Here is a 142,784-nt window from a genome sequence, read left to right as displayed (position 1 = left end):
CTTACAGCTGGAGGGAGGGAGAGACTGAGTGCTGTGGACAAGGGGTAAGGGGGCTTTCAGGTGGAAAAAAAACAGCACAAAGTGTTTGTGTATGAGGATGCACACTGCTGGATAAAGGGCCTACTTTTTTGGCTGCTTCACAGATACATCTGTAACTAATAAGATTCCAAGTAATTGAGGTAATTCCTTCAGAAAGACAGAGGATAAAAAATGTTCAAACACACAAATGTGTATCTTACGCAGAGTTTTTGTCCTTGAAGGATCTTTCCTACAGATACTCTGCAGACCTGCATCAAAGGCTCGTTTATTGAAATGCACAAGCTGGGATTTTTTAGCAGCATGTCTGTCACAACTTGAGTGTTCAAGCTACTTTATACCTTAAGAAAGACATAATGTGCAGAGAGTGTGACTTGCCAGGCTCAGTAAAGATCACTAGAGTTTCTGTTTTCACAAGTCCAAGACCTGGTGTGTTTATGAGTCAATGTTTAGGCTGATAAATCAGCAAATTGCATACTGGTGAGACAGATTATCTGAACACAGAACTGGATGAGCAGTTATGTAAACATTTAGGTAGAATGAGTTATCTTATGATCATCTTTTTAATTTTTGTATCTCAATCTGTAAGATATGTCTAGATCTCCAACCTCCACAAGTAAACATGCCCTAGATTTTATATAAATAATACATGATTATTTTCTAAAATTAAATAATTTGTTATTTTCAGAGCTCTCAGGTGCTTTAAATCCTGACAATTCTGACCAATATAAAAATAGTTTAATCTAGAGATTTTAACCATTGTTTGAATGTAAAATGGCATAATTTAACTATGCCTGCATGATTTAACTGTTTGTTATCTATAAATAATTCTCATGTCTATTATGCATTTTTCTGGAAAAAAGACAGTGTTCCAAGTCTGAAAAATCTCTAAATGACATCTGTATAGGTAAAAATATCCAGGAAAATTGATAAATGATAGTTTATTTAACAAAAGCATACAAAACCAAACCTAACAAAAAATTAGGTTATGACAATCATCAGAGTTTCTTTTCAGCTAAACACATTCAGTTAAAGAAAGAAAAAGAATGTGACAATTCTGTGTATAAAACAAAATGAAAATATGAAAGCTGATAAGCAGAAATGGCGAATTACAGTTGTGAAACAATGAGAATGACTAATAGTAGCTATATATAGGAATGAAAAGTCTTGGATCATTGCCTAAAGGGCAAGGGGAATAATTTTTTTTAAAACATGAGGATCAAGAAAGAAAAAAACCCAGACAATGGCATGGTTTCCCTGCTACTTTGAAATACACAACTTTCAGTAACAATGCCAAAAAAAAAGCTTTTTTTTTTTTTTAAAGAAACCTGGGTAATTACCTGGATGTAATTGCAAATGTTTTGTTCAATCAGTACTCAGTAAGGATGCTAAAGAGCAACTGGTAAAGGTTAGAACATTTAAATTTTCAAGACCAGCTAAGTCATGGCATAGAATTGTATGGGATTCTAAATCATTCATGGTAATAATGGACCTGTGGTTTTTTTCCAGAAATGAAGAGAAACTGATTTGGTGTCCATTAGAAGTGTAAAGCAAAGGGGGTTTGGAGCTAAAATAACAAGACGAGACTCTGGCAAAATCTTGAAAGTCAAAAGTAAGAATCACATGTAGGAATTAAAGAATTATTGAGTTTCTAATATCAGCATGTTTTGCTGAAATTTAGGCCTTTTGTTTAATGGGATTAATATTTCACCTGGCAAGGGTCACTGTATAATTATGGGTTTCATTAAAGTATATTCTATTGAATGCTAATATTCTATTCAAAAATATTTTTATACAAAACTTGCAGCATAGCTTTATCTGAGAGAAAAAAATAGATGCAGTTATAAATATTTATAGGAAAGAAAGTCATCTAAGTACAAAGAATATTTAAAAGTCAAATTATAGAGGTGTTATAATGTGGTTATGAACAACTCAAAAAGATTCATGCTTATGGTACAAACTTTGGATTTAAAAGTGAAGGAATATTAAGAAGTAGTAATGATGATGTTATATATAGCATTCATCAAACTTTTACTGAAATAGTGGTATTGCATTTTAACACAAATAATTGACAATCTGGAGAAATCAGAAAAATCTGCCTTGCAGTGAGGGAATGAAGAAGCATCTGTCTAGGTTATACAAAACCTTGATCATAATGTACTAGGATTTATAAGAGAATTTCAAATATTAAAAGTCCCTTTAATTTGTCAGCTAAGATGACAGTGAGAACCAATAAATGACAGGTGAAATTATACTCATGTAGAGTCACATCCTTCTCTTTTAGCCACAAGAGGAGTTATTTGGTATTATCCCTAAGGACCCACTAAGCTCTATTTCCCAATTTCTAAATTAAGATTCAATGGCATTTCTAAATCCTGTGATCTAAGTCATCCTTCAAGTTATGGACTCAAAGCAAAGCTCACATTATAAAATTTCTTGGCTTTTGCTGCTGTGGAGGTCAAGATGATCTTAATCTTTCTGGCCTGAAAATTCTTTCAGCTGGGGAAGAGCTGTAGAGCTAAAGGTCACAAAGTACCCTCTTGTGACCAGGGACAGGACTTGAGGAAACAGCACGAAGCTGAGTCAGGGGAGGTTTAGGTTGGGTATCAGGGAAGAGGTTCTTCCCCCAGAGGGTGTTTGGGCACTGGAGCAGGCTCCCCAGGGCAGCCTTTGGACAATGCTCTCAGGCACATGGTGTGACTCTTGGGGTGCCCTGTGCAGGGCCAGGAGCTGGACTTAATGATCCTTGTGGGTCCCTTCCAATTCAGATTATTCCATTATATGGCCAGAGTAGGTGCTAAAAGACAGAGGAAACAAGGGTGTACTCACTAAATATTAGCTAAGCAGACAGTCTGAAGGTTTTACAAATAATAAACCTCTTAAAAATGGATGTTAAAATCCATAGAAGATGTAGAGGGTTTTCTGGGGTTTTTTTTTTGGGTGGTCTGAAAGGCAGCAGCATAAAAAGCTACATCTTGATAGCATTTTTATCAGTAATTTAAAATGAGTTACTAGTTTTCTATACCTGTAAAAATTAAATTAAAACAATACTGCTGATATGTAATTTTTTTTAGCATCTTCAAACATACTAACCCATTCAATGATGTGCTAGAGTAGGTTCATTTGAGCTCCTTCTTAAAATTCTCCCGAAGCTTGAAAAGCGTAATGGACTGTTTTTGCTGCATCTGGCTAAGACTGACTTTGTCCCAGATACAGCTAATCTACCCTTCCAAATATGATACAAGCACTCCACACAGATATTTCTGAATAGCTGAATAGCAGCATTTAGTTCTTCCCCACTGCCCCCAGTGGAACATAAGAGCGTGCCAAAGTTTATGTACAGAAAGGTACAAGCATTTAAAAATTACTTTGAGTATACAACACTGGTCTCTTCTCCCCCATGAAATCCATATATACCTTTTGAAGATAACACCTTTTTCTTTTTTTTTTTTTTTTTTTTTAATGAGATGGTGTCTCCAGGTCTGCAAAGTTCATCCTAAATGCAAATACCTGAAAACAGCTGGTTAGTGTAAGGTAGAATAAATATGTATTTCCACTGAGGAGATATACCACAAATTACTTGGAGGTTGTTTCCTTCGGTTATGTTAGTAAAAAAGGGCACATACATGTTTCTGCTGCTCATAAATGCAAATGCAAAAATTAGTTTAGCTTATTCCCTGCCTGGAAATCTGCCTATATCATGAGGTGAAAGGAAGGAACATTTAGTGAAAATTTCTCCATCATTTCCAGCATGTTACTGTTCATAAGACTTCATCCATTGCCTGCTTTCCAGAATGATGTAATTAATTTCAGTGTAACTTTGTGTTTTAGGCTTAGCTCTTGTAACTCTGCCAAAAGAAACTTGAGGAAGGACCAAGTAAATATTGCATGATCTCTCTACCCATTCATGTACTATTTTAAAAGCTCATTTTTCCAATTTTATTTCTCATGTTCAGCAGAGGTATTACAGAATTAATACCAGCAAACAAAATCTTTCTCTGCACTGATGCATTTATGCACCTTCTTTTTTTCTTAAAAGCAGAGGTGATGTTACCTCCCATGACCTGGCTGAACTCCAACCAGGGTAACTGTAGTTCTATGTAAATATATTCCTATGCAAGTTCACAAGGATACAAAATAATTCACTTTCTGTCTTTCCTAGTGACTTCTAAGACAATTATGACACTCCTTTCAGTTTATCAGTCAATCAGTTTCATTCAGGCTTCTGGCACAGTATTCCTTCTTCAGCATTAGTTGTAAGACTCTACCCATGAGTATTGCTAACATCTTTTGGAGATATAGTCATGCAATATGAACTGAGTTCCACATTATTTTCTTCCATGTCCAATGGAGGATGACAACTGTGTGATTTTGCACCTGATAGAAAATTGATGCAGGAATTCTGAGTGGCTGCTCTGATTTTGTTTTAGTTTATTTTGGTTTATCTAAACTGAGTTTAGCTAGTTTTTGTTGGACCAAGTTAAAAAAGCCTACACTTAAAAAAAGTAAAAATAGATACATAATGTTTTGTACCAATAAACTCATTTTAAAAAATTATTTAGAGTTTAACTTTTATGATTTAAAATGTTTATTTACCTTCACAGTTTTCTGTGAACTGCTGTTTCAGATTGCTGTGCACTTTTAAGAGATGCTTCATGTCATGCCATGACCACCAGAAGCTGCTTAAGAGCCTACCATGGGATACATCTTTCTTTTATCATCAGCATAAGGATTGATGAAACCTTTAGAAGAGGATTTCTCTTCTCAGTAGGGATGGAGATTTCCAGCTAAGCCAGACCATATGCTGATTCCCGGATTTCTTATCTGTAATCTTTCTTTGATGTTGTCAAAGATGTTTCAACTAAAACTGCGGAATAATTCTGGCACTTCATCAGTGTTCATGTGCAGTATTTATTATTATGAGGCTACATCCCTTACTACACAGATCAGTAATACATTTCTTGCAGTGTTAATTTTTGTGATTCCCCACCCACTTTAAACTAAGAGCAGCATAGAGGAGGTGGCTGATAACCTCTTAACACATAAAAGTACTGGCAAGGCCTCCTGCAGACACTGTAATTCAAAGTAGTCTGTGTGAGCACAAATCCTCCATTATTGACTTGCCTGCTCATTCCCTGAGTTTGACATAGCTCACATTTCTTCCATTCTGAGTAGGTAACTTCTTCCTACTCAAAGAATTTGGATAAGTGTTCCTTGTTTCAAGGTCAGTTTAGATACAGTTCCAAGACATGATCTGAGAAATAAATAATAGGACATGATTTGTATTCAGCAAGGCATCTGAGCAGTGATTGTTTACACTCGAGGTGAGTCCTAAACCTCACAGTTCTTACCTCCGTGGCAGGAGGAACTGATACAGCAGAGATCCTTGCTGACACCAGGGAACAGCTTTCACCATATGTTGTTCACAAGAAAAAGAAAACACGTGTTTATTTTCTGTATATTGCATGCTTGTCCAGTATCTGTTCGAGTAGTGTATTTAGGAGCTTGTTTCTCTGTATAAAAATATACTCTAAAATGCTAGGATTTGGTTCCTGTGCTTTCTTCCTTGCCAATTCTTCTGGCTGTCATCTATAATAAACATAGTCACAATAAGAAGCACTGTCACAAGTGTCACAAATGCAGCATACTGTCATAAAATAAAATTATTATATAATATTTTATTGTAAAGATTTATATTTTAATACAACTTACAACTGTTAAAAACAACTGCACAATTGCTAGTTTCTATTGGCCAAGGGTTTGGTTTGGCAGATTTTAAAACTGCTTGCTAACAGCTTGCTGTGGTTAGCTTATGTAAAGTAATTCTGTGAAATCAGTTTTTAAACTTTTTTAAGCAACTTTTAAATACTGCAGGGCAATCTTAAAAAAAAATAAACAACACAAAAAAAGCCAAGCAAACCTGAAAAACAGTATATATCCAAAACCAAAAGAAAATATTTAAAGGGTTTGAAAGTTTCCTGTCTCTTTATAATTTTTGCATATTTGCAGTCTATGATGGTGTACCACAACAATAAGCCTTATTCACATGGGGAACCACAATGACACTACTAGAAATAATCACATGAGGAACAGCTGCAAGAATGAATTTGTGGATGTGGTGTAAATAAGAAAATTGTAAAATGGAATGCTGGAATTATCATGACTAGTACAGAATAGAAGGGGAAAAGTCAGACATCTTTCTAAGAAATAGAAATACTAAAGTTAAATACTTCATAATCAATCCTGGACTATATGCAGACTGAATTTATAACCTGGTGCAAAACTACCTAAGAGCAACATCTCCTAATCAAAATAATAATTCAAATCCTTATTTGAAACCTTTCAAATGTGCCCAGTGATCAATGTGACTTAGGATAAAAATCAGATTTCTTAGAAGGACAGTTGAAATTTGTTTAGTTGTTAAGCACATTGGTCTTGGAGGAGAATCCCTGTGAGTGAATGAATCAGATTCCACTGTCTCCTATTTTCCTATGAAACATGATAAAGCTCATGAACATTTGTCAGCCTTCCTTTTCAAGGACAAGGGAAAAAGGTCATTTTAGGTTTGATTTCTTAGATTTTCCTGATGTACTGTTTCATATGTATTTATGTTGTTTCAAAAAAAGAAAGCAAAAAAAAAAAACCAAACAGAAAAGAAATCTACATTCAAAACTGATCTTGCTTGCTATATAGGATTTACATCACTTAGATATTACTTCTCTGTCCCCCAAGAACTACCAAACATGCCTTGCATTTAATTTTAATTGCATGTGTGTTCAGAATTAGTTGTCAACAAAATGATTGGGTTCAAACTGTCTGTTTGAAAGCTGCAGCTGTCTTGTTATGTGTAGTAGTATCTGTAGCAACCATAAAGCCTAAGAGCCTTCCAGAAGCCTATTAGGCAATGTGAGTAATACATTTTTGTTTGGGTTTGTTTTTGGGGTTTTTTTGTACTCATGGAAAAATGTGCGTCTGCTGGAATGCTTTGGCTGCTTTTTAATAATACATATTCCATCCATTCATCCACCAATATACTATGTTGTTTTCTTTTGTTAGACAAGAGAAATTCACAGAAAAAAGCCTTCAAAGCCTGTGGTGTCGAGTGGGGAAGTACTTGCTGGAGGTCGCTGGAAGGCTCTGTCTCCTCCATCAGAAGTCTTTTTCTCTGTAGAGAAGTCTCACGTGTCAGAAGATGGAGCAGCCAAACCCAGATTTATTTTGGGGCCATGTTGTCCTTAGGTTCTCTCCTAAACACTTCACAGCTGTCCTCTAAACTGATAAATCCTTCAGGAGTTAACATGGCTTATATTCCAAATACAAAAGCAGCTGTAAGGAGACACAGGGCCACAGATTTACTGGCACGTTCCAGGGGCTGCAGCAGTGATAAATTGTCTGTAAAACTCACATTTGTGATGCAAGCAACCATATAAACAAATATGCTATTTTTATATTTTATATATATAATAAGTAAGCAAGCATAAAGCCTTGTGTTTGTTCTGACACAAATTTTGTTTCCATTTCTCAGCATTGTTGCTCAATCCTATAACAGTGAGTAGAATTCCACTAAATAAAAATGCTCCTGCTTTCAACAAGCTTTGCATTTATTTTCAGAAAACCCCCTAATGTGTTGGACAGTGTCTTCAGCCCTTATCATCTTTCAGATCTGTGTTCAAACAGCAGACAGAGAGGATCAAACAAACTGTCCTCTGTCCCTGTGGCTCAGTCAGCATTCCAGCTCTGCCCTTTCTCACTTTCTCACTTTCTTACTTTCTCAGAGTCATCTCCTTGCATCTTAATTTAAAGAAAAGGGGTCATGTAAGTTTGCAGAGCACAAATCTGTTTGGGATGCCATCTGTCCTGAAGCATCATCCCTAGCTTCCATGTTTAGGAGACTTATTAAATCATGCCTCACTTTCTTTAGATTCTCTATTATGCTCTAGTTATCTTCATTCATAATTTTTTAATTGTCTAAAATACCATTTTAAGAAAAATCCTTGTATCTTTCAATTGAATCCCTCCAATATCTTCTTTTCTTCTCTTCCTTTAGTTTACGAAATGTATTTCAGTTTTGTTCCCCAGAACAAATGCTATTTTTATTGTTCTTATCACTGTCTTTCCTGCTTACATTCTTTTTTTTTTGTTGCTGGTCATGTAATTAGGAAACCTGGAAAGGAGTACAAAATATTTTTTTACCTATTTCAAGAATTGGACACATTCATAATAAATTTAAAAGAGAAGGTGCCATAACCTGAAAGGATTGTTGGAAAATGCTGCTTTATGTAGATAATCCAGCATAAGGTGAAAGAAACAGACCAAAGAACAGTTAGAAGTTAGGATCAGATAGAGAAAGCAAAACAAGGACTGAGTAGTAAATAAACCAAAACAATGTCACAGAAAAGGAAAAGAAACAAAGTATTTAAGCTAGCCTTAGGACTAAGCATAAGAGGAATGGTGTAAAGGAAATTCTGACTTCCAGTTAACAATCCTGCTGCTGCAGTTTTAACTTCTTGTAATTGTAACCTAAGAGTTTCCTGGAAGCTGCCAGCACGGAAGCACATTCAGCCTCCAGAAAGGCAAGTTTTGCAAGCCAAACATTTTACTTGCTGTTAAAATGAACTTGAAATCTGAATTTAGTCAATTTTTTTTATAATACCACATCACTATGGGTACTATAAAGCTCCAGTGAATCAAGGTAAATGGTTATGGTACTCGTGCCCTGTGTCACCTCTGCTTTGAAAATTAACTCTTCCCTTGTCCACGACTCTTTATTGGTTTAGACTGGAAAGAGTGAATAACTTTGATTTAAAGAGCAGACTGAATGTCCTAGAAAACAGGCTGTGCCTTTCCACACAGGAGAATATTTTGTTCCAGCAGCCAGAGGAGCTAATGAAACCTAGTGGGATGTGAGCACCGCTCCAGGGCAGAGCCACAACATCCTTCCCCCCAGCAATACACGGCCCCCAGCTGCCACCACTGCATGTCATTCCCAGACACCTCTCCAGTACCCTTTCCACAGGCTGGGCTTCCCTTAAGCCATACCTTGTGTCATCTCCAGGTGTGGCAATGCCAGTGTAAACTCTAGTGTGGAAAAGTCAGTTAGGTGTGCAGCAGCCCATGGAAGAGGCACTGGGTTGTGTCAGACATGGTGAACTGGTGAAAAATGTTAAGGGGAAACTACTGTGGTGGTTGGATGCTGCAAAATCTGAGCTTCAGACACTGGCTTCTACCGTGGCCTAGGTGACTTTTCTTCATACAAATGAACAAAGCCTGTTATAGCTGTGATTTTTTTTTATCAGAGAAGTGTTTTCAGGTGGCAAAGAGTTGGCAGAATGCCCTTGCCATCCCCCATCAGAGTACCCTGAGAGCAGCACAGTCAGAGACCATCTTGGCTATGGCAATAGCCAGGTGTATGCTAGAAGGGGTGTGAGCTTGTTTGGGCTTATGCTGGGTCCTGGAGAGGTACATCTGCATTCTTGAGGAAGCTGCAAATTTCCAGTAACCTGGGGATCCCAAGGCTTTGCATGTGATTTCCATGGGGCAAAGGCCTAAGTAGATTAGATGGTTTGGTTCTGTTTTCAAAACGTCACAGACATTGAAGTTGGGGTACATACAATTCATGACCTAAACAGTTGCCTAAACCCCCATGTAGATAAAAGGCAGCAAGAGAGGACACTGTGTTGGATCTACGTCAGCTGTCTGCCTTAGAGGGAGATGAGCTGCTCTCTGCAGGTGTCCCTTTCTGATCATCAGAGCTAAAGAAAGCCAAATGCAACAGATACAGATATGGACATACATCTTTTAGATACCTAACTTTCCTCCCCTCCACTTTCCTTTGTGAGATTCCCTTCCAAGCTGTGGCCTGATGAGGACAAAAGTGTGAAACTGAAACCTTGGCAGGGATACTGATAGGACATGCTCAAACTATACAATCAAAATGGATTTTAAAATCACAGGGTAGCTCCTGTTCTTGATAAAGGTGTGTCAATGAAGTCAGGACAGTGCATGTAACCTGTGGTTCTTACAAAACAAACGTAGGATTGTGATCTGAACTCCTCCTGTGTAGTAATTTCCTTTGGCACTTCAAACTATTTTTTTCTGTACTTTTCATTTGGAGATGCCCAATGGAATAAACTTTCTTCTGTTTTATACTCAGAAATACACATGAATATCACACACTTGCCATGTAGTCTTTGGGAGTCCTTAGATCAGGCCTGGATTTCATATATTTTTAGAAAGGAAGGGGGAAAAAAAAATGTAAGAAAGTTATGCAAGCTAGTATTTGAATTAATAGAATGCTGTGGATTATTGACATATTTTCTACCATTTAATAACATTAGGGTCTAAAGTATTTTATGTGTACTTCAATTACTTTACTGGTAAAATGAAACAGGAGTTCATATAATACAATTTGTTGTCAATAAGCTTTTAAGAGCAGTGTCAGAGAATTACTTAGAACTAGTTCTGATTCTAAAAAACTTTACAGCACTTCAATTTACAGTTTTTAACATAACATGGAAAAATAAACTGTAAGTTATTACATAAATTAATGAAAGATCATATAATGTTCACTGACATCTAGCAAAATTAGTGATTTGATTACTGTTAAAGTCTGTCTTAAGAGTATTGCCAGTTTTACTTGCCATAAAAAGCACGGTGCTTCTGAAAAGCCCCCTTGAAATGAAAGGTTTTGTTAGAAAACATGATAAGAATCCTAAAAGCAGCAAAGTTTGGGTATTAGAATTGCTAGCAGAACCAGACTTGAGTTAACAATGTATGTCTAAATATAAAATAATTAGCTGTTCAAACACTGTCTTACCAACAGATGTGCTGTAGGTATCAGTCACCTATAAATATATAAAGATATTCAAAATGCATATTCTATTTAATTTCTCTAGATATCAAAAGCACAATGATTTTTTTTAAAATAACTGTTTTCTGCAGACCTGTTGGTTGGCATACAGTGGACACTGATACTAAATTTCAGGGGATATGTGCTGTGATAGGAACAGTTAATATTTGTACTGGAAAACTGGTTAAGTGTAAGCTGGTTTAGAAGTCAAATTAAATATATGCTTAATTCTGCGAAGACAATTTCTTTCAGGCTGACCAAGCCTTTGCTTATACCCTCATATTTAGCTTTAATGATGCTTTTTTAACCTTGCCCTTCTTAGTGACATCATTCCTTTTGAAAGTCTTCATTACCCTCAATCCACTTTCTCCCTTGTCATTGATTCAGCTGCTCTTAGGGTTGCCACAACTGTGGCAGTTCAATTACTTTATTTCTGCCTACCTATGTCCTTTTCTCATTAAAGCTGAACATGCAGCTTTGAGAAGGAGCTGTTGCAGCACACTCCATGTAAGATGGTACTCAGAGGTATGAATGAAATAGCTGACAATGGTGATAGTCCTTGTGAAAGCTTTGCTTTGATGCTTGAAAGGCTGCAATGGCTTCCTATTTATCACTACTTGTATATTGGCTTGTTGCAATTGGATCTTTAAAGTGCTAGGAGGTCTGGATCCTGTTATTTGCAATGCCACTTCCATCCCAGTGACAGCTGAGACAATCACATCTGCTTTGGTTAGCAGCTCTGATACTAGTATGTGACTAAAATAGTAAAAATAGAAAAGAAAAAAAAAAGCAAGAAGGGCCATCTCCAGACAGGTGTCAGGTCCTTGACTCTGTCAGCAGTTGATACAGCAAAGTCCAAGGGTATGTCAAAGAAATGAATGTAAATGTTTGCTGTCATACTTGTGATAGCATGAGTTTAGACAGGGCTTCATGGGACAAATGGTTTTGTTTCAGGCAACATTGGACAGAAGCCAGGGGGCTGGTCACATCCACATCCAGATGAGGTCAGAAAAAAAATCCAAATGAGTTATTTTGCTTTTCTTGCAGTAACTGTTAGTCTTTGAAATGCCCTCCCCAAATTCCGTTCTTGAGATGCACAGTGACTCACAAAGGCCATGTTTATCCACTCTGTCTTGTAGGACGTGTGGATTGTCTCTTCAGCATGAATGAAGACTGAGCCTGGCCTGCTGAGTGCCTTGGGATGCAGAGCCAGCCTGGGTGGCTACAGAGCCTGCACAGGTCAGGTACACAGAGCACAACACATGGCTGGCTGAATTGCAGGTATGACTTGGGCACTTTATCCACTTGGGTGCAGAAGCCGCTTACTGACAGTCACCGAGAGCTGTCAGCTGCTACAAAATACAGGAAATGCCACATCTTGCACAGAGCACTGCCAGAGATCCCGTGAAGTCTGCAGCAATCCTAGCCCTGGCTGAGTAGTATCACTGAGGGCTTGGGCCCACCACCCTTACTGTAGTCTCCCCAACCTTGATAAAAGCACCTTTCTCGTGGCAGGTATTTTATGCATTTCCCTCTTGCCAGAGATAATCCTGTGGTTTTCCAATTTTGGAGTCAGTCCCTGAATGCCAGCCCTCTTGCCTACCCCCAGCTTTGCAGATGCTTGCAAAACCATGAGCAGCAAGTAGGTAAATTCCCTCCAGGAATCTGTGGTCAGACTCACCAAGGTTACTGAACATTTCTGTTCAACTAGCTCAGCTCCCAATTCACCTAGAGAGAGAGTGAACAGCAAAAACCAATAGACACACCACTAGTCTCCTGCTTCAGGGCTTTCAGTGTTGCAGTCCTTGTTGCAAGGAGAGGGACTTGGATTTGCTACTGCCATGATATAATCCTGGCTGAGTCTCTGCCAGGCCACTCTCCTCAAGGTAGTGCATCCCTCTTATTGATGACCAGCTAGCCAGGGTGTGAGCAGATTTTTTTTTTCCCTTGCCAGCCTTTTACTGCTGGAGATGTTCCCGAGTAGCAGTGGCCTCTGGTATCACACTGGCTCCCACACCTGAGTGCAAATATCCCATTTGTTCTCCGAACAATGCTTCCTTCTTTCCTCCCTTGCTTTGCTCACTCATTCATTCCCCTGGCAGGCTGTCCAGCACAAAGCATTCCTGTGAGCCGGCAGGGCTGCTGTCATCCCTCAGAGCTTGCTGAGAGCAACCTGCTACTGCTGGCAAGCCCTTGCCAAGTGATGTAATCCTGGGCAGATCTTACGCCACCATCCTGATGCCAGATATTGTGTTGGCTCGCGTTGTTTGTTACAATGTGTATGGCTCCTTAATTTTTTTTTCCCCCCCAAAGGATTTGAAATTTGATCCATGTTTTTCTTTCTGGTTCTTGGTTATTCTGTTGGAAAACTCTGAAATCTCAGTGTCTGCCATCTGTGAAAGGCTCTTGTCCTTCCTCTTGTATGCTCCAGCTGGGCTAGGTAATTTCCTCTCTTTCACAAATTCTAGTTGTTTTGTTAGCATTTAACCCAAGTTTTGCAGCTTTCCAGTCTTATGTTCCTGATCCAAATAGCCATGCTTTGTCTGAGACAACTGTTCAAAACACTCAACCTGAGATCAGTCAAACTTCTCCAGTTTACCTACCTCCTTAAAAGAGGTTTTTTAAAATGCTTAACTCCTGCATTTTTACATTCTGCAATACCCTTTCATGATTCATTCCCCTGGTTTAATGGAACAGTATCAAAGGTACAAAGTGCTTCAACTCCTTGCCAGAAACAAAGCCAGGACCTGGCTGGTTTCCATTTTGCTGCAGCTGTAATATTGTTACAGTCATTATCTTTCAAGTACCTGGGTGAGACAATTTTGTTACAAGAAAGGTAAAATATCTCTCATTAGCCTGACTTTTTTACAAATACTCTGTGATTTTTCCTCTCAGATGAACGTCAAAAATGTCCCTGCTTTTCCTCAACATTTCCTGACATTTTCAGTATTTAGGGACCAATATGCAGCTTCTCTGTCCTGCTCAGACATTTTTTTGGTTTCTTTTCTTCAGTACAGTGTTTGTTTGCTCAGTGATGACTCAGAACAGAAAACTATGAAAGAGGTAAACCTATTCATTTCCCAGTCTCCTAAAGGTGCAGTTATCCACCCCAACAGGAAATTCAAGACTTTGTGAATCGATGTTACAGAGTTATAGCAGCAAGAGAAGCCACTGTGCCATAGCCTGGCATGTATGCAAGGTGACTTGCATAAGCCTAATAAATTAAATTAATTGAGTGGAAGTAAAAAATCTTCCCTGAATTAAATATACTGAAAAGAGAAATAATTTGCAGACTGTGTTGTGAGGAACCCAAAAAGGTTTTTCTTCTCCTCCTGTGCCCTAAAACCTCTGCACTGACTCCTAGAAAGAGCTCATGCAGGAATCCTCTCACCAGGTCCATACTAAACCCTAATAGGTTAGAAATGTGATCTTTTCAGACTTAAAGTGTTACTAAATGAGACAATGTTAACAGTATTACAACTTGGTTGTTGCTTTGTAACATGGGAAAACACAGATGTTCCAGCTGTGTTTTTAAGACACATCACACACAGCAAGGCCTGAATAGTGAGGCATGCTGCAGAAATGACTGGAATCTCCCTCATCTGTCAAAATACAGGTGGATTGGGATCAGCAGAGCTCATTGAAGCAGATGTGTGAGTTTCAGGATTTTACATCTACCCTTTGACTGCAAGGTTACAGTGTTGACTCAACCTCCAGTTTACTTCCTCTCGGATTTCCCCATCTTCAGATTTAGTTTCCTCTGTGTATTGTAGGAGTGAAATGTTACAAAACAGGCATTGAGATCCTTTTATAAACATTGCTTTTGAGTAAAATGATGAATTAACATAACATTATTGGTTATTAGTTGGCAATAACTGAGACATGAAACCTTTTTTTTTTTTTTTTAGGATTGACACTGACTCCTTGTTCATGGTTGAAAGACATATGAGATCTTGATTCTGTGCTATTGACAGCTCTTTGGAACACTCATTTCAGGATCATGCAGCTTACCATGAATATTCCTTTCTTGCAATCTGCTTCATGATCCATTACTTTAGAGTAACAAAAGTCAGAATTGTTTAACATTCAAGGAGTAACCACTGGAGAAGCTACGAGTTTCTGTTACCTCACTTCTGGATGAGATATGGAAAATGGTGAAAGAAAATTTTGAGTGGCTCCTTTAATATGGAGCAGCAGGAGAAGAAGGACTTGGGGTGCTGATGAATGAGAATCTCAACATGGGTAATGTGTGCTTGTAGCCCAGAAGGCCAACCATATCCTAGGCTGCATCAAAAGCAGCATGGCCAGCAGGCGATTCTGCCTCTCTACCCTGCTCTGGTCAGATCCCAGCTGGAATGCTGCATCCAGCTTTGGGTCCCCAAGGTAAGGGTGTTGGAGCAAGTACAGAGGAGTACTACAAAGGTAATCAAATGGCTGGAGCATGTCTTCAATGAACACAGGCTGAGAGAGTTGGGGCTGCTCAGCCTGGAGGACAAAAGGCTCTGGGGAGACCATGTAGCAGCCTTGCAGTACCTAAAAGGGGTACAAGAGGGGAGGGGACCTGTAGTTATAGGACAGAGGTGAACAGCTTTAAACTGGAGGGGAGTGGATTTAGATCAGATTTGAGAATGAAATTCTTATTTCTGAGGCTGGTGAGGCACTGGAAGAGGTTGCCCAGAGACATTGTGGATACCCCTTTCCTGGGAGTATTCAAGGTCAGACTGGATGGGACTCTGAGCAACTTGGTCTAGCAAAAGGTATCCTGCTCTTGTCAGGGGATTGGAACTTGATTATCTTTAAGGTCACTTCCAACTCAAACTATTCTATGATTCTAATATTTACGAATACTAAAATCACACTTTAAGGGTTTCAGCTGCTTTGTCTATTTTATTAATAAATCCTTATGTGACAACCTTGTCACTGAGTGACAACCTTGTGGGGAGGGAGAGGCAAAGCAACTTGCCTGTGGCAGCACAAGTCATGGGTGGAATGAGGATGATGAGACAGGATTTCCTGCCTCCCAAATCTCTTCAGGTTCTTCCAGATCAGGCTGCCTCCCAAGCAGGTAATTACATGCATATCAGTCATACCTCTTATAATTTCCTTATCTTTATTTATGAGCTGTGATTCTCCTACTTAGCTCAATTGTACTTCACTGCATTAATTAGCTGTGCTTAACAAAACAACTCGGAGAAGTATTTAGTTAGTGTGTTCATGAAGTCAGCTCCACGAGAGGCAACTAAGCTTTTAACAAGGCTAAAAAAAAAAACAAACCAAGCAAACCCCCCCCCCAAAAAAAAAAACCCCACCAAAACCAAAAACAAACACAAAAAGAAAAAAAAAAACCCAAAGCCCAATTACAGTATATTTGAAAGTGCTTATTTCTCTGCCAATCAAATGTGGTAAAGACACTTAATCACCCACAACTCTGAGGGTTAATTAGTTGCAAGGAAAATTATAGCTGCACATATTGTTTGTGTTCAGGAAAGAGATTTGCATGCCTAAACAAAATGAACTTTAACACAGTTAAAAAAAAACCCACACATTTTGTAAGTGAAATGGTTTTTGTATAAAGCGATAAGGGGATTCTATAGATTTTCTCAGTTTTGGAGGAGGGAGAGGGCAAATCCTCAAAAAGTCTGCAACAAAGTGATTTTGGTTCAAGGCAATGAATGGATGGAGCTAGATTTTTTTAATCCATCTAATGATCTACATCAAATATATGGGACTTTCAACTCTGAAAGTCATTTTGACAGGTGGGGAGAGAATGGCTGTTTTGAAAGCAATCTTGCCTGCACATTAAAGAAACTGTTGGCCAATTTAATTAGATTTGTTGTATTGTTTCATTTCCCATGTCATTGAACAATTCTGCTCTCTGTTCCAGTCATGCACTATTTTGTCCTGTGATGCTGGTGTGTTTGTTTTAAAAGCACCTCGTCCTTTTGACATTTTATCCAAACTGAATTGCTTCACAGAATCACAGAAAGAATTATAGAATATTCTGAGTTGGAAATATTGAGTTGAGTTCAGCTCTTAAGTGAACAGCCCCTATGGGCACCTTCATTGTTTCTGGAGAGTTCTTGCCTCTCTGTCTCCATTTAGGAAGGGGCACACAGAAAGCAGGATGTCAGCTGTGCACACCAAGACAATGGCAAGATGATATTGCCCAGGATACCTAGAGAAGTGAACATAAAGTCTGAGCACAGAATTTCTGCATACATAGGCTACTTTTAATGTACACAGTCACAATTAATTTCTTAAAATTAATAATTTTCTGGTCTGCTGCTTCTGACTCCTTCTGATCTCCCCAAACAAAAGCTGTGTCAATTAGCTATGTTTTAACATCACTATCAGTTTGTCCAAGAATTTAAAGAGAATAAAACAGAATCACTGCTCTATCCTTTGCATAGCTGGTCTGAGTGAGACAGCATTGCTACTTTTACAAAATAAGAGCAGTAATGCCTTATAATTATTATTTTTGGTACAATTGTTTGCATAGGTGAAGTAGGGCGGAGGTGACCCTACAAAATACTGCTAATTGCATTTTCCAAAACACATGAGTAAGCCTCCAGAGATAATAAAGTGCCTTTTATTAGTTTTGGTGTTTTCTTTCTGAATCTCTGGGCCAAACTTGAATCACATTTTTCAAATCTTTCTTTGCAATGTCAAGGCCTCAAAAGCCTTTCCTTTGGAAACATAAAAGCAGGAATTCTCTGAAAATATCTGGATTTCACATAAAAGAAGATCACAGAAGGTACTAAATCTCATAATAAAGGGATGCTGTAATACATCTGGGCTGCTTTTCTATTTTGCAGTGCCTACTGAGGTAGAATGGCAAAGGCAGGTACTGAAACACATGCTGCTACCAGCTTGTTTGTACATGTCTTCCAAACAAATATTTCTATGCTTCAGGGCTGTAAGTTGTAATGAGCAAAATATATGCATATGTGTATGTATGTATATATATATATATACACATGCACACACGTATCAAAAAAACATCTAAAATCACATTAACATGAGAGGAGAATCAAACCTTTACCTTTGCATAATTTTTGAGTACTTGTCGACACAAGGGACAGCCAAAACTGAAACCGAAGTACATTCAGCACATAACCTAGTCATGGGGCTAACAGACAAGGAGAAATTGTCATATTACCATCCAAGATATTGACCCAGGATGCAGAAATAAGCCCCTCTGAGTACTATATTCATGGATGGTGTGGTGTAAGACTTGGAATAGCTGAGCAGGACAGCACCACAGTGTTTGACTCCTGTGCAAGGTGATGCTTCTCTTAGAGGTGGTATTGATGGAGGTCATGGAGGACTGGGTGAGTGAGCACTTTAGCCCCACATTTAGTTTCCACTTGCAAACTTGGGCTGGAAAGCAGCCTCTTTACCACCACTGCCTTGTTCCCAGCATCTTCTCATTGGTGAGCACAAGTTATGAAAAATTCTTTAAATGTGTTTACATGTAGGAAAAGCCTGAAACAACAAGTGCTGGAAAGATGCTGTGCACTAAGTGATAGTATTGAGTTCTTGCTGGTGGTTTGTGTGCAAAAGTTATTCTGTGTTACATTATGCTAAACCTTAAGACAGCTTTTCTTGTAAAATAGGAAAGTCTAGGCAGAGGGCAGATATTAAATAATAATTAAACTCTAATTATGTCTCATAGCTATTGCACAAGAGTTTCCACACAGGAAGTCTTGGAAAAGAGTCACTTGACATGGGAGGAGAGTGGATGAGGCATTTGGCCCCTGGCACTTAAGTCATAGATCATAGAATCATAGAATCATAGAATGGTTCAGGTTGAAGAAAAGCTCTAAGATCCTTGAGGCCAACCATTAACCCAGCACTGCCAAGTCCACCACTAAACCACGTCCCTAAATGCCATGTCTACCTGTCTTTTAAATATCTCCAGGGATGGCGACTCAACCACTTCCCTGGGCAGCCTGCTCCAATGCTTGACAACCCCTTCTGTGCAGAAAATTTTCCTAATAGCCAACCTGCATGTTTCTTCTACCAGCTGTGCTGTGGTGCTGGCAGCCATCACCAGAGAGATTGTAGCAACCTGCTGCAGGGGAGCAAGGGAGAACAGTAATATTAATTATGTAATAGCCCATGATGGCACTCAGGATGAACTGTTCTGTGACCTTCCCCAGCACTGAGGTCAGGCCTGTTCCCCAGATCCTCCTTCCAGCCCTTCTTGTAGATGGGTGTTACATTAGTAATTAGGGCATCCAATTTGCTGACTTCCAGTCAACCAGGACCTCTCCAGTGAGCCAGGGCTGCTGGTAAATGATGGAAAATGGCTTGGTGACAAGTTCCACCAAATCCCTCCATGCCCGTGGATGGATCCCATCCGGCCCCATAAATTTATGTGTGTCTAAAGTGGTATAAGTATCTGAGTTCATACCTCCATTTTCATTCTTTTGCGCCCACACAACTTGATTAGGGTTCCCTGTTGCCATAGAGCAGCACGGCTGATGGAAAGACCAGGTACCTGTGCAAAGAAACTGTGACAGAGCCATATTAGCAGCCTGCTCCCTCATGTTTGGGGAGCGGGAATATGCAGAACCAATTAGCCAAATTATGAGCAGTGTCACAGCAGAAAAGAGATTAAATAATCCCTGTTGGGTCTGAAGACAGTTTGATTATGAAAGCTGTTGGCAAAGATTCCTAGGCCTAGAAGTGATTTATCAGTCAGGCTACCCCATTTTGTTATCATACTGTGAAAAAAAAACAAGACACTCATTTGTACACTGTGATTTAAGGGGGCAGGGTTATTGGTCAATAAAGCTTTGTAGGAGACAGGAACATCTGTTGTTTAATCATCTTCTCAAATAGACCAAAATCTAGAGTTCCTTTTAAACATACTTTTTTTTTTCTTTCTTTTTTTTTTTTTTTTGCTTGGCTAAATTATTATTTGTAAATCTTTTCAATTCTTTTTCATTCCTCAGATGTGTGGGAAAGCCAGCCAGGTTGCTGACAGAGGGACCACATTGCTGTGGTTTAGCCAAGACAATATTAGCACCTGGATTTTGGCAATGTTGTTGTTTTTTGTTTTTTTTTCATTAATTCTGCTTACCTCTTAAATGTGACAACTCAGGAAAGAGAAAATACTCTGCCTTTACCTCTACCCACTGTGAAAGTCTGTATGAATTTTTTCCTCCACACTCTAATTAAATCCTTGAAGTTCTTAATTCTGCAGTGACTAATCTACTACCACTTTGGATCTCAGTTCTGTTCTCAAAGTCTGAAACACTCTTATCTTGAATCCAGGCCAATGTCTTTTTAATTATGGCTATGTCTGAGAAGATCATCTTTGCTGTTACTATATCAGCAAGACAAAATGAAGAAATCTAATATGTGATGAAAGACACACACCTTTTCTAATTTTCCATGCCAATAGTGTTTCTCAGGCCCCACCCCACATTCTTACCATAGCTGATTGCACAATGTCACTTGAATTAAGTGATCCACTTACTGATTTTCTTCCTTGTGCTTCTTTCAGAGGAGGGAGAAGCCAAGTTTCATGCTCCCTGGATTTAGAAAGTATTCGCCTCTTATTTGCAAAGACCTTGAAACTTCCTTAAGAGTGCTAGTAGTAATCACTCAAACACTGGTGAGTCATCAAATTTCAGTTCAAAGTCTATAAAATCGAGTTTTAAATTAGTTGAGGATTTTTTTCTAACATACCACAATGAGATCTTACCCCGTTTTCTGCTCCTGTCAGGGAAGGGTTCATTCTCATAGGCTGGAGCTGCTGATAAGGTTTTTAGCTTGTGGCATTACTATGACATAGTCACTGATCAGCCCAGGTTTTCATTAAGCGTTTTCTATGACAGAAGTACCAACAGTAGACAAAATTACTTTTTAAACTGTAGGGTTTTTTGCTGGAGAAGTACCCTGATCTCTTTAGCAGCCTCCCAGCACTTCCTTAGTTTAGCTCACAGATTATGGATTGTGTGTACTGTAGTTCTGTGTGCATGTACAATAAACATTTATTGGCAAGTACTCTCCAAGAAAAGTTACTTACTTGCATATTATTTGGAGGGTTTTACTGTGTGTTTCCTATACCCACACTCACAAGGTCTTATAATATTTGCATTTTACACAGGAAAGACACTTTTTGTACTTCTTTTGTACCTCATGTGAAGTATGAAGTTACTCAGAATAGAGAACACCCTAGTTAGTGCAGTTCAGAAAACCCTTTTGTTGCATGAACTCACAGGAAAGAAGGAGACACTGCGGATACCACATACAAAGCAACCAGAGTTCTTCAACATAATTCAGTAATGCTGCTTTTAGTATTTTCCTTTATCTCGTTTACTTTTTCATCTTTTCTTTCTCTTTTTTTTAAGTCATCATGCCACCCCGCACAGACCACGCTACTGGTGTTACCTTTCCTGTCAATCCCCCTAGCGCTTCTCCTCCTCAGAGCTTTTTATGGATTCCTCCTCCGCCTGTGTCAGGGGTTAAGACCTGCCAAATTGCATAACCCCAAGCGTGCCGCTGTTTTTTTCTCCTGTCTCTTGCTCCACCCTGTGCTAATTCCGCACATTCCACCCAGCCTTCCTCTCGGGCCGCTCCCTTCCTCTCTCTTTTTGTTCTCGCCTTAGTATCTCCATTCACGCCATCGCCGTCCATGTAGAGCAAAGGCGGCCTCCCACTGGATGTCAGCTCCGTGTCCTCCCGCTCCCCTCTCCGAACCAAGGCAGAGCCCATCTGCTCCCTGAATCATCCCGGCTGTGACGGCCACTTTCCATCTGCCCCGGCTTGCTGCTGCTCTGTCTGCGGTTTGGAAGTTTAAAGCGCACCCATCTGAGCCAAAGTCTGCTGAAAACACAACAGGCTTCTGGCTGATGAATTCAGGGCACTGTGAATCAGGCCGTAAATCACCTGGGGCTGACATGATCTTTTTTTGTTGCATTTTTTTTTTCTTTCCTGTTTTACAGCAAAATGTACTGACGCATCTCAAGCATTACATCAAATGCAGATACTTAAGCCCCAAATTGGTGCATTTCCTGGGCATGGTGTCTATCTACACAACAACCATCAGAAGAAAGCAATTAACTTACAAGCAAACAAAATTTCTGGGGTTTGTGTGAGGCAGCCTATGATACAAACGTTGAATTTTTGCCCCCAAATGTACATGTCACCTGCAAAATCATTGATGCTGAATTCAGCTGAAAAGCTGCTTCTCCTGTATACACAAATATATCAGGCCCTTACTCATATTGATTGCACAATAAGTTCAAATCATTTTTCATTGAGACCTCAACCATGTTGTTGTGGAAGAACTAACTGCTGTGAAATCTGGAATCAAAACCATAGGAGAACGGCTGAGAAAACTTTCTTTACAATTTACATTCATATACAAAATTAATCAACAGCAGTGTCCCATCCAGTACCAATGAAGTATGTGTACTAACCCTTTCTTGTCCCTTGTGTAACATGACTTGTGTGGAAAACATATAGTCACTAGTACAAATACTCAGAGAGCAAATACCTACCTAAGGAACAAATGCTGCAGTAAATGCATGTCTGGTACATATAAAAAAGTGTATTGACTTTGCTGGTTTATTTTTCTCACACTTGAAAAGTTTGCTAACTTAGTTTACAGCAGGGACAAAGCAATAAACTTGAGCTTTAGTATGAGCAGATTTAATATTTCATTACTATTTCTTAAGGGCCAAAAATGGCCTCAACCTTTAGCACAACTGCCAGATCAATATATGAGCCAAGAAGACATGTCTGGGCTTCAGCTACCCAGCTACCCAAAACTGCCTGCGTTCCCAGAGAAGTCTGTGGCAAGAGCTCTAGAACATGTAAAATAGAAAAGATTAATGGTGTGTTTTACACACCTCTTCAAATAGGGCCTTCCAGTTCCTCCTCTTGCAATGAATTCCCAATTGCTGTCTCATTTTTCCTCAGTGCAGCTGCATTTACTTAGAGAAGCCACCCTAGAGCACTGAGGCTTGCAGCCCAGGCTGGTCTGAGCAGGCTGAAGGCCATGTGGAAAGATCCCCTGGAAGCTTCATCACCCAGGCACTTGGGGGTGTGCTTTGAAAACTGTGGTGACACAGATTGTTTCTCTGGTTTAACACCCCAGTCAAGTCTGTCCTGGGAGCTCTGTGGCAAAGTGCTCTCGCTGTGGTGCCAGCTGACCGGAAAGTGACCCTGTCCCACCTCCTGGGTGAGGTGAAGAAGAGCCCAAAATGGCAGCTGAGTGAGTCATCATGCCAGGAAAAATTTCTTTGCCACTGTTGGTGATTTCTACTACAACTCGCCCCACAACCGTAGATTTTTATAGTACCTCAACTTATAAAGCACTCTAGGTATTTTAGAAATGTATTAAGTAATTAAATTGTGTTCAGCAAGTAAAACAGTAAATACTTCCTATGTGCAGAAAAGACAATTATGCAGTAAGAATGCAAATTTTTGCATTTAATGAGTTTTATATTTCAGTCTGACTAGATCCCACCTTCAGTATTAGAAATCTACCTAGCATTACAATGTCTGTAGCAGCAAGCAGATAATGGTCCATACTGGAAAGAGTACAGCAAAGAATCAAGAATAATTGTAATAAACCATATTTTCTGTGATTTTAATACCTCTACTGTACCTAAACATTATTTGTGAATACACTTATTGTTTTTGAAGTAGTTCCTCTTTCTGACAATGAAAAGCAGATTGGTTTTCTGATGGCGATTTCAAGGATACAGCTGGGCAAAATTTTACACTTTTGTATGCTAAATCTCTTTGACACCTAACTTTGCCATTACCAACATTTATGGAGGAGAAAAGAAAACCTGGGAATGCTTATTTCCTGTAGGTGTGCATATTTCTATTGCAAATAATGTGCAAGTATATTGCTGGGATGAACATCCTTTATTCTTTTGCAAGATCTTCTGAGAGATCACTGCATTTCAATAAAATTATATGAACACAGACTTCTGCTGATTTCAGTAATTAGGTGAAAAAAAGACAAGACTAGTCCATGTTCAAATTTACCTCAAATACAAATGAGATAATGAGAACTGCTTCAAGCTTTATTGGTTTTTTTAATGTCTTAGCAGTGTTATGCTACATGCCTGATAACATCATGATGTGGCTCATCAGGTATTCCCTTAAACACAGATTTGCCTCCAAGTGTAAACACAGGTGATTAATAATCTTTGCACTGTGTGGAGATACACAGATAGCATTACAATATGGATGTGAAGCAAGAGGATGAGGATATCTGAGAAACAGAGAAATATGGGTAGCTATCAGTGAGAAGGAAGGCCTTTAAAAACCTTATAAATATCTTCTAACGTCTGATTTTCAGAATAGAGAATTTCAGCACAGTTGTACCTGTGTAGAACTATGCAAATAATTTTCCGCATCTTAAAGGCTCTAGTGTTTTTGCTATCACTGATAGTTATCTTGAGTAATTTAGCATATGCTCCAAATCTCAAAAGTACTCTGACATAAATTCAGTCTGAAATTGATGACTAGTGCTTGATCTCTTGTATGCAACAGAGAACACAGATATGCAAAGTACATTGTGTTGTGCAATGCTACACATAATTATTTGCCCTCCTAATGGATTCCTTAATTGGGTCTTCTGAGCATTATGCTTAAACATTATAATTTTGCTAAGGCTTACTATGTTTCACAATTTACTTTGCAGTGAATTAATGGCCTTCAAATGAGTGATCTAAAATGCAGCAACAGCTGCTCAAACAAGGGCAGCCAGACCAGTGCATTTTTAATTCTCACAAGAAGCCTCATCTAAGTGAAATAAAACATGAACATAGGCAGATTGATTCTGATGCTTCTTAATTGTTGATTTTAATCTGAGTTTTTAATATTCCATCTTAACCTTGCTTTCCCAATATGTTTGTATTAGGATCTGGTTCCTGGTTATGCCTGCCATATGTTCTTGTTTTTCACAGGATCTCAACCTTTATTGAAATAAATTTATTGAAAATAAATGTGACACGGAATTTAAGTACCTTTAGGCAGTGTTTTACAAATACTTAGAGACCAAGTTGCCCATCAAGTGCTTGGTGCTGCATCCTGAACAGAGATGCCAACAGCTGGGTGCATTTGGTGCCAGTGCTTAGGATCACATGGCTGATGGTTAGAAGGGAGGTGATGGTTAAGACCTGCAGTGTGAAAGGGTATGGGGCTCAGCTCCAGATAAACCAGTACCTTAAACTGTTACTGCACTGTCATTGCCTGCCATTCAGGGGGTCCAGATGAAAAACAAGACAGTGATGTGTTTGAGTTACTGAAGTAAAGCTGCCCACATTCATGTTACCAGACACTGACATGGCATTCAGGTTCAACATGGCATTTTAAGTTTTGCAAAAAAATCTCATGGCTAGAACCTTAACTAATAGATCATGTTTGAGTATTCTAATTTTTTATAATATTGTGATGCAAAACCAATTGCAAAAATAACCGACAAAGCCCAATACTCCTTCAGCCACTCCATTGCTCCTTACTAACAGTACGCCTACCTAGCTCTACATGGAAAGAACTGAGCTAGTAAACATTCTGTATCTTCTAGCTCCACTAAAAACCCCCAAAACTATGTAATAAAATGATCACACTAGACTTTAAGAGGACAGGAGGTCTCCTGTAGTATAAAGTCTTGTTCACTTCTGAAGGAGTGAGAGAAATTCACTAATTTTGGAAAGGTACAAGTCAAATCAGTCTGATTTCAGCCCAGTGAGCCTCTGCCTTCTGTCCTTCCTCCTGTTCCTATGCAGGCTGCTATCAGCAAGCTGCACTGCTGCTGAATTTTCCTCTGCAGGACATGTGTGTTGCACAGCTGTTTTCCTTAACATCTTCTGCAACTCAACACAAAGGTTAGAAACTGCAGGGAGAACTTAGTGAAATAATTAAATTAAGCATTAACTCCTCTATGTATCTGTTAATGTTTCAGGTAATTTTAATATTAGTAGCAAGAGCTACTATGAATGCCATGGAAAACCTAGACATCAAAGAGACAGAGAACATTTGCAATTAACCTGCAGAATAATTAACCTGCACTGAGTTTAGTCAGAAAATTCCTAAGCAAGGGGTTACATTTCCATCCTGTTTTACTCTGCTGCTGTCCTTCATTCTAGATGTCAGAGGAGCATCTGACTGTTGGAGATTAATTAGTAATTAAGAATTGCTTCAGAAACATCACAAATTTAGAGAAGAAAGCAACCTAATAATGTTAGAAAATAGTTAGAAATCTAAATTCCAGTCTCCTGGGATTTTCTTTTGAGCAGGAAATTTAAATTACTTTCTTTTGTCCATACCACATTGACCCCACTAACTAGATGTAATAAACAAATGGGAGATATTCAAGCTGACATTTGAGCAGTGTCAAAGCCTTCTAAGCTTGTTCTGAGTAGATTAGTAGATAAGTGCTAGCCTTCCTATTCTGGGATATGTTCCAAGGCAAGCATGAGGACTGATGATTTCATTTAACTCCAAAGTAATCAACACTGTATATTTCAACAATGCAAATAATTTGCTTAATTCGTATGACATGCTACCAGTTGACAGCAACGGTGTTGTGATAAAAATACCTCTCTGCCTGGCACTCCATCTGAGGGCAAAAAACTACACTTCCTCTACTATTCAATCAGTATGTGAAACTATAATTATTAGCAAGGGGTGTGCAGTTTTCTCAAAAATACATAGTGGATCTCATCTGCTGTAATCTCAGAAATATTGACATCATATTAAAAAAAAAAAAAAAAAAGTAAGGGATAAAGACATCAGGGTGCCTACCAGTTTCACAGACTCCATGATGTATTTGTAGACATTTATAAGATAGCAGCAAATGGATTGAGAGCCAGCTGCCTGTATTGCAGCAGTACTGCAAATCTGCAAGGATTTTGGTTTGCTGTTGGGAGAAGCTTGCCAGCTATTGCTACTCATCCAGCTTTGCTGTATCTGTCAATGATAACAAGTCCACAGAGCTGCTTTCAAAATGACCCTTAAACATTTCCCAAATGCATCCTCACTGAGTGGAATACATGCCTAAGTCTCTAGTATGTTCAGTGATTATGACTTGAATCCAATTCCAGTGCCTGACGTTGCAGAGGACAATCCCTCTAATATGATTACCTTGCAGGACATCAATCTAGGGAAATCTTCAAAACAGAGCCTATAAAACAGAAAAATACTAGGCCTTGGCTCTTAGGAATGTAAACTTCTAGATAATGGTCACTTCATTCTGTAAGACTGTGAAAAGAAAAAAAACCAAGCTTTATCTTCAGCACTGAAACAACATTCCTAAACCTATTACACAGGCAATACTGGAAAAGTTTTCAGGTTTTATCCTCACCTATAGTAAAGCCAGATCCACAAAAAGGCTTAATTACTTTAAGTGGAGGTTAGTAAAAAAAGTTCAAAATGGTAATTAATTAAGCCATGAGTACCTCATTAGATCCCTAAAGCTTCAGGAGACACCCAAGCTTTTCCCAAAGAGGTTTCACGCTGGAGGTATTACAAGATTTGCAGGCTTTGCACCTCCTTATTTACCTTCCATTCCTTAGAAAGGAGGGTTGCCTGTCACTTTTGTGTGGTTACAGGCATTCAGCAGTGCACCGGCAAGACAGAGTTTGCATATGTAGCATGCAGCAGCCAGAGGCATTTGCATTTGAAAGAAAGAAGGAAAATTTCTGTAGCAAATAATTTCTTCCAGCTGCGCTTTAACAGCAGAGAGTAAGCTGGTTGTCTGTAGCCAAAGACACAAAGTATGGATGGGTTTCATGCTGTGAATCCAATTTAGATTCTTTTCAGAGGAAAGAACCTCATCTTGGGATAAGTCAGGATTTCCAATGTGCTATCTCATTGTCTCTTCTTCCTGGCTGGTTTAGACATACCTCCTGCTCTGTGAGCGGATTGTGAGTCCCAATCCCACCTGCCTGATGCAGGCCTTGTACAGAGAGGGCAAGTGAGCAACACAGATCTGAAGCTAGTGCTGGAAATTGGCCATTTTAAAAAGACTGTATGGTATGCTGATCTTAGCTGAAGCCTTTGTGAGCCAAAGCAAAAGGTCTTTTTATGTCCCCTTGGCAGTGTTTAAGAGATTATGTCTTCAAAGATTCAGGAACTCAGCATTTCTGAATGCCGGCTAATAATTGCATTTGAATGTAAATATTAAGATGCATTTTAATGGTATATAACAAAATGTATGGAATGTAAGAAATATAAGACTTACCTAAAATTTATTAGTATTAGTTGCCTACTTAAAAATTAAGTTACCTAGCTGACAAGTCACATTTTGCAGTTCCAGAGGGGCATTTGCTTTCAGTCTTGTACTGCAGTAAGGTAAATGTGGCTTTGAGGCCCACAGTTCCATCACCACACAAACACAAAGTGCACGCACCTTGTGCTGCAAAGCACTGTCACGTTTTCACATGCCTAGCATGACTTATTTCAGTAACGTCTGAATTCTACATTTTCATTGAAAATGTCAGTGGCATTTGGTGCCCTAATAGTTTCAGCCTCATGATACCATACCTGCTATGAAATCGGGAATGTGGCTCACCTCATTTTGGGTGCCTACCATGCTGTTGGAGAGCCGGAGTCTGATGTGCCATCAGAGCTCGTGGGAGCCTGGGGAGGAATTAATTTGATCCTAAAGCAGACACCTTCACTCGGCCACCTGCAAAGCTCTGCGGGCTCTGCTGTCTGTGTTGACTCTGTCCCCGTTAGCTGCAATGGCAGCTCACCCACAGCTCCTAACCAGACATTTACTGCCTGGACTCCCCAAATCAGGGCGAGCCTCCAGGGCCAGAGTTTTCCCAAGCGTAAGGAGTCAGGCTTCCTCAAGGCACCTGCAAGCTTAAAATTTAAGTCGTGTTGAATGACGAAATCACAGAATAGTTAGGGCTGGAAGCGCCTTCTGGAGCTCGATTAGTGCAACGCCTCAGCCAAGGCAAGGTCACCTGGAGCAGGTGACACAGGAAAGTGCCCATGTGGGCTTTGAATGTGTCCACAGAGGGAGACCCCACGCCTTCCCTGGGCAGCTGTCCCGGTGCTCTGCCACCCTCAGGGGAAAGAAGTTCTCCCGTTCCTGAGGACAGCAGTAATTACGGACAACACACGCACACCGAAGCGCCGCCCGCCCGCCCGGCGGGCCCGGCAGGGGGCGCCGCCCGGCCGCCTGGCGGCGGCGTTTGGCCCATCGCGGCCGCCTTAGCCCCGCCAGCCCGGCCCCGGCCCCGGCCCGCCGCGGCTCCTCGGGGGCTGCCCGACCGCGGGGGCTGCGCCAGCCGCGCCCGCCGCCGGGCCGGGCCGGGCCGCTGCCATGTTCACCAGCACCGGCTCCAACGGGTTCTGTGAGTACCGGCCCCGCCGCGGAGCGGGGAGGGCGGCGGCCGGGGGTGGGAGCGCGGGCGGCGCTGCCGCCGTCGGCCCCGGGGGAGCCGCTGGCTTCGGTCCTCTCTTGGCTGGACTTTTAAACTACGTGACGGCGGGAGGAGCCGCGGGTGTGTCTGTGTGTGTCTGCCTGTGTGTGTGTCTGCATGTCCGTGTGTGGCTGTGTCTCCCTGTGTGTTCATATGTATTTGCATACATCGATATAGATCTCCATGCCAAAACACGTATAAAAAAAAAAAAAAAGCAGAAAAGCCCTGTTTTCTAAATGTGAAATTACACTTGTTTTTTAAAACCAGTTTGTTGATAAGGCAAACATAAGGACTAACATGCCCCTAGCTCTGCTTAGCTTTATATTTATGCACAGCACATGTAAATAATCTCCTGTCGCGGTGCTAGCTGAAGTGACTCCGCCGGTGTCTGGGGTTGGCTCTGAGCTGTTTTACAGGACACACAACCTGCAGCGCCTGGAAGCAGCAGTGGGGAGCTGACCTGGCTGCGGTGTGCACTTGGGCACCACAGTCCTAAGAGCAGGCGAGGACAAATGCTGTGTCAAAGCTTTGCTGATTAACTGCGTGCTCCTTACAAAGTGGGTGGGAGTGTCCGTCTGCTGAAGGGCAGGAGGGCTCTGCAGAGCTCTCTGGACAGGCTGGTCAATGGGCCGAGACCCAGCAGTATGAGGTTCAAAGAGGTCAAGTGCCGGGCGCTGCACTTGGGTTGCAACCACCCCAGGCAGCACTACAGATCTGGGGGAGAGTGGCTGGAAAACTGCCCGGAGGAAAACGATCTGGTCCTGGTCGGCAGCCAGCTGAACATGAGTCAGTGTGCCCAGGTGGCCAAGAAGGCCAACAGCACCCTGGCCTGTATCAGCAGTAGTGTGGCCAGCAGGAGCAGAGCTGTGATTGTCCCCCTGTACTCAGCACTGGTGAGGCCACACCTTGGGTACTGTTTCCAGTTCTGTGCCCCTCAGTTTAGGAAGGACATTGGGGTGCTGTATCTTGTCCAGAGAAGGGCAATGGAGCTGATGAAGCATCTGGAATGCATGTCCTGTGAGGAGTGGGTGAGGGAGCTGGAGTTGTTTTCCCTGGAGAAAAGGAGGTTCAGGGGTGATCTTATCACTCTTTACAAGTACCTGAAAGGAAGCAAAGTGAGGCTTGCCCTCTTCTCACAGGTAACCAACAACAGGACAAGACCAGAGAACTTAGCCTCAAGCTGTACCAGGGGAGGTTCAGGTTGGACATTTGGAGGAATTTCTTAATAGAAGGGATAATTAGATATTGGAATGGGCTGCCCGAGGAGGTGGTGGAGTCACCATCCCTGGAGGTGTTTAAGAAAAAACTGGAATGTGGCACTCAGTGCCACACTCTTGTCGACAAGATGGTGTTTGGTCAGAGGTTGGGCTTGATGATCTCACAGATCTTTTCTAACTTAATTGATTCTGTGATTGTGTGAAATCCATTTGAGTATGAAAGCACCCTATGACTAGGGGGGAATAATTCTGGCATTTCAAAAGGGGTATTAGTTGTAGCTGTATTTTTTATGAGGAATCCAAAGAAGGGAAGAGTCTTTTTCAGATGGATCTGATAATACTGTACCTTGATTTGCAGCTCCTGATTTTTCATCTCTCCACATGCCCCCAATAGATACTGTAGCATCTATGTAGTATTGTAGAGGGACTTTTCAATGGCATGTGTCTGTATATAATTCTATGAGAAAGAATGGAGGAGGAAAAGTATCCTTGTTAGACTGAATGGGTGGAAAGTCATGGTCAGTGTTTACAAGTGTTTCCAGGTTTGATCCATCAGAAGGATGAGTGGGAAATGGTTGTCATAAGAAACATATCTGTGGTAGGGAAAAAACCTAGACAATATGTTATTCTGCAGAAAGAAAACCGGAGAACCATAGAACATCCTGATGCAGAAAAGACCCACAAGGATTATCAAGTCCAGCTTCTAGCCCTGCACAGGACAGCTGAAGAATCACACCGTGTGCCTGAGAGCATTGTCCAGATGCTTCTTGAACTCTGTCAGGCTGGTGCTGTGATCACTTCACTGGGGAGCCTCTTCAGTGTCTGGTCACTCTAGGCAAAGAACCTTTCTCACCTAAACCTTCCCTGACACAGCTCCATACTCAGTGTTGTGCTTTTTTTTTTTCCTTCTCAAAAATGAATACAACATATGTTCTTACTGAACTTACCCATTGACCTAAAGTGTGTTTTTACAGTAAGACTTGGCTGGTGTGGGTGCACTGACAAACTCCAGCAGAGGCATGGATTTAAATGCAGTGACATATCCTCACCTAGGGCACAGCTGTGGCAGTCTCAGGTGTCCCTGTGCCCTCAGACTTGTTTCTGTGTGTGTAGCAGAAGTTGCTGCAGTAGCAGCAGGAGTGTGGAATTCTGTCACTGATGCACAGAATCTGATGGTTCAGGTAGTTAATGAATTGGTGCCTGATGTTGCACCAGGGGACTGTGTGTGTGTGTTCTGCCCCTGGGGCTCGGGAACCTCTGGCAGAATGCAGTTTTGGAGGATTATGGGAGCTGTATCAGTGACCCTGAATAAGTGGACACCTGGTTCAGCAGCAATAACAATGATTGTGCCAGGTCACACTGAAGGCTCCTGCAGCCTGCTGTGCCACCTCTGACAGACTGATTAACATCTATAATGTTGGGATGAGGAGATGTAAATGTAAAAATAAACATACCTGGTATATGGTACGACTGAGATAGAGAAGCCAGAAAACAAAGAACACCACTTTCTGAGAGGACAAAGACATTTTGCCTCTGCTGTGGAAACTGTTTCTGTTATCTGGAATATTGGAGGAGCTGGCATGCTCTGGAAAAAGAGCCAGTGGCTCTGGGTACTAGTGAGAGACACAGTGCAGACTTATGCAAATGGCTTATCAGAACACTGACCCAGCTGACTTGTCAGAGAGCACTGCAGTGTGCTCAGGGGGCATCCTGGCAGCACCTGGCTTTAGGTGGGCTGTGGTGCCACACCCAGGCTGTTGCATGTGTTGCACTCTGCTGGCAGCTTTGGTCCTGTGTACAATGCTGCTGGAACACTTGAGCAGTTCTGCAAAGGCTCACGTGAGTGTGTGACTGGCCTGGCTGTTTGCTTTACTGTAATGCTGCTTAGTTTGCCACGAGGCTGTGTCCCAGGGGCAAAGTATGATACACAGCAAGGCTTTTCCTTATTGGACACAAAGGCCTTACCAGCAGTTTAAACTGGTTAGACCAACACAAAACCTTTCTGCAGACATTGTAATATCCCCTCCCGATACTCTTCATGCTGTTTATGTACTGCAGAGGAGTCTAGTAGGAAAGTCTGTTAAGAGCTAGTCATTATTAAGGTAAAATATGAGTCCATCTTTTAAAGCATGTACACTGGTTACATCTGAAAAATATTTTACTACTTTGACTACTGCACACAAGCTATTTCTTGTAGTAGGAGTGAGGAGAACTCTTTGAACTCACTAGAGCAACTTAGGCTTTTACCTCTGTGACCCTTGTAGTGCAGTGCTAGCAATTTGTTAAAAATCCCCAAGGCAAGAAGGGATCTCTGTGCTCCTCTGCTTGCATAACTGGCAGGACTGAACTCTGTTGTGCAGAGGCGTCGGGAAAATAATAAAGCTATGTAAATTAATGCTTTGTGGTATGACTGAAGGAGAAATGAAGCATGTACTGAATACATAAGACTTGTGCATAACAGTATTATGCAGTACAGAACTATATGGGAAAGCAAATTAGCTTGTACATCAGCATGCTGCTGTGCAGCCTGGTTAGCATGAGCCCTGGAAGCAGCACAGTGTTGAAGGCCACAAAACTGTGGCTATTCTGCTTCTGCAGAGCTAGCTCATTTCATTTCAAGCTCATGTGGGGAACTCCACATGGCCTTGTGGTGTAGCCATACCTGATATTTCTGACAGTGTATGCTAAAAGTAGTATGGTAACATCTCTGTCTGGTTGGAAGGAAGAAAAGTTTGCTGAATGGGGTGAATATTTTTGATACTTTCAACCTGGTTTAGTTTCTATTTCAAGTATTGCTTTTAGAAACAAAGGTTTTCTTTTTTTTTCTTTTTGTATCTTCTCTTTTTTTTTCTTTTTTTACTAGTTTGTGACCTAGGCTGCACACCTAGCAGTTTTCTAAACAGTAAATGTAGAGGCAAGTAGTTTGATTACAGTCTTGCCTGTGCCTTTAAAAAATAGATTTAAAGCATGATCACAGGTTTCTCTATTAGCTTTCTTAATACTAATATTATTCACCTCTCAGCTTCTGGATTGAATTTAGAAGCATTTGGTGAAGAACTGTTCCTGCAGTAATACTCTTACTGTTTTCAATTGCAAACTAACATCACTGCTGGTTAGTGAGCCCGCTGCAGGTTCTTGGACAGGTCTTGAAATACAATAGATTGATATCTGCATGATGGCTTAATGCAGGAAAAACAACCACTGAAAATGCAGATTCTGTGAGTGCATTTGGGAAGTACTGTGGGTTCAGTTGTGTATCGGTTATGGTTTAATTCACAGATCTTGTGTATAAGCACTTCAAAACTGTTTTGTGGGTATTTTGTGCCATTATAGTAGCCCCCAGAAGTTAATTGTGTGTTTGAAAGTGACACGCCTGCCTTATAGCAGCTTGGTTTGGGAAATTTGCAGATGATAGAAAAAAAGAGTTACACAGCATGTTTTGTGCAGCTGTGGTGTAAGCTCAGTAGGGATCCCACAGAAATTGCTCTGAGCTAATTTGAACTTCTGCAGCTGCTGCTCATCACTTCACATCAACCAGCAATGAGATCCTCTTTGAGTCCTGAGCCTGGAGTAGCAGTCCAGGGGGTGAAGTTGTTCCTGCAAGAGCTCTTCTGCAACAGTAGCTTGGTCTGGCTGCCTGTTTTGCTATGCCCATCTGCTGCCTCTTCATCTTTGAGTAGTGAACAGGCAGGGACAGGAAATAATTTCAAAAACTGTAGCTGTTGCTATATTTTCTCATTCTTGCCATTAGTGCAGTGCTGATTTCTGAAGCTGCAACTCAGGCAGCTGTGCCATAAACCTCCCCCTCTGTGACAGATGGACACTTGTATCCTTCACTCTGTACTGTAAGAGAGGCACTGGCAACCAGCAGAGTAGTACATTCTGGAAGAAGAGGATCTGTGGGCTTTGTACTAAGTGCAGGGGTGGAATGTGGAGGCTTAGAAGTGTTCTTTTCATTTATGTCGCATTTTAGGATCAGCTTTGCATTGCACAGTTGGTAGATGAAGGTTGGGACACTTGCCCATGAGATTATGAGGGCAGTTTTGGGGGAGGACTTCTCCATTGCACCAGGAAGAAGCAAAGATCTGTAGTGGAAGCTAATTCCTTGCTCTTCATCATAGTGTGGGCGTATCCTGCTGGTTATTAAAAAAATTTCTCTGGGTACTTAGGTGGATGTTCAGTAGGTGTGTTGCAGCACCAGTGCTATAACTGCCTGTTGTTTGAAAGAAATGCCACTTAAGGAGCATCTTGGGATCACAGATTCATTCCAAGATCCCTGAAGACAGTATTTGATATATTTTAACTTCAGAGGTCAAAATGAGTGTTTATAATTTCATTCTTCTTTCTCTGTGTGGTATAAAGACACTCTGTTTTCTCCTTCTTGTGCACATTTTCATCAGTGCTGCCACCAGACTGGTGCCCCACTAGGTTTGTGGTTACTATTTCCATCTCATCCATGCTTGCACATTCATTGGATTAGAATTCTGCTTTCTAAATTTTACCTTTGCATTGTAAGTAAGGAATTTGACTTGGATGTCAGAATGCTCAATTGTGCAAAATCTGAAATTGTTGTCATTTTTGGTCTGACATGTTTGGGGCATTCCACAATGGAAGGTTGTTCCTTCCCCACAATGTCAGAGTAGTCCTCAAGAATGATCTTTATGGTGTCGAGGGATAAAGCAAACTGCTACGCTGTGCAGTGAAACACTTGGAAAAAGATTTTCAGAGGATGCATTATTATATTTTTCAAGTTCAGTAGACAAGAATAAACTTCTCAAACATGATGACATTATGAGAAGCTGGAGGGTAGAAATTTCCATCAGTCACATGATGTTTCCTGTGGGTGACAGTCAGATTTATGGGTTAGGTGCTTCTGTGGTTTTTCACTTGATGTCTTATAATAAGTATTTTTTTCCCTGTATCAGGGTTTAAAGTGTCTAAGCTGAAAGGAGGCTCTTAATAAATTGTGTGTTCACACTTTTGGAGAAAACAGATAAGGTTCTGTTGGTTGGATATTTTTGAAAGCATTCAAATTAGGAATTAACTTGATAGGATAAAGTATTTCAGTTTATATTACCTGTAATGTAAAAATGATCTAATAAAAAAATTGCAGTAAAATCTACATATTAAACCTGTATAGAAAAATATAGTCACTGTGGGATATCTAGAGACTTTGTTCTCATGTGTGTCTGTGATAATGTTGTCGTTACGTAAAAAGTTTTGTAGGATTAATCAGTTCTTGTGAAAGTTTCTTAAAATTCATGAAATAACATAAATGCATTTAGTAAAATATAGTAAAAACCCCAATTTTTATCCAACTGTGGTTCAGAAAGGTTTAGTGTTGTGACTATTGCAATTCTTCAGAATTAGGCTATACTTCCAAGTATCAAAAATCTGTATCTTGTTTATAAAATTGACCTTTTCATGTTAAGAAATGTTAATTTAACTAAGTTAACTCAGGGAGTATTGCTTGAGGTTTTAAATGAATATCTGTGTGCACTGTCTGCATAGTAGCTTTCTGGAAGCTCCAGTTTGTTTTTTCTGCCCAGTATTGTACAGTACTCTGATGGCTTCAGATGGTTTTGAAAAGCACAACTGACTTAGAGGAATGAACAATTTTTTTAAAATGGATGTCTAAAGAACATAGACTTTATTTTTGGAGGAAAAAAAAACAAAAAACAACCCCAAGGAAAGATAGTAGATTGAAATGTGGGCAGTTTTCTCGCATTAAAAAAAAAAAAAAAATCAGGCAGACTTTCTGCCCAGGTGTCTCATAGAATCATAAAAGTAGAGCTTATATTTAGCATAGTAACATCAACCTGTGTCAATGCAAGTAACTGCCTAGTTTCTATAAAAGGATGGTTCTTCAAGGCCATACTTGCTTAAATGGAAAGTGCATGTTTAAATAATGAACTCAGAAGGTATGGGTGTGGACTGAATTAATAGTTTGAAGTACAAGTTTTCATTATGATACACATAGCTGTGTTTTCTTCCCATGGTGAAGCTCAGAAGACTGCAGACTTCAAGGTGGTGAACTGTGGATAGATAGAATGTAGGAGAATAGAGATAGTGGTGAAGGTAATCTCACCCCTGAGGAGTTACAGCTGTGCTAATTATCAAGAATGAAGAACAAGCCTGCCCTTAATGGGCCACAGCTGGATCCAGTTAGGAGGGGTGTTGTAAAAGAGAAGGTTGGCTGGTCGAGATGTAAGATGGAGTTTGTTGGCTGTGCAGAGGAGGAGTCAGTGCTGTGAGGAGCTGTCCATGAGAAATCACCAAGAAGGCATGAAACCTTTGCAACGAAATGGCAACAGTGAACAGCTAACCATGCCCATCAAAATCATTCTTGATGTCATCAGTTAATACTTGGATGAGGATCATGCTTAAACTATGTAGCCAAAGCCATATTTTTGATGGCAGTGGGATTGTGCCATAATTAAAATCTTCTCTTTGGTGCCTATTGACATCTGCTTTTTCTAGCAGTTCACCGTTCTAGTGCGCAGCAGATGTTGAAAAAAATCATTTGCGATATTCACTTTAATCTGGACAGGTAGTAAATGTTTATTGTATTATACTGTTTCATGCAGTTTTGTTCCTATTGTGTTCCTGCTCTTTACTCCCCATTACTACTTTTAAAGTAATCTCATTGCTTCTTTTATTATATTAAGAAGAATGAAAACAGAACTATGGATTTTTGTAGTACCCTGCAAAACAGTTGTCTGAAAATGAATGAATTCTGTGCCATAGCTGAGGTGTTTGGAAAGGAAGTAAATGTGATTCAGGTTACATTTGTGAGAAGGAGAACAGTCATAGTTCAGACTCCCTGTGCTGGCTGGAGTTTTTGTTTTATCGCATCAGCTGTACCAACAGGTTAGGGTGAATTGCTGTCTGTTCTCCTGCTGGATATTCTACTTGGTAGATTTTAGTAAATGCAAAATGTGTACTGCAGATTTTGTTGTTCTTTGCCTGCTTTCTTCTGTGTCCTTTCTGAAAATCATGCCCCTAGAAGGAAAGAAGTTCTCATTTCACAAGCATTCTGATTCTAGTAATTTCTTTATGAATAATTGTAATGATTGAATGGAAGGAAGATGCGTATCATGTAAATTGACTTAGAAATGATTCCTTGAATTATGGATCTAAGTGCAGTGGTGAGAAAGTCTGTTTATTCAGGTGGTTCCTGCTTCAAAGCCTCTAAGAAAAAACTAATCTTAGTCCCTAATGCAAAGGAAACAGAAGTATTTAACTAAATGTGTATGTATATTTTGCTAGAAGAAAGAGTGGTTATTTTATTTCCTAAAATGCGATTGAGGCTTAGGAGGGCAGTATAGGAGGACATGACCTCAGTAGGTGCAAAGAACTTAGTTTTAGTTGTAGCCAAATTCATGAGAAAATGTTGGAAACAAAATGTCTGGTTAATATTTAACTGTTATTAATATCTCTAAACATTTCCTTTGATTAGTGTGTTCTTCTCCTATCTATTCGCAAGTTTTTGACAACTTGGAAGTTGTTGAGCTAAAAAGTCAAGATGGTGTCACTGCTATTGTGTCATCCAGTCACCTGTTTAAATGTCACTTTTTGAATGTGAAAGACTTTTCTCTAAAATGGTTTGATGGTTTATTTGTTTTGTCTTTAAGATAAAGCGCCTTTGTCAAAGAGTTTGTTACTAGTCCCAAGTGCCATCTCGATTCTGTTGACTCTGCTCTTCCAACATTATCAGAAGTTCTTTGCGTACAACCTACAAGCTGTAAAAGAGGATTTTCAGGTAAGAGTCTGTTCACTTTGTGTGAAAAGAGAATGCAAACTGTGGTTTTCTGTGCAATTTTCTCCCACAGTCTGTTTGTCCTCTGGTTCTTTTCCTTTGTACACTGCTGTAGACCAGCTGGTTCTTGTCTTTTTTTATATCCCCCCAGTATGCTACTTTTTGGAAAACATGAGAAAAACTGATCTGAAACAATCGATATAGCTTTTCATTTCATTTTCTTGTCTGGGAAACTACTTGGTTTGTGTTGTATTTCCTTTCAGGCATTGGCATATGTAAACTTGCTGTGAATGAAGTGTGACTTAACCCATTTAATAAAAGAAATATTTTTATATGAATATCAGTATCCTATTGTGCCTAATTTTTGAGGCTGAAGAGGGCTACTTTGCTTAGGCATGCTGATTATAAATTATTTTAACAATGGAGGCCATAATTTTCCTTCTCTAACTAACTGTTGTAGTTAGCTGTGGAAAACTGAACTTTGTTGAATAGAACTGCTGCTTCTAAATTGAAAGATTTAGAATGGGGGATGATGGGGGAGTTTGTCATGCTCTTTGGTAATGAATTGGTTAATTTCATACTCATTCCTGTTTCAAACTAAGATACTCTATCTTTTAGAAATTGTATCTTGTACAGTTTTATTTTAAATTTAATTAAGGATCCTATAGTATCAGCTCAAAGTGTTGAAATAATGCACTTAAAAGTGATTAGATAAGTTCTGTGGATATTTGTTTTGGGATGTTTTTAATTTTTGGAAGTAGAAAACTTATTGCTCAATAGAGAAAGGTTAGCAAGTGCCTCTGTGTTTATCTTAGCCCATAGATTTTACAATTGCATCAAACAAAAGGTATGTAGTCAAATTCATGTCTTTGAGGATGCCAGCTGTAGCCTGTAAGCATTAAAAGATTATTAGACCTAGCTAGTGATGCTCTGTGCTATTATGGTCTCTGCAATCTTTCTTGTCAAAAACAAGAGCTTTTGTAATAATAAATTACAACTCTGGAAGAGCACTACTCATATTTACCAAGTAACTTGCTGATGCTGTGCAGTGAAAATACATAAATGATGTCTGGCTTTTAAAAATGTTACAGCCAAGTGTTTGGGGAGGGGAATGAAAAAGTCTGAGAAACTATTCAAGTTTTAAATGAAAATTGTGTGGGTTTGGCATTTGTTTATTTATTTGTTTTGATATTTGTCTTCAGAGGAATCCTCTCTTTCCATATGTTTGATCTGCTGAAAAACAGTAGTAGCTGCATTTTATTCAAAGAAAACATCTCTACTGTGTCTTAACCATAAACACTTGCAAGTATCTGTAAAAGCTATGACACTTTTATTGTGGAACTTTGAGGGAATTTGTGAGTTTGGGTTTTTTATTTAATGAGATTGTTTCACTTATTGCCACAGCCTTTGGAGCAAGCTATCCCTGAGTACCTCTGAGATCAGAGAGAACAGATTGTTTAACTCCTGTCTGGTGCTAATATTCAAATGAGAACTCTTAAAAGAAATTTTGTTTAGAATAAATTCACCTGCAAGGATGTGTTTAATGGGAAGGAATTTCCAGGGAATGAACAAACATTTCGGATGTTGGATTTTATCACTTCTTAAAGCTGGTAGAGAGCACACAAATTAAAGTGAACAGTTGAAGAAGAGTACATTTGATTTGGAAGGCAAAATATGTGCTGTCCAAAACTAAAAGGTCATTGTCTCCATACAGAAGGCCCTCAAGAGCAGCGAAAATGCTGTGTGTAAAAAATCTTCGTTATATCATATCTGTGTATATATTATAAGCTGGCTAAAGCAAAGAGCAGTAAGGCTAGGAGCCTTTCATAGTCTGTGTGAGAGCTGCTCAGTGCATTAAATACTCAGCTGCAAGGTCATGGCCCTGCCAGTCTTGACTTCAGGAGGGGTGGTACTCAGGCTAGGATTTAAATTGGGGCATGTTGACATGGGATAGTGAGAAGGGTGAGTGAAGTGGATTGAGGCCAATACTGTGTAGTGTCTTCATTCATAACTTGGACAGTAGGACATAGCGTTCTCTCAACAAGCCTGTGGGCCATGTAAAACTTGGATCTGTAGTTGTTACACCTGTTAGTTCTGCAGCCATTTAGCGGCGAGAAAAGGGTCAGTAGGAGCCTTAGTCCAGCAAGGGCAAATGCAGACTTTTGTATCAGAGAGGAGTAACACCATGCACCAGTACAGGCTGTGGGCTGAGCAGCTGGAAATCACTTTACAGGAAAAGCCCTGAGGGTCCTGGTGAGGCTTAAATGGAACATGAAGCAGCAATGCAGCATTGTGGCTAAGAAGCCAAACAGTGTCCTGGGCTGCGTTAGGTAGGACGAGCTTCACAAGGAGGCCTGGATGGTGATCATCTCTACCCAGTCTCAGTGAGAGCAGTCTGAAGTGTTGTCCCTTGTGCTGGTCTCCTGAGTGCAAAATTGAACTTGGCATGTTGGAGAGAGTCCAGTGGAGGCTGCCAGGCTGGTCAGGGGCTGGAGGATTTGATGTATGAGGAGGCTGAGAGAGCTGGGATTGTTTAACCTGGGGAAGAGAAGGTTTAGGGTAGATCTTACCAGTGTGTGTAAATACCTAATGTGAGGGGGGAAAAAAAAAGGCAGAGTGAGGTCCAGTGAAAGGACAAGAGGCAGCTGGCATGAATTGAAATACAAGAAATCCCATTTAATGGAACGGATTTTTACTGTAAGACTGGTGGAACAGAGGAACAGTTTCCATCCTTAGAGATGTTCAAGACTCAACTTGGCATGGCCCTGAGCAAGCTGATCTGATTAGGCCTTCTTAGGACAGTTACACTGTACTAGTTTGTTTCTAGAGATTGCTTCAAAAATATTTTTCTTTGTAATTCTAAATTCACTAGTATAGTGATTTACATTTTTATTTGTAAGCGTAAACTAGGAAGCTCAAAGTGTGTTTTGAGTTAATTTCAATTGTTTGTTTATTTTAACAGTTAGACATCTGCTTTGAAAATATTTTAAAATAAAGAGACTCTCCATGACATTCTACTCTCTGTATTTCCCTTCTTAACTGTGCTGCATTTGTTTTACCTGACTCCAGTGTTGTATTATTTCTGAGCACAAATTCTGTAAAGAATTTCCTTGAAGAAGGAGTGGCTTAACATGATGATATTAACTTTCCAGATCTGGAGACTTGTATGTGGAAGAACAATATGTCTTGACTTGAAAGACACATTCTGCAGCAGTCTGCTCATTTACAACTTCAGAATATTTGAAAGAAGATATGGCAGCAGAAAATTTTCAGTAAGTTCCAGTTTTGAGTTTTTTTAATAGAAACTTTTCTGTACAGTTTAGTATTGTACTCTTGGATGAATACTGCAGTTTTATTTCTAGCATGTTGTAGAGAAATATGTGTTAAAAGCTTGTAAAGATAATTTGGTTTTAATAAATTTAAATTTATATTGATAATACCTTGCAGTCAGTGGATTATTCTAATTTCTATTTGCAGTTGTATCAGTTGTAAGGTATCAGACCCATGAAATTTAATTTGGAAACAATCTTAGTCTTGATTCTTCATTATCTAGACAAGTGGACCTGGAATTACGTTGTGTTAAAGATTGGATTTGTCTTAACTGAGCTACTATTGGGGTTTTCTTAATTTTTCTTATATTTAGAGGTATATTAAAACCTTATTTTGAAACTGTTGAATTGATTCAAATGAACCTTTTTCTTTCCAGTCTTTTTTATTGGGCGCTTGGACGCTCTCAGCTTTGTTTGATCTTCTCCTTGTAGAAATCACTCAGTATATATTTGGCATCACCATCAACAGCTTGCCTTCTGGTTTGTAAGTAGCTTCTAATTAATTGGTTATTTTAGATATAGTTTCAAGGGATTGTTTTCTGAAGATTTTCTTTTAAAGAAACCTTTCTTCATCTAACACTTCAAATTATTCTAATCCTCTTTTGAACTGAAGTGTAAAGGTTCTTGGCACAACTACTGTAATTTCAAACATTTATTTCTTAGCTATGATTTTTGTTTAATTTATAATTTATCCATACGATGATTAGTTTCCAATCCATTAGTTTCATTTCCTCTGTTAACATGATTGCAACATGGCTTGCAGCACAAAAATTATTGCTGTATTTGTTCAGTCTAAATTGTTTGAATCCATTCAATTTGTAAAAACTAGAATCAGGTTGTGCTGATTTCTGTCTTAAATCAGAAAGGCAACAGAACTGTAAATCATGTGCTTATGTTCCCTTTTAAATGCATATGCATTTTGTATTGGTATTTTGTATGTTTTTCAAAAATTGAGTGCCAGAGCTTGTTACTTACTCCTTACTTACTTTTGTGCTTGCAGCTGAAGTTCTTAAAACTGTAAGGTGTTCAGTGGTTCAGTTTTGCATAGCCTTTGTTTGAGATTTCTGCACTTAATAAAAGATGTGCATATTACAGTAGGGCCACAGAGCTTGCAACCCTTTGTGATTAAACTTTTGGCAGGTGAGATCACAGAGACTTGAGTTTCCATGTGTTGTACACTCTGAGGTAATAATAAAAGCTCTTGGAGTAAGATTTTTATTATTAAACACTGTATTAGACCTTTTTTTTATTTCTGCTTTTCCAGTGCATTTATTGAAAGTATCTAAAGACTGATGTATAAGGGACAAAAATCATGTGTTTGATATTATAAAAGTACATTTTTTTTTTAGTGTGTGAGTATTCAAAAGAAGTTGAAAGCTTGAGTAGCCAGTGCTCCTGTTTGTTACCTAGAGTTTATTGCTAGGACATAGGCTCCTAATGTGTCTGGAGAAATTAATATTTTCCTATATGTAAAAAGATACGTTGTGCATATTTATGACACCTTGCTTTTGCACATCATACCCACAGGTAGGTAATGAACAGTTTAAACATTTTACCCTTTGATGGTATTTTTATGACTGCAGAATGTAGTAAGCTACAAAGGAATCTGCATCAAAGATGTTTTTAATTAAGTAAAAGATAAATTTTACCTACATATACCTTCTCATGAGGTCATAATGAATTTGATATTGAGAGAATGAAACTAATTTTAGAAATGTGGGATATACAGTAGTTTCAGGAGCATTTGATTATGCAAATATAAAAAATTCATATATGCATTGCATCATAATTCTTCAGTGTTGTCTGCTTTATTATATTAATAGTCACTTTCACATCTGACAATATTCACAGACATTTGAGGTGATAAAAGCATTGGAAAGTTTAACACTGATGCTAGATTTAGTTCATTTCAGGTGAAACAGCAAAAGATGTTGAACAAATAAAAAGAAGCGCAATTATTATTCCGATTCCATCGTATTTACAATGCAACATATATATCTGTTATCTTTGGTTATAGAACATCCTTCTGTGTAGCCCAGTGCTAGAATTTGGAAAAAGAATCCCTTGTTTACATTGTCAAAGTCCCCTGACATTTTTTCTCTTTTTATATCATTTCACTGTTCATATTATTGAGTGATCTCACACTTCCAGTTCGAAAACTTTTCCTGCGCATGCTTCGAAGGTAATTGCGATACAGGATTACGCTGATGACTCTTGCCTGGAATTGTTTGGAAACAATGTAGTACAGTATAACATCCAAGCACGTACTGAGATTCATGAGGAAGGTGGTAAAGGCTGCCCAGGGTTTGTAACTTGTGTTTTCATCTTGCAGCATCAGGAAGGCAAAGCAGATGTGGAAGGGTACAAAGCAGATGAGTACCTGAGCAATCAGAGTAACTATAATTCTTATGGATCTCTCCTTGGCCTTAGGCTTCAGTTTGGAAGTCTTGCCATGAATAAAATTATAAATAATGACTAGGTAACACCCTATCATGATAAACAAGGGGATCAAAAAGAAAAAAATCAAACGACAAAAATTCAATGTATTTACTTCCTTTAAATGGATGATGTCAAGCATTTTCATGCAGGTAGTGAAATTTGAGGCTTGGTCTGGATCAGATCGTAAAAACACCAATGGGGATGTTGTTGAGAGGGTCATTATCCAGATTGCAGTGCAAGCCAGCACAGCTTTTTTTGTATTTTTTAGTTCTTTGACATGTTTGGGCTGAACAATAGCCATAAATCTGTCTACGCTGATAAAAGTCAGCAGCCACAGAGCAATGGCTGGATAAAACACAGTGAAAGCCCCGAGGATCCGGCAGAATGTATCTCCAAAAGGCCACTTTTCTGTCCCATGATAGATTATCCGAAAAGGCAAGGAAAATATAAAAACCAGGTCAAGTAATGCGACATTCATCATATATACAGTTATAGTTGTTCTCTTCTTGGTTGTGCAGCTGAACACCCATAGTGCCGTGGCATTCACCAACAATCCCACTGTGAACACAAAGCTGTAGAAGACCAGTGATGCAATCCTGTATTCTTCTGGGTGGGAATTTTCTGGCATCATAGTTTAATTAAACTTAGAATAGTTGTTGGACTCCATAAATCCCCTAAAATCAAAAAAAATATTGGAAGTTATTCTCAGTCAAATAAAAACTGTCTTTAAAAACAAACAGGAAGATTGTTTTAGGATAGTGTTTAGTGATGAAACTATTGTTTAGCTCTGAAATGTGCTTGTTTTGTTGCTTTTTCTGACTACGAATACATTATCATCCTCTGAGGGAAACATGTATTGTCAGACTTGTGAAAATAGTATTTATAAGCATGTTTTAATAAAATATTTTAATTACTTACAGGGTCTCTTAATATAAGGAATCAAAAAGTCAAGATTGACATTTCAGGTGTTCATCAGTAGCTGATAGTTATATTGAAATAGCTATATCTGAGCTACGACAACTACTTTCTAAAGAAAATATTTCTTCAAGCTGTCTCTGTTAAAAAATTCTTGACTAAAACTAGTTATGAATAGAAACAAGTCAGCATGGCATGTAGTGACATTTGGATATGCAAAGAGTACTGACTTTGCCTTTTATCTGTGTAGGACCTACTTAACTCCCAAAAGAGCAGGTGCTTGCTCTTTAAAGACATTTATAAAAACTCTTTGAGTATCTGCCTAGTTTCTAATAGAGTGTTTAATCCTAGGGCATCAGAACCACCCACCCAACATATGCATAAAATTATAATAGATTAATAGACTTGCTGTTTAAAAAACTAAAAAGCAGGAAAGCTGCACAGTCTCCAGTCAGGCCATAGGGGAACAGTATTTGCCTGGGGGGAAAAGTTGCTGTCTGGTGGCCAGCTACCCCAGAGCAAAGTTATGTTCCTTCATCCAGCTTCTTGGTCATTGGAGTTGGACATCTGAAATGTCACTGTGCAAGCTGAGGTGATGAGAGCTGAAGGAGAGGATCCCTGGTTTTCTCTGGAGCCCATGAGGCTGGCAGGCCTTACCTGGTGTTTGCATGAGTGCTTTGTTTAACCCTCACCCCCAGCACTTTCCTGGCTCTTGGTGTGGTCACAGTTTCATGACTGTATGTGGGAGGGTTCCTCTTGTCTGGCCTTTTACCCAGCCCTGTGGCAGCTTTGTGAAGAGGAGGAGGAACAAGTTAGTTGTTTGTCTGATCTTCCCACTTGTGACAAACAGCCAAGGAAGTTCCACAGTATCTGTTAGGCACCAGAACAGTTCTCAAGAGCAGAAGGGTGCATAGGTCCTGTGTGTTTTATCTCCAGAAGTGAAGAATGCATTCAAAACCATGTTTATTGTTACTGCCCATCTGGTTAATGCTTTCTCTGTAATGTTACCAAATACTTTCTCAGTGCTACAGGAATGCATAGGGGATTGAACCAGTGTTTATTAATCTGGCATCCTGCTTTGAAACTGGCAGATACCAGTTGCTTTGGAGAAGACTACCATGGAGTAAATAACTTAAATATGGCCCGTTAAATCTTTATGTAGGTTAGTTTCTGCCTTGAAATATAAAGTTTGGGCTTTTCATTTTCTTACAGTTTTCCAATTTACAGATATGTTAAAGTTATGCATAGAAATATTTAACCCTTAACGTCACGGTCTTTTTTTTGGCCATACAAATGAAAAAAAGGTGTGTTTTTGTGCTCAGATGAGGATATTAGAACATGCAACAGAATTTGTTTTGTATGGGAAAGGCCATGTATGTAATACAGAAAGATTTGGAGGGCATCTGTATAAATGCCTCTCAAATTCCTCATTGCATGAAGAACTCTAAAAATAAGAAAAAGAAAATAAATAATGCTAGCAAACCTTATTGAAGGTTAGATGGCATATGCTAAAACCTATTGTGAATGTGCTAGCAGCATAATTAAAATATTGTCTGGCACACTGTTCCACTTTCACTACTGTTGCACAAAATTGTCCAAATGTTGCTTAATATACACCTCCCCCACCGTGCACATTGTGAGTTTTTTCTCTTCTGTTATTTTTTCTCTCTTGCTAGTGATTGTGTTTGACAGTGCAGAACTACCAAGCTCAATGTCCTGAGTGATTTGGCAGATGAATTGAGTAGTAATGTGTAAGACAGGTAGAATAATCCACTTAAATATTAAGAACCATCATGGATTTTAGTTTCGGTTTTGCTCGTCTCCTTTGGACTTAGAGTGACTATATTTATTTCTGGTCAGGTCATGTTTTCAAAATAGCCAGTAGCCTGATTTTGGTAGGAAGAGAGGAAGCTGAATCTGGTGTGATATACTTTTCATGCCTTGTTTGCTAGTTATTTCAGGTTTGTGATAGTTTTGAGATATATAAAAGAACTGACCTGCTCTAAGAGAAAGGGTTTGTTGGGTTTTTTTGCCTTTTTTTTTTTTTTGCTTGGTTTCTGGAGACTGTTTCCCAACTTTGTGAGTTTAAATGCATGCCAGTTAATTTTTAAGAACCTAAAATGTAGCATTTATTTAGGTAAGAAATATGGAGATTTTTTAAAAGCATATGTTACCTATCTGCATTTATACACAATTTGAGATATTTTGCTTTTTCGTTGGTACTTATCTGCATGGAGTTCAGGTCGATATCTCTCAGGTCAGCCCAAGCATATCTTTGGGTGCTTCTGGGTGGATGGTTTTGCCCTAGTTGCCATTTTTCATAATGGGAACATTTACTTACTAGTATTGGTTAAAGCACTTGCTGAAGAGCTCTTGGAGTCACTGGTTTCTGGAAGACTGGTCTGTATTAATTCTAAATGATTCCTCTCTTGTTTGTCTGTATGTTTTATCAGTCTTCTTATTTTTTAATGATCACTGACATTCTGAATGTGAATTGTGAAGGCCAGCTATGTGCCCTGTATGAGAACAAGACGTTGACAGCAAAATTAAATCTTTTCCTCCAGATTCTTAATGTGTGTTATGTAACAGGGTTCCATTTAAAGAACCATGTGTGTGTCTCCCTTCCCAATCCCCCTTTTTACTTTGTCTGTCCCTTATCTTTGGTTGCATTTCCCCAAGGAGAACATGGCTTTCAGTGAAGCACAGAGACACCAAGTAACATGATCTCCTGGTTTTTGTTTCATGAAAACAAACATTTTTATTTTAGTGATAAATGTACTTACCAATGTTTTCATTCATTGCATACTCTTAAAATTTTTGTTAAAATCCTAAACAACAGTATTTATGGTACTATGCTTTTACAAATGCAATCATTTTTCTTTAAATGTTCTTTATAGAATGCTGCTGATATTGTGAAAGTGCATTAAAAATTAAATATATTTTCATTAGTTCTAGAATTAATGCCCATGTTCTGCTTCTGGGCAAAGTCTCTTAGCAATATATATGAACATCCAAGTTATTTTGTTAGCACGGCATAAGGGATCATTACTCACCTTTTGTGCTCTGCAAAATTTCTTCAGAGATGCTTCTTTCATGGCCCCAAATCTGTAGAAGGTTTAGACTTCCTCTTTGCTCAGCTTCGCTTAGTTAAAATAGCTCCTCTTCTCAGGCAGGAAACAATGACGTAATCTCACTAGTGTTGAGCTCTTTTATTGGTCATACTTGAAAGTTACTATTTCACATTGGTGTGGTGTCTGTGAGCTGGTATTTCTATTACCTTTCAACAGTCAAACTTTTGTAATATTTCCAGCGTGGTCAGACTGGGCTGTTGTGCTGCATATATTTTCAACTTTTAATGTTTGTGGTATAATGAAAGCATATTTTACGTTAAAGTTTCCATAGAAAGGTATCTGCAAGAATACACATCTTGGTTATGCATAAGTTTCTAATAAGCACAATGTAAATGTATTTTCAGTGGAGCATAGTCTGGTGGAAATCCCCATTTTATTTATATTGCCTTGGATAGTAGTCAGTCTGAAAGTGACAGAGAGTCACTGCATTTGAAATGAGAAGTTTGATTCACTTGAATACACAACTTTTTTATGCCTGTACTTACAACACTTTATTAACACAGCAGCAATATTTCTATTTTTTATTTGCTGTCTAAATTAATAACATGCTTATTTATGAAAAGAGGTTTTAGCCTGTGTTAAAATGGAGTAAAATCTCTCAGCTGTGTCACTGCAACAGACATCTCAGGTGGGATTGGAGTATTCACAAAGGATTATAAGTGAAGAAGACTAACTTCCTATGTTTTCTCTATCAACTTCAGAAAAGCAGTTTGGAGAAGGAGTTCATTCCATGTTCTCTGTAGAGTGCTTGTTGCTTCAGGTCTCTGGCTGCAGTCTTTGGGAGGTGGTAGCAGAGACCTCTGTGTTGAGTAGGGGAGCAGTAATGCTTTGGTCTCCACCTGACATGTAGTCAAGAATTTGCCAGGATGTTCACTTGGTACCAGAAGCAACAAAGTCCTACAGTTCAGAAATTGCCAGAGTCAGATTTGTTTGTGAGAACATCTTTCTTTACTGACTATAAAACTAATGTAGGTAGGTGATCCTCACTTAGTACTCATGGTAACTTCTGGGAAAAGAAGCCCCTCTCTACTGGAGTAATGTAATTTATCTCAGCTGAATGGGTTTGCGTTAGTGTGTAGGTTAGTGTGATGGTTAAAGTAATTAAAGGGAGGGGCCTGGACATGATTTTTGGTGTGTATAGATTACCTTTAAATATTTAGGGTTTTTTTTCTGTTCAGGTGAACTAATATGAAACTTGTTTTTTTATGATCACTCCAAAGGCCTTTTAAATGCAGTGAGCTGCAAATCCTACCCAGATCACCCTAGAGAAATAGAAATCTATTTAAAAGTGCTTAATATTTTAGGACTAAGAAGTATCTTAAAAGGACTAACCAGTGCTGAAAACTCTTCAGTGGCTCTATCATTAGTAAAGCAACTCCAGAGCATGCTTCAGCAGAACCATGCACTGTTTTCAACTGTTCAGTGAAATTCAGTGCCATATGTATATGTTCTGGAAGAGAAGAACTGTTCTTTTGAACTCTCCTAGGCAAGAGTACTTTATTTTGGGAAAATATACAGAAGTGTGGAGGCACCTTCCAAACTGAACTGCACTGTGAATGCAGTTTATGCATTTATGTTTATGCAGTTTATGTTTATGCCAAAATAGGCAAGTGGACAGCTAGTGCCTTCCTTAGCAAAAGAGCAAGTACAAAAGTGATTCTGGGTTTAATGGTAAGTGGGCAAATGTTGAATTTGGGATCAGAGAACCTGTGAGTTGTCTCTTGGCTTGTTGTCTTCTTGGGGGAGGGTGGAAAGTGTGACCTCTGGTAGCTGTGTCATTTTGTCTGGAGGGTGGCTGATGTTCTGATCCTGCAAGGGAGGTCATGCCTTGTGAGGGCAGCTGGAATCAAATCCCACAGTTTACACAGGTGGCTAACAGCAGCCCAGTTGATTTTGCTGGCAGGTTAACCATCCATCTGGTTTGCTGCAGCTTGTCAGTCTGTGTTCTGCTTTCGCTCAGGCTTTTCACAGCCTTCCTGGTGGAGAAGAGGCAGCCAAACCTCTCTGTTGCTTGTAGGCTGGCAGGCCTTCCCCCAGGCGTGGAGAGGTAGCTCTGTTTGGCAGCAGGAGGCTGAAAAGAGGTGTTTGCAGTACCAGCAGTTGCATACTCCCTGTCTAGGTGCTCAGCTGGCTGCAGCTACAGGGTGATAAGCATTTGCAAGTGAACACCCAAGTCAAAAGTTGCACTGCCTGTGGTTTATGAGAGGCAGTGGGCTGCTCTGCAGTGCCACATTCCCCTGTTACTTTGGTTTCTGCTGTAGGAAGCACCTGGCTCTATTTTTATTTCCTTTGCTGTTTTATCAGCTAGAAATGGGTGTCTTGCATTTGTTTCCCACAGATGGGTGAGTACTTCCTCTGCTCCAGCTTCTACTAAATTAAATGCTCAGTTCCATCTGGGGTCTTCTTTTGCTATTCTGAAGTTCGAGCAGTAGACAAGGTAATTTTTGTTGCATTATGTTGTGCTAAAGCTAGTTTTAAGTAGTTAAAAGCTAAGCCAAAGTATTTCCTATCTGAGGATAAGGCAGAGTGCATGTGGTCTGTTATGGTGTCTTCACTAACTTGCAGTAAGCTTCAGAAGAAATGAATTTGATCTCTTGCAACAGCCTCGAAGTGCAGCACTGAAGAGAAGACCTTCATGCCATTGCTTTTGCAGAATTAATGTACTGCTGGGTCTTTCAGTGGTTTAGTCATCTTACAGAAAAGTCTGGTTTTCCTGTTCATTTACTGTGTAATGTAAACTTTGTCCAGCTGATACGGAAAAGTTCTGCACACAGTGGGACAGAAGGATTGCCCTCTGCCTCGGTTTGGTAGGGAGCTGGCTTGAGCTCATGTTCTTCTTCTCCTTTCAACCTTTCCACTGATCTATTGAAAAGAAAGAACTGAAGCTTCTTGCATGGTTCACTGCCCCAGTGGTGCAGGAAGCAACTCTCCCATGTCAGTTTGTTAACTTACCGGCTTGCTGTTGTGGGTGAGTTCACATTCACTTTTGGGTTACTGTTTTCAACCTTGACGAGAACTGGCCTCGTTTTTTATTCCCATACTGTGGTCATCATTGTGGATACTGAAGAATAAACTACTGGTTAAAAGTTGGCACTGAATGCATAAAGTTATTGCAGTTGTTTCCAGTTTTGCTGTGTGTGTTGCTCAGAGGCTGCGTCATGGCATAGCTGTCCCTCCTCTCCCACTTGTCTGTGTGGGGGGGTATAAATGCAGTGTGCAGCAGAGCTGAAGGAATGGAAAAGGGAGCAGCTTAAGAAAACTGCAGCCTAGTTAGCTGTACCTGACATGCCTTATTTACTGTCACATTTTGCTTTCTGTTCCCTGTTTTACTCGTACATGGTATAGTTTGAGGAAGGAGATGTTTTTTTCCCTTAAAAAAAAAAAAGGCAACATTCCATGTTTCTCCTGTGTTCATTTCAGTTTTTTCCTACCCCTCTTCCCTTCCCTTCATCTCCCTGCACCAACTCTCCTACAGCCAGGACATACCCTGTGTCCTAAATAGCCAAAACAATATACAGTGCATCTGGCCTGTAGTTCATCTGTTTATCACTGTCAGTCAGCTGTTGAAAGAAACAATACTTCAAAAATTAATTAAAATGAAAGTTGAATCTCTGAGGTGTCTGTGACAGTGGGGTAATGGGCTGGAGACAGTGGTCTTTACACACCAGAAATCTCAGAGTGTCCATAGCCTAATATTAGCTCATGGCAAATACCAACATGGCAAATACCAACACAGCTCCATGCTCGTTGATGACCCCATGTTGCCTTTGACAAATTCCTGTGTTCTGTTTTTTGGGAAGCAGCTTTCCTAATTCAAAAAGTGCACAATTCTCATGACAGATATTTAACAGTTTTTTTAAAAGCAGCATGAATGCTCAACTTTTTTATTTTCTTTTTTGAAACCTCCATTGTCAGGAACTAGTTAGTTCCAGTTTGGAAGTGTCTAGGAGAGAGGTTTTTTTTCCCAATACTCTTTCCTTACTAAGTATGTTGTATGTGGTGTTTTTACTATTAAACTGCTCTTAAAGGTCTCAGGTGCATAAGAAGTATTGTTCTGAAACTTGATATGCCTCCCAGGAACAGAGTTAGTGTTTCAAAAGAAATGTCTTATTTGGAGCTGCATGTACTCAGATTCCTTTGATGAAGTCAAGTGCAGGAGTAGGGAGAGTTCTTCTGACTCCTCCAGAGTTCAGGAGTTTGGACAAGCTCTGTCAGTAACTAGCCCAAGTATATGTTATCAGAAATTAAACAATTGAAAATTGCTACGTAGGCTTTAGCAGACCAGTGAAGGGTTTAATCAAAAGTACCTGAAGTGAGAATGGGCTGTGTGAATTAGAATAAGCACTTCAAGGGTGCCTTACAGTGTGTTGCCCAGCCCTGGCAGGTAGCTTGCTTTGCAGAAGCGACGATCTAATGCTGTTCTGCCTGCACCACCTGTCCCTGGCACAGGTGAATAAGCAGCAGCGTGTTGGGGTTGTGAAGCTTGGGGTGCTGTGGTGCAGTTGAGGTGACACGAGAGGAGCATCAGGATGATAAAGGGGCTGACATAATCCAGACTGGGACAAAGCAGCTGCACAGCAGTGAATCTGGTTGGTTAGGAGCTCTGCTGGGCAGGTTTGCTTGGTGTGTAGGCTCAGCATTGTCCTGGGAGGGAAATGAAAGAGCTGCTGAGTGTGAGTGTGCTCAGTGCACCAGAGCACCAGGACAATGCCAGCTTGTGCTCTGAGCTGGCTGTGGTGGACAGCAGAGCTGGCTGCAAGCAGGTGATTTCAGAGTCACTGTCTTTTCAGGTATGGAGCTAGGTCCAGTCAGAGAACTCTGTATTTCCCAACTAACTGTTCAACTACAAAAATTATATCTGTTTTACACACACACACATTAAAGGGATGAAAGGGATGGAGCTGAAAATCCTGAGCTTTATCATGACAACAGGCCTAGGAGAGTAAGTCAGGGCATAAATCTGAAGTTCAATCATTTAAGCAGCTCTTTTCCTTATGTAGAGATTGTGTTGGTAAAAGTGGTTTTAAGATAGGATGGAGCAGTGAAACTGAACTGAGACTTGTGTGTTCCGTATTCTCTGTCACTTTCATCCTTTGCCTCCAAATCATACTGCCTGTCAATGTTTTTTTTGTTTTAGTCTTAGAACATCTGGGACATAACCTTCATTTGCTTGTAACTGAACCATGTGCTCTCTGATCTTTGAGGACACCAAATTCATATCACTTACCCAAATAGCAGAAATGAGAGGGAGTGCAAAGCTTGTTTTGAACAAGGAACGGTGAGAGAAGAAAGGGCAGTAGAGGTGGCAGGATACATTTCTGTATTCCTTCTTCTTTCAAATTTGGCAGCATGTGGAGGTAACCATAAGAACTGAACAGCAGTTCTGGCTGGCTCTGAACCAGCAGCTGTGGTTCACAGTGTTCATTACTGCCTCGATGATGTAGTTTATTTCCAAGGTAATGGGGCCTAACCTGTCACAGTTATTGAATGAGTGATTGACACAGTGTCTTGTAGTAGTGATCCTGGATCTGGCTTCTCTTTAACTGCCTGACAGTTCCTGGCCCAGTGCTTGTACTGCCCGGTGTTAGGATTTCTGACTCTGGAAAATGGGATTTAGCTTCAAATACGAAACAGTTGGGTGAAATGGTTTTGACCTCTGCTGTGGTGAGGACTAATTACTGCATCAATGCTGCCATCTGCAGATCTTCAGCAAGCATAGCAGCTCACAGAAATGGCTAATGGATTAATTCCTTTATACACCTGCATTACTTAGCCAGTTTTTCAGGAAAACTGATTATAAAGAATGAAAGCCACTTTGTCTCTCCTATGAAACGGACATACCATGTGATGTGGAAGCTGTGAGTGTTCCCATAGTTGTGGAACTTAAAATTCTGTTATTGCTCAAATAGTTACATTTCATACAGGTCTCACCTTTGCATTTCTGTTTAATTAATTCTGTACATTAAGAAAGAATTCTGAGAATGGGTTGTAAGCAAAGACTTTCTTACTGTCCACAGTCTGAGTTTATCCTGAAAAAGTGAAGAATTAGAAGACACCTAGTGGTGGAAGAGAAGAAAGACTGGAAACATTTAATAGAAATTGAGCAACTAATAATAGAAATTGAGAACTCTGTGTTTTTAAGCTACTCTTTCTGATTTTGGTGTTGTATTTGTCTGATATGTCTTTATTAAAATAAGATACAATAACAATGACTTTCTTTGCACAGCATTCCATTTTTTTAGAAGGAGTGTTCTGAAAGTTTTATGATTAAATTATTTCATGAGAATAAGCAATGGCTTCTTTCCTATGTGTGGGAATAGGGGCCTCCTTTTTAGTTTAGCAGTTGACCCTTGAAGGTTATTTCCAGTCCACGTGGGCATGATCAAGCTTTCTTTCTGTCGTTACTGGCAGCTTGGGGTTTTTTTCCCCTCTCTTCTCTTCCTCTTTCCGGAGTTAGGAACACCTTGTTTGTTCGTCATGTTCAGCCATAGTAAAGAAAGACAGGGATGTGGAAGTCCCCTTGGAATTTAAAAGGAAATCCTGCATCTAATTGTAGATGTCTGTGCCAAACAATTCTGTACAAATTATCATTTCAGCTATTGTTTGAAAATTGGCTCACTGCAGTGCCCTCTGTCATTTGATCTGAAGGGAAACAAGCTTAAAGGAGTCATTGCATCCTAGAAACATCAGTTGTCTCCTGTCTAGTTCTGCTACCAGCATACATTGCTACATTTTGTTTTAAGGGTCTGATATCCTTTCATGTAAATGATACTGTCCTCCATCACAGAATTAACTGCTTCCATTCCAGTGATGTTCTTTGAATCTCTTCCTTCTCCCTGTATTTGCAGGACAGTTAATTTTTGATTGCAGTGGAGGAAGAAGGAAGGAAAATGAATGACTAATTCTTCAGAGCGGTTGAAGACATCGTTAGTGTGGGGAGATATTCTGCCTTTTGCAAAATAGAATGTGGTGCTATGATTCCTCTCCTAGGACAAATGAGAAGGGTAATGAAGTAACTTCACAAAGGAGGTCTTGCAGTGACTGATGCTTTAAAGAAACCTCTTTTGATTTACCAAAGTAATGAACAGAAATTGAATCAGTAAGTTCAGTGGTATCTAAGAAGGTGCAGTTGTATGACTGAGACTTTAAAGAAACAAATGTGCATGAAACAGAAAATATTGTGTATAGTTAGTAAAAAAAGTATTGCAGTTGTTTCTCTAAAGAATTTAGAAATAAAAATGTCTCTTTTTCATAGTTAAACACCCTTGAAGACTTTCGGTTAAGTAACAAGATCTTTTAAAATTTCCTCTTTGCTTTTATTTTATGCTTACTGAATACTCTCCTTTTGTGTAGTCATCACTTTGCTTCAAATACCTTGGTCTGTAGTTGAGAAAAAGGGTTATATGGTGGTCTTAATGGGGAAGTTTGTTTTGCAAAGAAATCACTTTTCTGCTACAGCTTTTCTATTTTGTTTCTGTTTTATCATGAACAAGCTAAAGAGTTTCCTGCCAGCAATTTGTGCCTTACAATACTTACTCATTGGAAAAGTGGAACTACAGCCATGAATCACAAGGAGGTGTGAATGGTCTCTTGACCAAAAAGCGCTAAAATGGTGAAAAGCATTTTAATGTTCAGGTATTGTAAAGTAAGCCAAACTATGTGAATGAGATAAACATTAAAACCTTCCTTTACTAGTCTTCAGCCTTTGAAGATATGTTATGATGTCTGTTACAATATCAATATCATAATGTGGTTAGAAGAAATTTTTTTTTTTACCAAGAATACAAAAGTAGTTAAAAAAATGGCTCAGCTAAAAAATAGCACAACATTTACCAATAATATTTACTGTAGAAGAGGCTGAGGAGTAGCCAATAACAACTGTTCTACAGAATTATGCTTAAAATATTGAACAGGGGATAGATGAGTCACAGTCTGTATTTAGCTTCAACTTACTGTCTCTACCATGAAAATAGGTCATAGTAAATGAGGCAAAAATAGCTTGTGTGCTTTGCCACATAGGTCAACATTAATTGCTCTACTTTGGCTCCGCTCTGCCCAAGCATTATGCTAAATACAGATCCTGATAAGATAATTTAATACTTGTATCAGATGGGAGCTGGGAGTGAAGACCCTCTTAACCTCTTCATCCCATCACATACTGACGTGTGGACTGGGTGATCTGGGCCATTAAATGTTGGAGTTCATAGTGCAGTGAAGGATCAGATATCAGGAGATGGTAGGAAAAGCTACAGCTGTCATTCATGTGTGGTGCCCACCTCTCTCTCCCCCGTACAGGCAGTTGTCATGTAGCCAGACTTGTCCATGCAAAGAATTCTGGGAGACTGATGCTCACCCAGGTGGTTCTCTGCACTTTTTACTCCAGAAAATATTAAACAGGTGACGTTACGGGAGCTGTAAGCTCAGGTGGCATCTGCATGTTTTGAAAATATTTTTCAGGTGAAGTAAGAACAGCTGTGAAACTAACAATGTTGAAAAGCAAGTCAGTGAAATCATAACCCTTGAAATTCAGGTGTACAGCATGCCAGGGTCTTGGATCACTACCTATCAAATATGTTTTCTCTTAAGGCAAGAAGTTTGTGGAATAAAAGTATATATATTAGAGTTAAAAGCTATCTCCATTACAAGTTGGATCATTCTCAGTATAAGGTTCTGCTTTTGAGGTTATATGGGTCTGAAGGGCCTCTTGAAGTAGCTGCTTTTCTTAAATGAGATTGCCTGCTCTTCTTGATTTGAGTGCCTCACAAGTGGCAGTTTACCAGAATAAGTGTCAAGATCCTTAAGATCTGCTAGACAGCTCTCTTTAGATTCAGAAAAATTATAAAAGGCTTGGCTGTCCCCCATAGAAGCATGAGTTTGCTTCCAGGCTATCCCTGTCCAGGCCTGGTGGGCAGGCACTTCACTCAGGCTGGGGTGTGCAGCCTCACATCCTTCTGTGAGTGCTTCAGTGAGCCCCTTGGCCCTGTGTCCATAAGTGATGCTTTGCTCCTTGCTTGCCTTGCACACGGGCATAGTTTGAGAGAGAGAGTGTACAGTGCAGGTAAAGCCAGTGCCCATGGGATTATAGCCTATAAGGAACATAGTCACAGATTTCTATGGCCTAAATCAGGAACCTCCTGTGACATCTTTCGAGGAGCAGAGACCTTGTGTCTTTAGTTTGCCTATCTGTATATCAACTAGGCAGCAGCTTCAGGCTGGGTGGTCCCTTCATCCATCCAGGTACAGCTTAAAGCTGACAGTGCCATGGTGCATTGCACAGGTGTGAAGGGTGAGCATCACTCTCCTGCTTTGGTTAGGCATCATTTGGTGGAACTGACTTTATGTGTTGACAAATTATTGAGAGGGACTTCGAGTGCTTCAGTTGGGTGTGTCATGAGCAGGAAATCAGAGCTGCTTTAAAAATGTTTTCCTCTGTTCTGGAACTAGTCAGATATGTGGACACCTTTTCCAGTTTTCTGACAATACAGAGAGATTGGTCAGGATGTAGATGAATTAGCTGTGATGACAACATTGCATCTGAGGGGGAGCTTTCGTTCAGGACTATCTCAGCTACTAGCAAGGCAGTCACACCACATCTACTTTGGTTTTGTCATTTTTTTCTGGCCTGGGGATAGCTTTTGGTTTTGGTAAAGCATATCTGCTAAGTCCTTAAGTGGGAAACAGTCAAGAAGAAGCAGTTACTCCTTTGTAGTTCATAAATTAGCTGATTTCCCATTGGTATGAGACAAAATACGTTTCTCAATTTTAAAATTTTTGTTCAGTTTTTTAACTTTTTTATTTCTGTGTCTTGTACACTTAATAAAATTGATTCCATAAAGGGATGCTCACCATTAATTTCTGTGCTTTTCTGTGGAGATCTTTTCTATTTCTTGTCACCAGGGGTTTTAGCAAGGGCTTGATGAGTGGTGGTTTTGCTTGTTTTGCCTTCCCTTAATGACACTTTTTCTTAGTGAGATGTTCTTTTGATGCAATCTTGCCTCACACCACACCTCTTTGAGCCTGTGGTCACTAGCTTTTTTCACCTTTTGACAGTGTTTTGGTCATTGTGTCCTTTGTCACAAGTTTGAAATAAGATTGAGGCTTGTGTGGCTGAAACAGTAGAACATCCTGTGCTTTTCCTCTTTTCTTTTTTAAGATTTCCTCAGAATTCATCCCACATTCTTGTATCACTTGTCAGTAAATCAACCTGCTGGTGTTTCATTTACACCTTCTTTTTTTAGAACTGGGCATTTCTTTACCTTCTGGACATCAAGCACTTTTTTTATTTTTCTAAAGGTTGTTCAGGAGTATTTCTTGCTTCTTCAGTGCAATAACTGTACAAACTGTTTAGCAAACAGCAGACTGTGAGGTGTCGGGACAAACACAAGGCCGGGGCTGCACAATGGGATCACTACGTTTCTTCTTCAAGTAACTTTTTTTTGGGCTGTGGTTAGAAGAAGTGAGTCTTTGCAGCAATCCCAGTGAATGTTCCTGCAAATATTCATTCAAAGGAAAATTCTTGCTTATAACTGGAGACAGGGATTTATTATCTGTCTGCGTATCTCTATCTTCAGATCCACTTCTGAACTCCTGTGTGTCAGAAGTTTGAGGTAAGCAAATGGAAAAGTTTGGGTGTGTTTCACTCCTTCTGCACTATATTTAACCAACAAGGGGAATAGACAGTCAGGACTCCACCTTTCTGGCATTAAGCTGAAATGTCTTTGTCCTTAAGTGCTTAAGTAATGAACTTCCAGACTCTCACTGATTAATCCCATTGGAAAAAAAAATATTGCGCCAAACATGTATAGTAAGGACTCGTTTAAAGTAATTTCTGCTTAATGCAGGACTGATTGCGAAAAGAGCTGAAAAAGTAAGGGGACAGGATCAGAAAATGAGACCAAACATATTTAGACACTTGAGGGAAATAGGAAGATCTTAACATATGGGGCAGAAGAGCCAGAGCAGTGGTAGACAAAAAATACCCATATCAAATGCAAAGTGACACTTGGTGAGTGCAAGGGAGTCTGAGGCACCTGAACTGAGGGCTCTGACTTGTATTCAACTGATGGAAAGAGTGGAACTTGTTCAAACCATAAGCATGGTTCCCAGCCATGTTCTCCACTCCTCTGCCAGTGCCTTGCATGGGAGGCAGCAAAAACAAGCACACATGGGTTGGTTTCACCTGCTGTGCAGAAGGTGCAGTTTTGTAGCAGGGCTGAGCTGGTTGAAGTGGAGACTGCTGCTTACAGAGCAACCAATTGGCTGTCACCTGTACTTTTCTGTCTACCACTTGCAGCACGAGTCATCTGACTTCTTACAGGCAGTGAGATCAGGAGATAATGTTTGGAAATAAAATATATATACGCTTATGTTTTGTCAGGGATCATTTCCCACCAGCTTAAGTTTTTAAACCTGCTCACTTCTGGGGTGGATGCATACCAGCACCAGAGCAAGGAAAGTGATGGAAACGTGTAGCTGGAAGGTAGAACAGGACTTTCTCTTTCCATTGCTCTGTACCACAAGATTCACAGTTGATTACATCAGCCCAGCTTCAGGTGCCTGATGTTAAGGCATGCATTGCTGCAGAGTCGGTAACCCCTGACAGAAGATGAGGGTAGACGAGGCAGAAGACCATAACCTCTGACCTGGGGTTCTCTGTGGTGTATCAGAAGCACTGATTTTGTCAGAGGAGTCATTATCATCCAAAAGCTCTGCCCTATACAAAGTTGTGCCATTCAAGATATCACATGTAATAACAAATGCATAATCAGGTGTTTTTTAAGTGTATCAAGATTTGCTGAGGATTTTGAAGGTGATCTTGAAATGTGGCAATCCAAATGTAGCTCCATTTTCACATTAATTAGAATACTTACCTCTGCCTTGCAGCTGCTATTGCACCTCTCAGATAGGCACACTTATGTTAAGTAACAGTATTTAGAGGATGAAAGGTGTGGGAGGTAATTTGGCAAAAAGTAAAAAAAAATTACCAGTGATTGAATGTGTCTGGAAACAAGATGAAACATCTTTGAAAGGCTTCCCTGAAATGATCTGTGCTTTTAAAATTCAGAGTGTTGAGTGGCATTTGTAATTGCAGGCACTCATCACTTTCACACTTAGGGTTTAGTTGCTTTTGTTAGGTGGAAAGTACCAAGCATGGTTTGAGATCTGAGAACTAATTATTCCAATTGGAAACTGGTCTGCCCTGCAGCAAGATTAATCTCTGTGGTCAGTATTCTGTAAGCAGCTTATGGAGGTAAACATTACATGTGTCTCTGCCAACCTGGCTAAATAATGCCAGCTGTCTTAACTCTTTTTGAAGATAAATGAGCTGTAATTGGATTTCTGCACTGGATAATTTTAAACAAGGGCTATTAGAAGCAGTAGTTGTTATGGAGAAACTCTACAATAGGCATATTATGATAAGATATTGCATGTCTCTGAGCAATTTAGTATTTGTCTGTTAAAATCAGGGTAGCAGATGAGGAAGAAATGTGCTTTGGTGAGGCAGTTTTGATTTTTTTCTTGTTATGTGTGAGCAAACAGAAATGGTAATGAAGTTTGGGTTGAGTTGGCCGGAGGGGAGGAATGGCACTAATGAGAGTTGCACAATGTTCCAACATTGTCAACTTACTAAAAAAAAATTAAAAGAAGGGAAAAGATAAATTGCTATATTTTGTATTTCAACAGAACTTGAAAAAAATAAAAGCAGACCTTTTTTTTGTAATAATATACTTAAAAGAAAAAGTTTACATTTTAGTCAAATTGTTTCTCTTTACAAACAGTTTTTGTAAGAGGGAGGTAGATATTAGGAGTGGAAAACATTAATTTGAAAATAATTTTAGCCACTCAGCTGGCAATCTTTGCTTATTGAAAAGTATTAAAAGCTTAAAACTGAAACCAAGTGGGGAGAGCAAATTGTGATGTTGCCCCACAGTATTTAATTTGCTTGGTGTTGTTACCAAAGACCAGCAAGTGGGGTTTTTTGGAAACCACAGATAAGAGTCCTCAAATAGTAAAATTTGTTTTGAATTAATAAAACACAAGTTTATTTAGTTTCTGATGTGTTTGTGAATTTTTTTACACCAATATTTAACCTCTTATAGTGGATACTCTGCTTCATACATAAACTTTAGCCATTTTTTCCCAAGTTCATGTAGTCTTAAGTGGTGGTTTCATTTTTGTGTGTTCTTTACCATCCCTACACCATAAAAGGGAGAATTTTTTTCAATTTTTTTTTGTATTATAATTCCTTGTTTTCTTACAACCACTACTTGATTACAGTTTTTCTCAGATAGAGCACTGCTTGATTTTCTCTCACAGGTTTTAAGATCACTCCGTTTGGTTTTCCATGACTAGTAATTTGCTTATGTTTTTATTCCTTTTTTATTCCCCACAAAGCCTTATCATTAGTTTGTTTTTTTATTTTGCTCATAAAAAAATAATTTATTTAAGTTTTTTTAACTTAGTGGCTTTGGTCTTTTTGATTTGATGGAATACTTCTTGGAGGAAAAGAATTACAACTCATCCCTTATCCTCCTGGTATTCACAGTTGGAAAGGTGATAAATAAAATACCAAGGAGGTCTTTTGCACCAAGGAAAGAACTGAATCCCTGTAAGAAAGGCACAAACACTTGCAAGGCAGATAACTCTTTATTAATAGCTTAGAAAAGCCAATAGCAAGTTATGAAATGCTGCATCTTTTCCAATGCTGGGAACAAGGAGATGTTACAGCACTGGCTGGACCTCGGGTCAGGGGCAGCACACAGTGCAGATCCCATCTGTGGGGAGGTTCACCAGCTCTGACATCACTTGTATTCCTTCAGGGTCTTCTCGCAGTGCAGATTGATCAGTCACTGGCAGAACCCAGCAGGGAGTAAGGACATGTCTTTCAAGACTCCCTTGAGCAATGTACATTCTATATCATTAATAAATCTGCAGTCACAAAACTGTTGCAGATAATTCATATGAGCAAAACATTACATTATACACATATACTTAAGTGTGCATTGACTACACATTGGGTAATTATGTATTGAGTGTGCATATAGTGATTAATTATACTGTTGATTAGGTGTGTCTTGATTAAGCAGTGATCATGTAGTGTGTGTGATACAGAGGCCTGCAGCTCAACTAGTATTATGTGGATTACTGCCTCTTCACAAATAGTGGTCCACTGCTGTCTGCTACAGTAGGTAAATCATTATTTATAAGGTTATTTCTGCAACTGCCAACATTTTGGTTCAAAATACAGCTGATTTTTTGTTTTCTTATCAATTGAAGAAGTATTGCTTTTCTAAGCAAAGGTCACTTAACTAAAATAAAATTTGCTTTATAGTTCTGAGGTGCTCTGCAATTCTCAGTGTGTCTGCTGGTACACCCTGACATTCTTCTCAGGCCAGTGCTATCAGCACCCTGTGTGTGGAGGAATCCTGCTGTGAGCAGTTGTGTTGTATCATCTGATGAATTGGAGTATTAGTCATGGTTCTTAGTTGCTTAGACCATTTTTTGACATGTTCACAAAGTTGAGTAACGCTGAAAAGAGAGTAGCAAAACCAAAACATTTTTCTACTTGTGGATCTGTGGTCAGTGAGGCACCCTTGTTTCCTGTTTTTGTTTGGGACTAGAAAGTGGCACTTCTTGGAAGAGCATTAGAATCAGATTTCGGAGAAATTTTTTTTTCTTTTTTTTCTTTCTTTTTTTTTTGTGTAATGAAGACCTTATCTGGACCATATGAAAATGAGACTTCATCTGTAGTTAAAATACATTATGGTATTACATTATGGTATTAACTCTTTATTGATGTCTGTTCCAAAAATTCTTTTGTGGGCATTTAAAAATTACAAATCTGATCATTAGTCACTTAATTTCATTGGGAATTTGCAAGCTGCAGCACAAGAAGCACTGCAAGGGGATTGTGATGGCAATAGTGCTTCACTGCTTGAATAGAGGGGCTGAGCTGTACAGTTAAGTGGCCCCACACCACCAGCAGCCACACTATTAGGAAGGCAGGGCTGTAGCCAGAGGAATTAATTTTTCCAAGTTCAGCTTCCTCATGCAGTAGAGGAAATGTATAGAGACCTTTTGTGGAGGCAGTGAAACCAGCTCAGACACGAGGAGGCATTTCCTTGACCCTGAGCTCTCCATCTGCAGTGGTCCTCAGCTGGTTGCTCAGAGCCATGAGCCTCTGGGTTTGCCAGCTGTGGGCAGCTCTCCATATGCTCTTGGGTGTGGCCAAGGGCCTGGGATGTGTGTGCTGGCTGAACAAGTGAAATGGTGCAGGAGAACAGCAAGGAGGGACAGAGGTGACCTGGCTGTACCTGGAGTTGTGAGCTGCCTGTCCTGCAGTCACCCCTGGTGTTTGTGGTCATTAGTTTTGGTGCTGGCATCTGAGAGTGTTAGTTTTAGAGCTTCTCTTCTAGCTTTTGGCTTAAAAGGAACATTTCCCTTTCCTTAAAAGGAAAAAGTGTAAAACACCTTTGCTCAATGATATTAATACAATGTAATCTATTGTGTCAGTAATTTCAGATGACTTGGTTGTCCTGGCACCTACTCCTTGTGCATTTAAAATAGTTGGTTTGCCCCTATCTGAGTGAATGAAGTAAGGTTCTGGTGGGTGTTCTATGGCTGGCTATTACCCTCAGGGCAGAAGCCCAGCGGGGAATGCCGGCCGGCCAGGATAGCTCAGCGAGGGGCTCAGGCAACCCAGGCAGCTATAGTGATTTGCAGTCAGCTCTTTAGTGATTTCAGCTCTTTTAGCTCGCCTGGGGCCGTCGGTACCGCCGCCGCAGCAGACGCAGAGAGAGAGGGAGCAGCGCTGTGTGGGTTCCGCAGGGTTCTTTTATTGGGGTCTCCGCGAAGGGTCCATTGACAGCTCTCCTCTGCCGAACCGGGCAGAGTTAGGGGTTTTTATACCTTACAGGGGTATTGAAAACTGTCCAATAGTAAGGGTCAGGGGAAAAGTGACCTATGGATATACAGGGAGATAAACAGGGTCCAAAAAGGCGGAAGAGAGGGGTTTCTAAAACCTTAGTCATGCTGACTTTGGCATTTCCTAGCTCAGGCTTCTGATCGCCAGGGAGGCCGTGCAGGCCTTGTGCCTGCTACAGTGTTCAGGCTGTTTCAAATAGCTGGAATTGAGAATACACTGCATTTATTTTATTTGAAAGACAAAACTAAAGAACTGACCCAGAGAATTGACCCAGAATTGTCTTTATAATCTGACAATTTGTGAGGAATCTTCAGTTGTCCCTTTTTGTCAAAAATGCCTCATATCACACATGCAGCTGGTTGGGGAACTTCATCTCTCCCTGTCCCAATGGGGACAATGATCTGCCGTTATTACTTCTAGACAGAGTTGCTGTAGCTGTCCATACTTCAGAGCTGTGATACTAAGACATCTAGTACTTAGTCCCTTGGTATCAGTAGCTGCCAATAAAACACTATCTGGCTGCTCTTCAGGCTGGTGAGTTGAGAATAATCAGTCTTCAGCATCTCTATATTTAAAGTAGGCTGCCTTGGAGTTAAACTAACCACAACTTCCCTTGAAAGTTATGTGCCACAGGAAGGATGAAACTGCTAAGCTTAGCTGATTAGAGGGAGGAACACAGCTCTCCTTTTGCATGGTATAAGACAATGCATACTTTTCTGGAGGGGATAGGATAACCACAATGTTGCTGCTGTCGAACAGGTGCAAAACTTTTTTTTTAGTTTAGCCCTTTGCACAACATCTGTCACAACTGAGGAGAAAAAAAGAGGAAGAGGAGAAATTCATACTTTTGCAGTGAGGAAAAATGAATGCAGTTTTGTGAAAATAAATCTATGCCATGTCTTGACCTTTCTTTTATTTTAGGAGGATGCTAATGACAGCATTTTGATAAGGGCATAGGTAGAGGACAAGACAATAAGATTTTAAAGTTACATAATTTGCTAGTTTTATTACAAGACAATTGAGTTTCATGTTGCTTTCCTGTCTAACTTTGACCAGTTTGCTGGTCATAAAGGAGGCAAGTTGAAAGGAGCCACTGGGGATTATGTTGCCCAGCCCTGAATGTACCAATTTCAGCATGGCTGTGTCAAATCAAGTTTGGAGTATCTCTAAGGACAGATATTTCAAAGGCTTTCTGTGGAACTTTTCCTAATGTCTGACTAACCTCATGATGAAAAAATGCTTCTTAATGTTTAATTGGTCCTTGATTCAACTTTTGCCTGTTACTGGGTGTTGCCATCTTTTTTGTATCCCTTCCCATTAGGCAGTTGCAGATAGCAGTAACATCTCTCAGTGTGAACCATCTCAGTTCCCTCTGCCTCTCCTCCAGTAGCATGTGCTGCAAGCTCCTTCCACATTTTTGGTGGCAGTCTGCTGAGCTTGTTCCAGTATGCCAAGTATCCCTCTTCTACTGGGAAAGCCAAAACTTGGTACAGAATTCCAGGCATGATTTCACAAGTAGCAAATGGAGGGGAAAAAATTCTTTTTAAACACAGCCATATTTGGCTATGAGGTCACACTATTAGCTCTTCTTTAACCTGTCTACCAAGAGCCAGAATTTTTTGCCAATCTGCTTTCTAACCAGGTCATGCCCAGCCTCCACTGCTGTGTGGGGTTATTCTAGCTCGGTTCTGCATTTGGCTTGCTGAACTTCATGAGGCTCATGTGAGTCCTTTTTTCCAACCATTTGAGGCCCAGTTCTTCCTTATTTAGTGCCTTGGAGCAAGGTTACCCAAATTTGTCAGTCATGTGGCAAGATCCTAGTTCAGAGAATCTTTATGCTAATATGGTAAGAAAAGTAGATCAGTATGCTGTTGACCTCGTGTGTATAGAGATACCCTGTTCCCTTCTGTCACACAGCACAAATACAGCTGGATTCCCATTCTTTATTTATACTTGCCTTCTTTCCTTCTTTAGAGTTTGAATGAAGTGGTGAACAGCTGTTACCTGACTGTTCACAGATGATACAAGATAACTTGAAGGAAGGGGATTTGATGCAGGTCTGTAAAATCACAAGTACTGTGGACAGGGTAAATAGGGAGTCACTGTGTTCACTCGTTTCTGGTACAAGAAGCGAGGGACTTCAGCTGAAACTACCAGGTGTCACAAGTGAACAAAAATGGCTCCAGACACCATGGGTAGTTATTCTGTGCAGGTTCTTGCTGCAAAACGCTGCAGTCATGGATATTTTATTTGAGTTCAAAAAGGGACCAGACAGGCTGATGGAAGAAAACATTGATTGAGGGCTGTCATGTGCAAAGATGAGACATCTGTCTCAGGAAGTCCAAAGTTAGACATTGCAGGAAGCCAAGGGAGTATTCTGAGGGGAAAAAAATTGAGGAAATATATCTTAGCATTTACTACACAAACAGTAATTCCCATTTTTCTTCAGAGAAGGGTTGCACCTTGGCTGAGTGTTTGTATTTATTTTGTACCACAGTCTTAGTCTTCAGGCTGCAGATTAGCCAAGACTGTATTAGGAAATACTGCACTCAGATAAATTTGTTGTTTTTCAAGTAATTTGTGCGTCTGTTGACACACTGGCTCTGTGTTGAGCCAGCACAGTGGGATACTGCTGAATACAACCCCTAGTTTATATTCAGTTGTTCCCCTGCTCTGTACCACAGACATGGTGATAGAAGAGAGCAGAGTATGTCACTGCTTTTCAGTTCCTCCAGAAGTGGTTGTATAAGGCAAAGCTTTTCTTCTCTTTCTCTTCAGCTGCATGCTATTTATTTTTGCCACGTTGCAGGCTGTCTCATCGGTTTATCGGAGTCTCTCCATTCCTTGCTTATGTAAAAGCTTTTAAATTTCAGAACAAAATTTCCTTAAATGGAATATCTATTTTAAAAAGCTCAAAACCTTCATTTTTTATGCTAATGAGTTTGCTGATTTAAGAGGAGTCACTAACCACTTTGAAGAACTGTGTTATTTGTGGTAGCAGGTATACAGCTTCAGAGAGTTGCTGTCAGTGTCTTTTGCTAGATGACCATGGTGCTTACAGTTTCCTCATCTATATAGCTTTCAGAACCACAGACCTCACAGTCAGACAGCAATCCCCTGGGAAATACCTGTCCTCTTCTGCTGGGACTGTAAGCCACAGAAGACTGCCTTCTTTATCTCCATTTCAGTTAGTCTTCAATACCTTAGAGTCCAAGGCAGCTGAGGGTACTTGCACTATTACTGATGAGTTTTATGTTCCCAGTGAAAGAAAATATGAAGGTACTAGATGCTCTTCTGCTGGAAGTGTGCGAGTTTTGGGATTTTTCCCATGGTGCACCTTTACTTGATCATATGTTTGACAGTAGATGTCAATCCATCTTTCTTTTCTGGACTTGGACAGAGACAGCCAAAATATACCAGTTGGCCACCATCATAATTTTTGCTTCCTATATGCTCTGTCCCATTCCCTACCAGGTAGGTTTTGAGGGAGATGTCAGCAGTGGACATGCAGTGTTAGTACTAGAACTGGGACTCCACATAGTTGGAGTCCTCTTAGCAGCTGCCTGGCCTGAGACTCCAAAGTTTAGAGATAAAAGAGATGCTGTTGTTTTTTCAAGAACATGTGTTTCAAGATCCTGACTAGACTTCAACCTCCAAATAGAGACCCAGTTTTTCTGAAATGCTCCAGTCAGATCCTCACAATGAACATGCCATTTGAACCTATTGCTACTTGTCAGTTGCTTTATTTGTGTATGAAAAACATGAAAGAGTTCTAGGTCTGTGTGACCATTTGCCAGGCTTTCACACATAAAGGAACAATGTCTAGAATGTATGAAAAGCTTTCCCCAAAGAAAAAGCTTATTTTTTTTCTTGCAAACCTCACACTACTTCAAGCCACAAGTTGGATAAGGGCATCATGGAGGAAACCAGTTGTTTGAGAACAGCTGTAACTCTTTACTCTCACTGTTCTCCTTTGGTCCCATGCGGCAGGTTGTTACCATCTCTCTGCTGATGGCTGCCATGTACCATGCCACAGCTGGTACAAGGAACAGCTCTCTAAATGTTTTACTTCAGTGCAGTGTCCCAAGCCAAGTGAATCCCTCACTGCTGCTTTTGGCAGATGACAGAAAAGTCTCCTCACTGACACAAGTGTGCTTGAGCTGCGAGTGCATCCTGACAAGGAGTGTGGAGGAGCAGTGGCATCAGCTGCCACAGATAGGAATTGTCATTGTCCACCTGTATGTTAGCGCTTGCAGCACTTTTGTCAGGAAACAGAGCTTATCTCAGCTTTTAAAAGTTTTTATTTTACTGGTTTCTTCTGCATTTGAGAAACATTTAAATAATGAGAAACAAGTAGCTTTTCTCAAACCTGTATCTAACTGGACTCATGCTAGAGCAGTATTTTGATGCTAAGTTAGCTGTTTGGGAATGCTGGTGTGACTTAGAAACAAAATCCAATATTGAAAATAACAGAATTGCTAATGTGAGAAAATGGGGATAGAGAAAGATGTTCAGTAGAAATCTTCACTTTGCTTCTACTTAGAAGAGTGTAGTTACCAGCAGTATGTGGTGTTTTAATACATATTTAAGTTGTATTTTACAGACAAATATTAAAAAGCTTTCTTGTCTTTTAAGATTTTATAATCACAGTTAGATGAAATGCATACTAAAAACTCAAAAAAGCCTAGTAGAAGAAAATTAGCTTTTAGCATTAGTAGAATAAAATAAACTTGTGCTGGTGAGATGTTAGCAATACATATATTTTATTTCTACAACTTCTAGGTATTCATGAGTGGTCTATGATTTTATCTGGTTACCATTTGCTTAATTCAATAGGAACACATTCTTAAATAATGTTTTAAAATAGTTTATTAAAAAAGCTGACAAAAACAGAACCTTTGAACATACAGAATAAGTAGGACTTCTCCTGATAAAAGTTATTCTTCTTGCACTGCTTTTCTGAAGCTGCATAGTGTCTTTTATAATTAGAAAAGAGAGAATTAGTATTTTAGAATTAGAAACTCATTTTTGGCAGTTTAAGTGGTATGAAATATAGGGGGTTTGTGGTTTCTTTGCCATAAAAGAATTAATTGTTAATTTAATGTTTCTGTACTGCTTGTCAGGTACGACCCTTCCGTGCTTGCAGGTAGGGAGAGGTCAGCACGTGAGGAAGGAAGGAATTGCAAAGATGACAAATGTGATATGCTTATTTGACTTCCAATACAACCTCAATGTCAGAAAAATACAGTTGAAATAAATAAAATTTGTTCTAACATGTGGCATAGCTTTTACTGATGGTTATCAGGCACTCTTTAATTTTCCATCACAACTTCCTGGTTGAGGTATCAAGTTGTGTTGGCCAGTGAAGGCATACTAATAAGATGGAACACTGAAGAAAAGATAGAGGGGCCAGGAATAAAGTAGGGAAGGAAGCTGAAACGTGACGGAAGGGCACATCAGCAGGAACCCAGGGCTTACATCCTGGATTCTCAGCTGGTATTGAGCTGATTCCAGCAGGATGTGTTTAAGTCATTTGGTCTATTTCCTGAGCCAATTTCAGCATACCTAAAGGGGTCCCAGATACACTGTATGAAGACATGATGGGAAAACTTGTTCTTTCCCAGCCAATTCTGCTGTTCTCATTTATTGATCTCTCCAGTAAACAGTGCTTAAAGAGAGGTAGCCATCTCACAACATCAGAATTAATCCATTAATTTACTTTTTGAATGGTCTCAACTATGAACATTTATTCAGGTTTCTAAAATGTTTGTCTTATGTCCATGTCTGACTTCAGCAGAAGTACTGAAGAACACTGTATCACTGTTCTTTTAACTGAAATGGTGCAGTTTTCATATTACAGTCTTGTGCTTCAATTTGTGTTTATAAATAATCTATATACAACAGGAGTAGAGAGAGACTTTTTACAATACACACTACAAAGGAAAGTTTTCCTATAGGAAAAGGAGTAAAGCGATATTACACCTTGTAAAGATGAGTGATTTTACATACAGGAGATGTTCAGTGTTGGGGAGAACCAAACAGTTCATTAGCTTTTCATGTGTTGTATTTGACAATGTTTATTATGTGAATTGTCCAATAAGGCATTTGTGCTCCAAATACTGTAAAATGTAGTTTCACCTTGAAAGAGCTATAAACTAACTACTTGTCACAGTTAAATGAGCAAAGTTGTCTATTTTATCTCAAAATTTTATTTCCTCTGTTTGTGTGACTGGGCCAACAAAACCATCGCTGTAATTGAAGCTCAGCTAGAGGTCTTGAAATTTTCAGATGTTCTGGTTGTAGTTGGTCTGAACTGTAAGCTGTATTTGTGCTCAATCCTAACTGTGATTTGGCTCTGCTTGAGCTAGTAACATCCAGGCATATGTATGTGTGGCATGGAATCTGAACATCTGCAATGGTGCATATTTCCTGGGAAAAATAAGAGATCAGTCAAAAGGATACAGCAAGATTATAATGCTGAGTTTTCCTGCTGTCCTGTGACAAATCTTTTTCAGTCTATCACTCCTTGATTCTCTGACATCCTGCGAAACAGAATTTTACTTAAGCTGCTGTAGGGGAGCGCTAAGAGTTTTTGCTGTGGACCCTGGATTTTTAGTCTTGGTTCACTGTGGGGTACTACAGACTATTTTTCAGGTAGCTTTCCATTGGAAGATTTAGCAAGTACCGTCATTTGTGTTTCCCCTGCGTCGCGGGAGCTTTCTTCGTGATGTGACCTGGCAGCACTTGAAATTGATACACTCACTTGTCGTCTCAGTATTTTCAGTACAGTTCTCTTGTATCCTTTGCATGCAAAGAAATAGATGAAAGGATCTAGGCAGCAGTTAAAATTCATCAGAAATACAGTATAGTGGAGTGACTTCTGGAAAATTTTTGTTTCAGTGCACAAGGGTTCTTGCTGAAGTTTCTTAATCATGTGTTGTATGATTGCAACATGGTAAGGAGTAAAGCAGATGATAAACACTATAATTACAAATATGATTGTATTGATGGCTTTTTTGTTTATCCCTGATTTTTCGGTCAATGGATTTTCCTTGGCTGTTTGAAAAAGTTTGCAGCTGATTTGAGAGTAGCAAAATAGAATAATCCCCAGAGGAATAAGGTACCCTATTAAGCAGGCAGCAAGAAGTATTAATGGTAGATGTTCTATTTTCTCAAAGTTTGGATATTCCATACATGTAGTCCTTTCATTTTCTTCATGCGACATGGATTGTATAAGTAATGGGAAAGTTTGGCTGAATACAAGAAACCAGACAAAGACACAAATGCCCTTGGCATATTTAATCCTTCTGATCTTGTATCGGAAGGGGTGGACGACAGCGAAGAACCTGTCGATGCTGAGGCACGTCATGAAGTTTACGCCTGCGTAGGTGTTGACGTAGAACAAGAGCGCCGTGATTCGACACAGCGCTTCTCCAAAAGGCCAGTGGAATCCCAGGGCATAGTAGGCAATCCTGGTTGGCAAGGCAATGCAGAACAGCAGGTCGGAGAAGACGAGGTTTGTTGAATAGAGGGTGGTGGAGTTGATCTTCTTTCTGTTTTTAAAAATGACGGTGAGGGCAATGGTGTTTCCAAGCACCCCAAGAATCAAGATGGAGCCATAGAAGACAGACAATAATATCCGTGCTGTGTCTTTGTGCTCGTATAAGTCACAGGTAGAAATGTTGGTCTCAGAGGCTGTGAAAGGGTCCATTTCTGCCATCTCTGTTGTTGCAGGAAGCTCAGTAGACCTAACATGAGAAAAAAAAAACAACAAAAGGGAACATTTTGTAAGAAATGTAGATAAACTACTTCTACGTAATAATGGACAGCCTCTGTTGCAAAATAAGGCTAAAAAAATGAAATGAAACTTCATTGCTGCGAAATACTTATCCAGACTCTTATCTGAAAACAAACAGATGCCTCTTTTTGGCTTTTCTTGTTCCCAATTGCCTCTCTAATAGAGAAAATTAGACAGGGGCAGTAATAAATCAGGGATGTAATATATTTGAAAGTGAAGTCTATAGATGCTCAGAAGTTGGGAGACTGTTTAAAGCAACCTGAGGGGGAAAAAGAGTGTGAAGAAACCACATGATAAAGCATCAAATGAAGTCTCCAAGGATCAGACAAGCAGACAAGATGTTTTAAATGTGTTTTACTTAATTTTAAGGGAATTTTTGTTCTTAAAAATTCACACTGTGATGCTTTAACTTGTTTAGAGAAACTCTTTTTTTCTCAGCATTCTTATCATATTGACATTATGATAGAATCATAGATTCATTTAGGTTGGAAAAGTCCTTTAAGATCACAGATTCCAACCATAATAACTTGTTTAATTCTAGTTTTAAGAATTGGCTTTTGAAATCTAATTCAAATATTTTTACATACATAATTTCTTAAGACTACTACTTTAATTACTCTTTAGTGACCCTGTTAAAGAGAGGTGAACTATTTTACTTTGTCAATATAGTAGATTTTAGAAATTGTTTCATCTCTATAGTCATGAGTAGCATACAAGAGTTGCAAAGTGGCAGTGATCTGGGGGGCTGAAAAATATTATAAAATGATCCAGCAGAATTTCAGAAATGGAAAGAACCCCATTCTGTTGATACTGCTCACAGTGAAAACATTTCCTAGGTCTGCTGTTACCTGACAGCTGCGTAGTGTAAGCATGAAGCTCAGAAAGGATGGGGCACGTCATGTTACTCCTCAGGCAGCTGTTCTACAAAAGGGTGCCTCTTAGAGGCACCATTTACGAATTTTAACAGCAATCAAAACAAGATTGCTTCTGTTTTAACAAAGGATACTACCTGAAGATAAAATCTGTTGTAATTAGAATTTTGAGTCTGTCTGGTACCTTTAATAAACATGTCTGTGTTATTTCTGAGAATCTGTCATTCAGCACACAGTATTTACAAGCAACTGTTGAACTTGCAAAAAGTCTTTCTGGGAAATACCTCTCCGTTTAAAGGGGTTTAAACCACACATTTTAGAAAGCATTCCCTATCCTTTTATTAACTTTTGAAAGCATTTAAAGATTAGTATTTTCTTTCATGATTTGAGGAGATTGTCCTTCTTATTTCAGGATGTTCACAATTAAAGTTTCTCTGTAAACAGTAAACCTGCAGATAGTGGATGATGTGTATTAAAATATGTAAACTAGTTATGCTACATGTTTGAGGAAGAAATTTGACTTCCAGGTACTACATTAAGTCTGTGTTTGCTGCATTCCATAGCTAGGAGGGAAGACAGGTGAGTAATTTCTGACTGATAGATGTACAATGGTCAGATTCTTAGATATTTGTGAAGTACGTACGGTCTTTCAAGACATGGGGATACTGCATTCAGGGTTGTTTGTCAAATCTGAATTGGGAGTTCTGTGCCTTGAGTAAGGGAACTAATCTGTTAAATAACAGCTCCAGCTGTAGTGCAGGTTTAAGAATGCCAGCAATTTTATATTAATTAATTCTGCATTGTTCATGCTGTCTTGGTGTTAGTGTGTGTGGTGATTGATTAATGCAGTAGTTATTACCCCGAGGATAGTTCTGGTATGATTTCCTCCCATCTTTTCCCTTGTAGAAGTGTTTAGGATGGATTTTGTTTTACCTAAGTGTAACAGGCTTTGCGGAAAATGGTGTGGGTTTGTGTAGGTACCTGTATATGAGTCAGTGAGGTATTTTGTTTTGTTTCTCATATTTAAATGCTTCTAATTCTTGTTCACACTCCCAGCATCATGTGTATCTTCTATTAATCTCTTTCTTGAAATTTAGTTAAAATAATTTTATCAACATATTTAGGAAGGAATAATCTAAGATTTGTGATAAACAGTTCAATTGCAGTAACTAGCTACAGCATATTAAGTGCATGGGGGTTTTTTTGCTTTAAAGTTGTAATAGTTTAGGTTCAAAAATAGTGCACATAATTGTCACATCCATTCATAGTCTATATCTATTATACAAACACATTGAACTATAGTTTAAGAAGAAACCTGTATAGTCAGTAAAATATGTCATTTTTTACATCAAGAGTAGAATTTCATAAATTGCATGTTACCTAATTTTGTGCTCTGAACTTGGATCTTTAATGTAATAAATTAATTCAGAACTTGTTGTTCAAAATATGCTGTGCATCCTCCCATATAAGTGTGGCTGTATTGAGAAGGGGTCATAGCTGAGACAAGTGTTTGTGTCTATCCATGGAGCTGGCATGGATATATATTGGGAGCAGTTCCATGGCAGAACAAGCTTGCCACAAATGGATGAGGAGAAAGCTGGAGGAGCACAGCTCATAGATCTTCTAGGGCAGTGTGCAGTCAGCCAAGCTGTGCTCCTCTTCTGCCTGCTGTGGGAGTGAGCCCTCGGGGCAAAAAGTATTCTTTTTGATTCTCTGTTATCCCCAAAATATTTTGACTGTTGATGTAGGGAACACATTTTACAATGCTGTAGATTAGTATTAGTTTTTGGTCTACCTGTAGGAATGTATGGGCATTTTTGAGAGCCACCAAGGTGTTTAGGTGCTACAGTACCTGAATATATTCATTAAAAAAAAAAAAGAGAGAGAGAGGGATTTTATCTGGTTTGTGGCCCAAACAGATGATAAAGTTGATACCATCCACCATAATGTGCAGCACCCAAGTTGTGGTGATGTCTTTGTATTTTCTGAACTCTAATCGTTGGATGAACTCCATTCACCTCAGCAGGTATTTCACATTTTCTTGGCAATCTTGGCGAGGGCTTCATTAAAAATAATATTTTCTTCCTGAAAGGTGTCTAGACTATTAAGTAAGATAAGATCTCTTTTGAAAAAAACCCTACTCCTTGTGTCAGGTTGCTGATTATTTCTTGGCAGCAATCCTGAGTGATCTTACACATAGAGCATATGACATCCTCTACAGAATGTATCTAAAAAAAGAACATTTTGAATACTTTTTATGAGTTTTACATTATTGGAGAATAAATGGAGAATGTTACATCCTTACTGCTGCAAACCTTAGATTAGCTGGACATGCCTCTGTTTTAATGATCTGTGTGCCTGAATAACTCATGAGAACATTGCCATTGACTGTCCCAAATCCAGATGCACCAATGAATTTACCCTCTAGAATCACTACTAAAACTTTTGCTCTTCTACATTATTGGATTAAAGACCCTTCCAATGGCTTTCCAGCTTAATTAATGATACTACTTTGAAGTATATACTTGGAAGAAAGATAATATTAATTTCCCTTACCAATTAAATTGTTTAAGAAAAGAGTACCAGAGGTTTTTGGATTAGAGTTACATGCCAAAATGTTCAGGTATAAAGTATTGAAAATTCCTGTCTGCCTATCTGTATTGTAAGAAAGGTTGTTCAGGTTTTCACATTTTCTGAGACTATAAACACTCAGTGACACAGACTACTTACTCACTTAATGTAATCTTCTGTATAGTTCAGATTGTTTTAGTTATTGTGTATGAATAACTTTTCATTTAAAGCATACTTTCTAAGGTGCTGTTTGATATGGAGAACTGAAGAAAAAGCAAATTACCCATTTGTACTCTAGTCTTTGTTCAGTCAACTTCCCTGTTAAAAAATGTGTGTCTCTCTCTTAAATATCTCTAAAAGTAATTTGAAATTGCTGTTTGCATCGAGTCTCTACCTTTACACAATCTCACAGTTTAGACAATTCAAGGTAAGCTTCTCAAATATTTCACTACAAGATGAGATGATCCTGTGATGTCTCTTCTAACTGCAGCTGTGTCCCACACAGGACTTGGGGTTCCAGATGCCTCTTGGTATTAGTGTGCCTGGAGGCAAACTCACCACTACACCCCTGCTTTTTCTGCTCAGTGGATTATTATATGCAAGGTAGTTGTGTAGCATTGCACTGGGAGTTTGTGAAGTTAGTTCACTGTGATCTAGGAGTGATCTGATTCACTCTGTCATAGGGTATCTCCAGTGTAAGGGCATGGCCATTGCTCTCTGCTTTGACCTGGGAGTACCTTATATCTGGGAGAGTTTAAAATTCATTTTACTGTTAAATACTATGCCCAGGCTTGCAACCAGTGCAGGTTATTCTATAATGTTCTTTCCCATGCCATTTTCAAGTCTTAGCACTACATTTGCTTTTTGACCAGCAAATTTCTTTCAAATTACTTATGAGGTTTGTTAGCTCGGCAGCTGCTAGTCTATTCTCTGTGCTTCTTGATGTTTCACAGCAATAGCATTCATCTGTGGAAAAAAATTTGCAAAATAATGGCAAGCTGCTTACACAATCTAGCATATCCGAAATCTGTGCAGGTGTCTTTCTAAACCACTATTGTAATCTCATCAAAGAAGGAAAAATAGTTTGTGTGGGAGATTCATGTTGTGTGAAAATATTTGACTGGCATCAGTCATTTGTTTTATGTTTATACATTTGTTTTGTGTTTAATCCCCACAGCAAAGGTGTTTGATGAACAGGATGGTGGCCCCAGTCTGGAAGTACTGTGTAATCCAAACCTGTGCTTCACAGACATGTTTGTGTGTGATGAGCTTTGCATGTAGTATCGTAACCTTACATACATTTAACTGTTAAGAAGAATAGACTTAAGCTGTGAGCCAGCAATTGCAGCATTGCACCTTAGATTACATGGGTTGGGATTGTGTGCAAACAGTGGTAGAAAGCTCTCTCTGCATGCTAAATTAAATTTCTTCTTGTTCTCATCTCCTGCTTTTGCTGAGAAGCACCATCTGTCTTTTCGGCAGAACAGGGGACATGTAGAAGGCTTTTACTCTGTATTGTAATCTAACGTGTGATTTCTCTGTGTCTCTTCATAATTTTCATTCTTTGAAGATGAATCCCTGGTCCATTTGTCCCTGGTCCAATTGCTAATTTAAGGTATTAATTATATTCTTGGAAAGTCACAGCAGTTCATTAGAAAGATCTCTCCTGGCTCTCTATACATAGTATGATTTAATCATTGTGAGATAGACAATAGTTCTTTAACAAATCATGTTGGGGGTTAATGTTGTTTTTCTATCCTGGGGTTATGTTGTTTTCTATTTCTTTCTTTTCTATAGAGTATAAATTATTTTAAAGGAATGGTCAGGAAAGACTTCTCTTCTGTGCAAGATTCACTGATTTACAGTCCTCTATAGATATAATCTGTGTAGGTTTTACTTTATTTTAAAACAGTAGAAGATGGGAAATACGCAGTGCTCTATTTTTGTAGGTTTAATTTTTTCCTTAATCTCAAAATTATTTTTTTCTGTGAGCAGTCATATTTACTGTTTGTATTTCTATTTTACCGTACAGGTGATCTCTATTGTAGAGTGTTCTCTGTTTGAGAAAAAGGCTTGATTCAGCTAAGTTATGTGTATTAAAAAGTGTGTGTGCTAGGTTGCATAGTAGAATACCTTGTTAAAATAGAAAGAACATGTACCTAAGGTTCATAATATGGTGTGTGTGGACTGGCAACACGGGACTGCATGTAGTTTAATAAAAACTGAGGCGTGAGACAGGCATGTCCTAAAAGTTCCTCTTTCTTTCTAGCACTTTAACATTTGTGCTTCTAGTGCTTTTTGTTAATTTATTTTCAAAAGCTGTTGAGTTTTGTGTTGTAAAGGCCTAATGATGTGAAGATTGAGTCCTCAGGTCACAACCCACAGCTAATTTTGATAAGAGAGTTTCCAGGCTAGTGCTTTTATCCCTCTTTGATATAGATCCAGATTTGTTGGCATAGTAAACCCAAATTTATAACACACACATCAGAGAATCCCAAATATTGTCTTAACAGTGGCTATAAAGAATTAGAATATTCTTTAGCTGCTTAACAGAATATGCAAGTGCATAACACTGTGGGATCTTTATATAGTCTATAGTCTGTTACTACAGATGTTGCATGACAGTTGTATGACAGTTATATTTGGTGCTAAAAAATAATAGAAACTACAGTAAGTGAGATGGAAATAAAAGAAGTTGAGTTGAAGTGCATAACTAATTAAAGAAAAAGTGGAAGTAATTTGAAGGGTATACCCTGGTCTTATCTGTTGGATCTCTCTTTTCAAGGGTAATGTGTTCTACAAAAAGTGTATCTAACATAAATAGTCTCTGCCAAAAACACATACTGACCAGAAGAGCTGTACTGATGCTAAGATGATTAACTTCCCTTCAGTTTATACCAAATGCTTAGATGTACCAAATGTAAAAAGGAGACAGCCTAAAACTAGAGCAAATAAGCAAAATAAAAGTGTGAGCCACTGAAAATTACATTCTTCCTAACAGAAGAAAAAAGTAGTCAAATGAGGATTTGTATTTTAGTACTAGAAAACATGCACACCTATTTGAGTTTGGGGGTTTTTTTCTGAATTACATGAAACCCATACAGGTATAGTATTTAATTTTAGGGTTTACAGCTTCAGATTATAGCTTCTATATTAATTTTATTATTCTCTGTACATACTCCTGAGTCTTTTGACCAGAAAAAAAAAAGATATTTGACTTCTTAAAGACTAATTGCCGGGTAAATTTTCAATCGCCTTATCTCTTCAGGAGCAGCCATGAAAATATTAGACACATCTCTTGTATTTTATGCTCAAAGGCATGTACTCTCTCTTATGTTTTAAGCTAAAAGATAGTTGAGTTATTGTCTGTTGAACAGTCTGTCTTGTTTTGACAGTATAATAGGAAAAATGTATCCTTTTAAATTGGGAAGGTGTATAAAAATCATAGCACTTGTAATATATCTAAAGGCCAGTAATAAGGACAAAGATGTTTGGTCATTGCAATTCAGAAGAAGAATGCCTTCTAAAAACCTTGACAGAAATGTGCACTAGAAGTTAAAAGAGGAATTAGCTCATAAAGCTTTGAACTCTTAAAATGCTCTGTTGCAATGTTCAGACATGAGAAGAGTGAGAACTTTTCGAGCTGATAATAAAGGCTGTTTTCACAGACGTGAAATGCATGTGATAAAAGCAAGCTGTGCATTCACAACCACAGTATGGATTTGTTTTAAGGCTCTCTCTTACTATTATTCTGTGAGGTTCAGTGACTTTAGAGCTAGAGTGGTTCCCTTACTACTTCTACAGTAGTTTCTTCTGCACAAGTATAATTTAAATTAGTATTGCTAAAAATTTGTCTAAGTTAAGGCAGTATGAAATGTTTCCCTGTGATTGTCAGAAGGCTGTACTATGAGAAAGGAGTTGGAATAGCTTGTTGGTGCTATAGATCAACAGATCCTTTAAGTGGAAACTAACTAGCAGCATATTAATATGGGAATATAAAATATCAGAGAATTTCTTCCATGGGTCTTTCCCTTACAAAGCTCATTTATCCTTACTACCACATGAAAATATCCAGTATAATGCAAAAAAGGAAATATTTCTGGAATTGTTTGCTGTTGCTCAGTGGCAAAGGAAAAAAGTTAAAAGTTAGTTCTTTTCTGTACTTACATCTCTGTAGCTTCTTGGATCCTCTGAGCAGTTAAGGGCATTAACAGGATGGCTTGGCTGAGGAGGTTTATGCTTGCGCATTGTTCTCAAGAGTGATTACGTGAGTCTTTTGTGGGAGGGGTAGGGTTTTTTCAAGGGCTTAAAAAAACCCCAGCCCTGTTTGTGTGCCGGTCTTGATTTGCTGCCTACTGTTTTATGGGATGTGAAAGCATCTATTTTAGATCCTTTTGCAATTAGTCTGCTCAAAGAGGGTAATTAGAAACAATACTTCCACCTCCCCCCTGAGGTTACACACTGCTGACTTTCGCAGAAGGGGCTTCACCTAGAGGTTTACTTGACTAATTGTTGACCAGCTAAAATCTCTCTCGTATGAGAAAAACTGTTTATATGCCATCTGCACTTAAAAATACCTTAATTTACAGCAAAGAGCTGTGTAATCAGTACATACTTAGAACTTCTTCTTACCAATGAGATCTGATGAAGCATGAGGAAACCTCAAAACTGAGACATACCGAGATGTGGTGTTAAAGCAGACGTCTCAAATGTCTGTGGACATTCCCAGTTTTAGTATCATAATGATGAGGATTTACAGAAATGCATTTCAAAAATGTATGAGGGAGTTGAAGACTTTGAGAGATTAGTAGAGAGATCTGCCTTTGTAAGCTGTTTATTACATTTTAAGCAGTAATAATAATGAAAAACATAAGGTAAATACATGAAAGATAAAAAGCTTCTAAAACACAAATCTGATTCCCCTAAAATAATAATGACAAGAATGAGTGGCTAGGGAGTAGGAAAGAAATGGGATGTCAATTTGTAAGTTAACCCATTTGTACTTGAAATAACCTTGTTTATGGGTGAAGAGCTTTTAATGTGAGAGGTAAATTGTGTGTTTGTTAAGAGAGTTTTGGAGTTCAGTGGCAGATGGAAAATCCTCTCATTTGCTGTTAGAGGCTGTGGTTGAGAGCTACCTGGGCTTTTCCCCAAAAGCTGATACTGATCATTCATGACTGCAAAGGACTGTTTCATGACCTCATTTAGTGGCCTGATCTTAAACAACCAACAAGTCCTGATAAGGCTATTTTTGGCAGGTCCAACCCATGCAGAGTGCAGGATGCCTCTTTGGAAACATTAGGGCTGTGTTCACAGCACAGGTGTCGGCTGACATTGTAGTGGTGAAGGTGTGTAGAGAGATAGGGTCTCTGCTAACACGTCCATCTCATCAGAAAGCCTCAAGAAAACACAGATGGCAAAGTTGCTTTGTAGTATAGGAAATGTTTTTGCTACAGCAGAACATAGAGCCTTGTGAACTACTTTTGTACCTACTTGGAGCACTTGGTTGACACTGTGCACTGATTTTTCTGGTATTGAACTCCCATTGTACACATGACTTGATTCCCCTTAGATGCCAAAGAGCTGAAGGGCTCTATCTAGGGCTTTCAGCTCCTCAGTCTTAATGGAGCATTCATCTTCTAATATCGCCTTCAGAAAATCTTTGGGAAAACTTACCAGTCTTATTCTGGATTTTTTTTCCTTATTTGTTTTTGAATAATTTTTAATTATTCAGCTTCATCAGAGAGTAAAATTGCTTTAAATGAAGTAATGAGAATTCAGGACTGCTTAAAGGGAAATTGCACCGGGAACTTGCTTCATATGTACGCAAAGTAATACCACAGTGTGGTTCTGTGTCCAGCACTGGTGGTCTGCTGTAGAAATGGGAAATTCTGAGATACGCAGACATGTCTTTGCTCAAGTGTGACATTAGTATCCCAGCTTCTTCGTAAAGGAAATGTTTGTTTCAGAATTGTTTTATCATTATAAAACAACAGCAGTATAGGTTTCCTGCTTTGATCTGATAAAATATTGCCCTCCTTTGATTAAGATACAGTACTAGATTGTGCCCTTTGAGTCACACTGGTATATTAACTGCCATTCCAGCCTAGCACGATGATAAATTAGCTCAAGCTAATTGCTTGAGCTAAATGGTGCAGGTTGCATTCTTTCACTAACTGTTTGTCCTTCTAGCTGTTTGTTTTCTGTTTTGATACAGCTGCTGTTGGTCCAATATCTGTTTGAGAGCTCCAGGATTTAAACATGTAAATTAAGAAATTGCTGTGTGTCACAAGGTGTTTGTGTTTACCATATATGTGCAAACACTGTTCAGCTTTTTGCAGGCAAGGTGAGGAACATGGAGCCCAGCAGGTTACAAAATATATTGTTGGATAGTCTTGGCATTAAAAACTAAAGCTTCCTTTAGGATAGGTGTCTGACTTCTGCCTTCATGAGGGGATTGTAAACTGTTGGTTAGATGGTTAGTCTCAAATTTTAATGAACTGCAAGTTGCACAGATTCAGCAGGGATATCCATGGACAGGAGGATCCTTTATTTTCACCTCCAGATGCATTTTTAAATTTTTCTCTGCATTCTTGCTGCTCTCCTATGAAATATTGGCATTAGCTAGTGAGTATTGGGTAACAAAGCCTAATGCTTTTGCTGCTATTGAGAGACCTCAGGCAATGGGCTGTCCTGCTCACGTGTAGTGAAAGGATTGGGTGCAGTAGGTGAGTCCTTTGAGTCCAGGGCTCCAGCAGGTAGAGGAACACAACCATCAAGGGTAGTCACATTCCACAGAGTTAATTAATTTTAAGGAATGTTATTGTGAATATTTAGCATGTTCAGAGTAAAGGCTGGAACCTTAAGTGTATTATGGCAGTGTTTGGGCTGACTGTAGGAATGCAGGTCACTGAAATGATTTAGTAAATTGAATTGCAAGTGCACTGCTTGCGTGCCTGTATTATCTGCAGCTGTTTTTTATACCTGTTATTTTTAGTCCCCCAAAAAATATGTGGTTGTGAATTTGTCAGCTTAATGGCTTTTTGGAGAACTTGAATGAAGAAAAACACAACACCACAGTTAGTAAGTGTAGTGAGTCATTCTGAATAAAATAAGTTATTTCTGCAAATGTAATCCCACAGAACTTCTATTGACAACAGCAAGAATTTTTGCAGAAGCTACATTTATTTAGCTTTCTAACCCTTTGTTCATGCATTTTAGAACCATTTTCCTCTGTTTTGTGCATATATTTGCTAGTGCTAATGTTTTATTTTAATCTGCATTTAGTAGTCACTCTTTTAGACTTTAAATAGTGCATTTCTCTTGTAAGATGTACCTGCCCCTGATTTTTTCTTCTCAGACAATTTTTACATCTCTGATTTATATTTTCAAGGATATTGTTTGTATATGTCTTTTCTTATTTCTTTGTACAAAACCAGTCTCTTCGATTCATATGATGTCGAATGTTCCTATCTTGTCACTGTGTTTCCGTTTCACTTCAAATGTTGAAATTTAACGTGCTCTTCAAAATGAGGATATAATTATTATGTAGACAGCTACTACAGCACATCTTTGGGATGGACATGTAGAATATTCAAACTCTAGAATTCAGTTTTCAGGTTTTAGAATTTTCTGGTTTGTTTGAAAATTTCATTTTCTAACCTACGTGACTAAAATTAACTTCCTAAATATGAAGTGGGCAAAAACTCAGTTCAAAGTCAGAATGTGCTTGTGTCTATAGCCCTTCTTTGCACACAGACATCACAGATTTCTAGTAGAAGTTAATCGTGGCATCTGAAAGGATGTTCCTGATATTCTCATAGTATAATGAACAAAGGGCTGGGCAAAGGTTTCTGCAAAAAGAGAGAAAGCACAGAAAAGGAGACTAAAAGAGATGAGAGGAAAGGCAAATACAAGAGGATAAGAAAGAAGTGAAGGAAAACACTGAAGTAGTCCTTCAATAAGAATATGTTTTCCACCTGTAGATGTTGAATCTGATATATGGAACCAACCAACTAATTAACATAACTAAAAGAGTTAAGAGCCAGACCTTTTATTTACAGTATGTGGATGGGTGTTTTCACCTGCCCAGTAAAATACAGGAAGATAAATTCTCCAGTGATCATGAGCTTCAGGAATAAGGCTTTGAGTTTTCACAGAGCAATAGCGTAGCTTAGGTTTGACAGGATCTCTGGCAGTCATCTAGTTCAACCCTGGGTTCGAAACATGTCCAACAAGAATGGGTTATTTTGGGCTGTGTGTCCAGGCTGTGTCTCTGAGGATGGAAATTGTAGCTCTGGGCAGCCTGCTAAAATACTGGACCATCATTGTCCTGTCTGGAGTTGCTTCAGTATATTAATACCTTTCTTGAAGCATGAAACCCAAAAGTGGACACAATGATTTAGGTTTAGGCTCAGAAGTGCTGAGCAATTACTTCTCTTGGCCTGATGATAACACACTGATAATGCTGCCCTGTATGTGATTGACCTTTCCTGCACGGATAAAGTGGCACTCCAAGGCTGACTAACACTCAAAGGATTCTCCAGCTCCTTATCTGCAAATCTGTTTTCTAGCCAACCTGTGCCGCTGCACAAGGTTGTGCTAACTTGGATGGAGACTCCACAGTTACTCCTGTTGAACTCCCTAACATTCCCAATGTCAGCCCATTTCTCAAGTCCATCAAGGAATAGCTGAATGTTGTCCTGCTCTCCAAAGTATTGACTGCTCCCTCCAGTTTGATTTCACTCACTAGCTTGTTGGGAGTGCACTCTGTCCTGTCATCCAGGTTACTTAACAAAGACAATAAATAGTGTTCATCCCAGTATGGATCCCTGAGTGAAGCTCCTAGTAAGTAGTTGCCATTACAGTTGGTGTTGCTGGTCAGAACTCTTTGAGTCCAGCAGTGTAGCCAGATTCCCTCAAATCTGCTTAAGCAGTGCATATCTTCTCTGTTTTTCTTTTAAGGGCTGAAGAAGAAATGAAGTCAAATCAAGCCATCCTAAAGTCAGAGTGTACAACATTTGCCATCTTCCCCTTCCTTATCCACAGAACTAGAGTCACTCTTGGTAAATCCAGATGGGATATTAGCAGCTGCCTTGTGCATCACGTAGCTGGCAATGGCTCCTAGGAGGAGCTTTGCTCTGTAACTTTCCCTGGGTTAGAGGTGAGCTTTGTAGCTATCTGGATCCTCTTCTTGCCCTCCTTGAAGATGGGTGTGACATATGCAATTATCCAGTCTGCCTTAATCACGATGGTGTTTCAGTGAGGTAGCATTGGTCACCTCCCTGAGAACCCTGGGGTGCAGCCTGTCTGGTCCTTTTGCCTCCTGTATGATCAGCTGGGCTCAAGAGCCTCTGAAATGACTTCCTTCACAGCAGGTCCAATCCCACAGGAGGCTCAGGGACCTGCAAGGCCTGAGAGCAAAACTAACTATTGAAAACTGACCCAAAAAAGACACTGAGTGCCCTGGCTTTTTTCTTGTCCTTTGTCACTAGGTCTCTTTTTTCACCAGTGGGTCCACATTTTCCTTGACCATCCTTTTGTTGTGCTTTACTGTGTCAGCCATATTCTGGTATTATTCTCTGGGTAATTTGTCTGACAGATCTGCTGTAAATAAGCAGCATCCCCATAAAGATAGTCTAAAAAAAGGCATTAGTGAACTATTGATAATATTGAAGGCAACAGAAAATAAAGGGAAATTTTCAAAGTACAGAATTACATAAAGAAAGTTGAGGGTGAAAGTTTAAAAGCAATTAGAATGAATTTTCACACAGTGGAATTGCCTATACAAATGAGTTTCACACAGCATTTTGAAGGGCACCAGTTTTGACATTTTATAAAAAGATACCTGAATGGATATTTAGGTAATATCTATTTAAATTAGATGTGAACTCTGTCTAAAAAACAAACACTGATTACTTTAGGAGCATACCTCTGTAGTGCCTACAAACTTACTGTTTTAGGAGAAAAGGCCCATCACTAGCTGTTTCCTCCAGCTCCTCCAGATTGTTGGGTACTGAGCAGTGTCAGACACTGGACTTTGAATTAAGCTGATAGCTACTCTGGAGGTGGTGCTTTCTGTGGTCTCTTTTGACATAAATGGTGAATACTAACATTTAGGGAACCTTTTAGCATGCTCTAATCTCTTTTTAAATGCATTTGCAGTCTTGGGAAATTCCTTTTTGTACTTTCCTATCTTATGATTGAGTGCACTGTTGCATGTAAAATCTCTGTCTCTGAGTCACTGTTTATCACAGGATCAATAAAACCTGAAAAGCATGCCACAGTTGTGGTATTCTCTCAATTTGGTCAGAGTAGAAAGAAATAATTTAAAATTGCTTTTCTAAGAAGAGAAAAGTATATTTTTTCTTTATTTTTCTTCTATCTTCACTTATAAAACCTGGTTTATTCAGTGAATATTGTCTACAATGGAATAACTTCAGATGAAGAATAATTTTTTTATGCTTCTTTCTTATAGCATTTTGACTCTTAGAACTTCAATAATTTCAGTTTATTTCAAGAGTGTTGTGTCTATTTATACAGGTGTATTTTTTTGTGTAAAAAGGATTATATGCAAAATTGAGTGTCTGAATGAAATGCACTAGCTCATGCTCACAAGATCAGTCTAGGCATCTGGTCATTGTAAAGAGTGCTTGAAGTCTTAGACTCTATGAATCTCCTTGCAGTGATGGTATAAAAACTTTAAAAGCATCTGGTGTTGTGATTAAGATGAGGACCCTAAAGGAAGTTTTATTTGTAGGACCATGGAAGTCACTGGCAAAGGGAAGTTAAATCAAACTGTCAGTATTCCCATCTTAGATGCTGTACTCTGTTGGCAATCCTCTAACACATGAAGTCTGGGTAAATAACAGCAGCTTAGCTTCATAAGTCAAGTGGCTTCCTTAACCTTTTGGGAAAGGTAAAATCCTTATCAGTTGTCCATTTGAATAATATTTTGTTCTGATGTAGGAGATTACTGCTGTTCTTGTTTTGTGCTGTGCTTTATGGAAAGAATCTGCTATTAGATGAAACATGTTGCCTTCTCTTCTGCATCTAGTCCTAAACATTGGGAAATTAAATACTTTTTGTCACTTGCTCTTATTTGCTAATGAATCTATTACCTAGAATTCCATAAGTTTCCCAGTGTGGGTTCCCAAGGAAGACCTTTGTTTGCAAGGTGGTGTAACATTTTGATTGTTGTGTACTTAAAATTAACTCCTTTTGAGTATTCGACACTACTGTTGCTAGTATCATACTTATAAACATCTGTACCTTTCTTTTGCAGCTTGGGTCCTGTGTTTGCGCTGTTTGTTCCATTTTATTCCTCCATTCCAAGAGTGCAGGTGACACAAGTACTGGGCCACTTTTCTATCACAAACAAGTCTCTGGTCTACATACTGGGTTTACAGGTATGGTATGTACTTGCTTGTTCATCTTTTAATAAACTAATAATGTAGTTAGTAATTAATATTTCTGTTTGTCTATGAATTTTGATGCTTCCACATGCATGATTCAGCATACATTTAGCTAGTAACTATCCCATCAGCTAAAACATAGAGAAAAATGTGTTTCTGGTATGCTGAAGTGGTTAGCAAGTGATCTGTTCTTACCTTGTCTTACATGGAAAAATATAATAGACAATTCCACAGATTTTGGGGTTTTTTTTTGATCCATAAAATGACTTGGATGAAAAGAGATTAAAATGGAACCTGATCCTAAAGCATTTATATCTTATACCTTTCTAGTTTGCTTATATTCTTGAATTTGCTAATTTTTCCCTTGTCTACTAGAGTTCAAACAAAGATGTAGAATACAATATTTTTTGTGGTAAGACTGTTAGTAAATAATCAAGGTTTTGGCTGAATTTCACTTTTATATAAATTAATCTTACTTGTATATCATGCGTTACCATGTGACAGGTAATCTAGAATAGTGGAACATGGAGCACAGCAACATCATGTAGTATTCTGTGAAATATGACTGGAAAAATATAGCTACTTAGTATAGAAAGCCAGTAATTATTCAAAAAACAATTCAAAAACCCCAAAACCCAGCAGCCTAGAAATGAATGGGCATTTGTGTCACAACCTGAATGATGAGATGTGCAAATTTATGCGAAATTAGGCTCACTTCTATATATTCTAGGGATTCAAAAGTAGCTCTGGCACAAGTAATGGGGAATACACCATAACTATGTGAAATGTGGGAGAGAGTATTTTAGAATAGGTAGTCAGTTTCAGAATATTGACTTGTGCTCCACATGAACATTTCATTCATCTTCTTTCCTGTTCAGTCTTTGGTTTCCTTCACTTTCTGCTCCAGCACCTTATTTTCTTGATCTTTCAGATAGTCTTGTTTCTGAAATCACTTCCACTATTATTGCAGTTTTTGGGAAAGCCATGCTAATGTGTGGGCTGTTTTCCATTGTCTCTTGCCTTTTGCTTTGGTACACACAGCGCGTCCAGCGCGGATCAGTGCTGTCACTGAGCCCTGGATCTCTGCAGGATCTCTCCCTGCTGAGCAGCTTGCTGCCATCACACAGAGCCTGAGGGAAGACTCACTTGCCTTCTTCTCTCATTTGTAAACTCTGCCCTTATCTCAAGTCACTGTTTCCGTAGTCTGAGCTCTAGTGGGAAGGTGTTCTCATGATTCAGTCAGCATCACTCAGAAACGTTTTAGTAACCATTTTCAGTCCATTTTTCCAGTTGGTAATAACCTTCTGCAGGTGATTAGTCACATACTTTGCTAGAAACAATGGGCTGCCATGTTGGCTTATCAGGATTTAAAAAAAAAATTGCTCCAACTTATTTCTGTGATTTCATGTCAGCAAATATGTCACTGGGTAAGAACTTTATTTCCTTAATTTTGATGGTGGTGCTTAGTCTGTCTGTGACTGCATGTCTGAGAGCTTCACTTGGAGTGCCTGCCTGCTTGGAACTCTTCTCCTGTTGCTGCTGAGTCATTTCCTTTGCTTCAGTCTGTCTTTCAGACCTGTTTTTCTGTGCAGCCTATAACTGACATCCTGTTATACTTAGTAAGCTATATGAAAATAAAATGTATTGTTCTGTAGAAGGAGAACAATTGTTGGATCCCTGTGTTTTTTCCACTTGCTCCTTCTGGAATACTTTTTTTTTTAATAGTAAACTGCATTTTAACAAAGGTAAAAGTCTGACGTCTCCCATTGTCATGATGAGTGCATAACCTATATCATACTGCAACTTAGTGGTTCATATAGCAAGAACTTTGTAAAATAAAAATTTAAATCCCTGCTCTTGTGTTCTAGCTCTTAACCTCTGGTTCCTACATCTGGATTTTAGCCTTAAGTGGATTGGTAAGTCTTACTGCTATAAAAATCGTATGTTGCTTAAAACACTGCTGTGTATATGAACAGCACAGTATATTTGAACTCAAAAAGAACAGAAATTACTAAGTAACATTTTGTGTTGGTAAGTAGAAAGTTTTCCTCTTCAAAATATGTGAAGCCCTGAGTAGCTGGTGATAAACTGATAGATGACAAAATTGGTGGTTAATATTTTCAGGGTGCTGCTTCTTCCTGCATAGAATTAATTTTGTTGCCATGGATATAGCTGTACACCCACAACTATAAATGAGGTTATTGAGGAAATGGTAGAAATGTGTACCCCGGGTTGAAGTTTGTTTGTTCAGTTTTCAGCAAACTTTAAGCTTTGATTCCAAAGCTCAGGTTTTAATAACTTTGCTGTGAGGGTTTTTCATGCTTTGTTATTCTCCAAGGAGATGTGTAGTATAGCTGTTTCTCACAATGACAGTGGCACAAAATCACATTTGTCGCATCAGTCAGATAAAGGAGCTGTGATCTGTCTTCTTCCTTTCTGACTCTGTTGTTGGTAAAGTGCTTAGTGCTGGAACAGATTGTGCTAAATCTTTCAGATTGTTCGATACTGATAAGCTTCTTTTTAACTTTTACAGCCTTAGAAGTTAGGAGCTCAGGCTGATTTCTTGGCTCAAAAGACTGTAACCCTTTTCAACAGTGGGAGTGCCGCCACTTCCAAGGGAGCTCATTATTAATTTGATGGAGAGCTCAAATTATGCCTTTGCTGTATGTAACCTACTAATTTGAATCTGGTTTGAGCTCAGAGGGAAATGCTGCTACAACTTAGTAGTTTGATCTCCTACCATTTGCATTGACTGTTGCAAAATATTCTGTTGGTTTCTAGGATAACTAATAACAGGAGTGACGAGCAGCAAACAGTGCTGTCTGTTCATGATTTGATCTTGCTATAAATATCGATGAAAGCAGTGCAACTAACAAATCAGAATCTATCTCCCCTGGAAATCAGCCCAAGCCTCTGTGCCCACTGAAGGATCTGTGACTTCCTCCAAGCACACTACCCTTCCTGTTGCTCTGCTGGCTCTTTTAATAGCCCTTCCTTTTGAACAGGTGTTCATCAGAGGGGGAAGGAAAGGAAAGAAATGGAAAGGCATTTTAACTCCCTCTTTCCTGATGACAGAAGCTCTGTGTATACTTGATTATACAGACATATAAAGAGTAGCTCAATTTTTTTTTTCATAATACATTATGCAGATCTTATTTTAATTCCCTCTTAATATAAAGTTTTATTCTTCTATATAATGAAACTTGCTGAGCTTTCTCAGTAATCTTTTTTACAAATTATCTTTTTTTTTAATTTAAGGTTGACAATGTTTTATTTAGGTGTAAATCCATAAGATTAAATTGAGTTACTTCTGTGTCACAGGATGGCTAAAAAACCATTTCAAGTTTTCATATTGCTTCAGTCAGCATGAATTAAGTCATTATCAATTATGACATGTTTTCGGTCTCAATTTTTGTCTGCAGCAAGCAGAGAGCTGCACTCCGCGATTTTGTAAGAAGTGCTGCAATTTGAAAAGAAATTCATGTTAGGATTTTCAGCCATTTCTTTTGCATAGTATATCTGCCATACTTCTGTGATTAAGAAGTCTCTTTTTCTCCTCTGTTAGAAATTATAATTTGGTGTCTTTTGTGAAAACTTGATAAAAGAATAAAGTTTCACGGTATATTAGATAATCTGAGGAAGGATATGGAGCACTCTAAAGGTGCCTTTTAGCACTACAAGTGTAGTTGGTTGATAACACAAGTATATGTACAATTGCAGAAATAAATAGATTATCAAATTAATGTTAAGTCATTCTGACAACCTATGTTATGTAATTCTTACTAGTCTTAACATTTTTCTAGCTTACTACCTTAGTCTTTGGGGACTCAAATTTTCAGGTATTTGTACAGAAAGGATGAGTAAAGGCATGAACACCAAGTCAGATAGGTGTAATATTTAGTCACTAGTTCATTGCCTGATAGACACTTTACTGTATTTTAAGCACTGAAGATCACTTAGGCACTCATATTGAGTGCATTATAATGCTGTTTTGTAATTTAGCTTTTGTTGCACTTCTGCTTATGTGGAATTTTAAAATTGATGGTGCCAGCACAATATCTTAGTTATCAGTTTCCACTGTCTTCACAGTGTTCCTGGTTTAGGTTTATTTAAATTCTCACAGTCTGTATTTGAACGTAACTAAATGGGATCTGAGTTTCTAGTTACATCCCTGCAAGTGTCATTAGTCCTTTTTGTGAACTCCCGGCAGGGTATAGAGGTACTGGGAACTGTACTGCCTTGAGTTCTTGTTTTCAGTGGTTGTGAGTGATGCCATCACAACAGAAATGCATGTGTGAGTCTATGTGGGCAGGTAGGCATTGATGTAATTGATGTACATTGATGTACAGAAGGTCTGCTGTGTCTTTGTGATGAGGTATCTCTTGCTAGATCTAATTTTCAATTAGCACAGGATTATGGTCTTAAAGGTGGTTTCTTTACTGTCCATATGAAACTAGACAATTAGTTATTGTACTTTTGGTATGTCAGTTGCTGGTATGTTGTATAAAACATGCTGTTTAAATACATGATGCTTATGTATAAGGAAGGGAAAATTTATGAAGTAGACTGTAAAGAAATTCACAAATCTGATTTGTGAAAAGATGCCCAAAATTCTTTCAGTACTTGTTTACAGAAGTGCCTCCATGTAGTGTATATCACTCAGTTTAGTGAAGGCTTGAAACAGTTTCTTCACTATTTTTTTTTCTTTAAAATAGTCAAAACACCTTAGGAAGTGGTATTCATGTTTCACTGGATGTAGACATCTTCTCTCCCTTTTTTTCCCCACCCATTTAAAATCTCTTGGATTACCACATACTCTGGTAGGATTGAAATTTGAGAGGTGTGTCAAGGCTCAGTCATAGCTAGAGCTCACCTGCTTAAAGAAATAAGCTCAGGTTGGTGACCAGCTGAAGACACGTCCCACAAAGACTTGCAGTTCCCTCCACTTTCTAGGACAATGTCATCAGACAGATTACGTGCCAAGGGTTTTTCTGAGTAGCTTAGGGCTATATTTGATAGGGGGAAGGTATCTTTCAGGTGCTTTCTGTGATTTTAGTGTTCTAGACTTTCTTCTTGTGCTAGCTTTTTATTTGTTTGCAAGATGACCTGCACCGCATAAAGTTCAAAATTTGGAACCCACCAAGTCTCCTGTGAACTGCCTTGAATTTATGTAGAGTTCAGTTCAAACCTTAGGAAACTGAAATTGAGAAGTTTCTAAAACCCTGCTTGACTTGAAGATTTCACTAAGCCAAATGCAACAGTTTTCTGCATTGTTACTGTGCTACGCTGGAATTTCCTTTACTCGGATTGTATGAAAAGTTGTGCTTTTTATATTTAAATATTGGAAAATGTAGGGAATCTAATTTAGAGCTTGTACTTGCATGGCTTAAGGTTAAGATAGAAAGTTCAGACAGTGTTGAGTGCATGATTTTAATTTCAGTTCTGTTTTTTGAGTACATTAGTTATTATTCATAATTTTGAAGTGGCTAACTTAGTTTTGCATAGACTACAGATGCCGTTAAATGCTCCCAGGTGTACTTGGATTGTACTTTTGCGTTCTGTTTGTTAAGAACTTTATCCATCTTTTCTGTTAGTTGTTCATTCAGCTGAGGTGTTTTTGTATAGTGAATTCATGTCCTTTAGAATTGGCATATATAGGGTAAAATGTGATTCAGCTGGGGAGAAAAATAATTAAACCAGACTTTCATTGTTTTAGCTCCTGTCTTAAAAATAGTATTATGTAGCTAAGATCTGATCTGATCAGGAATCATTGATTTTCTTGTTATTTTTCTTCCTCTTTCAGATCTTTCTTGAGTGATTTTGAACAATGCATGCTGAATTCTTTGTTGTTTTAAAACATGTTTTAAAACATTTTGTATTTGTATTACCCCACAGTATAGCGTTCACGTTTAAAATATCATCCCTTCTACATACTTAAAATTAGTATTAAGTATGTGTTTTCTCAAAGAGAATCTTTGGTCAGAGTCTGTTAATGTATGCAGTTACCTCCACATTCATGTCCTGCTGTGCATTGTTCTTCATCCTCGAGTTAGTCTGGATATCCTTCAGTCATCCACATTCAGTCTCATGTAGGACTTTAGTCAAAGTATGATATTTTTTTAACTCTTTGTAACTGTGATTGTAAGTGGATTTAGGTAAATGTTAGCTAAATGTTGGATCTACTTAATTTCTGAATATTTGACCTTGATGTTACAGTATAAGTATCAGCAGTGTTGCTAATATCAGTGATATTACATACTGCTAATATAGTAATATTCACATACTAAAAATTCTGCCTATGCTTAAGTACTTACCTAAGTAAAACCATGTGTTTTGTGTGTAACAGATGTGATTCCCCTTTCCTGATAGAATTACCTACCAAAGAGCATGTGCTCAGTTCACAGAATCACTGAGGGTAACACCTGGTCCAGCCTCCCTGCTCAGGCAGGGCTGCCTAGAGCAGCTTGCCCCAGGCCATGTTCTGATGGCTTTTGAGTATCTCCAAGGATGCAGACTCTACCACCTCCCTGGGCAACCTGTGCTAGTGTTCAATCAACCTCACAGTGAAAAAGTGTTTCCTGATCCTCAGAGGGAGCCTCCCCATATTTCAGTTTGTGCCCATTTCCCCTTTTCCTGTTGCTCGGAACCACTGAGAAAAGCCTGGTTTTATCCTCTTCATTTCCCTTCAGGCATTTCTTTACTTTGGTAAAATCCCCAGGGCCTTCTCTTCTCCAGGCCAAACATCCCCACTTCTCTCAGCCTCTCCTCATGTGAAAGATGCTCCCACAGTCCTTTGATCATCTCTGTGGCCCTGCACTGGACTTGCTCCAGCAAGTCCATGTACATGAACACATGTGCTGAATCCTGCCCAAAACTAGCGTGCAGTATTTGTGTGTAACAGTGCTCCATGTTCAGATGAGTGACTGTAAGTGGCTTGATCTGAGAGTCACTACATTCTACTGACCTTACTGACCTAATGCCCTCTGTGGTGGGAGCTGTGACATCCTGCCTACATCGAGGTGTGAACTCGTGACAACTGACTGTGCTACCAGCACTTACACCTGCGTCAGTTAATGCATCTGAGGAGAAAGGGAGTTGGTTCATCGGGAATACAGGGGATGTTGGTTTGGAAGTGAGGTTGTAATTGTCTGGGGAGGAGGGAAATGCAGATCTTTCCAACTCTGGAAGAAGGAGAAAGTAGTGAGAAAGGACAGGAAAAGGTAATGTGTCACAAGGCACTTTCTCTGTAATATCTATGGCTTCTTTAGAAAAATGGATATTGGTTTTCAGTTTGTATTTCACTTCTAAGTTTCTCTTAGAACTGAACAAGAGTTTCTGTGTCCAAAATATGGTCTATTTGGTCAACTATACCAACTGGTTCATTAGGAATTAGATTGTTCTATCAGTGTTTGCTTTTTTTGGCAGCAATGTTGCCCTTTCTCAGAGAGGGAATCCATGAGAGGAATTAGCTGTATGTATACTTTGGAGATATCTGCCAAAAGATGAGGTACATCTCAAGGGTGCCCATTTCTCTGTGTTGACTATGACACCAACTTCAAACAACCAGCTTATTAAGTACGCTTTTAAATTACTTATATCTGTGTTGGGTCAGATGAATCAAATCCTCATCTTTTAATTAAAGGTATTTGGTTAACAATGTGCTAATCATCATCTACAGAATGCTGGCAGAGACCAAGGGAACCTATGTTTAGGACAGCAGTAAAAGTTGAGAATAGCTGTACTGTGCAGAAATGGCAGTACAGTCATGCTTGCACACACACAATGTTTATTTAGCTGATAATGATTCCATCTGACCAATGAAGCACTGATGAACTGTGAAGAAAAAAGTTTCAAGATATCGGGAAAATTTATGAGCCAAATCAACTGGAAACAAAATTGAAGAGAAATATTTTAGTATCACTATTATCTTCTTTTTCTCTCAAGGTAACTCTTGCAAAAGGCTGTTTATAGTATTTGTAACAATTTCCTAAAAGGAAACCCAAACAAAAGAATCTGTTAGAATTGTAACAGAAGTTGAAAATACATGTGTAGTGCGGTTTATTTGTTGAGTAGTTTTGCTTCTTGGGTGGTTTTCACCAATTCCTCTTGGTTTGATAAATGCTGTCTCTAATGAAGATAAATACAGAATTCTGACACAGACTTCAAGCCATGTTTTAATTCTAATTGTATAGAATTCAGAACATACTAAAGATTAAGCAGATAAAATAGGTATAAAAATGCCACTTAAGAAAACTATTTGCTTTTCATTTGTTGATGTCTGAAAATAGACAAGTCTTGAGTACATATGATGAATGTATTTACATTTTTCAGAACAAAATAATCGAGTATTTGATGTCAAGTTCTGTTAGTTAAAATAATTTGCAATATAATTCTCTACACCAGTCTGTCTACTTTTTTTCTGTTTGATTTCCTTTTTTGGTGTTAAATCAAGTACAGTGAATTTAAATTTTTAAATTTTAAATACTATTTCAGCTACTTGTGGAGCATATGTACAATACTGGAGAGCTTCCATGTTTGGTTTACCTAATTGCAGAGAAACTACAGCTACTTCCTTTTTCTCAAAAATGTACAACTTTGGAAGGACATGAGGGAAGGGGAGGGGAAGTTAGCCTTTATATGGGGGCAGGAGGAGGTTAGGAAACTTCATGTGAAGAATCAGTAGTAAGTCACCACATTAAGAAACTGAAAATATCTGAGCACACTTTTATTCTGCAGTGTGCCAGAGAGTTTCCAGCATCCTCCATTTCCTCTTCTTAGCACTGTGCCACATACAATGTGGTGGAAGATGCTGTGACTAACAGAAATTAAGGTACACCTTGTGTTGTTAGCCACAAATTCTCCATTTTAACAGTGTGAACATAACCACAACGTCTTTTTGTGATTTTTGGCGGCTAAAATGCAGTGGAAGCTCCTCTGTTTGGGGGAAGTAGCCTTTAATCTGATGCACAGTGCTGAAGTTGGAATATGAGGTCATCTTATCTTCATTGAATAAATAATGTTCCTTTATGTTCTTAAACACTAGAAATTCACTTAATGTCAGTAACAAAAGCAGTGTAAAAAGTTGCTTTTTACTTTGTCAAAGCTTATGATTTTTAAAATTATATCTATCAAGTTCTGCATATGAACCAGCTATAGAGGAAGTTCTTTGGAAATACTTGACATTAAGATGAGAGTATGACACTGAGCCAGACTGAATCACAAGACCCTTTTTAACTACAAATGTCTCCATTCTGGGTTTATTGGAAATATGGAAATAGCCATCTTGTCCTCACTAGTTGAAACTTATTGAAAATTTGTTATAACTGACCATAGCGTTTTAAAGTTTCTTATACTTCCAAATAATAGCTCTTCATTTTAGCATGTCCTTAAACTTTTAGCCTTATAAAGCCTTTTTTTCTGGTTAAGAAGTGAAATTATTCTTTTGGAATCATTTACTTTCTACAACTACCTAAAAGGAGATTGTAATAAGGGGAGGGTCAATCTCTTCTTCCAAGTAAGATAAATGGAAATGACCTTAAGTTGTGCCAGCGAAAGTTTAGATTGAATATTAGAAAAATTACTCACCAAAATGTTCATGAAGCACTGGAAGAGGCTGCCCAGGGCAGAAAGAGGTTGAGTTACCACCTCTATAGGTGTTTAAAGGACATGTAGATGTGGCACTTAAAGACATGGTGGACTTGACAGTACTTGGGCTTGATGATCTTAAAGGTCTTTTCCAACCTAAATGATTGCTACATCCAGCCATCTCTGCTGAGAAAAATACAAAAATGCTTTTACTGATGGCAGCTGCTAATTGGGGCTTGCAGTATGCCTTCCCTTCTGAGACAAGTTCCCAAGTACACCAGAGACAGGCTGCTGTTGTCTCATTACTCTATTTTCCGTCTTGACTTGATAAATAATCATTCTCTCTGTGGTTAGTATGTTCAGACACGTGTCAAGATTTGTCATATATTCAGGGAGATGTAGATTTTCCTATCACCACTTGCTTTGTTTTGTTCTTGTGACTTTTTGAACCCGTTCAAGATTTTTGAAAACATTAAACCTTTTCAAAGGTGGTAAGAGAGAGCAGAGATCAGTATCTAGGAGAGCCATTTGAAAGAAGTGAAGGAATGTTGGTGTGATGTTGAGCAAAGTATTTTGCGTGGGGCTTCTTTCTCTGCCGAGTTAACACCTGTACAATCAGGTGTGCAGAATCCCTGGAACAAAAGACGAGTCCTGGCTCCATTGCCTAATAATGCTACCTATACCTACACCTAACAAGGTGGGAAGAAAGGAGATAATTTGTATGTTGTGGTGCTGCTCGTGTATTTTGTGTTGAAGAAAACATCAGATTAAATGTGTATGTAATATTTGCAATCTGGTTCAGTAATTCTCGCTTGCCAAAAACTGCTTTCAAAGTTACTGTGCAGTCTAGGTTTTCCTGAGTGAGGGTCCTATCTACCTAACTCCCTCAGGATCAGGGGGTTTGCTCCTGGGAGACCTTCTTGCTAGGCAGACACCTCAAGCAGTACATACCAAAAACAGGTGAATTGCAGAAGTGATATGAATTTTCTTCCTGTTGTTCTTTGGTGATTGTAGCTGTACCTTAGTTTCCAGTTGATGTGCGCAGTTTTAGTCATGAGTTTACAGTCATCTGGAACAGTTTGACTAGAGCTGAGGAAAGGATCTCTGAGGTCATGAAAAATCTTCTGTTACAGTCCTCTGTCCTGTTAGGACCTTCCTTTGAATACAGAAAATTTTAATTAAAGGCAGCCTTCACTCTGATGTGATTGTGGCCTTTATAGCATTTACCTCCTTTCTCATAGCACAACTGAAAGACTGAAGAGGTTGAAAGTAGTTTAAAACTGTTCTTTCTCATTTTGGTATGACAGCCTGTGCTTGGGCTGTACATCCAACCATGAGTCATAAAATGAAAGTAAAATAAAGCAAAAATAATTGTTTCCAAAAGCAGAATGTGTTTTTGCTAAAAGTCTCACTACCCCGCTGGAGGCTGTTATTTAACAATAACCTTGTTAATAATCTGAAAAATATCCCCCCTCCTAAAGATTTTTTTCCTATACTGTCTCCCTTTGTATAATCAGCAATGCATTTAGTATCTTTATACAGATGTCAGTGAGATGCAACAAATAGCCCCAAATAAATAAGTAAATAAACAGATATATCAGATGCAGTTTCTACATTGCTTTTCACATAATTGCATTTCTGGGGTATGTTTACAGATCTGTTGAGGTTCAGATCTCTTCCTGTTCATATCACTGTGCTGTGACAGCCTAATTCTTGTGGCATAACAGACAATAAAGTGTCACAAATGCTGAAATGTGGCATAAAGCAAAATGCGGATGGAACCGCTTTGGGCTCAAGTGCTCTGGCTTCCCAATGACATTCAAAATAATGGCTGAGTGATGACTGTAATTCCATTTATGTGGCTCATGATTTCTCTTTCTCCTGTAGAATCTGAAATGAAATCAAGGCAAGCACAAACACAGAGAATGTGATTTTTTTTCTTATGGGTAGGAGAAGGGCCTCACAAAAACTGGCTTTTTCAGTATCACAGTTTTTAATTAATTGATTTTCAAATGGTTTTTTTTCCCTCCTATAAGGCAGGTGGGCTTCTTTTGGAATGAGCGTGTTCACATTCTTAGATTTATTTTCAGTTCCACTGGTTTGCTTTTATTTTTACTAGAAGAAGAGATTTGGGTTGTGGGGACAGAAGCCTTAAGGGTGTTTGGTTTTTATTTTGAAGGAGTGGTTAGAGTGCTTCAGCATCCTCAAGAGCTGTCTTAATCTTTTCAGGTCAGCGTGCAGTATACCCTGACTAGCTCTTTTACTAGAAATTAAAATTTTATTTTAATTTTGACCACTTTTAGAAAAGGTCACTTGGCCTGGGCTCAGATTCCAAAACAAACAAAAAACCTCTTGCAACTTTGAGTCACAGGCAATGCACCACACAGATTTTAAAAAGCAATTTGAAGTTGTAGGGAAGTACAGAAATCCCCTGACCTTTCTCTGATTCTTGACTGAGAGCTGTCAGTAAATACAGTAAAAGTGCTTAAAAAACTAGAAAGACCTACTGTTACCTGCAGCCAAATTCAAAGTAAATGTGGTGTACTTAAGTTGTTTGGTTTTCAGGGTTTTTTTTAACTTTTCATTTTTGATTTTAGATTTCTGGGATTTGCTACAATAGCAGTATCTTAAAAGTTCATCGAATTCTTTGTGTACCCAGATGGGTAGCAAAGATATTTTCTTGGACTCTTGAACCAGTCTTCTCATCTGCGGAGCCAACGAATGAAGTTCGAGTGGGAATGGGAGCAACAGTGGACATCCAGAGGCAGCAGAGAATGGAGTTACTGGATCGTCAGATCATGATGTCTCAGGTTGCCCAAATGAGGAGGCAAAGACAGCAGCAGGTATTGCTATACATTCTTTAAGGATTATATTGTTATAAGAAATCTATTTTTTTTTGTTTGTAGATCTTACATTGTTCCTGTTTGTTAAAAGTAATGTATTTTTAAATTTTTCTCCATCAGTCTTTCATACACTGTTGTACTGCTGATAGCCATTTAAGTGGTTTGTATAGCTTTATATGTTAAAACTGCTTCACAAGATGGGAGCAGGATGTCAGACAGTCTTGTGGGGATATAAGTACTCCTGGCATTCTGTCACAAAAAATGAGGCTGGAAGGTAAAGTGATTGCTTCTTGGTAGTCTTTAATGAAAGCCATTGTGTAAAGTTAGAAAGTCAAAATGCTCCTCACTCTCCTGTGTATCTGTCTGGTCAGCAGCCTTTTCAAAGAGGTTGAAAACTTTCTGTGGGATTTGTTTGTAGGTGTATAGGTTGTTTCTTAAGGGCAGAAATTAAATTCTCTAACTTACAGAGGGAAACCACAAGTGACTTTCTGTTTGCCATGTTTAATCCTCTTGGCTTATTTCCTTATTGAACAGAATAGCAGAGTGTTCTTATTTTCTCTATTTTATACAAACCAACAAATCCAGATATTCTCAGACTTTGTGTTGAAGGGCAGCAAAACAAGGCAGGTGGTGTCTCAATTCCTGTATCTTAGATGTGTTCACTGTCTTTACTGAGTTTTCTTTGCTTGAAACACAGCTCTGTACTGATACATGAGTTCTTCTTGTGTGGGGGGTAGTGTAGTCGAAACAGACATAGATGTGCTACCCTTAATGCATTCCCAGAATTAAAGGTGTGATGGCATAAAGCTTTGGCCTGCAGTTGGAGGATGAATCTTTGGTTTCCAATCCCTGATAACATCATTCTGTTGTTCTTGTTTCCTTAACATTTCAATATGATGAAATTATCCTCAAGCAGAAACTTCTAATCTACTTTTCTCTATTCCTGTTAAAACACTGATCAGTTTAACATAAGAATTGAACTAGAAATTACTCAATTCTTGAATGTTGCCATTGTAATAGAAAATGAATTGAAACTGTATGTTGGGCTACAAGCAGCTGTGAGGACTGCAGCCAGGTTTCTTCAGATGTGAGAAAGAAGCCACTTCCAGTTATGAAGGACAGTCTTTCTAATACCTCTTTAATTACAAAAAGTGGTAAATAAGTTCAGAACAGTAAATGATAAAAGAACTGTTGATAACGTTTTCTTCTCATCTTGTCCTTTCCCTAGGCTATGAACAATGAAAGTGGAAAAATGTCTTTTCATGTTTGACTTCAAATAGAATTCTTTAAAAAGGTGGAGGGGTTTGACTAAAATGCAGGAACACTGTTTGAACATCAGTAAGATGCTTCCCTTTACAAGTTGCTGAAACACTTTCAAGTTACCTTCATGTTTAGCCTTTAACTTGAGCACAGCATTTATTTAACTGCTAGTGCTAATCTGTGAAACCCGTGATCAGAAGGCCATAGGATCAATGTATGAGTGTTCCATAGAGGCTCTTCAGAAAAGGTGTGTCCTGAAAGCTTTTGGCCCACCTGGTGTTTTTTAATGACTCACTCACAGAATTTACTGGTCATCAGCTAAATCGGAAAAAGCATCACTCACAAATGTTGCTGTGTAGTGGTAAAAATGAAAAACAGACTATTTTCAATCTCAGAATAATATTTGAAAAGTTGAAAAACCATTTCCTGGATTGGTATACTTGGGCAATTCTTTTACCTTCAGAAATTTGGCAAGGTGTAATTTGAAGACAGTGGAGTGGAACAGATCATGCTACAGATGAAAGGAATTTAGATGATAATTTTACCTGTGGGAGTAAAGCTAAAAAGAATGCAGATCAGTTTCTTAGACAGTTTTTTGTGAAATTGAATGTAAGAAAAGCTGTGATGTACATGTCAGTCATCAGATCAGGCTTTGAATTATATTCTGGGTAAATGTGTGGATTTCTGAAGTCCCCATATGCTGTCTGTAGGTAGTGTGCCATAGGTGAGATAAATTAACATTTTCTCTCACACTGTCTGCTTTGCTTGGTGAGGGAAGTGATCTTTAACTTTCTTCTCTATGCCATAGTACAACAATTTTGTTCAGCTGCCGCTTGAGAAGGTGCTCTGCTCATTCCTCCCACTCCTTTAGTCAGTTCATCTGTTTGAGAAATGAGACAATGCAGTTTCCCTGGATGCTGGTAGCATTATGGAAGGAGAAGATCAGTACTTCTAAAGGGGCTCCATTGTCTGGGCAATGTTGGCAGACTCTCATAAGGGAGGCCCTTCTCTTAAATAGATGTTTTTTGTAGTAAGTTTATTCTTTGAGTCTTCACAAGAAATTCTGAAGAACATGAGCTTGACAGGTTATGCAAACCAACATAAAAAAGTTTAAATTAAAAAAAAAAGCGGGGGGTGGGGGGGAGAGGGAAGAAACTGGGGGAAAGCCTGTCTCAAAAGTTGTTTGTAGTATACTTCTATGATACTGAGATGCAAATAATTTTTGCATCTTTTTTCCCCTGCTGTTCACTAAGCCCTTTTATCCAAAGCAGCATTCACTTTGGATGCTTTCTACAAAAAAGAAAAAGCAGGGACCAATCACCCCAGAATTTCTTTGCTGGCAATTCTTTGAGCTTTACCTTTCCCAGTCTTTTTCTAGCTGAAATCTTCTGGTCTGCTGGAACCTGAAGCATGGAACTGTGTGTGTGAGTGCTGGATTGTCAAACACCCTTGAATTCAGTGAGTGGATTGAGTGTGTGGTAGAATTTGAGAATAAACCCACCAAGTTCCTTATTCAATGTACCTCATTTTAGCTCTTAAATATTCAGCGGGCACTGTGTCTGAATACGTTACTAGAAGCTGTGATGTTGATAGTTTCTCAGGGGAATGCGGTTAAATGGTGACTGATTTTGTGTTGGTTCCTAGTTGCTGTGGATACAGCCCTTAAATGCATGCTAATGTTCATCTAGAAAACTTTCTAGATCTTACTTTGTGCTTTATTTACTGCTGTGGATATTGCTGAGAAATTACAATCTTGTCCCAAATTAATTACATGGCATCACCTACATTCACCTTTAAAGGCAGTAGAATAAAATGTGTCCCATATGTATTCATTCCCTGAAAATGCCAGCTTGCTATTTTGTTGCTGCTTTTTAAACTTCGTTTTCATAGTTATTTTCTTTTACACTTTTGTGTTTATCCTATTTTGCAAATAGTTTGTCCTATTTTTCTTTTTTTCCCATTATCTGATCCTTCTGTTCCCCTTCCTATCACTGTCACATTTTCATTCCCCACTGTGCCATTTTCCTCCCACATTTTTGTCACCTCTTCACCTTCATCTCTCTTGTTTCCCATACTTTGTATTTGCTCCTATATCAAATGCTTGCTCCTATATAAAATGGTTCTTCACTTTGGCGGGAGTTCTCTCCTGTCACGTCTGACTACCAGTAATCATTTGCTATTTTATCCTTTTGCTACTGTAATACTGATAAAAGTTGGTCTTCCTCTCCTGATGTTTCTATTTCTATATCTCTTTTATTTCTCAGCATTTTTCTAAAGTTTATCTTTTTTGTAACCCAAATAAAACCCTGGTGGGAAAAGGGAAGCAACTGCAGCATCTGTGCACCAGTGTGAGTATCAGGGTGTCAACTTGACTTTCACTTCCTACTGAGAATCGTGGAGGGTGGCTGGCAGAGAACCAAATTGTGACTAGATGGGGAAGATTCCGTGCCTAGGTGGTATTGGCTACTCTGATGTCACTACAGGCTGTTATGTGGAAGGTGGTGGAAAGTTGCAAAAAGGTGGGAAGCACCTTGTGTTGGCATTAAATACAACTTCTTGGAGCACTCCTTGCTATGCCCTTCATCTTGAAAGAATGGGTTCTGTATCTGCAGAGCATTTTTGCTGACCATGTTAAGGACATTGTATTGCCTTCTTTTTGGATTCTCTTAAGTGTCTTGGATCAGGGAAGAGCTTCACCAGATTGCTCCAGACTGTAACAAGCCTACAGCTGTATATGAAAATCTTCATTTCATGACCTCTCTTTCTACCCTGTTGGTCGCTTCAAGCTTATGCTGTGTTTTCCCTCCTGACTTTTTGTTCTTCTCTTCCAACTGCCCCTAATTTTCACTGGGGCCAGAATCTCCTAAGATTCATACCACATGGTATGAATATCTCATATGTATATCTCATCTTCATCATATATGAGATTCTGCTGCTTGCAAAGACCAGACTTCTATAACAAAGGGACTTCCTCTAATTGTTTGTTCATTAGATGTCTTTCTCCTGGGACAGAGGAGAGATGTTCTGTGGGTAGGCACACTGAGTGTCTTTATTATTATGGGGAGCCTCATATCCTGAACAATTTGCAAGTTTCATATTTTGTCAAGTAAGGAGTGTGTGTCTAGGTTGGTAATTTACCTTCTGGTTGTATCTAAGCAATAAACTCCTGACCTTGGAAAAAAATAGATTAATGGAGCAAAGGTTTTCCTGGCTCAAGAATTTTTCCTCAGGAATGTTATCCTCATTCAGGAGGGTAGAAAAGAAATCCCCCAGTGAATATACTCCTAGACGGTCCAATTCTGCTTTTTTAAAGTGAAGAGCTAGACCTGGGAATATTTTTTAGCTCTTCTACTGGTACTAAGGTGGCACTTCAATGAAGTTTTCTTGAATGACTTCACAAGTTTGAGTACCAGCAAGATGTCCTTCCAAAAGACATCTTGCTGGTACTCAAACTTGTGAAGCTTTGAACCATGAAGACCTTCTTCAACCTTTATTCATTACCAAGTCTACAAAACCCCTCGTCACTGCCAGGACTTTAGAGATAAGCAGATTTTCCATTTTGTTCCACAAATTTATGTATCATTGTCAGGAAGGAAACTATCAGACTGCTTTACCTGAATAAATGAGTGAGACTTTCAGTCAAGTGGTACACCAAGTCTTTTCTCCAGTTGGGTTTCCATTCCCATCAGTCTGTGTTACTAAGGCTTCTTTGGGATTTTGTGACATATTTGAATAGAAACTGCCTTTAGCAATACCTGCATAAACTCCAATTACAGTGATACGTAGGATACCAATAGGATAAAAAAGCTTTTGTGCCTAGATTCTTGGGATATGTGTACACAGCATTTGACATCATATTTTTAAATAATTCTGTTAACCAGTGAGTGATTTACAGATTCATTTCAGCCCATGAATAAAGCTTGTATGCTGCAGCAATAATCACTGCAGCTAAATTTAGACTCTTCCCTTCCTCTGCATGCCAATGTACACGTGTGGACGCATTTTGAAATAACAGACAGCTTCCATTTTTTTAGAGAAAACAATATCTTTTACTTCAGACCTGTGTGTCTTAAACTCATCCTTTCCTTTTTTGTGCTCTTCTGGCATTTTCAAGCCTTGGTTATTCTCTGTAGTTGTTTAAAACTGTTTTCCTTGTGTTGAAAATAAACTTAGATTTATATCAAGAGTTTATTGGGTGTAAAAACTGCATATGTTGCTGATGTTGGCATGCCAAACTCTGGTTTTTAACTGTTTCATTTCAATAATGTATTTGCAGCAACTGATAACCCACTGCTATCTAGAGATTCTGGATTATTTTGCTGCATGACTTCTTTCATGGATTCTAGGTGTGAAATTAAAAATGTTGAATTTCCTGTTGAATTTCCAGGTAATGAACAATTCATGATGATTTCCTCTACAGACTACCACAGAAACTTCAAGTTTCTGTCTTTTTTATGGAAGTTGGCAATTCCACAAGCTGACAGAACTAGAGCCAGCAGACACTAGTACAACTAGAATAAGCTGAGTGTGTCTCATTAACAGCCAGCTGTCACAATCACAAGATTGAGTTTCTCTATCTCCTACTCACTGGTAGCACCCTGCTCATATATTGAACAGTCCTTTCTTCTCTTAGACTGGAATTATGAAATTCTCTTTTGTTTTCACTTGGCTTTGGAGCTATAGCCTTTGAATTTGGTTTAATATTTGTAATCAGCTTCCCCAGAGAAGCAGTGATTTGGCAACTTCATAAAGCACAACTGTTTTATTTCAAAGCAAATGCATTGCTTGGGAAACAGAATATTTTTATTCTTCTGTGTGAGTGGTCGGTCTGTATTCCTTTCCTCTGGCAGTTTGACTAGAGGCAATTTCTTATAAAAAGCTTATGATATAACAAATTGCCCAGACATTTCCAGAGTATTTAATTCACTGTTGTTGAATCAAGTTTGTTTACAGAAGGCAGGGGCTCTTTAGATGTACCTGTCCCTTCATTTCTAATGAACATGGGGCAAATAAGGTATCTGTTTTGGGGGCAGTCAGTTATTGGATTCCAGGTGTGCTTCTGTTGTCCTTCCAGTCTGCACTTAGAGAGAGGGTCTTGATGGGCCATTTCTTCTTCTAGAGTGCCATTTCCCGTAGCATGTAGTAAAAAAGAAGCCTGTGGTTCAGATAGTACCCGGTCCTCCTTAATGCTCAGGTTTTCTGGTTTGAACTCTGATACTTGCACGTAACCACTGTGAGCTGGTTCCACCCCTTGTTCCTTAATGTGCTGCTGTCGTGGCTTAAGCCCAGGCAGCCACTAAGCATCACACAGCCACTCTCACCTCCCCCTGCCACCCTGGTGGAGTGGTGAGCAGAATCAAAACTAGGCTGAGATAAGAGCAGTGTAATAATTGAAACAAAGTCAACTATAGTAGTAGTAGTCGTAACAACAACGACAATAATAATAATAATTTTTAAACCCACAAATATGTGATACACAATACAATTTCTCACCACTGGCTGACAGAGGCCAGATCTTATTCCCTAACCTGGATCAGCCCTCCTTTTGGTTAACTCACACAATTGTATCTACTAGGCATGGTATTCTGTGGTGTGAAATGTCCTTTTGTCCAGGTCAGTTCACCTGTCCCAGCTATGCAACATTCCAGCCTTTTTTTGTATACCTCCTCACTGGCAGAGCACGAGATACACAAAAAATAGCCTGTCACTTAAGCTAAACAGAGCTTAGCAAACCCCCAAATATCAGTGTGTTACCAACATTGTACTGAATCCAAAACACAGCACTACCAGCTACTGAGAAGAAATGAACTCTATCCCAACTGAAATAAGGACAGATACCTTAAGAGGTGCTACAGGTGCAAAGTGTTGCATATGACACCTTGAATATTGACTTAGAGATGTTAATAAATGGAAGCAAATCCTATTTGCAGCCTAAGACAGAACTTGAACCTTCACATCCCAGAATGGGATGCTGATCTGTTTTTTTCCCTATGTGATCACAGACTAGCCTTTACATACTAAGGGATGTGCTCATGTAGTATTTTGGAGGATTTAGGTTTGAGTTTCCTTTGTGTCAAGAGTTTTTTATCTCAGCTTGTCAAATCAAAACAATTTTAGAAGTCTGATTTCTCACTTTGGTTCCAGTCTCTTCTTATTCCTCATTACTCTTTAAAAAGGTTTTTGCATAGCAGGTGAGTGAAGAATTATCTGTCTAATCATCGTGCTTCAATACTACTTCAGTGTCACAAGTCTAGATCCAAAGAACCATGGGGTAAGGATTAAAAATGTTTTGTGCAAAATGTCTAAAACAGAGCTACAGTTACTTCCTCAAGGACAGACCCCATGCTCATGCTGGTGAACCTGCCTTCAGCAGTTGGAACACTGGATACTCCCAGTGTCATGCCAGTGCTGAAATCCCTTCCATTGTCTCTCAGGCAGCTTCAGAAACCAGATTAAGGTGTTCCTTCTAGATTTCAAAGGAAATAGCTGATCAAGCTTCGGAAAAGACCACATGTGGATTTCTGAACTTGTGTGACATATGAGCTCCTCAGGGACAATGCAGGCATCAAAGTTCAGGATGCAGAAACTATGAGCTGGAGACAGAGCCTTTTGGCTGAATAGATTTGTCTGTAGGATAAATTTCCAGGAAATTAGAATATCATTAGAAATTGCTGGAGTGCTTTACTTGGTGAAAAATTCTTTTTGTTGTTAAGAACAATGCTTACAACATTAATACTGTCCCCTTTTAAAAGAGGGAAGTTATTAAAGTAAGAGGAAAACAAAACACCAAAAAAGTCACCCCAAATAACAAAAAAACAGAAGAGTTCTATCTTCACAAAAAGAGGCAGGCTAGACTTTGAGTAAGTGTACTGGAAATTTCACCATTCTTTCACTTACGCAATGTTTAGGGCAGCAGATATCATGTTGTCCAAGGCTATGATCTTTTTTGTTTGTTTATTTATATCATCAGTATGTGGACTTTGAAGTCAATACATTGTTGAAAAATTTATATCAGAGAAGAAAGTAAATGTTTCTTGTTTTCAGTAAATTTTGTTACGAAGCTTAATGTGAAAAAAGTAAGACAGTATTTATGTCTTTATCAAGTAAAGGCTTTTATACAGAGTGGAATATTTTATAAAAATTATTTTAAAAGGTGAAATGCAAAGCAATTTCCTTTCTGGTTTTTCTCACTGTGGTTATTATGTTAAAAAAGGTTAACGGGACATATCAGGAGGTGCTTCCTGTTTGTGCAAATAGATGACAAGTTGGCATTAACCATCTACAGGAGATAACATTATCAAAATATCTTAACCACATGCATCACTTTCAACAGTATTTTTATAAAGCCCTTCATTTATTTTGAAATTAATGTAATTAAAATATGTGCATGTCTGAAGGCTACATAACTGGATATTTGTTAATTGTCCATAATTCAACACTTTCACTTGTGAAGATTTGGATAAGAAATGCTTTTACAAAATATGCCATGGCAGGTGTGCATGTGGGAAACAGGTTGAGCTGTTTTTCAAAACAGAGAAGAAAGAGATTATCTAAAAAGAAGTGGCATAACTCAGTTTTAGCAGGCTGTACAATCAGAGACATTTGCTAGCTCTAGATATTTCTTCCTTATTCTGTAGGAAAGGTGGATACTTCTTTCTTGTAAACAGAATTGTCCCAGGCACCACTAAAAGAAAAAAACAACAACCCAAATTTTAAAAAAGGAAAACAAAATCAAGGATGTGACTTCAGAAGGCACAGCTTCTGTACGTAAAACCTTGGCAGCTATCCAGGAGTAAATCATCAATGTGGCATTTCCTTAAAACTTTTCAGTAATGAGGAGCTGCTATTTTCCCCATTTCTTTAGTTCACACCATTCGTAAATCTCATTCTTTGGTCATCTAAACTTGTGACGAGTTTGTCGTCTTCCTGTAACGGCAGTTCCAACATCACCAGTGTTCTCCTAATCCATTTCCAATAGTGATTTATTAGAGACCAGTAAAATTACTTCCTTGGTATCTTCATTTCCTATCAGGCAGTAACAAAGAAGTTAAAATCAACTGATTCATCCAGTCTGTGCTGCTAAACAAAAGGAAACTTCTGACTTTTTCTAAAAAATTACAGCATAGGATTAAAGGGGGGAGAAAGTCTTATAGACCTTTCTTAGGTTTGTCTTGTCACCCTTCTAGTGAAATAATTAATGAAGCAGTGCTTTTGTCAAATCTTTTTCCTGATGACATGTCAAAGACCAAGTTGTGAACAGAGATAAGGGCCCAGGCACCAAATTGTGCACATCATTTTTATGAATCATGGTCTAGAATTTTTCAGTGCTCCTCATTCTCTAGCAGTACACCTGCACTGGCTGCTCCCCGACACCAAAGATCAGGACCAAGAAAAATATTGCTCGAGATAATCTCAGTGCAAGATAACCCCAAGTCTATCAGTTGTGGAATCTAGCTCTGGATGGAAGAGGCTTAAGGCATCCTCCTTACCTAGTCCTGGGTCATGTTAAGTCTCAGCCCCCAAACCATGTAGAGTTGAACTTAATTCTTTTTATAACAAACTGCCAACTGGCATCACAGAAGAACTGCCTGGATTTCACTAAATGGATTAGACTGGCACACACTTATCACTGAAAGTGCTTCTCGGGAAAGGAGCTTCCATAGTGGATCCTGGAGCATCCCCACTGCTTACTGTTTTGGACCACTCCAGAGAGCTCTGTTATCTGAGACAAGGCTTCTGTGGAGAGTGAGAAGATTGGTGCGAGCTCCTCTGTGCTGTTGTGTGCTGGTGCTGAGGGTCAAGTATGATGTGAAATGCTTAAATATGGTTTGCTGATTTCCCAGGAGGGAGTCTCAGATGGTTTAGAAGCATCACTTACATAAATTAATCACACTGGATATCTTCATGTGAAATCTTCCTGACTTCTTACAAGTAAGTCTGGTGGCACAGTGTAAAACCACTGCACTACAGAAATGATCATGAAATTATGAAGGGGAGGTCTGCAAAATAATTTCTGTAAGGCAAGAATGAATATTGGTTTGGAAATCTCCTTCCGTGCATTTTTTAAACTGGAATTTGTGATATTTACTCGATGTCGAGACATTATTTGGTGCTAGGTATGGCTCAGTTTAAAACATCATCATGTTTCTGCTGTGATAGTGAAGGTTGTCTGAAGGTCTTTGCACAGTCACCATCCATACTGTTAAATTCATAGCCTTGATTTCCGTCTTCTGTGAATTTAAGACATTAACTGCACTTCCCAGTTTTCTCTTACTTTTGTGAGACTGACCACATTACCAGTCCCATAGTTCCTGCTGCAGTTCCTTGAATCCCTGCTCTTTTGAACTTGACCCTGTGGTTGTGTGTCATCTAATTAGAAGCAAGACTGTGAAGGGAAACAATTTTCTTTCAGTTAAGATAAAGGCACTTGGTTTTGGTGAAGTTTAAAAGACTACACAGATGAGAAGTGTACCACAATATCGGGAGTAATCCTAACCATCAGTGTTCACATACCATTAATTGTTGGATATTTTCCTCTCATTAATATAGTTAAGAACTAATATATTATGTTTACCACAGTTTCCAAAAGTAATTGAAATACTTGATTTTCATCTAATTTGTCTAGCCTGTTTTCTCTGGGAAGGGGTCTTCATGTGAAACGCTTTTGAATGCTTCAGTCAACATCTGTAATTTATTAAGGTATCTGCTGTAAACCTTCAAAACTAAATAGTTATATTTGTAAGGAAATGGCAGTTCTTATTGAAAAGAATGAGTTCTGTGTATGTTAATGCAAACTGGATTGTAAGCTTAAGGTAAGGAAGTAGACAAGTCTGTAGTGTTAGGTGAGAGAGCACAGGACAGAGAGGATGCAAAACCAAACTGGAATAGGCAGCTCAGTATTGAAGCTCAGGGCACTGATGGAAAGGTACATTTATTTTGGTCTTCAGATACGCTGAGATAAAGGTAAATAAATGTGTATTGTAGATTTTGTATTTGATATACTTTTTTATGTATGACTTAGGGTGCTTCAAAGAAATGAGTCATAGTCCTGTTACTACTTTTACCAATTCAGTGTGAATGACTTGTGGCAGCACTACTTTCACCTCCTCAAGTCATCTCTAAATAGTAAAAACAGGTAAAGGAGCATTAATGCAGTGCTGTCACTGACCTGTAAAGCTTAGTAGACTCTGAGAAGTTCAAAGTTCAAACTCAATTCTGAATTATGGGAAATTATAGGGGGGGAAGTACAGGACGTGATTCCCCAAGACCACAAGGTAGTGCAGTGGTGTCAGTAGATCTGATCCCTCTTTCTCCTTAGGCTTATGCTCCAAACCAGTTCTCCTTTTTACTACGCTGTGCTGTTTGACTAACATGAGACTTACACAGAATCCTTTGATCAAAACCTCATGAATGTTAAGCAAATATTTTATGCAGAATGGGAAATGGAGATGCATACTTTTTAAAATTCAGATTCACTGACAGTGGAATCTATGTCTTGAAAATGGGTGATGGCTTCTGGCTATTTCACATCTTCACAGGGAAAAATGTACCCTAGTATAGAAGGGACTAGAATATTTCTCAAGCTGATGTTTCAAGTCTCATGACTCTTCAAATACTTTTTTAAAGTGTGCATTGTACTGCCCCCTGTGGTGTCTGGGCTGATTGGATCTCCTCTGGACAGAACGGAAGGAAACAAAGGAAAGGGCAGGAATGCTAAATATTTTTTTTTGTGAGCACATTTAGCTGTTGCTGATCTGATTGAGCAAAGGGTATTTAATGCTGTAAGGGTACATAAAGGCAGGAAGAGCACTTTGAGAGAAGAAAAGAAAAAACTCTCGTAAGAGGAAGACCTTCTGAGAAACAACGTTATAGAACTAAAATAGAGTAACTAGAGGAAGGAAGGCCATGTCCTATATATACAGAAAGGGAGGGGGATCTTCTCCATAGTAACAGGGAGAGCAGGGGAGGAGGGAAAGGACAACACAGACTGACAGACTGCAAGACATGTTTCAACTGTAGAAAAGAGAGATTGGGGTTTGCTCTTATCTGCTTATGGGATCTGTGGGCTTTGTGTGATACAAAATCCCTTCAAAAATGTCCGTATAAGCTAAGAAAATGAGGATTCATTATTTCTGGACAAGTATAAAGCTTGTATTTTAGTATTCCTTCTTTATGTTCCAAGTATCTTACTATTACAAGAGTTGAAGCTTGATTATTAAGAGGAAATTTCAGTTCTGTGATTTGCACCATACCTATGTTACTGCTGTGCATTTGCATTATTACTTATGTAGTTACAAGATGTTCTGGCACTGGAACATGGCCAGGTTTTGCAACAATATTTCACACACAGAAGTTAGGTAAATGTGGTCGGTCTGTAAGTCACACGGGTGTCAGAGAAGTGGTCACTGGCATGGAAGTCCCAAGTGTCCTGAAGGTTGGGTTTATTCTGAGTTTCCTGATGTAATTTTACTGATGCACTGAGAAGCCCCTTTTGCTTTTTGCCCCTCACTTATTTCTTGTACCCTTTTTCCCTCATTAACTTCAGCAGCAATTTTGTAAAGGACTTGCAGGACCTGCTCTTGCACCTCTTGCCAGGCAACCCCTGCTAGTAAAGACAGCTTCTTTCAGCCTCAGAAACCTAGCACTGTACCAAACCAGATCTCTCCCAATGGATCTGAAATATCCTTTACTCCTTCTGTTAGAACATTTCCTTAATTTGCAGTGATTACTTAAATTAACAAGTAAAGAAGTAACCAGTCCAATTTTTGCTTCATAGGAGACTACAGCAGTTTTTGTTGTTTAAAATAAAGTACTTAAACATCTGCTTTGATATAATGTGCTACGGATGATCTTTTTGTTTGAAACATTTTAGTTCTTTTTGCAAAGACTGACAGTAGTGTCTGCTTTCAGGGTGGGATGATTAACTGGAATAGACTGTTTCCTCCTTTACGTCATAGACATAATGCAAATTATCAAGATCACCCATCTGAACAAGGCATACCTCCACCTACTGAGGTTTCTGAAGAGCAGGTAAACACTTTCTATTTTAAAATGGCATTTTAAATTATTAGGAATTAATCTCTACTAATTTTTTATCATCTGTTTATATGGTTACTCTAATGGTTCCTATAGCAGCAAAAATGAGAATGTAAGGTAATGGTCGCAATATAGAGACAGATTATTGTCATTAGTATCCACACCAGAGTTACAGAGCTACTTGGGAGTTTCTACTTTTATGTGTTACTGCTTGTATTTTGTATTTAAAGATGTTGATGGTTTCAGTAGTGGAAACTATTCAAATCTGATAAAATAAATGTTTCAAAGAAAGAAGAACGATAAATAAATTTCATTATTTCTCATGTAGAAATCATCTTCGCTGAAGTCCCCAGCTTAAGTTTCCAGTTCAGTAATTTTGGGTTTTTTTAATAAAAATGTTATGCTAACTGTGGACTGCAAAACACACTTGGGCTAAAACTTGAATGTTTCCCTTAATAATGTGATCGACAAATTCCTTATACTCATGCCACATAGAAGATTGTTTCCTTTCTGTCAAGTATAGATTTAGACTTCTAGACTTTTTTGATAGTTTTATTCCCAAAAGAGATGATTATTTATTCAGAAATTTAAGAATTTAAGATTAGTCTTATTCCTGCATTCAGGATTTATTGCATGCAGTCAAGTTCTCCAGGTTAGCTGCAGTTAGCTGTATTGGCCATTTTATAGTTTAGGGTGTCTGCTGCCCTCAAACAAGATTAGGTTTCTTTCCTTTTTATCTTTTTTATAAGGAGACAAGTCAACACTTGGTAGCAGCAATGTCATTTTTAGTTTAAACTGTGCTTCTCCCAAACAGAAGTCTTTTCTATGATCTGATTTCCAGCTTTGATTGGAAGTTAGATTGTGTTCAAAACATTGAAAACTTTTAACTGCACTTTTGACTGCAAACCTTCTGGATTACATCTAGAAAGGGGGAAAAAAAACCCCAACAACAAAAAAACTCCCATAAAACCAACAAAACCCCAACTAACAAACAAAAAGAAAATAATAATAGAAACCCCACACCAAAAAGCACATTCTGAGATAAAGCCCAGAAACTTAGTTTTGGCTGTCCTGAAAGCCTACTCAGCGCCAGTATAGGATAAACCAAAAGATTTCCCTGCTGGGTTGGCTTACTTCTTTAATTATTGGCAAATTCTGCTTATGGGGACTTCTACTTTGGGGCCGAAACTAATGAAATAGATGCCAGTCTGGATTCTTACCCCAGGCCCAGATTTATAAAAGCAATATGCACTTGTATTTTCTGATGCATTGAGGATGTAGGGCTCACTTGATTGCTGTCATTTGCAAGGCTCTCTGGTTACCCTGCAAAGAAGAAATTATTAAAGCACCTTTGGTTTTTCAAGACTGTACTAATAACGACACAAATTGTCTTTAAATGGCAGAAATGCAAGGGTTTCATCTGTTCATCACATTAAAGTTTGTGAGCCTTTGCAATGCTTGTGGTACAAAAATCTCTGCATTTCTTGTGGGGTTTTAGCACCATTAGTTGCTGTTGCCAGTTATACACTGTTTCCTGGAGCTGGATTCATTTCCTGTGGTTAAAATATGCTCAGATGAAAAGAGGATTTTGTTATTACTATTCCCCGTGGTGCTTGATGAATATTTCTGCAAATAGGAACGTTGCAATTCCATCACCATTTCTTAAAGTTAGAATTCATGGCAATTGCAATAAAAACTTCTGAAGTGTGTTTCTGTGGTTAGCTTTATTCCACTGCCTGCCCTTTTTCTCGTAAAAAACCCGCAATCTTAGATGAAAATAAGAGTTACAGGTTACAAAATTGATTTTAGACTTAAATTGCTGTTGCGGAAGTGTTAAAAGTAACAATTCATTTCTCTCCCTACAAGAAAGTGAAAAAACACGGCAGTGGATTGTAGGGTTGATGTTCTGACATCCAAGGTAGCTGTTCTCAAATGTGTTGTGGGGGTGTATTTATTTTAAGAAAAGGAAGGACCTGCGCCTCTGGGCAAACTTGGCACTTGTGTATTTCTCAGTAAGTCACCAAAGCAGAGATGACTAAAACTACTGAAAGTTCTGGGGGTGTCTTAGAGGAAAGAAAAGCTGCTTTTGGTGGCAACTTTCTTTTAAAAATACTTTCAGTGCTAGTGCTGCTCATTGGTCTTGCACCCTGGGAAAATTCCTCTCAAGATGTGTACATCCTCCTCTGCGTTCCTGCTTCACTCTGCTGCTGCAGGCTCTCTGCAGGCAGAGCAGGAGGAGCAGTAGCTCTCTGGCAGCTTCTGTACCCAGGACTTCCAGGTTCAGGAGTTGTGGAGTCTGCTCATTAGACCCTTGGAAGCAGAATGAAGAATGCTTTGTGCTGCCAGCGGCCACAGTTTCTTTTACCTGCCATTCCCTGCCCTCCCACACCTTGTTTTTCCACTTCTAGAAGATTAATTATAAAAGTGAATTACTTATATTGTGACTTTCAGTCATACTGAAGTGAGACTTACAGATTTTAAATGTACTTTAAATTGGTATTTAACCATAAATTAAATTTGCAGTGCCTTTTTACATGTGTTGCTTTAAATATCTGTTAACAGAGAGCACAAAGGTTAGGTGTTAAGTACATGATATTATAAAGAGTTATAAAAGTCAAGTGGTTATTAATTTTAAAAAATCACTATCTTAATGTGCCCTTTTCCATGTTTTTCTTCTGTCAGGTGTCAATGATTTTTGCTTTGCAAATTGCTTTTTTTTGAGTATATGTAGAAGCCCTCCAAGAATTTTACTAAACCAATTTAAGTATTGTGCTGCCTCTATGTTAGGACTAACTTTAAGGTTTATTTTAAAAAAGCCAACACCTGGAATGAATAGTTTTGAGGGGGTTTTTTATGCCCTCTGGAGAAGTAGATCTTTTCAAGGAAAAGAGCTGAAGATTCATTCTGGATAGGTTTTCTCATCTGCTCTATAATTCTGTTTTGGTCAGTGTTGGTTTCTTGAGGTCCTGTTTTTGTTGAGAGCAGCAAGCCCCCAGGTTAGACTGTAATTGTCATGTGTGGTACCAGACTTTGGATTTTACTCTTCTTTCAAAACTGGACCAGCCAGGAAAATGCAGGTGGGGCATTTTCTGCAATCAGCTTACGAGGTAGAAAGTGATTGTCTCTGTGGCAAGGTTTTGAAGCACGTTGTCCCTGATAGGTATTTGATCAGTGGAAAAGTGATTTCTGACATTATTGACTAATGTGCACACAGTGTGAATAAAACTCAGGTTTTTAAAGCAGTGTTACTTCATTTCTTTTCCAGGTCGCACGACTTATGGAAATGGGGTTTTCCAGAGGAGATGCTCTAGAAGCTCTGAGGGCTTCAAACAATGACTTAAATGTAGCCACTAATTTTCTACTGCAGCACTGATGGGTTTGTGTGTGAAGGAACTTCACCCGCTGGGTTTGTACATTCTGGGAGAGGATCAAAGCCACCTGCTGGGCAGACTCACCAAGGTCAGCCTGCACGAGCGAGAGAGACACAGCTCCCTGGGACAGGTGACTCAGAGCGATGCTAAGAAATGATGTGAACTGTTCCCAAGCCTTTGGATCACTTGGTGGTTTCTAGTCTGGTTATCCTTTTCAAATTAACTTTAGTTTCTACTTGTTACTGGATATCACCTAAATTTATTTTTAAATAAAATAGGTGGGTTTTTTCTTGTAAATCTTTGTTAGACATTATCAGACTTAATGACTAGGGAAAAAAAAGCTCCAACAACTACAGCAGCTAGATTTACCTGTCAAGAAAAATCATAGTTTCTTCATTTACAAGTCTAATTTCTCTAGCTTAAATGTTATTTTACAGTACTTGATTTTTTATTACATTAATAAGAGGTTTGAAGATCACTTAAATTTCAACTCAATAAAGGGTTATGGGACTACTGTGTCATTCTTTGCAAAGTTTTGTTAATGCCTGTAATATTTTATTTCTCAAATTTCTTTTTGAATAAAAGTTGTCATTCAGCACATCACAGACAGATAGGGTGAGAGAAGATTCGTGTGTGTATGGTGAGCTATGGCAAGTGACCACTGTAAATTTGAATTTTTACAAACTGAGTGAATTGCTGTTCAAATACGGGTCATGAAGATACTCACTGGAAGCAATAAAGGTGAATTGAATGATGCAATAAGATCAGACCTGGAATGATGTGAATGACTTCTGTAACAATGCAGTGTCCTGCTGCTTTCAGTCTTTTCAGCTGGCTACATACTGTCTTAAAAGGAAATTACAAAAAGCTAACTTTTCTACATATAAGTATAGTTTTCTAGTGTCAGAGATGAGGATGGCCCTGCATTTGCTGAATCCTTACTGGAGTGATCCCCACAACTTCATGCTGACTGCTGGAACATTAACATTAGGGGTGATCCAGGCTGGCGCTGGAGGCAACAGGATAGAAGTGCCAAGTTTGTGCCATGCTGGCTTTGAAGCTTAGATTGATTCCTGAATCAGCTTGCTTGGCTTGACTCTCAGAAGTGCTCAGGATTAGCACCTTAGGAGTTGCAGGAGGTGGGGTGCAGAGAGGGGAACATCTCTGAAAGCAGTCTGAAGGAATGCAGGACTCCAGAGTGCAACTCCATGAACCACTCTACATGTGTATTGTACACATTTCATGTATGTTTCTGTCTGTACCTGTGTGTGTGCAGCGTGGCATATGTGTCTGTTTATATACACACAGGCATATTTAATACATGCATACATTTAGAATAAGGTATAGGGCATTAGAAGTGTAACAGAGGCAATAACAGGTGCATAGGGGATGTTTTGGAAATCCAGATGAACACTGTACCACAGCACAGATCTTTGCAGTCTCACTTGGCCTGGAAAACAGGCAAAAAAAAAAAAATCAGGAAATTACAGGATAAGATTTAGGGGGAGAGAGAGAGAGATACTTCTCTTTCCTTTTTTAATTGACTGATAAAACTGAAAATAAGCCCTTCAGGCATGCAAGTCATTATCTAGAAATTGCATCAAATTTGTGCAGCTTTCAGTACATGACATAATTTTTAATTAGGTCAGTGTTCCATATGTATTTCTTTGGTACTTTGCAATGGGTTAAATAAAGGGGCTTTGGAAAATAACAATGTTTTTTCTTGGACTTTGATGAAGCTCCTTCAGGGTTTAGCTGGTTTCTATGATCATCTTATTTAGGGATGGTCTGCTTTTTAAAAAGAAAGTTGAAAGGTTTTGTTTGTGTGAAGCTGACGCTGTGTGTGTGTGTGCACCACAGACACTTCTGTACCCAGGGAACTCTGGAAACTTGCTGTCTTGGAAAGCAAAGGGTACATGTAAGAAAAAGAAGTCCTACCATAATCTGTATATACAGACTACTTAAATGTTTTGAAACAGGTACAGGTTTTAATTTTGAAACATACTGATTCCTCCTTCACAAATATTTTATCCAAAAATAGCAATAAAGACTGGTAAATTAATTCAGAAATCAAATTTTGTCTGTAGGAAATAAAATACCTGTCCCAGAGCAAATAAATGTGCCCTTTTCAGACATTGCCCTGCTGTAGGGACAAGCACAAAGAGTATGTATTCCTTGGAATTTTAAAACATGTTGAGTGGCATATGGGGTATGTAAGTGGATATTATCCAAGTCTAAATCCTTTCTCACTGTTGCCTGTACAGGGGAATTCAAATATCATGACTGCATGGAAAATCCCATTTTGCTGGTCTTTCTGCAAAACATGGTTAAACCTAAGGGGTAAAATTCAGGTCTTGGTGATGTCAGTTAAAAACTCCAGTTGATCATGAGAATAGTTTGTGTTCAAAATGCTTCCAGGGTTGTGATTTCCAATTAAAAAAAAAAACAAAGAAGTGGCAAAAGAAGGGTCTGAGATGCTGTTGAAAACAGTTCCTGTTTCATGCAAGAACCACAGAAGAAAGATTCACACGTTAGAGCTGGAAAACAATCAGTTTCCATTTGATGGTGAAATTTTCATGAACTGTTTCTGGGAATGTGAGGAGCGTGTTCTTCACAGCCTACGCTGCGTTTGTCTGATACAGTTTTGAATGTCTCATCACACAGTTTCTAATCTGTGTGTGACACAAGCCATATTTTTTGGGCGGCATGAAAAAGGCAGAATACTTTTCTATGTATTGGATTTCAAGTGCCTAGAAAATTCATTCTAGTTCTAGTAAAGCCAAGATTTGATATTTTGAAATAAAAGTAGTTGCTGCTGTTAAAATTTCCCTACTAGACAGGGAATATCATCTTGTGAGACATCACTGGAGTAACTATTGGGGGACTTTCCTAGACAGTTACATGACACTTTGAAACACACCCACAGTAAGGTTGATATTTGTGTAAATTACCTGATAAGCCACCAGGCTCAGGTTCTCAAGCCTTAACTTTTTGCCAAGATGGAGACTGATTGGTCTCAAGCCCTACCAAAACCATTTTCCTCCCTCAAAACAAGCATTAAAGCCTGCCTGTTACTGAGAGAGCATAGGGACTGTTCACACACCAGCCTGTGCTGTCTAGCACTTACCAGTGCCTTTTGGAATATGTGGTGGAGAAAAGGCATTGTTATTTTTGTCTGGAACAGAAGAGCAAGCCAGAAAAACTTACTGCAAGGCACTGGGCAAAGGGTGACGTTTCTGGCTCTCCTGTTTGTATGTATATGTGTATATATGATTATATATATGCATATATGTGTGTGTGCATGTGTGTATATACAGAGAGTGAGTCAGAATGTTTATGTATTGGTTCAATGAATTCAAGTGGAGCTAAGAGTTTGTTAAAAGAAAATCAAAAGTCTGTATTCCCTCTCTCAAAAGTGTATATTTATCTATATATCTGTGCAGTTGCAAAGGCACCAAGCTTTGGAAACACTTCAAACTACAACTCCCCTGCTATGAGGGGAACTGCACCTTTTTGAGGATAAATAAATGCACAGCATTCATTTGAACTAATAGAGGGATTTGATGCAAAATTGCAATTAAATTCTTGTGTATTCTTCCACAAGAAAAACCTACGTGAGATTTCTTTAACTGTGTGGCCCCAGTAATCAGTATTTTATATAAATGAGCATGTTTTGAACAAATTAACTGTTCTACTAGGACAGACACATGAACACACAAATACTGTATGTGTTTATATATATGCACACACGCATGCATATTTATTTTTATATATAAATATATGTATGTAAAATGTGTGTCCATTTACTTTAAAAATACTGGTTTAATTTTTAGTAGGATTGCATTCCTCCTGTTTCCATATATAAAGGGGTTCTTTCACCACAGAAAGTCTGCTCTGAAACTCAAAAGAGAGTGTGTGCTTCCAGCAGTGTTTGGTGCAAATACGAGGTGAGACACCAGCCCTGGGAGCAGAGGAATGTTGCAACTGGACAAATGGGTGTGGCTGTTGAGAATCTCAACACGTTGGTAGTTCAGCTGCCATCATTTGTTTTCCAAAGGAGAGTCTTAAGAGGAAGGAGAAGTGAGTTTGACTCATACCTGTTTGTATGGGGCTGTTTCTAAACCTGAATGGTTGCAGTGGAGAAAGCAGGAATATACATCAAAAATGAGGGAAGAATTCCAGGATCCTGGCTGAAGTGAAAGCAGGGTCTGACCTTTTGACTGAGGATAGGTAGGGATCATAAGTGTCACGAAAGATTAGCAAAGGAAAGGACTTGAGAGAGATGAGGCAGGTGGAACTGAGCAAACGCAGAGAGGTCAGGAAAGAGGAGCAAAGTAGGACTGAGGACAGACAGAGAAGACCTGCTGAGAGAAAGGGGACAGAGTGTTGCATTGCAATTAGTTCAGGTTTGAAAGAATTCCCAGGATTTCTTGCGGAAAATGAAAATATGCAATGTTATAGCTAATCTACTGAAAATCCACTCTTTTTTTTTTAGGGGTGTCTTATCGGGGAATCCTCACATTTTATTTGGTCAGTTTTGCAGGAGGTGGTACCTGAGGCAAGTGAGAAAGCAGTGTAATCCCAGCAGCTGGGCAGTGCAGCAAACTCTGGAGCCGCTCGTATGTGACAGTGCAGGTGCTTCTGCCTTCCAAAGCAGTTAGTCCTTCTGACTTCTCCTGGCACCTCTCCATCCCACCTGTGGAGAGACCTCCTGCAGAAAGGACGCAGCTCCTCACAGGTCCTGTGGCTTTTCCCATGGAAGGTGATTTGCAATTCCCTGTTCCATGAGAGCACACCACCTGTGTAAGGGAAGTGGATTGAGAGCTTGTGCTTGCCCCTCGCTGCTTCTGGGCATTTGTTTGGGGGCAGGGCAGAGGCACAGGTGCACCTCTGAGGAGAAAACAATTGTCCACATCTCCTGGCCTGATCAGTCACACCAGGGCTTGTCACTTGGCCATGAGAAGCTTTTATTTTTAGAAGATATGTGCGTAATTACATCACAATGTACAAAGATGGCTTACAAACATTATGTACGATATGCAGTAGCTTCAGTTCAGAACAATTTAAAGCACAGACTGAAGAGGTGTGTAAGTTGGGAACAAGTGCTAAGGGAAAAAAGCTGTTCTGTTTGAGCTTGCTCTAGCCCCCCCTGCCAAGGGCAGGGACAACTTCCACTAGACTGGGTTGCTCAAAGCTCCATCAAACCCAGCCCTTGAACACTTCAAGGGATGTGTCATCCACAGCTTCTCTTGGCAACCTGTTCCAGTGTCTCACCACCCCCATGTAAAGAACCATGTCTTAATATCTCATCTAAACCTGCCCTCTTTTTGAAGACCTTCCCCCTTGTCCTGTCACTACAGGCTCTTGTCAAAACAGGTCCTTGTCCAAAGTCCCTCTCCAGCTGCCTTGGAGGCTTTAGGTACTTAGATTTTCAGTGCTCTGAGGTGTCCCTGGATCCTTCTCCAGGCTGAACAATTCCAAGGCTCTCATCCTGTCTTCCAAGGAGAGGTGCTCCACAATCTGGATTATTTTGGTGGCCCTCTTCAGGACTTGCTCCAACAGGTCCATGTTGTTCCTGTGCTGGAGACCCCAGATGCAGTATTCCAGGTGGGATTGCACCAAGGTTGAATGTAGGGACAAAACTATTTCCCTTGACCTGCTGGTTGTGCTGGTTTTGACACAGCCCAGGATATTATTCTGATGCAGACAGTATATACTGCATCCTATATCTGTGCATATTACCTATTGTGTGTGTCCACAGAGTGTACTCTGCCCTCAGATGAAAGTGCAATCTTCTCTTAGAAGACAGTACAGCACCAATAGGTGCAGAAAAGCAGGAATTGCCTGCATAGTGTGCAGTTACACTCTGCACGGAACGCCTTCCATCCCAGTGTGCCGTCTGTGCTCCCCGTACACGCCACCAGCGCCCGGCTGGCGAAAGCGCCGCACTGCTGCGCGGCAGCAGACGCGTGGGGGAAGCACAGCCCCATCTGTCACCGGCTTCTTAGATTCGTGGGCGTCTTTTTAACACCGAGCCGAGGTTCCAACTCCCTCTCCCGGCGGGAACCGGCGCTGCCCCCCTCGCCCCGAGGCACTGGGGGCTCCCCGGGGGAGCCGGGGCAGCGGCCGGGCAGAGCCCGCGGAGAGGAATTAACACACAGGCAGTGCTGCCCTTGTGGGCATGGCTTAGCGGTGGCCTTGGCAGTGCTGGGTTAATTTCTGGTCCCAATGATCTCGGAGGTCTTTCCCGACCTAAATGATTCTGTGCTTCTGGGTTTTTGTGATTCCGAGGGATCGCTGGTGGGTCCAAGCGTGGCAGCAGGCGGTAGCTGCTGGGCTAGCAGCGTACAGCAAGAACCACGCCAGGAGCTTGGACTGAACGGGTGAACAGCAGTGTAGGAAGATGTTACTGTGCCTCTAGACAAAATGCTGGGTATGGTTTCTCTTCAATTTTAGAGAAATGCTCCTTTTGCAAGAAGACGGGGAGCACCCACAGGTGGGCAAGCTGGTCTGGGCAATAGAGGGTTCTTTAGAGTTCTTCTTTGCTCCGATTCCTCTTGACCCACTCTGCCCAAGTCCCTTCCTTCTCCATCTCGTGGATGTTCCTTCAGCTCCCAGCTGCCTGCTGTCTCCAGATTGGTACTTTCAAAAGCCAAGTAGCCGAGGCTGGTGTCCCTCCAGAGGAGGAATGCTGGATCCCTCCTGCATTTTGCAGCACTACACCCAACTCTTCAGCTATTTCCTATTCCAAAGGCTCCTACTGGTGGCAAGAGGTGGAGGTACTTTTCTTAATAAAGTACTTCTGAGAAAAGCAGACTCCAATAAGCAGCAAACGAGGTTATGTTTATACTCCACCTTCTCCTGAGAAAGGCTTGGTCATAACAGATTGGCTTTTTCTCAGCAGCTTGGCAAAACATCTCAATGTCTTGATCTGGCGTAGGAGGGTTGGCCACTGCTGCAGACCCCTGCTCTGGTGCTCACAAGCTACAAACCAGTGGCAGCCCCCAACACAGTCCTGTGGAATTTGAGTTACAAAGACAGCAGAGCCAAGCTCTTCATAGCACGAGTAGGTGGGGTTAGGGGCAACAGCCACCAGCTGTGGATGGGGAAGCTCAGACACAACAGTGGGAAAAGCTGTTTTATCCAGAGAGCAATGCAGAGTGGGAACTGTCACCTCAGCAAGGGGACCCTCCTTACCTGGAGTTTCCAAGCCTTGTCTGCATGAAGCCACGTACAGCCTGACATTGTGCCAGCCACAGTCCTGCTTTGGGTGGGCTGCTGGATGAGGTGGTGCAGAGATTCCCTTCCCAGACATATTAATAAGGCAATGTAATTGTACAGCACCTACCAACCTAGCCAGACTCCTTCAAGGGTATTCAGACCACTGATATGCTGATATTATTGCATCCCAGCTCTTTTTGTCCATTGTAATATGCTTTTCAGGACAAAGGCCCTCTGCAGGTCAGCACTGAGGTTAAACCTGCTTTGAGGGGGGCTCAGCCTCCAGGAAGGAGCTACTGGAGTCTGTTTCCCACCTGAGTTATTTTAGGCATCCCTCTTAGTCAGCCTTCAGCATAGCATGCCTTCAGCCTTCAGACCTATACCATGAGTAAAACCATTGATGTCCAAAAGCTTGTTCATGTGCATTTAAAACAATGAAGGACTGCATGTGACTATTATTAACTTTCTAGGCATAAAAAAGGTTATTACCTTAAAGAATTATTTGTATTAATCAAAAGTGTCTGTTCATGAAACATTTTCAGGTATACTTTTTCAGTAAAACAAGCAGCTTTCTTTTCCTTTTCATGTCTCTGTGTGTGTCTGTCCCTTCCAACTTCAAACAAAAGGCTAGACATGCCAGGAACTGTGAAGTCTTATGTGTGGGTTTTTTATCACAGTCTAGTGATTTCAGCAAAGAGCTGAGGAGGCTCCTGCCAACTTTCTCCTCGTCTGAGAGGCACAAACCTCAGCAGGAACCTGATGTCCCAGGTCTCCTTCTCTTGCTCTGGCAATAGTCACAAGCAACCTCCCTTAGCAGGGCTCTCAGACTCCTCAGGGCACCAGCTTCAAGACTCAAGGTCACAAAAGGCCACCCTCAGTTCTTGTCCCTGTTTCTCTACTCCCTTCAAATTAAGGACTAATGGGAAGGTTTGCCCCATGAGTACATCCAGGGCAGGTTGGCAGCCTTAGAGCTGGGCTGGGCTCCAGGCCATCCCCACGATCCCCTTCCTGGCCGTGGGTCCCTGCAGTGCGGGCAGGTGTGAGGAAGGGCACCCTGGGGAAGAAGCAGTCACCCAAATGGTGAATGTAGGCAGCAGCACATCCAGAGCCCTACAAATTCACATCTCCACACCTCTTCCTTGGGAGAGGGCTTTTCCAGCATCTCCCACATGCCCCACACTCACTGCTTGCCCCATGCAGAGCCCTGGTGCAAGAGTGGGATGCTGGGCAGGCAGAGAGCAGAGCTGCTGTTTGTTGGTGTGGAGAAGGAGCTGTAGGCCATTTTCTGCATGCAAATAACATCCCAGCCTTTCCCTGGAGTGCCCCAGCCATCTCCTCCGTGCAGTCTGCCCTGAAGCCTGCAGGGATGCTGCTGTAGTGCTCCAGGAGCAGTGCAGGGGAGGGGGACAGAGGGACATCCATGGTGGTTACCAGCACGCCCCAGCCCCACAGGGGGTGTGGGCAGGCACGGGAGAAGGATGCAGTGCAGTGCTGGGAAACATCCAGAGCAGATTCACGAGCTGCCTCCTCTGGGGCTGGGATGAAAGGTGCCTCTCCCTGCTCCAGGCTGGCAGGTGCAGCAGCGCTGAGCACAGAGCCAGGCACGCAGAGCCAGGCAGGGCTTTGTCCCTGCTGGGCTGGCTTTGTGAGAGCCCCTGGCTCCTGGCAGGGGAGGGATGGAGCCTGTTGAAGTGCTGGTCCTGCAGCTGGACTCTGCCTCCTGCCATCAGGGATGGTCCATAAGTCACAGGCCAGGCGAAAGGGAGGGGCTAGGGCTGCTAGACGGAGCTGGAGCCGGGCGGCTGGCTGTTGCTGTTGCTCTCCGAGGGGGTCTTGGCAGTGGAGGAGGTGGCCAGGGAGCCGCTGTTCCTGAAGATGCGGAGCAGCCTCCGCTTGTAGCCCCGGAAGGCGAAGAAGTAGATGATGGGGTCGATGCAGCAGTTGAGGTTCATGAACGCCACAGTGACTTGTAGGGACATCTTGAAGGCCTGCTGCTCACGGCAGGACGGCTGGTAGAGGATCTTCCTGACCATGAACTGGACAATGTTGAGGTGGTAGGGACTGAAGCAGAGCAGGACAGCCAGCAGAACCACCAGGATGACAGTGAAGGCCCGGTGGTGGTGCCCGTTCTTCACTGTCAGCGGGTTCTCCTTGGCCGTCTGGCAGAGCTTGAGGTTGATCCTCACATAGCACACCAGGATGATGCCCACGGGCAGGAAGAAGCCAAGCATGCAGGCCACCAGGAGCAGGTAGGGCAGATTGGGAATCTCCTCGAAGTTGAAGTACTCCATGCAGGTCAGCTTGTCTCCCATCCTTCGCGTCATGGGCCGCAGGAGCAGCGGAGCCGTCTGCAGGAACACCAAGGACCAGACGAGGACACAGATGCCCCTGGCACGGCTCATCTTCCGAATCCTGCCGGGGTGCCTGGTGCGCACCACGGCAACGTAGCGGTCCACGCTCACGCAGGTCATGAAGTAGATGCTCACATAGGTGTTCATGTAGAAAATGAAAGCTGTGATCCGGCAGAACCAGTCCCCAAAGGGCCAGTCAGACTCCAGGATGTAGTAGGCGATCCTGCCCGGCAGTGCCAGCGTGAAGAGGGCATCGGAGAGCGCCAGGTTCACCAGGTAGAGGTCGGTGGAGTTGAGTTTCTTCTTCCTGCGCTGGAAGGTGATGCAGAGGGCCAGGACATTCCCACAGGCACCGAACACCAGCAGGATGATGTAGAAAAGGGAGAAGGTGACTTTGGTTGAGAAGTGGTGGTTGTGCACATTGCAGCTGCTCTGGTTGCTGGAGGTGAGGTTGGTGGGCAGGAACACATCCTCCACAAGAGCCATTTCCACAGTGCCTCACGAGCTCTTGTTCTCTCCCTTGGAATAAGAACACACGTGAAACTTGCAGCTTATTGATAACAGGAGTGGCACACTTAGAGCTGGCCCTCATCACAAAGCAAAAGCCCTGTCCCCTGCTCCAGCCACCTCCCCCAGCAGCACACTGCTCGAGTCATTTGGAAAAATGCTTCTCTTGTGATTTTGGTGAGAGCATCTCAACAGTGGCTGTGAGTCATTCTCCTTTTCTTATCACGAGCTACTCTTAATTTTGTTTCTTCACAAGTCCAATCAGTATGAGAAAGGACTGGAGGTGCTCGGCGGGGTAATTGCCTGTCACACAAGGAAGGTCCCAAACTCATCGGGTGGCAATGATATCATTTACTCATTACTGCGAGGAGAATGAGGAGCTTCATTGAGAAAATGTCCAGGAACTGGAGGGGCCGGGGACTGGGAGGGCTGGGGGACCGGCTGGCAGAAGTGCTCAAGATCGCTTTCGCAACCCTCGGGCAGGACCAAAACTTCAGCAACGAAACTGAAGAAATTAAAAGAGAGGAAAAAACCTAGCCTTCCACAAAAAATCCCCCAACCCAACCTTCCCCAACAATCCCGTGACCCACGTTCGTCCGATCAGGGAGCTGGGAACACCCCGGCACGGAACCCCCGCTCCCCGCCCGCCCCGCTTTGGGCACGGGGTCCGCGCTCGTCCCCGGCGACAGCGGCGTCCCCTCGGCTGCGGGGCCGCACGGCTCCCGCTGCGCCCCTCCCGCCCGGCGCCCGGCTCCGCTCCGAGCACCGCCGCACCGGGGCGGGACGGGATGGAACGGAATGGGACGGGACGGGACGGGACGGGACGGGCGCAGCGCTGCCTCTCGTCCCCGGCGGCGCGGACCCCGAGGGGCTGGGATGCTCAAACTCACAAGCACGAAAGAGAGGTCAGGGGCTCCAGCGTGAGTGCGGCGGGGTGCTGCCGCCTTCTCCTCTTCCTCCTCTTCCTCCTCCTCCTCCCGCCCGACTTTTGGGGGCAGCTTGCGCGGACCCTCCTGCCCGCGTCCTGCACTCGGGCTCCCCGGCCGTGTGAGCTCCTCCCGGGATTCGCTCACATTATAAAAGCACCGTGAGATTTGGGGTTTTTTTGTTTGTTGTTTTTTGTTGGGTTTTTTTTTTCCTTAGGGTTAGTAAAACTGTGTTCTTTCTGGGTGGGGCTTTTTTTTTTTTTTTTTTTTCTTTCGGTATGTGAGAGGCACGCTGCCGCCGCGGGGGATATTTTCAGTAGTGGCTGTTCTGGAGAAGATAAATGACTGTACCTGCGCGGCAATCGCTCCCGACATCTAAGCCGACGTCGGGTTTTACTCTGAAAACTTCTGCAAGGATGCAAAATGCAACTGAACGATGAAAACAACTTCAGCTCTGGTTCACGTGCGGTCCAGAGTGCTCAGCCCGGGCACACGCACATGGCCACGGCAGCACGATCGGACCGCGGCAGCTTTTACAATAAAGTTGTAGCAAATTTCCAAAGGAGCTCATTGAGCCTGTGGCCAGTGCAAGCCATGCTGTGCCTGTGGTGAAACCCAGATTTGCCTTTCACACACACACAGAGACATCACCAGGCACGGCTCCTTAGCGCAGAGATTGAGTTGAACGAAACAATTTGCCCTTAGTGGAGAAATATTTGTGTTATTAAGTCGATACAGTGTGCGGTGAAAGTGGGGCTAAGCCCCTTGTCCCAGCTGGAGCTCTCACGGCAGGCTCTGTCCCCACAGAGTGCTCAGCAGTGGAGGGCTGTGATTTATCCCTCAGCCCTCTGTGTGTGTGTGTCTTACAGCACGGAGAGAGTACTTTCCTTCCCAGCACTTTCCCAAAATGTTTGCAGAAGTGCAGCCTGCCCTGCGGCCAGCAGGATGGCCTTCCCCATGGTGGCTTTTTTACTGGAGACCACTAGGGTTTTCAAATCCCAAGAGGATTTTTTAAATGCTTCTTTTAATGGTTCTAGGGTTTGGGGTTTTTTTGTGGTGGTGGTGATGATCTTGCTGGTGTCTGGTTTTATCCCTCAAAAAAATTCCTAATAAAGCAGGAAATTCCCATCACGGGGCATTCGGGATGCTACTGAAAAACTGAAGCCAAGTAATACAAAGGTTAAGATTACAGTTAAGCTAAATTCCGTATTTCCCTCTGGGTCAGTAAAGCTCAACTAATTATTTAATTGCATAACATTACTAATGTTTTAAAACAGCAGCACTAAACTCAGTACTAATCTGTGTACTCATGTACTGTGAGTCATCTGTATAGAAATTACACATGATTGTCATGAATTTACTAGAAGTTGAAGGTACCTAGCAAGAGTAATAGTGAAAATTGGCTAACAAGCTTATCTGTTAATGGAGATACTTTTGTTGCTCGAGGGTTTATATTACACAGAGGGAAAGGTCAGCTAATAACAGAATACTGCTGAGTAAATTATTAAAAATATTCCCTAGTAAAATAGGGGTTTTCTACTTGCACATCTGTCAAGAGTTAAACTAATCAGACTTGCGTGGGGCTGAAATGTTCTTGAGCTGTTTCATCGTGATGGTGAAAACAGCCAGTGGGTTTAACATTAGGGAAGTGTTATGTCTACAGAAATCCTGAGCCCACACGAGTGAGCAGACCCAGGACTATCCCTTCACCTCCCTAAAGCACTGCAGGACAAACAGCTGCAGCTGAAACAAATACGGGTCTCATGGATTCGGGCTCACTGCGGCACTGTCGGTGCAAAGCTCCTGCCCACCCTCATTACAGTCTCCCCCATGAGAGTTTTAGCTCCACAAACTAACACCGTCGAGGAAATAAATTTGGATGAAGCTCAGCAAAATGCCACTGGCTTCCACCCAGGGGCCCACAGCGCCTCGGACCGGCCGGAATCCCCAGGGCTTGGCAGGGATGGACGGGGAGGTTTGTGATGCAAATTCAGGCCCGGGGCTTTTCCGAGCAGTCAGACGGGCCCTTTGCAGAGCCCCTGCCGTCCCTGGGCTCCGCGCTCACGCAGGCTCTGCAAGGAGGGCTGCAGATCCCGGGAGGAATCAGTGCGGATGGCCCAGAGCTGCCACCTGCCTGGGCACCGAGGGCTTCCCACGGAGCCCAGGGGAGCGGGAAGCGCCGGCGCTGTGTGAAGGAGGGCCTGGATAAAGGAGGGTCGAGGGTACCTCAGCCCCTGCGCAGAGGAGGGAGATGGCCAAGTGGCATCACCAGCCTCGAAAACAGATGGAAGAGCCCAAAGCTCTGGGTGACAGCCGTGCCCAGGGTGACAGCTGTGCCCAGGGCCTTGGGAATAAGAGGGAAAGCAATGCTCTCCACCTGATTTTATTTTTCTTTTTGCAGTGCAGAACAAAGGAAGTGGGTTCTTTTGTGCAAAACACGCTCCTGCCCTGTGTGCAGCAGGTGCTGCGCTACAGGAGTGCAGCCCAGCTCCACCCGTTTGCACGGCTCCAGCAAGCCCTGCACGGCTGCACCACCCCACTCTGCACGGCAGGCGAGGCCCTCTGGATGGGGCAGGGCACTGAGGGGATCCTCTTCCCCCCCGTGGGGATCTGCTCCCTGCCTCTGCAAGCCGGCATGAGCTGAAACGGGATCTCCCCTCAGACAGGGCAGAGAAGCCCTGTCCAGCCCAGTTTGCAGCCATCTCATTTAAGAGATACTGCCCTTGACTGAGCCCAGTGGAATGTAGTGTGGGATTTGAGGAGGGAGGTTCAACTTCAAAGCTGGATCTAGGCTTTCTTCTCTTCTGTCCATGTTTGCATAAAGGCATTTCCCTGGGCCTGGCAGGGAGCAGGCATAGTCCCACAGCCCAGGTATCCATCCCAGGGTGAGCAGGACCTGCTGTCCTGGGATGTCCCTGCTGCCAGGGACCCAGCCAGGGCACAGGGACACTTTCTGGGGGAGTCCTGCACAAACACTTGGCATGGAGGATGTCTTTCCCAAAATGTTCATCATGCTCCTTAACCATGGCACGTCTCTAGCCAGGTCCCTGCCTGGCAGTCACCACATGCTACCTCCACAGCCATATGTTGGGTATTTCAGAACAGATGTGCACCTAGAGTCACTGTGGCTCTTCTCCCACCATCCTCAGAGCACACCTCTCTCTGCCATCCCACGAAGGCTCCCTGCAGTCTGCTTTTGCTGCGGGAGACCTTGCCATGGATGTTGCTTCCCAGCCCAGCAGAAAAGCCAGGCTGCAGCTCCTCTGGGATCAGGTCCTTGAGGCCATCAGCTGAGCCCAGCCATGACTGTGGCTGCGGCCGGCCAGGGAAGCTCAGAAGGAGCTGCAGGCACGTGCTGGGAGATCCATCACTGAGCTTCCTCCAGGGCTGCTTCTTCGGGTGCAAAGCCACCCTCAGGTACCTGTTTACATCTGCTGGGATTTCCCAGAGTTGAGAGATGATCTGGAGCTGGACTTTCTGAGGGCAAGGCAGCATAACAAATGAGGTAACAGCCCCTTCACAGAGAGAAAGCAGGAAGCTTGGCCTCCTCTTTCCATTGTATCATCATCTCTCCCCATTTTGCTTTCCACGTTGTCTTTGGTTACATTTTCTCTCTTCTAGTGCAAAACATTTTCAGGAAGCTTTGGGTGCAGACACAAAAATCTCCAGGTGCTTTCAGTGTTGATGCAACAGGCAGGGATTTTCCACAGCTCAGCCCCTGCATCCCAGGTCACCATTACTCATCTGGCAGTAGAGCAGAAATTAGGAGAATCCCTGATTTTGACATTCATCTGTCCATTCAGTAACAGCATCTACGTGGGGAGGACAATGTTTTAGAAGCTTTAACTTGATATGATGGGAATTGTAGAGGAATAAAAATCTGAAGATTCCTACCAATTTGTGATAAAAAACTGAAGAAAACAATTACTGGAGTTTTGATATGTTTAAAACCTAATCTGGCCCTAAATCTAAGTGGGAAGTACTAAATAACAAAGCAGCTGAAATCTGCTTCTGCATGATATGACTGATTTTGTTTTGCACACGCAGCACCAGCTCTGGAAATGATGGTGCAGCACCAAGTCATGACAGTCAGAGGGGTGGCACAGCTCATTTCAACATCCCAAGCAGTGGAGCACAACAAGGCAGCAGCTTTGGGAGCCTCTTCCTTCCACATTCCCTTGGCTCCAGTCCCAAAATGTGGGCATGAAGCCCTGTGTGTGGGCCACACAACCACCACTACTTCCATGTGCCTGTGGCTTCATTAAGCCTGGCTGCAGAGAAGGGGTGGTTGTATTAACAGGGGCAGCTCTTAGTCAAGAGGGTCAGGGCCCCTTAGCAGGAGAAATACCAGTGAAATTCACATTCTAAATAACTTCCTCCAGTGAGCATGAAACACACTTTCTCCCACGCTGTGCTATGACTTAGAAACTCCATTTTGCTTTTGCAGGAATAAGATGAAAGTTTTCTTGGTATCTGATTTCTGTGGTTAAAAACAATGTTTAAATGCTTATTACAAAAAACACAATCATAAGGCAAATTTGGAGAACTGAGGTCCTATTTTTATCTGTTTTTTCTTATGCCATGGCCACAAATGCTACATATGCACACACAAATTTGTAACATACATAAGCAAAAAACAACCGATGTAGAAGATGATCACAAAACACAGACATGAGTGTTCGTGATGGAAAAAATGCCAAAAATGCACATCTTCATTCAGTGTAGATCTCTATGATCCTATACAACAATTTCTTTAGGCAGGGCACCCTCATATTTTGTGGCTTGTGAGTCTTTTCCATTTATTCTTTGCAGTCAGTGTTTAAGCCATGTTTTGGCCATGTTTAACACATACCAGGTAAATCCTATGGCAAAAATCAGCATCTTCATGAGCGTTTCTATGGGGTGCTCTGTTCCATGCACCAATGCCTCAGAGAATCACAGAGTGGAAGGTTGGATGGGACCTCTGAGGAGCAGCTGGTCCGACCACACAGCTAAAGCAGACACCCAGACCTGATTGCCCAGGACTGTGTCGAGACATCTTGTGAATATCTTCAAGACACAACCTGTCTGGGCAACCTGTGCCAGGGCTCAGTTGCCCTCACTGTGAAAAAGTGTTTCTTGATGTTCAGACAGACCCTCCTGTGTTTCAGGTTGTGCCTGCTGCCTCTGATCCTGTTACTGCACACCACTGCACAGAGCCTGCCTCTGTCCTGCTTGCACCCTCTCTGCAGGAATTTATACACATCACTGAGATCCCCCTGAGCCTTCTTTTCTCCAGGCTGAACAGTCACAGCTCTCAGCCTTTCCTCTCAGGAGACTGCTCCAGTCTCTTCATCACCTTTGTGTCCCTTTGTATTGTATTTGCCGGGACCCTCGTGGCAGGAAGGAATGATGAATCTGACTCCATGTTCTCAGAAGGCCAATTTATTATCTTATGATACTATATTACATTAAAGAATACTATACTATACTATACTATACTATACTATACTATACTATACTATACTATACTATACTATACATTAAAGAATACAGAAAGGATACTTACAGAATGCTAAAAAGATAATAAAGAAAACTTGTGATTCTCTCCAGAGTCCCGACACAGCTTGGCACTGATTGGCCATTGAGTCAAAACACTCACAGCAGAAACCAATGAAACAATCACCTGTTGGTAAACAATCTCCAACTACATTCCAAAGAAACAAAACACAGGAGAAGCAAATGAGACAATAACTGTTTTCCCTTCTCTCTGAGGCTTCTCAGCTTCCCAGGAGAAAAATCCCGGGCGAAGGGATTTTTTCAGAGAATGTGAATGTGACACCTTTGCTGGACTCTCTCCAGCATGTCTGTGTGTCTGTGTACAGAGGGGCCCAGAACCAAACCAGGATTCCAGCTGTGGCCTCCAGTGCTGAGCAGAGAGCAAGGATCATCCCCCAGACCCGCTGGAAACACGTTGCCTAAGGGACTCCAGGACACCATTGGCCTTCTTTGCCACAAGGACACATTGGTGTCTGGTGTTCAGCTTGGTGTCCACCAGGATCCTGAGGTCCTTTCCTCTGCAGAGCTGCTTTCCAGCAGGTTGGCCCCCAGCCTGTACTGGTACCTGGGGGTGTTCTTCTGTAGGTGCTGGATTTTGCATTTCTCCTTGTTGAACTTGATGAAATTCCTGCCAGCCCATTTCTCCAGCCTGTGAGGGTCCCTCTGGATGGCAGCACGACTCTGTGGCATATCAGCCACTCTGCCCAGCTTGGTGTCATCAGCAAATGTGCTGGTGGTGCCCTCTGGCACTCTGTCCATGTCATTGATGAGGATATTGAACAGGACTGGAGCCAGTATTGACCCCTGGGGCACACAATGAGTTCCTGGCCTCCAACTGGAACCTGTCCTGCCAACCCTCACCCTCTGGGCCTGCCTATGCACTTTCCAACCCACCTCAATGCCTCAGCTTTGTCTGCTGATTTATCTACCCAGCATTTGCATGTGAGAGAGCAGGGTGCTCCGTGCTTTATTGTGGGAAAGGAAACCTCAGAGAAGTTACAGTGAGCAGTGAATAGCTGGAGATCTCGGCACTTCATATTTTTTTCAGAGCGGTTTGTTCTTGCTTGCTCAAAAGGGTGCCTGCAACAGGTGCAGAGCCAGCCCCAGGCACTCAGCACCTCTCTATTTCCACCTCCTCAACCCCTAATCCTGCAGAATCCTGTGGCTTTTGGGGGAGGGTGGGACCAGCTTGTTGCAGATTAAAAACATTTGTTAATGAAAACCTTTCTTAACAAAGGCCTCCCTTACCAGTGGTGATCAGAGTGAAGTCTGGCTTTTGCTGCCTCGACTGGGTGAGGGCAGAGCAAAGAGACAAATCTGTTTGCACCACAACAATGATTCAGCCGCAGAGAGTGGCCCACGCGGCGCCCAGCACGAGCAGGGCACAGTCCCTGGAGGAAGCAGCCAGCATCACCCAGCCAAGGCTGTCACACACCCCTGCATGTGCTGCGTGTCTGCACGGGACCTGGGCTGCCCTGGGACAGATGCTCCTCGTGCAGGAAGATCTTCATTTATCAGGCCAGAACTTCTACATGGCTCTTGGGTGTTGTCTTTGCTCCTGTCTAGGGCCTGGGTCTACATTTCTCTGCAGCTCCCTTCCCTAGCAGATCTCCCCTGAATTCCACTTGCAGTGGGCAAGGAACTTCACCAAACCCTCCACACCTTCTGGCCCTTTTCTCTTTGCTGAGTTGCAACTCTTTGTGTCTCCATAAGAAAATGTACTCTGTAAAGCAGAATGACCTAAACCTAAGCATTCAATGAGATTGAATTTTGGATATGCTATAAAGGTCTGGATCATATGGAAGAATTTATTTTACAATCATCAGATTTTACCTTTTAGGGCTTACTTGTAAGACCAGACAGATCCTTTCCACCTTAAATAGTAGTTTTCAAGGTGTGTTGGCTAAATATTTTTTATTACGTTTATTACATGCCTTTGCTTCTCCACTCTTGTCTCCTGGGTTGAAGTTGAGGTTGGTCTTCTCCCTTACACGCCTGGGAATATATTTTCCAAATTCTTTCTTCATAGAAGAAATTTTGCTTCTTGGGGCTTCACTCACTTGTAATGTATTCGTGGAGACAGCAACATTTTAGCTGCTAATGCTTATTGAAAACACTCGAGTCTCTGGGCTGTACTGTAGCTACATCTGATGCTTAATGCTTTAAACATTTTGTGATCATGAAGAGTTTGATCTGTCAGAATAATTGTAAGTGGAGAGCCTTCTAAGCACTCCATAAAAAACAGAAACAAAATGGTACAAGTTTTTTTCATCTTCAGGGGAGTTTTTTATGTACATGGGAGATAAAGAAAGAAAATTTGCCTCAGCACAAAGCTTTTTTTTAGGAAAAAACTGGAATCAGATCTTAGCTTAAGGGAAGATGCTTCCAAGGAACAATAAACTCTCTTCTTCACACACAAAAGTACAGCCTCCTCAGCATGACATTCAACCACCCTACAAAGCCATGAGCTAGGCCAAAAGAGGCTCCTGCCTGACCTCAGCACAGAGGGGAAAAATTGCCTTTTAAGGCCCCATGGCTCTAAGCTCCTTCCTGTTGGGAAGGTTTTGCACAAGTGGGAAGCCCCAGCTCTTCCAAGGCAGTCACTTGCAGAGGCAGGAATAATTCCTCTCCATCAGGGCCAAGCACCCCACTGCTCACCGTCCTAGCATTTGACAGATGAATATGCATGAGACACAGAGGAATGATTTACATCTCATGGACTGGGACCCGAGGCAGGGAATTAAGTGGTATAGATTGGTTTCTTTACAAATTGCCGTTGTATGGTTTAGCATCATGAAGCCAGAAAGCCCAAAGAGGGACCTTGCCTGTGAGCCATGCTGGAAACATTTAAGGACTGTTAAAACCATTAATTTGCTATTCCCCTTTTTGCTTGTGATGTTTGCATGTTGTGGAAGCAAGTTTCTGATTATTATTTTTTAATTTATTGTTGTTGTTTGGTTCTCCACTAGCATTGTCTGCAGCAGCCCAGGCACTTTGGTGCATGTAATCTTGAGGTGTGCAGTCAGAGAGAAGTGTTTTGTTTTTCACACCCACAATCAAAGTCTGAGCTCTAAGATGTCTAAAATCCTGCTACTTTGAAATAATTTTCAAGTGCAGGAACAGGCCTCCTTCCTTAGCCAGCTCTTACAGCAGTGCTACCATGACATGTAGCACCCCTGCCCTGGTACCACTACTCATCTACTGCTGGCAACCCTCAGGTGAGCAGGAATTCAGCTCTCCTCCTAAGTGTGTCTTCAGTCACTGGCTCCCTCTAACCATGTGAATGTCCCTGCTCAGGAGGGGAAGTGACTGCTGTGGTTGCAAATGGTTGGTGTTAGAATGAGTTAAAGCTTGGCTGATAGAAAATGGGAATAAGGAAGAATATTTCTAAAAGGGCAAGAAACAAAGGGGATTTTTTTTTTTACAAGAGCTGGGGGAAATTTGAGGGAGACCAGTAATTTCCCATCTCTCCAGTGTGGTAGTCATCTGATGACTTCGGCTGGCTTTGACCATTAATTATACAATTCACAAAGAGAGCATAGGCAGTGGTCTTATTTGTGGGGTTTTCTGTTTGGTTGGGTTTTCTTTTTGGTTTTTGGGGGTTTTTTGATTGTGTTTTTTTAACAAATTCAATTACTCTGGGACAATAGAATAATCATTCTAATTTGATTTAAATGCCAGCCCCTATGAAGAGTATAATTAGTTATTTACTAGAAATGGAGACAGTGTAGTTTCACTTGCCTGACTTTGATACTCCTCGGAAGGTGTAGATAAGGATATGCACAGTCTCCCCTCCCACACTGGGTTCATGAATTAATAGCCTGGCTGTGGCTGGCAGACAGAATGCCTAGAGGTGAAAAAGCAGTTTCTGCCTTCAGCTCTTTCTCATAAGAGAGAACAAAAGGTCTGGTCACAGCCGGGCTGCCAGAGGAAGGCTGGAGGCCATCCTGCCACCTTCCCACAGGCACACAGGGCTCCCATTGCTTCCCAACACTCAGCTCCCACTGTCTCACCACCGGCCAAGGCAGTGCTTCACTTCCAGGCTCTGCATGCACCAGTGACCCACCAAACCCTCAGCTGCCTGGTTTGAAGCCAGACTCACCAACACAGGTGGGCATTTGCCCACTGGCTCCATGCTGCTGGATCACCCAACACCCAAATCATTCTCAATTTCACTGCTTGCATGCTTTTTATTTTGAAGACAGTTGCTCCTGGTATTTGGTTTGTATGGTTGACTTGTCACTTAAAAACCACAAACACATTTTCTGGTGTGATATGTATTGACAATGTGATTAATATTTGTAATGTTTTTAGTGGCTGACTGAAGTGAGGATAAGGAGAAAGGTGGTTTATGCTCAGAAACACATTTTCTTCCTGAGATGTGAATGTTTTCTTTCTGTTCTTTGAGGTGGAGCGTATTTGTGGGTAGATTCCCCGTGGCTGGCTGGGCCAAGGAGTTGTGTACCTTCACATGGCGGTCTTGTCAAAGGAGAAGGTCTTGTAAAATGTACTAAGCTTGACAGTGCTTGCCACTTGGATGACCCAGTTTTCATCAGAAACCAGTCCAAGGTAAAAGAAAGGTATCATGTTGTAGCCCTTGAGTAAGGTCCACTAAGCAAATGCTAATTAGATGCAAATTCATGCAGAGACTGTGGGCTTCTGTGAAAGAAATAACCATGAGCAGACAGATCATGCTCTCTGCTGGGCCACTGGAGACTGGGTCCAGAGGGCAGGTTAAATGGATGTCTGCTGAGCCACCCAGCTCCAGAAGGTGGCAAACCATGTCATTAGACCAATCTGAAAGTTTACTTAAGGATTGTTTCCTGCAGGGAAACCTTCCCTAAAACGCCTTTGTGCAGCTGGGTGAGATGTGCTGCCCTGCCTGCTGGTGAGGAGACAGGTGGCATGGGGCAATGTCACAGTGGGATTCCTCTCCTTCCTTTCCTACTGGAGGAGGGGAGCTTGCCAAGGGGCAAGTTCCCTTTTCTCAGGTGGTGTTGAACTTTCTCTGGCCTCCTGAGAGTGCAGGGTGCCTGCAGGGCCTTGGCACTCAGCCCTGAGCAGGGTGATGCCCCGGCTGATGTGTTAACACCTCCAGGGCTTCCAGGAGGCACAGGAAGGAACCACAGCCTACCAAAGCCACAGTGATGCTGCTGCTCCCAATATAAGATGCTCCAGAGGCCTCAGGGGAAAAGCCACTTTGCTGTCACTCCTGTGTGTGCATGGTGCAGCAGGGAAGTGCTGAGTGACTTTTGAATTTCTGATGGCAGATGTTCCTCCAGGCTTGAGCTGAGGAGGGTGTGCAGAGCTGTGTGCAGGTCCTGGTGTGGATTCACAGAGGTGGTGGAGGAAGGAAGTGGTTGCTCTCATGTCTGCATGATTGCTGCTGCACACCAGTTGTGAAGCCTTGTATGGGGCTCATGACAGAGCCTGCCCTGCACAGGCAAGGCAGGATGAGGAGCTGGTAAAAAAACCCCACATTTAAGGGAAGAAAAGTGATTTTTGTAAGGGGGGGGAAATGTGTCATCCCACATCACCTGTGGGGTTGAGACAAGTCAGCACAGCCCTGCCTGGCGCAGATGGAGCGTGGCAAAGGCCAGCTCAGGCATTCCTCCATTGGCCCTGGGACCACCGGGGCTGCTGAGGTGATCGATGGCAGCTGGCCTGGGTGGCAGGAAGCCTCCTTGCCCTGTGTGGATGATGTGTAAGGGACAGGGACACATGGGACTGCTTTCTCACGCCAGGATGCCCAGATAGGAGATGAGGCTGAGTTCATCAGCCCATTTTGGCCCAGGGGCTTGGTTTTGTCCTGGGGTCTGGTCTAGTGTGAAAGTATTAGCAGGGTGCTGGAAAGAAGTGGGAAGAAGTGCAGGAGAAGGAGGGGACTCTCTTCTCTTTCTGGGCCTATCCTATGTCCCCTCCAAGCAGGGAGGGGACATGGAGGGAAACTGAACATCTAAACCACATCCTCTCCATAGTCACCAATGCCAAAGACGTGCTGATTTACAACAAGAAAATAGGAAAAAGGAGAGAAAGCGAAAATAGATTTTAATCTTCAGATGCTACTTTTCAGGACACCTAGAGGTGAAACCTGCTGCCCACTGTCAATATCGGGGAAATATACTCACTACACACCCAGCACAAACGACAGGGACCGGCTGCCGGCGCACCGGGCTGCAGAAAGCCAGGACCCAGAGTCCATTTCGCTCCCACCTTCATTTCCTCAGCTGCAGAGGTGAATGGCGGCTGGGTGCCCGGAGGAGGAGCGGCCGGGGCAGAGGCGGCTCCGGTGTCCCGGTGCCACTAGAGGTCCCCGTCACAGCGAGGGAGGGCCCGGGGCGGGCCGGCCGCCATGCCGCTGCAGCGCGGCCCTCAGCGCCGTGCCGTGCCTTTGCCGACGGCCCGGGAAGGGTCTGTGGGAGGGGACGGAGTTACAGCAGCCGGTTAACCTAAGGAGGGAGGGAGAAATCAGACGGAAAATGACTTCTTTTTTTTTTTTTTTTTAATTTCTGAAACTCCAGACCGCTTTTCAAGCACGCAGCGTCCTATGCAAAACCTTCCCTACCACAGCGCTTGGAAGATGATATTTTCCAGAAGCTGATTTTTTTCCAGAAGCTTCGGTGCCAAGTGTCTGCCACACTGGCACCTCCACCAAACACATCTTCACATTTCCTCACCTCCACCCAGCAGCGAGGATGTGGGCAAGAAATGGGGTCTCAGCCGCTGCACCAAAAGCTTTGGTTTAAAATCTTTGCTTCTTAGTGTGTATGAATTAAAGACATTTAAGAAAATGTGGTGTTAAACTTGCCTGAGGAAAGTACCTACGATTCCTGTAGAGCTTCCCCCATGTCCTTCCGTGGATGTTTGCTCTCCTGCCTGAAGAGAGCTTCAGCCTTTTTGGGCACAGACAGCTCTCATTTACATGCCTCACATGTTCCTGGGTAGGGTAACGTTTAAAAGTAAGTAACCATCATGGTTTTAGCCAGGTTTCGCTCTGAATCACCAACTTACCTCAAAGCAAAACTGAGAAAAAGTTCTGGGCTAACTCTCGTGTTCTCAAACCTTGGACGTCTTGACTTAGCATGAAATTATTCAGAGCTCATGCTGCCAACTATTGCTCCTGTAAGAAACCAGACAAAACCCCCTCAATTTTCAGTGGTTTCGGGATTTGTTTTTAGTGGCTACCCCCATATTTAGCTGGCGGAAATGCCGCCAGCAATCACCACTGACACGAAGCAAGCTCACTCTCACTTTCCACGCTTGCAGCCTCTGCCAAACTGCTGCTCCGGTGACACTGCTTCTGGGTAGGACTTGGACCTCCAGCCCTGCACTGGACTGGGAAATACCACACAATGAGGAGAACTGGGGATTTTTGGCCAGTGGAAGGTGATGGGTGTACGGTGTTAGGAAGCAAAACCTGGTCAGTATAGTGCAGCCACTATAAAACACCTTTCCTCATGAAAGCCAACATCCTGCAGGGCTGTGAGGGTGATGCCCTCAGGAGCTCTTCCCATGAAATTTTCCATAGAAAAATGCATTTTCCTTGTGCTATAAGGGTTTGACAGAAATGTTTTTCCTTGATGTTACCACTGTATGCAGATACCATAATGCTGGTGGGCACTTCGGGTGGAGGCAAATCCTTCCCTTTGCAGCGTGTAAAACAGCACCGAATGAATCACAATGGTTTGGGATGAAAAGAACCTTAAAGGTCATCTTATTCCCACCCCCCTGCCATGGAAAGGGGCACCTTCTGCTACACCAGGTCTCTCAAAGCCCCATCCAACCTGGCCTTGAACACTTCCAGGGATGGGACATCCACAGCTTCTCTGGGGACAGTTCTAGTGTCCCACCACCCCCACAGTGAAGAATTTCTTCCTGATATTTTACTCAAACCTGCCCACTCTCAGTTTAAAGCCATTGCTCCTTGTCCTATCACTACATATCCTTGTAAAAAGGTCACCAAGCTCCTATCTACCAGACACTTCCTCAGCTGTCTGGGCTTGCAGGAGGAGAGGGAGAAAGAGGTTCAGGGCCCTGCATTGTGGAAGGCTTGGCTTGGCTGCTGCAGGGTGGTTTTGGACCCTTATGTCTCTTCTTCTCTGAATCCCAGGGACCAGCAGCCATTTCCATGTTCCCAAAGCATATTCACAAGTTTTTGCAGGCACATCATAACAACTTTTGTTTGTACAGGCAGTCCCAAGGACTTCTGCAGCTTGCCAGCAGCTCCTTGGCACATGTCAGGGGAGGGAATACTGTTTCCTAGTAAAAATAAGGGCACTGGTATAGGTGCTGCAGTTTAATTTATTTTCAGAGATAGTCCTCCTTACACAAGGCTGGGTGTGGTGAGGAGGGAGGAAGAAACCAACGGGAGGAAGCAAAACACTCTGAGAGCAGTGAGGCCCTGGCTCCTGGAGGACACCTAAAGGTATTTGGCTTTTAAAGGTGTCATCTGTCATTAGAGCCCACACAAAGCCAAGGCAGGTGAAGGTTCCCACCAGTCTCAGCTGGAGCAGGTGCCACCTCAAGCTCAGGACACTGTTTCCCTCATTTTGTAAGGCAATCTCCTACAGAGGCTGTAAAGAATCAATAAGAAAACCTCAATAATAAGTGGCTCACTGGACTGAAATTACCAAAAGCCGGGGCAGCTTTAGTGGGAGCTTTGTCCGTTTAATAAAATGTGCTTTCCATCTTGCTCAGGAAGCACATGACCTGAGAAGAGATTGAAAGCAGGCTAGGAGAAGTCCTGAGGAAAACCCCACTGTAGGTATGGGATAAACTCCAGTACAGGCAAGTTAGGTGCTGATTAGAGACCATAAACACCTGAATAGAAAACACAGGGTGAGCCAAGGTGCTGGAAAATCCATTCCTCATAGGAACCATAGGAGAAGGTGAACTGCAGCTGATAGAAGCCTCTGTTTGGCACCAGATGGCCATGGAAGGCTCCTTCATGTACCATTTATTGTAGAGGGCGATCTGGGGACTAATTCTTAAGTCAACATTTAGGCAGAGCAAGGATCTCGCTGCATTTCAGCCTTGTTATTCAGGCATTAAGTAAAAATCAGGAAGTCATACATGTACCCAGAAAGCAGGTTACTGTGGAAAAAGTTTTAAATGACAACCTAGTTAAAGAAAAAAAAAGTACAGTAAGATGATTTTGGACATCCAAGTTAAAAATGGTTCTCACCAGTGCTGTCTTGGTATGTTATATACTAAACCCAAGAGGTAAAAGTGATAGATCCATGTTATTTTCTAATTTGATGATCAAATGGTCAGTCTTTACTAATGTTATCAACTGCAGCTTGGGTTAGGCTGCTGTAAGACCTATTCCAGCCTTGCCTAACTTTTGATGAGGGTTTGCAAACAACATAGATTGACAGATGTCAATTAATTAGAGGCAGGTTCTAAAGCTCAAGAGATTGCTATCAACAAGAAAGTTAATCCTGGTTAATGCCTCAATCGATCACAAAAATAAACAGTCAGAAAAAATCAAAAGCTCCTCCCAACAATCACTCAAATACTTTATTCTTCTTGGAGCAATGTCAATGACTTCAATTTTTAGAGCTTTTGAATCTACCTAAGAAAATTAAATTTGTGGCACTTTGACAAAATGGGGAATTTTGAAATATTTACATTTTTGTGGTCTACAACTTCCTCACAAGGGGAAGCAGAGAGGCAGGCATTGATCTCTTCCCACTGATGACCAGTGACAGAACTCGAGGGAATGGAATGAAGCTGTGTCAGGGCAGGTTTAGGTTGGGTTTTAGGAAGATTTTTCATCCAGAGAGTGGTTGAACACCAGAATGGACTCTCTAGGGAAGTGGTCACAGTGGTCACCAGGCTGACAGAGTCCAGGAAACATTTGGACAATGCTCTCATACACATGGTGTGATTCTTGGGGTTGTCCTGTGCAGGGTCAGGAGTCGGACTCTGTGATCCTTGTGAATGCCTTCCAACTCAGGATATTCTGTTATTCTATGAAAAAAATGACACAATTTTTTCTTGAATTAAATCTCTGTGTCTGTGTGGGTGAGATTCAGCATCTCTGGACTCACCCACTTACACTGAGATACTGCAAAGTAGCTGTCTTCATGTGAAAAAAAAAAATCAGCTCCAATACTCAGATGCAGACAGTGGAGCTGAGGACAGACAAACCTTCTGTAACTTAAATGGATAAAAAAATAGGAAAAAGTTCAAACTGGTAGCCTGGACAGTGAATTAAAAAACTGCACAGGTCTGTTTGCTGTTATTTCTTAGATTTGGGATATAATCCTGCTCCAAGTCAATGGGAGTTTTGCTATTGAATTCAGAGGGACCAGAATCAAGCACTTTGTCTTCTCCAGACCTGACCACTTTATTTGGAAATATAACTTTTTATAACACACACTTCTCTCTTAAAATGCTACAAAGTAAAGCAAGTAATTACATTAGGCCCTACCTGAAGCTCCAGAGAATTAATACAAAGGCTGCTTGACTCTTGC

The 142,784-nt window shown here is 40.6% G+C and overlaps 4 protein-coding genes and 2 long non-coding RNA genes across 9 annotated transcripts; 2 read left to right on the top strand and 4 right to left on the bottom strand.

Annotated features, from left to right (window-relative positions):
• Nucleotides 1-29,071: 29,071 nt before the first annotated feature.
• Nucleotides 29,072-116,525, top strand: UBAC2 (UBA domain containing 2). Its single transcript, XM_064408372.1, has 9 exons — nucleotides 29,072-29,229; nucleotides 38,150-38,277; nucleotides 41,427-41,546; nucleotides 41,981-42,087; nucleotides 86,539-86,662; nucleotides 88,537-88,584; nucleotides 98,851-99,096; nucleotides 112,267-112,386; nucleotides 115,658-116,525. The coding sequence occupies exons 1-9, from the start codon at nucleotides 29,199-29,201 to the stop codon at nucleotides 115,763-115,765; spliced, it is 1,032 nt and encodes a 343-aa protein (XP_064264442.1). The 5' UTR covers nucleotides 29,072-29,198; the 3' UTR covers nucleotides 115,766-116,525.
• Nucleotides 43,305-48,244, bottom strand: GPR18 (G protein-coupled receptor 18). Of its 3 annotated transcripts, XM_064408375.1 has the most exons (3): nucleotides 48,011-48,065; nucleotides 47,299-47,473; nucleotides 43,305-44,716 (listed from the first exon to the last, which is right to left on the bottom strand). In XM_064408375.1, exon 3 carries the CDS (start codon nucleotides 44,671-44,673, stop codon nucleotides 43,708-43,710), a length of 966 nt encoding a protein of 321 aa, XP_064264445.1. In that variant the 5' UTR covers nucleotides 44,674-44,716; nucleotides 47,299-47,473; nucleotides 48,011-48,065; the 3' UTR covers nucleotides 43,305-43,707. The 3 variants fall into 3 exon arrangements, with proteins under 3 accessions (XP_064264445.1, XP_064264444.1, XP_064264443.1); XM_064408374.1 differs by lacking the exons at nucleotides 47,299-47,473; nucleotides 48,011-48,065 and adding an exon at nucleotides 45,615-46,435; XM_064408373.1 differs by lacking the exon at nucleotides 47,299-47,473 and having other exon boundaries at nucleotides 43,306-44,716; nucleotides 48,011-48,244.
• On the bottom strand, nucleotides 70,212-79,552 carry LOC135293806 (G-protein coupled receptor 183-like). The gene is made up of 2 exons (XM_064408371.1): nucleotides 79,422-79,552; nucleotides 70,212-71,761 (listed from the first exon to the last, which is right to left on the bottom strand). Exons 1-2 carry the CDS (start codon nucleotides 79,460-79,462, stop codon nucleotides 70,657-70,659), a joined length of 1,146 nt encoding a protein of 381 aa, XP_064264441.1. The 5' UTR covers nucleotides 79,463-79,552; the 3' UTR covers nucleotides 70,212-70,656.
• An 8,237-nt stretch (nucleotides 116,526-124,762) lies between the features above and the next one.
• LOC135295344 (G-protein coupled receptor 183-like) lies at nucleotides 124,763-126,824 on the bottom strand. Its single transcript, XM_064411297.1, has 2 exons — nucleotides 126,733-126,824; nucleotides 124,763-125,854 (listed from the first exon to the last, which is right to left on the bottom strand). The coding sequence occupies exon 2, from the start codon at nucleotides 125,819-125,821 to the stop codon at nucleotides 124,763-124,765; it is 1,059 nt and encodes a 352-aa protein (XP_064267367.1). The 5' UTR covers nucleotides 125,822-125,854; nucleotides 126,733-126,824.
• Nucleotides 126,825-136,476: 9,652 nt separating this feature from the next.
• On the bottom strand, nucleotides 136,477-138,513 carry LOC135293805 (uncharacterized). Its single transcript, XR_010355907.1, has 2 exons — nucleotides 138,442-138,513; nucleotides 136,477-137,767 (listed from the first exon to the last, which is right to left on the bottom strand). It is a non-coding gene; the product is annotated as an uncharacterized LOC135293805 (long non-coding RNA).
• On the top strand, nucleotides 136,636-139,769 carry LOC135293803 (uncharacterized). 2 transcript variants are annotated; one of them, XR_010355903.1, is made up of 3 exons: nucleotides 136,636-136,875; nucleotides 138,380-138,541; nucleotides 138,828-139,769. It is a non-coding gene; the product is annotated as an uncharacterized LOC135293803 (long non-coding RNA). The 2 variants fall into 2 exon arrangements; XR_010355902.1 differs by lacking the exon at nucleotides 136,636-136,875 and adding an exon at nucleotides 137,906-138,010.
• Nucleotides 139,770-142,784: the final 3,015 nt, after the last annotated feature.

The sequence above is a fragment of the Passer domesticus genome, chromosome 2 (genome assembly GCF_036417665.1).
Source record: "Passer domesticus isolate bPasDom1 chromosome 2, bPasDom1.hap1, whole genome shotgun sequence".
NCBI classification, from domain to species: Eukaryota; Metazoa; Chordata; class Aves; order Passeriformes; family Passeridae; genus Passer; species Passer domesticus.
This window is presented reverse-complemented; position numbering and strand designations above follow the sequence as displayed.

Bases quoted from the DNA above. Each gene is read 5' to 3' on its own strand.
- UBAC2 (XM_064408372.1), top strand. From the start codon at position 29,199: ATGTTCACCAGCACCGGCTCCAACGGGTTCT. The intron at 99,097-112,266 runs GTATTGCTATAC...GTCTGCTTTCAG, and splicing joins GGAGGCAAAGACAGCAGCAG to GGTGGGATGATTAACTGGAA. The intron at 112,387-115,657 runs GTAAACACTTTC...TTTCTTTTCCAG, and splicing joins CTGAGGTTTCTGAAGAGCAG to GTCGCACGACTTATGGAAAT.
- GPR18 (XM_064408373.1), bottom strand. From the start codon at position 44,673: ATGATGCCAGAAAATTCCCACCCAGAAGAATACAGGATTGCATCACTG.
- LOC135293806 (XM_064408371.1), bottom strand. From the start codon at position 79,462: ATGCCCTTAACTGCTCAGAGGATCCAAGAAGCTACAGAGAT. The intron at 71,762-79,421 runs GTAAGTACAGAA...TTCTCATGTTAG, and splicing joins ATCCAAGAAGCTACAGAGAT to GTCTACTGAGCTTCCTGCAA.
- LOC135295344 (XM_064411297.1), bottom strand. From the start codon at position 125,821: ATGGCTCTTGTGGAGGATGTGTTCCTGCCCACCAACCTCACCTCCAGC.